The 144,179-nt window shown below is 40.0% G+C and overlaps 4 protein-coding genes and 1 long non-coding RNA gene across 9 annotated transcripts in view; 2 read left to right on the plus strand and 3 right to left on the minus strand.

Annotated features, from left to right (window-relative positions):
• The window catches only part of LOC125288383 (high affinity choline transporter 1-like), a 48,531-nt gene extending 40,842 nt beyond the window's left edge, over nucleotides 1-7,689 (plus strand). For 2 of the 3 annotated variants that reach the window (XM_048234700.1, XM_048234701.1), the window contains 3 exons: nucleotides 1-121; nucleotides 2,653-2,867; nucleotides 6,624-7,689. The exon at nucleotides 1-121 is cut by the window's left edge and continues 33 nt beyond it. In XM_048234700.1, coding sequence (XP_048090657.1) covers nucleotides 1-121; nucleotides 2,653-2,867; nucleotides 6,624-7,181 — 894 coding nt within the window. In that variant the 3' untranslated portion in view covers nucleotides 7,182-7,689. The remainder of the gene's footprint in view (nucleotides 122-2,652; nucleotides 2,868-6,623) is intronic. The other variant, XM_048234702.1, reaches the window with a different exon arrangement.
• Nucleotides 3-17,260, minus strand: LOC125288387. The gene is made up of 4 exons (XR_007192485.1): nucleotides 16,500-17,260; nucleotides 6,996-7,140; nucleotides 2,736-2,845; nucleotides 3-88 (listed from the first exon to the last, which is right to left on the minus strand). It is a non-coding gene; the product is annotated as an uncharacterized LOC125288387 (long non-coding RNA).
• On the plus strand, nucleotides 15,497-46,666 carry LOC125288384 (adrenodoxin-like). The gene is made up of 4 exons (XM_048234703.1): nucleotides 15,497-16,316; nucleotides 18,255-18,379; nucleotides 27,348-27,477; nucleotides 46,110-46,666. The coding sequence occupies exons 1-4, from the start codon at nucleotides 16,150-16,152 to the stop codon at nucleotides 46,213-46,215; spliced, it is 528 nt and encodes a 175-aa protein (XP_048090660.1). The 5' UTR covers nucleotides 15,497-16,149; the 3' UTR covers nucleotides 46,216-46,666.
• A 908-nt stretch (nucleotides 46,667-47,574) lies between these two features.
• On the minus strand, nucleotides 47,575-111,410 carry arhgap20 (Rho GTPase activating protein 20). Of its 3 annotated transcripts, none has more exons than XM_048234699.1 (15): nucleotides 111,342-111,410; nucleotides 81,264-81,349; nucleotides 69,469-69,639; nucleotides 67,663-67,812; nucleotides 64,183-64,224; nucleotides 63,975-64,059; nucleotides 63,800-63,877; nucleotides 63,044-63,110; nucleotides 62,378-62,566; nucleotides 62,001-62,182; nucleotides 61,077-61,241; nucleotides 56,304-56,419; nucleotides 53,259-53,448; nucleotides 50,762-50,876; nucleotides 47,575-50,632 (listed from the first exon to the last, which is right to left on the minus strand). In XM_048234699.1, exons 2-15 carry the CDS (start codon nucleotides 81,344-81,346, stop codon nucleotides 48,876-48,878), a joined length of 3,390 nt encoding a protein of 1,129 aa, XP_048090656.1. In that variant the 5' UTR covers nucleotides 81,347-81,349; nucleotides 111,342-111,410; the 3' UTR covers nucleotides 47,575-48,875. The 3 variants fall into 3 exon arrangements, with proteins under 3 accessions (XP_048090656.1, XP_048090655.1, XP_048090654.1); XM_048234698.1 differs by lacking the exon at nucleotides 111,342-111,410 and adding an exon at nucleotides 86,703-87,014 and having other exon boundaries at nucleotides 62,001-62,179; XM_048234697.1 differs by lacking the exon at nucleotides 111,342-111,410 and adding an exon at nucleotides 86,703-87,014.
• A 25,485-nt stretch (nucleotides 111,411-136,895) lies between these two features.
• pspc1 (paraspeckle component 1) overlaps nucleotides 136,896-144,179 on the minus strand; it is a 38,636-nt gene continuing 31,352 nt past the window's right edge. Inside the window, 2 exon segments of the mRNA XM_048234705.1 lie at nucleotides 136,896-137,563; nucleotides 140,656-140,786. Of these exon segments, the coding sequence (XP_048090662.1) occupies nucleotides 137,354-137,563; nucleotides 140,656-140,786 (341 nt within the window). The 3' untranslated portion in view covers nucleotides 136,896-137,353.

Genomic DNA, 144,179 nt, shown 5'->3' on the forward strand with positions numbered 1-144,179 from the left:
CAGCGAACCCTGTCTGCCGCCACTGCAGCCAAAGCGCAGATCACATGTTTTGCTGCAGCCATGATGATCCTTATCCTGGGCATTCCATCTGTGTTGATAGGAGCAGTGGCTGTGTCTACAGGTTTGGGCTTTTTATATATTGCTAAACATTATGCCAATAGTTTTTTCCAGAGCCATATAAAGGTAGAGTTGCGACAATGGGTGTTCAAAATTCCGTTGGTCACGTGGTTTGTGTAAACCTCAACTAGTTCCCGGAAGTGATTGACAATGGATTAGAATGCATTAAATAGGCTATTGTTCAATGATAGACAGAGCCACGATTTTGGGTAATTGACAGTCAATAAATGCATTGATATACAATATAACACAGTGTAATTATTGTGTAAACTATGTAGTTATCCTACTATTCCAACAATATTAAATTAAATTCCAGACCTTATATCTTAGCCTGCTATATAAGGTGACCTTTTTTCCGCCCTTTTACGTGTCACTTAATATTAATTTCTGTACAAAATCAAGACGGGAGATTCTTTAGAAAACGCAATTGCACCCACCCCATAAGTGTATCTAAATTATCGCTATATAAAATAAACAATAGACAAACCCCGCGTTTCCTCTGGTAGTCACTGATCTGAGCTAATGAGCGAATTACCTAGCCAAGCCTAGCCTATCGTCGCGGGAGAATAAAAAAAGGTTTAAAGGTTTTTTAACATCTCCAGTGTAATGGTGGGCATTCTAAGTTAACCGTAGCATTACGCCTATCTATTTAGTAACCCCATGGTAATCCTGAATGTGATCATAATAAAATATAAAACGTGACATGTAAGTCCTTCGATAAATAACCAGGCTATGAACTCATAAACATGAACAGCATTTTGTCATCGTTTGTCATTCACCGTGCTGTGAACAGCATTAAGATGCTAGAGCTTGAGATTCAGACAGGTGAGCACCTGAGAATGGTGTGCATCGTGTCAGAAAATAGCAATTTGATCAGTGATCATGCATCATCAGCGCAAGCTTGGTTTGAAACTTTCTGAGGATGGGGATTTTACACGATCCTTCATCACTGGGCTTGCCATCACTGGGCTAGTGTGCCCTGCTGTGTTAATATGACCGTGCTGATGCTAACAGCTGCAGCTCCCTCAAATCTAGGTTCTCTCATGCATATTAGGCTAGCTTTTGCCAATGAAAATGAATGCAAAAAAAAAAAAAAAGCTTGGTTTGAAACTTTCTGAGGATGGGGATTTTACACGATCCTTCATCACTGAGCTAGCCATCACTGGGCTAGTGTGCCCTGCTGTGTTAATATGACCGTGCTGATGCTAACAGCTGCAGCTCCCTCAAATCTAGGTTCTCTCTCATGCATATTAGGCTAGCTTTTGCCAATGAAAAAATGCAAAAAAAAAAAAAAAAAAAAAACAGTCCTGCTCCTAACTGAAGAAACGTAACAACAAACTCAGTTTCACTGCTGCAAGTACAAAGTTGGCTGTAAATATGCTTATGCCATATTTAACGAACCATCTAGCTTTGTGATAACAAAATCTTACCTTTTATGTGTTTAGTCCACTGAAAGTTATCCACATAACGATTAAATCCACAGTTATGGAGGAATTGTTTTGGGGAAGCAGTTGCACTTTATCCCACTTTTGCTGCCCTTTTTAAAATTAAACCACTTAAATCCATAGCCTAGATGAGCATTGTGCATAACATTACAACTATGTTGACATGATGGTAGCAGCTAAAGCTAAATTCCCAAGACACATCACGTCATAAAAGTTGTAGGCTACAAACGCAAAAACTTAATGACAGCTTGTTTGTGGTGTTGCCTAGTGCTGCCTAATTGAAATGGTATAGGCAAGGTTTATCTTATATTAGGTTATTATGTGTGGCACATTTATTGGGCTTTAGCCTCTTTTAATTTATTTGATAAGGAACTGATAAAAACTGAGCAGCAGAAAAGCTGTCAAAGTCGATACATAAATAGTTTATTATTATAATAAGGTTATTAATACTATTACTTTACTACTATTACTATTGTTACTGTTATTATTATTATTCGGATGAGCATAATGTAAATCTGAGTCTGAAATGTTGGCTACAAACAGTCTGTAACTGCACTGCTGCTATTATAAATTGTTAACTTTTGGGAACTATTTGAGGCTTCCATTAGCCGCCATTGTTGAAAAAAAAATGGAACATTAGCGTCAATGGAGTTGTCGCAACTCTACCTTTATATGGCTCTGGTTTTTGTCAGATCACATTATAATTTATATGTGTTGTTACATTTCACATGATTTGTATAGTATGCCTCCACTTAGCGCACTGTCCTGATATACACTGAAAAAAATGTTTCTCCAGCATGTTCCTGTTAAAGGTGCAATCTGTGTGATCCACAATACACACTTTTTCACCAAATTCAGCTAATTGCTCTTCACGTATAGCTGTGTTCACTGTGTGTGTTCATACATGTACATCTCTGTTGTCAATACACAGTTCTCAGCTGCATGGTAGTGATAGCTTGATTAACCATTGAGCTTTCATCTTTCATCAGAAATGTGGACTACACCTTTTAGACAGCTAAAATGGTGTTTACTCTGACTGGTCTACTGCCTTTTTTTAGCCCTGTGATAATGTCTGCATGCATGTCCACAGATTGGAATCAAACTGATTATGGTGCCCCCTCTCCATACGAGCGAGGAGAAGCATATGGAATCCTGCCTATCTGTTTGCAGTACCTTTCTCCCTCCTACGTCTCCATATTTGGAATAGCAGCAGTTGCAGCAGCAGTTATGTCCTCCACAGATTCAGCGCTCCTCTCCAGCACATCCATGTTCTCCACAAACATCTACAAGAACATCAGAACACAGGTTTGCAAAGTCACTTGTCAGTCTGGCCTACTAAAAAATCCCTGCCTAAATTAGTTTTGAAAGATAAACAACCTCCTGATCAATGTACTTTTACTGTACTAATGATTTGCATTATTGTGTGTATAATTCAGTGAGGGGCAAGCTACATAGAAAATGTAGTGAGCTAAGCTACCAGTTACTCTACATGAAATGAAGCTTAACTACACAAATGCTTCCTCTAGACAGCTAAGTTACATACATTTTGCAAAAGTAGTTTAGTACATCAGAAGCTACTTTATATTTTTACAAAAAAATAACATTAACATTAACCAATGGCCTAGCCAATATAACTCAGTCAAACAGATACAGTAACTTAGTTACCTTTATTTACACATGTAGGCTATAACATATCTCCAGTTCAAATACAACAACCCTTGATTGTTACTCTCACAGCTCCAAAATCAATTTGGTATGGAGCTAAATTTGTCTCAATAATATTTGTATATGCGCAGAGGGGGATCCACAAATATTTCTTGATTTGCATGTGTGTTTTGATATCTACAAAAAAAAAAAATCATATTTGTAACTCATATATTGATTTTTACAAATATAAATAAAATAAATAAAGTAAATAAAATGCCATTTGTAAAACCGAAAATTTCATTTGTGAAATGTGATTCTGCATTTGTGGATCACCAGCACACGCATTCTTCGCTTTCCAAAGTTACGTGTTTTTGAGACGTTCTTCACATGAAAGTCACACAAATCCACATGTAAATAGGCCTACTTTAATTCACCGACACACAGAAATCGCAATCCAGTAGATGGCGACATCCACAAATATTTCTTGACTTGCATTCGTGTTTTGATATCCACAAATAAAAAAATCATATTTGTAACTTGTAAATAGGTTTTCACAATTGTAGATGTGTATTTGTAAATAAAATGGCATTTGTAAAACTGAAAATTGCCTTTGTGAAATCTAATTTTGCATTTGTGGATCACCAGCACACACATTTTTCATTTTCTTTGTTCAGATTTAAGAAAACTAGGTTCCACCCAGATCCACAAGTAGCCTGTGACACTTTCTAATCCAGTAGATGAGTCCCATAACAACAACACTGCCATTCTAAATCTGGATTTTTACAACAAGCTTTTGATGGAAAAGTGTCAATTTCATAATCTTTGTTTAGCTAAAACTTTTGTAATGTACAAGACATGTGGTAGCTGGTTAGGTGAGCTTCTCTTGGTTCAAATCCAGGCTCAAACATTTCATATACAGTTCCAGTTCTAAAAACAGCTGTTTTAACGTTGCCAGCTGTTGTTTTTTTTTTACTCGGTAATGAACTGCAAGAACTGAAAAACGCCCAATTGATCTTTTTTCCAAGCACTGAAAAGGAGAGGTAAAACCTATTATTTAGACACATAGTGTGTTGCTGGTGATCCACAAATGCAAAATTAGCTAACATTAGATTATCACCATTTTTTTTTTTTCTACCTGTAGGCATAAGTTTTTGTTCACAGCCTTTAAACAAATAAGATAGGCTATCAATCACTTAAGGTCATTTGTTCATAACTCTGTTCTAAATCTTTGGTTTTAACACTTAAAGCCTCTGCTACTATAAACAAACTCAAAGATGTGAAAAAATCGCGTTTACTAAACCACTTTTCCATCAAAAAGTTGTTGTAAAAGGCAAATTGTTAGATTTTTTTATTCTGTGTGTTATAGTCCCAAAACATGATCTACTGGATTAGAAAGTCAAGGCTACTTGTGGATCTAGGTGGCTTCTCTGCCCATATTTGATCCACAAATCACGAAAACAAAAAACTGTGTGTGCTGGTGATCCACAAATGCAAAATTAGATTTCACAAAGGCAATTTTCAGTTTTACAAATGCCATTTAATTTACAAATACACATCTACAATTGTGAAAATTTTTTTACAAGTTACAAATATGATTTTTTTTATTTGTGGATATCAAAACATGAATGCAGGTCAAGAAATATTTGTGGATGTCACCATCTACTGGATTGCGATTTCTGTGTGCCGGTGAATTAAAGTAGGCCTATTTACGTGTGGATTTGTGTGACTTTCATGTGAAGAACGTCTCAAAAACACGTAACTTTGGAAAGCGAAGAATGCGTGTGCTGGTGATCCACAAATGCAGAATCACATTTCACAAATGAAATTTTCTGTTTTACAAATGGCATTTTATTTACAAATGCACATCTCTATATTTGTAAAAATCAATATACAAGTTACAAATATGATTTTTTTTATTTGTAGATATCAAAACATACATGCAAATCAAGAATTATTTGTGGATCCCCCTCTGCGCATATACAAATATTATTGAGATAAATTTAGCTCCATAATTTGGGGAAAAAAGACTCCACATAATAACAAAAGGCAGGTACTGAGAGAGAGTGCATATGGGCCATGGACATGCTCAATTTGGGCATTTCTTAAGCTTGCAGGATCAACTGCAAGCTAACTCAAAACTCCTTAACTATATTTGAAGTACAATAGCTAAGGAATACACTTTGTAACTGTGTTTGCATGCATGCTTGCATCTTCATTGTTTGGTGGATTTTTGCCTGTAAAAGCTTCACCTCTCTTGATTATCCCAGTTTAGTTCAGAACCATTGAATAGAACTGAACTTGCATGTATGAGTGACCAGAAGGAAGTTCTACTTTGAGCTCCACAAATGCACTGGAAAATGTAGCTGGGTCATTCTACGAAAACGTGCCATTTTATGTCCCTCAAACAAAAAAAGTGAATTAACAATTTTTATTCATATTATTTTATATTTCATTAATTGATAATAATTTATTCACTTTTTAAGAATTCATCCTTTTTTTTAAGGATTTTAAGCACTTTTCAATAGGTAAACAGAATGTTTCAAAATTATGAAAAAAAAATCAACATTTTACATTTGTCCCCATTTTAACCCTGCTACTTTTGGATAAAAACCCCCCTTGGAAAATTAACATAATTTTCAGGAAGTGCATCACACCTTCCAGTGGTGTCATGGTGTCCACCACATGGCTTTTAGTAATGGCTGTCTGACATTACTTAAAAAGTAATTTGATGGAAAATTTAAATATTTTTAACATCACACCTTGTTACATGGTGAACCCATGTTACTGTCAATCCAATAAAACCTTGTTACTGTGAACCCTGTTATAATTAATTAATGTTCAACACCAGAATTATTTATGTAACACATTATTATTTGTATAATATTCATGAATAGGTACAAGAGCACTCATATTATTTTATAATAATATATGAATTTGTTGGTAACAGGGTTGACATAGCACACATAACTCCATTGACTATTTGTTAAATAAATAAATAAATAAATAAATAATAGCCTGAGATGGCACCGCATGTTTTTTGAGAGGTAAGAATCTACTTAATCCAAATAGGTGCTTCAAGATTTTAAAAACAGTACTTTGAAAATTAGGTATTTTGAATGCAAAATGGCATGTTTTCGTAGAATGACCCAGCTGCTGTAAAACCTACTGCACTACATGATCAAAAAGCAGCTAAGCTATTGAAAAGCTATCTGCTTCAGAAAATAGCTACGCTACCACCAAGCTACTGAGAAATGTAGTTAAGCGAATAGCTTTGCTACAAGTAGCAAGCTACTGCCCATCACTGGTATAATTATTGTAAACTTTAAGAATGTACTCACAGACCATAACAGAGACTTAAAGAATGTTGACAGAAGATAAAAACATTGTGTTATGTGTTTCAATTTTTGTACACAGGCTTCAGACAGAGAGATCCTGTGGGTGATCAGGATAGCTGTTGTTGTGACTGGTATGGTTGGAACCGCTCTGACTTTTCTTAATAACAGTATTTTGGGATTCTGGGTTCTCGGAGCTGATGTTGGATATTGTGTTCTCCTCCCTCAGCTGATTTGTGTCCTTTTCTGCCCTGCCTCCAATGGTTATGGGGCAGTTGTTGCATACATCCTGGGCACATTGCTAAGGTTGTTGAGTGGAGAGCCTCTGTTAGGCCTCCCACCAGTTATCCATTTTCCAGGTGGTGAAATAGTTGATGGTGTGTATGTGCAGCAAGCACCTGTCCGAACAATAGCTATGCTCTTCACACTTGTCTCCATCCTCTTTTTCTCTTACCTCTCCACTCAACTATTCCACCATGGAATAATGCCCAAAGCGTTGGATGTCCTAAGGATCAACAGGGTCATGACGCCAAGAATGGGTCAAGCAAGAAGGAAGGCTGAAGGAAACAGACTGATGATGTCACTATCTTGCCCCAGTACTGTAAAAGAGAGTGAAGTTGAAGAAACTGCACAGTTGTAGTGTTCCCAGGCAAGATAGAAAAGTGTTTTTCATCTTTGTCACGCAGTGTTCAAAGCACATCTAACTATTATAATTGCCAATTGTAATAGAATAGCTTAATTAAAAGGACAGAATATATTGTATATTAAAACATTGCTCAAACATCAAAACATTGCTCAATTTTTGGAAATATTAGAATATGCAATTTTTGGCATTCCCTTTAATAGGGGGATGGGGGTCGGGGATTTTTCCACTTAGATTTCATCCACTACCAGTTTATTGACATACAGTAGACACTTTTCAATCTACACCAATTCTCATAATCTCTGTGGCTGTCTGCTTGTTGTGCAGCCTACTGTGCGCTGTAATACACTTAAAAAGTGTGAATAGGAGACAACTTTAGTTTAGGGAACACATGGGGGTTAATAAGTGCCAAATTAATTGTGAATTAAATGTGAACAAAGACCCAACTTTAGAATAGGGAACATATTCTGCATTACAAAGACTTCATTATGAGTTATTTGTACACTATTAGCACTTGTGGTTTAGTGTCTAGTTCTATTGAATAGACCATCTTTGATAACAAACTCAATCATGTTCTTGGGTCTACCACTTTACATGCCCCATGCTGAGCCATGCATATTTAGGTCATAATTCATATGTTGTCAAAACTATGAATAAAGTTTTAGGAGCTTACATAGGGGGACATTTTTTAATTAAGGGTCTAGTTAGGGTAGAATAAGGTCTTGCAGAATAAAGTATTAATTAGTGACTTATAATGATTTTTAGAGCTACTAATATACTTTAGTAATGTGTGTTTAATATAAAGCTGTTGGTTACATTAAATTCTGCATGTTTACAGTCTATGTAGGCCTAGGAAATAACAAATTCATTCAAAAAAACTAGTTAGGCTAGATTTTTTGCTGTTGTTTTTTTTTCACGTTATTGAGGGTCCCTCAGGATTTAACGCAATTTTTTTGAAGGTTTTTTGCTGTTGGTTCTTGTAGGCTAAGACCAAAATCACAAATGATCATCTTGATGCTTTTTAAAAAATTAAGGATAAGACCAAAATCACACTGATCATCTTGATGCTTATTAAAAGGATAAAAAGTAAGGTAATAGTAAGGGTTACAGAAAATCAAAGTAGGCCTACTTTATTTGTGTAAATACTTTGACTAGGGTAATTCACAAAGCAGTAACCTTTCGTAGAACTGTCCAAAAAACACAGCCCCCTAAAGAGATGGCATCATGTCATGTTTCAATACATTCATATATATTGTAATTCATATTAAGTTCATATATTTTTAATAATTCATATTCTGTCACTTGCATAATTACTAATAGCCAACTAAGTATCTAGTAATTTTATATTGATTTAAACTATTAGACTACACTTTTCTTTAATGTTATTAGGCTACATTGGTGGTGTGTAAGTTGACTGCCTGCCACTTTAAGGACGTGAGAGTAGCGTAATTACATTTCTAAGTGGATTGGAAGGCTTGCATCTCACTGTGTTCGGCTACGAGTGGAACTTTTTGCATAGTGCATTATGATATGTGGATTACGATATGTGGATGGAATTCGGAATGTTGTCTATGTCATTAGTCAAAATAAATGTAAAAAAAATAACTGTGAATGAAATCATTCTTGGATCACAGAAGAGGTAAATGTCTTGAAATGTTATTAATTTCTATGATTTTGGTAGCACTACACAAACTGAGCCCACAAGCTAGCAAACATGACACGAGCTAAAAGGACAGACCTAAACGTTTGCCAAATGGGTTGCATACTGTAGTCTACTCAAATGTCGGTAAACCAAGTAGGCCTTAATTAATTTACTTTCATAGTCTAGGTACTGTAGGTTAGTAACACCAGGTTGAGAGATGCAAGTAAAGCAGATCATTAGCCTTCCATTTATTGTCATCAAAACTGCATAGGAGTGAACAAGTTATAGGGCAGTCTCTGGTGTCTGCAGAAGTGAGTGTGGCATCTGACTCAATATTCTGCTTGGTCTGTCTGTTGTGGTAGGTGAAATTTCACGGGAAACCATGATGATTGGTCAAATTTTGAAAAAGTTGCGGTGTTTGGACCAAATTGTGAGGTCGCCCAGAATTCACGAGGATTTGCTGAATTTGCGTTAATTATTGCGATCAACATCGCGAATACCTGGAGGGACTGGTTATGGCAGTTACTCGGCAGTCTGATTTAGGGCCTACCTTAGTTGTCAGTTACAGTTTATTATACTCATATGATTTACATAAGAGTATAATAAATATAACACAACTTTTAATGACTTTTAATGCGGACCCTCTTTTGCCCAGTTTACCAGCAGCAGTTAAAGGGACACCAGGCAACGTTTTCGTGTTAATTAATCATATTCATAAGTCGGTATATGGAATGAAGGCTCTCTCGCCCGCCCCTACTGTCTGTAGGAAGAATATCCCACTTGCAAGTTCGGTGTATCCAGAGCCCGTCTACGGAGAGCCTTGCCAGTCCGTATTAAGTCCCATTGTACCGAATTTTGGATGCAGTTCCACCAGAGTTCCACCGGGGGCGATCGCCATGAGTGCAGAATGAATGGGAGTCAATGGAGCTAGACGGCTAAACTTGTCTCTTTCACCTGATTGTCGTTGACAAATCTCAGATTTGATTGTAGTTTGTATAACTTCAACATGGGTTATAGGTCAAAAGTTGAATGAACGAGTATTTATGTCCTTTTGATTTCTTACAGGTTGGGTCGTTGTTGCACATAACACACTAGCATTGTGCTAATGAATGACATCATTGACACATTTGAAAGGCTTTTAAGAACAATTAAGTGACTTTAAAAATATAATACTCAACCAAGTGTATTTTTCTTTGCCTCGCCTTTTCGAATACAATACTCAAATTACTTGAAAAAAAAAAATTATATCCCCGAAAAAGTGGATTTTGAGGGGTACAGCTCCATAGACCTCCATGCATTCTGCACTCGTGGACGAGCGCCCTCATGTGGAACCACAGAAGGAACTGCAACCAGTTCAGAAACCGGAAGTTTTCCGAGAGTGGCAGTTCTCCCCTTATTAGACATTCTCTGGTGTATCCAAGGGGGCAGGCGAATTTCCGGAAGTAGAAGCATAGATGTAGCGGTGGTTATCAACTCTCTGCTAACCCCATACACGGGTTTCCCGTTTACCAACAAAACTAGATGCGCGCGCAGCCTTGAGGCAGAAGTCGCTTGGTGGCCGTCCACAACGTTATAAACTTAACCTAAATAGTCGACTGCTGTAAGCTACAATCGGATTTTTTTGTATACCCCTGTTGTCTCAATGATAATAACATCTCATTTCAGACTATATTTCAAAGTTTGACGTTCATTTGGATTATTAATATAACATCGTATTTTGTCATTTTTGGCGAAGACATGCATTCCATTAGGGATATTGAACATATTTAACATTCTCTAACCATCGTGATTTCGAATTGGTGCAGTTTTCAGCACAAAAACTCATTTTATTCTTTTGCTCTTTTGCATTGCTCTATGCTGTATACACGAATCCGGCAAAACTACCGGAAGTAAGCCGGCGCCATTACTGAGCTGTTGCTGGGTTGCATTGCACCAGTGCCTCCTATTGGATTCGTTGCGTCCACTGGGATAACAGCCCGCGATTTACGACTGTCTCACTACTACTTTTATAATGTCGAGTGGGAAAACATGTTCCGTTTTCAATTGTTCCAATATCAGCAATAAAATGACCAGTTGGAACAAAAGAAAAATGTGAGATACACAAAATACCCTGGGTCGACTGCCCTGTCTGGTAGCCTAACGTTACCATACGGTTTGCACAGATAGCAGTTAGCTGTACCTTACCCTTTCCTTTTGAAATGTGAAAATTAGATAAACAATAGTCACAAATGAAAAACATGAATTTGTTTATTTGATATCCATTCATTTATTTATTGTTGCCAAATGGACAGATATTTTTATAGTTTCCTCGTTGGCTAGCCTAGCTAGCATAGTTATTGCTGACGTTAGAGCTATCAGTAGTTAAGTAGATATATCAACCTAGTCCCAATTATGTCTTTATCCTCATTCTCTAAGCTATTTTTATAAATAATCTGTAAGATCGCTTGTAACTTCATCTGTGACCGGAGGCCACTGTCTAACATCATCAACCCAACAAGCCATACTGCCTGGCTGTAGCTGTCATTGAGGGTGCGTTATCACGGAGGTTTGTTTACATACCATATTGGATTGGTTGTGTCCACTGGGATAACAGCCCGCGATTTACGACTCTCACTACTTCTTTTATAATGTCGAGTGGGAAAACATGCCAAATGGACAGATATTTGTATAGTTTCCTCGTTAGCTAGCCTAGCTAGCATAGTTATTGCTAACGTTAGCTAGCTACAGTAGTTAAGTAGATATAATATCAAACTAGTCCCAATTATGTCTTTATTTCCTCATTCTCTACTCTAAACTATTTTCATAAATAATCTGTAAGATCGCTTGTACCTTCATCTGTGACCGGAGGCCACTGTCTAACATCATCAACCCAACAAGCTATACTGCCTGGCTGTAGCTGTCATTGAGGGTGCGTTATCACGGAGGTTTGTTTACATACCAGTAATGGCGTCGCCACAAGATGGCAGCCTCCACAGAACGCTTGTCGGATTTGTGTATATGGTACTTTCTGCCTCTTGGTTGCGCACGCATGTTTTCGTGACGTTCCATAGAAATCCATGTATAGAACTCCCATTCATTTCGGATTTTTTTTAACTCCCATAACTTCATATAACATATCATGTGCCGATAATTTAGCTTCTGTGTTATCTACATAAACAATAAAAGGCAAAACAAGACTCGACTACCTCGTACGTAACGTTAGGTTCCCGTAAGAAGAATGTTTAGCATGTCCGGTTGAAGGGAAGCTAACGCACTGAAGGTAGATAACCGTATTGTTTGGATCATAGACTGTATATACAGTCTATGGTTTGGATAAGAAGCGTAGTCCAGCCAACACGGAAACTCGTGAACAAAGCTATGTAGCCTAGCCTACAATAGCATTGTATGTTAAGGTAAAGCATAGAGGCAAGTAAACCTAATGAAAAACAGTAGTTTTACCGTTTTACCGGTAGTCTAACGATAATCATTTCAGAGGTTTTCGATGGATTGACCGTAGGTCAGAAAAGTGGAAAGAAGATTAGCTTCAAGGCTATAACTTTTTTGTTTTGTTTTACCATGTCTGTTTTTGAAGATGTGTGGTAGTTTCAACATTAACACGACTTGATATCACTTGTGAGGATGATATTAATAATAATACATAAATACATGTTTAACTTTGATGACTTTGAAGGTGAAGGAAGTGTGAGAAGAATTTCTGTGTATCTATCATATGAGTTATAAGATTCAGTTCGATGGCTAACGTCACAAAGTTAAGTGCGAGTCTGCGCAGTACTGGGGGGACCAACTGAAAAATGACTCAGTGTCCTCCCATTGAGAACGACGGAGTCTGTTCGTCCATTTCTTTTACTGTCTATGGGTGTATCCAGAGAATGTCTAATAAGGGGAGAACTGCCACTCTCGGAAAACTTCCGGTTTTTGAACTGGTTGCAGTTCCTTCTGTGGTTCCACATGAGGGCGCTCGTCCACGAGTGCAGAATGCATGGAGGTCTATGGAGCTGTACCCCTCAAAATCCACTTTTCTCGGGATATATTTTTTTTCAAGTCATTTGAATATTGTATTCGAAAGGGGAGGCAAAGAAAATACACTTGGTTGAGTATTATATTTTTTAAAGTCACTTAATTGTTCTAAAAAGCCTTTCAAACGTGTCAATGACGTCACTCATTAGCACAATGCTAGCGTATTATGGGCAACAACGAACCAACCTGTAAGAAAACAAAAGGATGAACTGTAAGTACTCGTTCATTCAACTTTTGACCTATAACCCATGTTGAAGTTATACAAACTACAATCAAATCTGAGATTTGTCAACGACAATCAGGTGAAAGAGACAAATTTAGCCGTCTAGTTCCATTGACTCCCATTCATTCTGCACTCATGGCGATCGCCCCCAGTGGAAATCTGGTGGAACTGCAACCAAAATTCGGTACAATGGGACTTAATACGGAGTGGCCAGGCTCTCCGTAGACGGGCTCTGGTTTATCTTACCCAGGGGGTCAGGATTTGAAGGGTTAGCTTCAGCCACTTAGCATGGCATTTGGCCGCCGACATTTTTGAAAACATGGCGTTATATAGTTGCAACTTCCGGCACCAGTTTTTACATGCTGATTGGAAGATGACAGCTCATGCACAAGTTTAGTGTTGGGCACGAGCGTCCTCGCGCGTCCATGTTGGTTTGCATTTCTGGAAGACGACAAATAAAACAACTAACTATTTGGATTAAGCTACTGATACTTGACTTAATGCCTACATGGTTTAGGCTGTATTACCGGACTTTGTGGTAAATAAAAGAAAAATGTTAATGTTGTCATGTTAGGCTATTATTTGCCGTATATGCGGGGTGCCAATTACCTTAAAGTAACTGAATATGACCATACACTTTGGCAGATGCATAGCAATGACCTATATCCAATTATTAGCCTACTCATTGCGTTGTGTATGAAGACTATTTTAAAACGTACAGGCTGTAGTTCTGTAGAACGCAACGTCTGGATCATGTAACCTATGTCTCCCCAAGTGATTTAAAACGAAACAAATGTCGATGACTTATTTCGTTTGCTTTCTTGCAACATTGACATGATTAGGCTATGCATTTGATTTAAATGTTCAGGCTGCCAGTCGAGGCAAAAGCCAAATGTCCAACAACAGTTGCAGACTCTATGCCTGCTCGAACCACCTGAGGGATGTGCGCTTCTATCGGAAGTTTAACTTGCATTGGCTTCATTTCGTCTGCCTGCAAATGTAGCCTAGGCTTAACAAGCTGCAAATTCATACTGGGTGCAGCAAAAATCCCAGCTATCCACACGTTTCCTACATACCATGTCTACTTAATTAATAGTAATTTTTGTTGGATAGCCTACAGCGTAATAGGCATACAACCTGTCCAAATATAGTATTTAGGGATCATTATTTGTGAAGCCTAGAGACACAATATTGATTCACATAGTTTATTATCACATATGAACATCACATTAAATAACCTAGGACTTCAGAGACAGGGCAAACTTTACCACCATTCCCAAAATGTTATCCCAACCAATGAAATTAATTTGCGCTTATAACGAGGTGAAGCGCGTTCCAACAACTTCTTTTCCTCTAAGGGAATGTCCAATCTTCATCAACAACATACCGTTGTACCTTACGTTGTCTCTGTCTGTAACGTGGAATCTAATAGGCTAATTCTAGCTGGTGCCGGAAATGAACACCCATGAAACGCCATTTTCGTAAAGATGGCTGCGGTCAATTTCATGCTTTTTTGGCTGAAGTAGCTAGCCTAGCATGGGCCATTGAAATGAATGGGGGCGGGACTTAGTCACTCTCTCCAGTTATATATAATACCTCCATGATCTTACCCGCCGACCTTCAGTCTCACAAAGTCTCAGACATCGCGAGAAGCAGGATCAGTTTACATCCTGCATCCCCAGCACAGAGGCAGGCTAACAAAACACTAGTGATTGTTGCAAATGTGTGTATAATGGCAGAACCGGCGAATAAGCAGCGAAAACCCTTGGCGGAAGATGCAAAGAAAAAAGGAAAAGAGCCTCAGACCGAGCGCACGTATCGGCACGTACAGATGGTAGGGGGAGCTTCATAGAGAAAAAGCATCAGCAAAGATTGTTAAGGTGGAGCAAGATACTTTGTCGTAGTTCATGTCTATGGGCGCGAAATGGGGATCGAATCCTGTCTGCATAAAGAGGCGTGTCGATGACGTATTGACGAGCGTAAGTTGCAACCGGCCAACAGCAGCGGCATAAATAACCGGCGCACACCTGATATAAGGTTGATTTTTTCCAGACTGGATTGCTCAAAAATGCTAAAAATGTACCTGAAATGTTCAGAAGGGTTTGAGGATCATGAAAATGTGCCCGAAATTCACATTCCTAACTCTATAGAACCAAGACCTTAGCATATGTGGTGAAATTCTGAGCTATGCCCATAGACTTCAATGGAGCAGTCCCCCATCCCCCCCCCTCCTCCTCGTGCGATCCGGGTTCCCGGAAGTGGCTCCTGATGAAACATCTTGCTCCACCTTAACAATCTTTGGCATCAGGCTTGCCTGCATCCCTTTAACTTCCCTTCTGCTGCAGGACACCCACAATGCAACTACTGTACAGAATAATTCCAAAATAAAAGTCTCCCATGTAGCAGGAAATAACATTACTATATGGAGCACTTTATTACACTAGCATTGTTGGACTACAAAATGTCACGATCGCGGAACCGCACGTGCTCGGGCCCGTCATCGCCGCATGCGGCTGTATTTGCATTTTGAACCCATTGCAGCTAACTTTACAGCATTTACAGCCTCTCAAACTCAATCATTATCAAACGTTATGTCTTTGTTTCAGGGCCTAGACCTAGGGGGACATCGAGATTTAAGTTAGTGGTACATATTTTGGTATCATATTTGCCTAGTCTGCTGTCGCTTTGCTCTTTTGATTAGAAGCGTATGTGGGTTTTTATTATTAACTATTTTAGTTTTGGACATACTGTTTGATATTTTTGCGCTGTATTGTCATCGTGGTATTATGTAATAAGGTAACGTTAGGCTACGGAAAGGGCTAACGTTAAGTGAAGCAATAGCTGCTAAATCGTTGACAGGCGTTATGTAAAACAGCTCGTTTGCTTCCACAGACGTAGGCTGGGGTAACTGGCTCACACACCAGAATTTTTAACGTTAAACCAAACCAACTGTTTGCATGTTACAACTAGACTAGTGTGCTAGTTAGGCCAGGGGGTTGAACTCAGAAACTCCTATTAACGTTACGTTAGTTTGAAAGGTCGTCTGCGCAGAACTATAGGATAGCTAACTTGTCCACCTAGTCATGTCTTTTATGTCGGCTTCAAAGCGACTGTTAATGTTATCCGCGTCACAAAGTTCAGCACTCTGCAGATGTGCCACAACTAATATTTCTTCAAAAAGTTCCTTCGCATGTGTACAAGCTCGGGCTTTCCGTCGAGGAATATGTACGAGTGTCACCCAACCTTTAAGGTAAGAGACTGTGTGAGGTTGGCTTGACTGGATGTCTCAAATAATCTGGGCATTTTTATTTTCTTTTCTCAACCACTTTCTTTTCTTGGTTCACCACACGAATGGTACAGTTACACGAATGTATAAGAAAGATAGACATTAATAAGTTATCTAACCTTAGGTAGGATAAACAGCTAACGTTACCTTGATCACGTTAGCTATGTGCCCCGACCTTGTCCATTTCATAACGAATGCCCTCTCATCTCATCTCGGCAGTGAAAGGAGTGAGAGTGCAGCATCGACTTGTATACGAATGCATAGTATATGTTGGTGCTGTAAAATCAGAAACTAAAACCCCAGACGTTAAGCCACAATTTCAAGACAGCCGCCACCAACCACCTTTTGCCACAGCGCAAACTAAGTTTGTTAGAACAAGCTAGCTAGAAGGGTTCATGTAACGTCATGAGGTTTGAAACGATAACGTAACGTTAGGGTGGAAAGCCTTGTTGCTACTGTCTTGAGGGCTAATTTATCACAATGGTGTAAAGCTTCGGGCGAGTAACACATTTGTTACCGTAATTGTTTGATAATGTAAGCAGTATCTATGCTAGCATAGCTGACTTATTTGATGTCTGTCTCTTAAACGCCATCCGTAGCTCCGCATTCGTTAGTTGGAGGCACGGCCTCTGAGGGTGGGAAAGCACGTTAATAAGAAAGATTTGATTTTAATAAAATGACCTTTGAGAGGCATCCAGATTAGCCTACTCTATCTTTTCATATGACCCTTGGTTACCTTTTACCTTTGTTCATGTTACAGTGTGTGTACCCAAGAGCCGGTGTTACGGATCTTAATGGGATGCATTCCCTTTCTCACAGGAGGGATTTTTGCTAGAACCCTTTTTTTCTCGTGTTCCGACCGGGCTAATTTGGGATATTATTGAGTTCCTCTGACCCCAGTTCCTAACTTTTTCAGCTCTTACCTCAGGGCAGGGTCTTTCCTCTTGTCATAGGAACCCTTAATGCTAGGTCTACGTGATTGGTCTAACTCGTAAGCCAAACCCACTGTCAAACTGCGCTGTCTTTAAAATCCGAGCTGCCCGTGTAAGCAAAATATACAGAAACATGCTACTGTCAGAGACTTTATTTATGAGAATGGACGGCATGCAGAAGCACTCTGCTCCAGTCCAGACCCAAATGGATGGTGAACAGCTGTGCAATGACATTTATAACGTCTGCTACGCAAACAATACATCATGTTCTGTTACAATTCTGTTACAATTTAATGTAATGTAATGTAACAATTCGAATGCGGGCCACACACGAATGGAACTCGCTAATGTTAGAGCTAGTTAAACTTCTTCATTTCAGTTTAATTGGCCCTGTCCTTGATATGTTAATTAATTTATTATTTAAGGAGCCGGGACAACTGTCTAATAGTAAAGCTAGTTAAACTTCTCCATCGTTCCAGTTTCATTCGCCCTGTCCTTGATCTTTTTGTTCTGAGTTCAGTTTAAGATGCATAGGCTGAAAATGCGTAACTAACTGGATAAACGCGAAGAATCCATCAAAATATCAGACGTTTGCACACAGGGTTGTCGAGAGGGGGGGGGTTATAGACAGGGCAATTTTAACTGCTAAAACATTAAATATTTTCATTTCAATGTATTGCGAGACATATGAAAAAAGACGATGGCAATGTCACAATTAGGAATTATTTGAATAAGATGGTAGTTTCACATAGATAAGTCCTTCATTTTTAAGGCAGAAAATGTCTTCTCTTATAGGTATAGGCTATGTCAACATCAAAGGCATTATGTCAATGGCAGCCTTTGACTAAAAACCTTTACAAAAATGTCTTTAATCCAAACTGCAAATCATTTCGCGACCCCTCCAATATTTTTGGCTTGAATGTTCCACGGACGATCAGTATGTGTATTTTATTGGCTCTTTTTTTGACAGGTCAGAAAATAAGGTAACGGTAAACTTCATCAATCGTGATGGAGAGAAGATTACCGTGAGGGGCAACCCTGGAGACACCTTACTGGATGTAATCGTTGACCAAGACCTGGATTTTGATGGATTTGGTGAGCTAAATTTGTTTGCATTTGTTTACACTCTCCTCTAACCAGGTTAAAGTTAAAAAAATACTGCGATGTAACCTACAGTCTTCTTTCTTCTGACTGCCTCCAATGAATGTAGTTTCTTTTTCAGTGACAGTTTAATTTACCCTTAGACTTAAATGTGTAGGGCCTACTACATGTGCTTAAAATGTAGGGCTGCAACTAAGCTTAATGATCATTTTCATAATCGATTAATCTATCAAGTATTTTCTTGATCATTAACAAAATATAGCTTATAATCTGAATTCTAAAATATATGACATAGAAACATGACATTTAGCCATAATCTTGTGTGTGTGTGTGTGTGTGTGGAGGGTGGAGCAGAATTTAGGATGTTCTCTAGATCAGTGTTTCCCAAAGTCTGGGTCGCGACCCACAGGTGGGTCGCAGGAGATTTTATTTGGGTCGCCAGCACAATTTATGTTGTGTTATAGGCCTAACTGATACCATTTGTCATTTGATACCAGGAAAGCTAACAGTTTTCTATTAGGATGTAGTTTGTTAACTAGTTTTGTCACAGTTTTGTCATAAAAGCTCATGAAACTGGTGCATGAAACTATGGGACGAATGCATCGCAGAGGGGGTGCCAGAGCATGGATATCTACCTCTCAAAATGAAAGCGTTCTGTGGGGCGCCTGCCATGTACCTCGCAGTTGCAAACTACAAGGGACATGAATCCGCCTATTTGCACGAACATTAACAGATACCAGCTCCTTAACTTTACCGATTAAAATCTAGTGACCGTGCTGTCAACTAAAGCAGACATCCATAGACCGAACATACAGTAAGGCCATTCAATTTGCATGTAGATAGTTTCGATTGTAGATGCAATCTTTAAAGTTAATAGCAACCTCCTCACATTCTTATTTCTGATCTAAAATGCACAACAGTGCATTAGGCTACAATTTAAATGGACATTTTAAACACTATTCCTCTCATTTTCTACCTCGCTAACTCCAAAGTAAAGGCGCATTCTTCCGGCTATTGCGCAAAAACCTCTTGTTCTGATATAATGACTATACAATATAATATAATACAACATCATGCAATATAACAACTTGAGTTATTTCCTGTTTACATCGGAATTGACGTCCACAGTGTTATGGACCCATTTGTCTGCAACGCAACGTAGCCTACAACATTTTTTTTTTAGAAATACAGGAACAGCTTACTATGCTGACGAATGACGACCGCGTATCTTTTCAGTAGTCATTTCCAATTTTTCACGCTGATGGTGCTCAAAATGCAACACAACCGTGTTCAAAGCAGGATCTATCTATCTAGATCCTTTAGCAATGTATGGTTGGGGAAGGCATAGAAAAGTTGGAGAACCTGGTGGTTGCAGGGATGGGTCGCGATGGTCTGTCATTTTTAAAAAGTGGGTCCCAAGAAAAAAAGTTTGGGAAACACTGCTCTAGATGTTCTCAATTAAATTTTTATCTAGCCTATTCCATGTTTCCATTATCTACCTCCAAAACAAATGCTGAAAGAATGCACAAACTGGAAATACTAGAACACTTTCTAATGGTGTGTTAAACTAGATGTACTGCATAGCGGTACAAAATATGACCGCCGCTCAGTCCTGTACATCCATTCGGCGAAAAATAAATCACATTAATCAATTTGTCTCCATCTTCTACTCCACCCCCCACTCTTGAAACGTTTGTGTATGCTTGTTTGGCATGTGTGTTTGCAGCCCGCACAGAAAGTAACCTACTGGTGCTGCAAAGGTGAATAAATTTGTAGCACTTGCCCAAAAATTTGTAGCATTGTTATAAAACCTTTAAAATCTCTAAACAATCACAAGTTTCATCACAGTCCATCCATTGCAACTGGACTGATGAAAGGTACACCTGTAGGCTACATTGTATTTGGGAAAAGCAGAAGGTAGCAGCATAATGTATGTATTTATTTATTTATTATTAAACAAAACAATCCCTGTCAGCTCCATGCAGTTTTCAACAGCTATCAAGAATCATCATGGTCATGTCATGGATTTTTGTGAATGTTTCTTCTTCTACATATGCAGGAGTTTAGTCATCTAGTTCATATGATATTCAACTTTATTGTCAATTCACAAATTAAATACCAGCAGTCTAAAACAAAATGCAGTTTTACCCAGTGGTGCAAAATAACTGACATGTGCAAAAGGGCCTTCATGAAATGCGTCGCTAGACTGTTCATACACATTTTAACGGGCCAAGTTGAAGAGCTGCTGTCCGTTATTGTTCGTGCAAATATAGGCTGATTCATGTTCCCTTGCATTTTGCAACTGTGAGGTCATGGTTAGTTAGGAATCAAAAAAGAAATCGGCGGCAGATCAGGCTAGTCCATGGTAGGCGTCCAAAAGAAATATTGTTTAAATTTGTGATCGAAATATCCACACACTGGCGCCCCCTCTGCGTCGTGTTCACCCCCCACTGAAGTTCGCTCTAAATATCTATGTTAACCGATTATGCTAACCGTTAGCATCTCTATGGGATTTCTCATATACATTAGCCATAAGCTAACGCATTCGTTTCTATTCTGTAACTTAATGCTAGCCTACGTGATTGCTCTAAAACAAAACATAGAAGGAAATAACTGAGATGTAGGCTACTCTGTTGGTCTGCTCTTAGGATTCACTGTAAAACTATGTAAAGGTTTGAAAGGAACTTCAGCTTCAGACTTTCTCTTGGGAAACTGTTAGGCCTATTCATCTTCTCTAATGTAGCTGGCTAGACCATGTCATTGCCACACACACAAATGGGGGCAGAATTGGAAATGTGTCATAGAGTGACAATAAAAAGTCACAGGTTAGGTTATTGGTTATTATTGTAATGATGCTATTCATAAGTAATGAGCTGTAAAGTAACTCAGACTTAAACAAAAACAATTTTTTAAAGGATATCGACTAATTATCGTTATCGTCAAAATCACAAAAAATATCGAGATTATTTTTTGTCCATATAGCCCATCCCTACTAGTGGGTGTTTGGGAATGAACGTTGACTCAGATGCTTTTTGAGCAGAAATGTCCCAGCCCGGTGTTGCATCATAGACAGGTTATCTTTCAGGTATATATTTATTATATTAGAAAACCATCACGTTAGCGAACGTGTTGTGGCTAACTCACTTAGCTCTGTTAGTAGCCTAGGTTATGGTCAGAAGAGAATGAGATGACAGTCGAAAGATACAATTAGTGCTGTTATCAATTTGCTCGGTAGCCTATAACCGCATTTATGGTTTTCTACAAATAGCCTACATCAATAATCAAATTGGCCTCCATCACTCAACCAATGCTAACGGTAACATTATTTTACCTACGTCCTAGGCTATTGATATAACAGTAAAAACCAAGCATGTCCGATAAACATTCTCAGATTTATTTCGGCTTCAAGAAGAAATGGGAATTACATTTCATGTGGAATCATCCTACCCTTAGTAGACGTTCTCTGCAGTAAACTACAGTGTTGTCCTTGTAGGAAGCGTCTATTGTCTTTCCAACCCACTTTAGATTAACCTCCAACAAAATTATGTCTCACTGCAACGATGCGCCATCTGGTGGAGAAACAACTACGTAACGCCAATACTGGAAATGCAGCCAAATTATGATGAATATTTGGTTTTCCTTTAATCCTACTGAATTTGTAATTATATCGCCGTTCTAATTGCCGATACCGATAGTATGTGCGTATAATAAGTCCCTATGCTTATTATGTTCCAATGAGCAAAAAAACATTCCTAGTAAATTGGATAATATTTAGGTGGCCCACCATTAACATTTTTGAATGGTCGAAATTGTTGCCAAATTCAGGAAATCACCTGGCAATTTGGGGGACTATGGGGGTATATTTCACATTATTTCACTATTATCAATTTGTTAGCCAGTAGTTATTTGAATAATAACTGTATTAAGGACATAAAGCACACAGCTCACTGGATAAACATTGGGTTTCTTTATGTTGTCATACATATTTTGGTGATTTTTCTTTGGTGAACGTTTTCAGAAAAACACCTTAATGTACTGTAACACTTGTCATTAATCTTTTATTTTAACTGTTGTTGCTATGGTGTTATAAAAATCTCATACCGGTAATTCCAAATCAGATATAGGCTACATGTGTGGGAATGTTTTGTTTAGTGTAGAGTAGTAGTTGTATCACACAGGATTACATGAACTTTCTTGCAACATGGCTTTTAGTGGAGAGTGTATTAGTAGCCTAATGCCAATCCACAGTCTTCAAAATGGACTCTGTCTACAAGACAATCGACTGGGATTTGGTTTGGGCAGTGGCCTTGTTCAGGATGATTCGATTATCACTGGATCCCGTCTTCCAAACTGCGCGGGGGGGAGGTAGCGGCGGTCATAATTATCAGGAGAGACTACAGCCTACAGACTTAATTTTTTCCTAAAAGGGAAATGCGGATATATTTTACAAAGAGTGATTATTTTATTATTATTATGCAGTGTCTTACTGTGTTTAAAAAACAACAATAAATAACCTTTAAAGATCAAAACCTCTAAGCCTTCAGTCATTAGGCTAGTTAGCCTAAAAGATGATTTTGTCCATCTAATCATTTACTTGCAAGAATGTAGCCCCTACCAAACTTGTACACGCTGTATAGACATAGGCTTACTTCTGACTTTTTTTTTTTGTCATATGGGCCTGCTGGTTAATGTCTGTCACTCCTCTGATAATATTTGATCATGTAGCAAAGGAGTGGTAGCCTATCGTTCTGATAGCAGCTAAGAAAATATAGGCTACATTCACTCCGTTAGGAGGCAACTCTCTCAGTTCACGCTATTCCGCCTATCAGTAACGAAGTTCGAAATAGTCAATGTAATAAATATGCAGGAAAGTCTATAATACTAACAATACTTTGGACCATATAACTATTTACCATTTAAAAATAGACCTTAAATGTGGTATTTGCGACATACTATAGGGAGGGAAAGTAATCTCATCGCCACCTAGTGGTTGCGTTCCTAGAGCTTAGCGGAGTGGATGGGATTTTTTTTTTTTAGAAAAAATATATCTCTGTGCACATTGGGATCTTAATTTAATGCCTTCCATATGCTAGGCACTGGGGTCACCTCTATTGCTTCTAGTGGTCATACCTTATTTTTAGGATCAGTTGAATTGATTTGAGTTTTTGTCGTAACATGGTGATAACGAACTACAGTTGCATGTGACGTCACAGGTTTGGGCGCTTAATCTCTAACTGATCAATACAACGATTTGCTTAACTGGCTAAACATATTTTTGTAATAACAGAACGTGATGTAAACCGCGTGGTGATTACCTTTATGTCTGGATAACTGGTGTTGTGCTTCTACTCACATGAAGAACTGGCAGTAAGTGTTAAGTGTCAATGCTAACCAGGCTAATAAACAAAACATGCTACCGTGAGTAACGTTGAAGGGTAAAGTCACGTGACTTCTTTTGTAGTCCATTTATGAAACAAAAGGAGCAATTTAAATTTTTTTAAATAAGGCAAAATAGGGCCTGACATTTTCACAGTTAGAAGATTATTACTGTATAGACATTGAAAAATATTTTTGGTGGATAACTTCGCTGATTTGGCTTCACAATATTTGTTAAAAAAATAGGTCTATGGGACTTAACATTGGAGCTGCTCTTCGATAGGAACGCTACCATTTGGGGCGCTGGTTTTCACTTTCCCTCCCTATTGTTTTAAAGCTATCCAAGTGGGAATAGCCTACTCGAAAGGCAAATGCCAATGAAGATGTCATTAAAGGAATGCATCATGTTCTGAAACATTTATTAACAATGTGACCATCCAAAGATACAGTTTGAACGGTGAAAACAAGAACATATTAACAACAAGAACATTATTTAACAATTGTTCAGTTAAGGCATATCTTGGATGATTATAACACATAAATATCCAATTTTCTTGTATCAACAAATCCCTGAACTACTCACGCTTGTGACAAGCCAGCAGTAGCCGATTGTTTTCTGTGCTACCAGTTAGCCGTGTATTATACCACGTACATGTACCATGTAGCATGCAGTATACTAGCCTTACCATATTTTTTTGGAATATAAATATTTGGAACTGCTCTTCCTGCTGCTTTGATCCTAACCTTCGCACTGTAGTTGGATGTATAAAAGGCTTTGTTCAATAAAACGTGGACAATGTCCTCTGATTACATTGTACTCTATATTTCACAAGTAAATTAGCAATGTAAAACAAGCTTTCCGTTCTACACAAGATTCTTCACTGAATCGCTGTATGACGCAGATAACGTTCTTGCAGAACAGCTAGCTAGCTGCTTATTGGTTCACCGGCGCTAAATTCCAAAGCCTCTGGCTAGACCTGCCCACTCAAACGGAGAAGCTTCCTCCCTTGCCCATTGAAAACGACGGGATTCACGAGCCTGCTGAGGTCTGAGGCTTTTATAATGGACATCAATGAGGGGTTTGAGGAGAAAGCTCCTCCGTACAGTAATTTTCAATTGCGATAGGGGTTGCTGTTTTCATTTTGACTTAGGGGAAACATTTTTGTTCATTCAAAGTGTTCAAATAGTAATACCAACAGTAATTGATCAGATTAGCAATTCACTTTATATATTTTTTATTTTTCTCTGAAGTTTTAGGGAGGGTGTTCCTCCCATTCCTCAATGAAGGAGCCTCCTCTGGTATACAGTTGGTTTACAGAAGGTGGTTTAGAGTAGTATAAATTAAGTATAAATATGTGCAGTGTATTAGCAGTTACCTTATAAGAGCAGAATAAATATGGCTATGTAATATGAACAATGTATGAACAACATGTACAGATATAATGTAGTGGCAGTACCATTATAGTAGTATTAAGAACAATATAGATATGCAGTGCATATTACAGAAAAACTGAATAAATATGGATATTCAGTATGGACCATATAGACAGTATGTACAGCTATGTGCAGTGTGGTAACCACACCATTGTAGTGCAGAAACAGTAACATTATAATAGTATTAAGAAAAAGTGTATGTGCAGGATGAAGAGCAGTAGAATATGGCAAGTAAGTATAAGTGTAATTACAGTATGTACATTGGTAATAGAATACTATTTAGAATAGAATAGAATACAGGCACAGGCAAGAAGGCATCAGGCGGGGGCGGGGGGTGATGGGGCCTAGTTCGTTGGATGTCACCGGGATGCTAGCGTTCAGTAGGGTGACAGCCAGAGCTAGTGAGCGGAGCTGAGCGGTGCAAATATCCCGCTCCTCGGTCAGGTGGCTGTTCATTCGGCCGCTCCTCCGCTCAAATTCTCGTCAGGCCGCTCCACTCAATTTCGCTCCCCGCTCCACTTCAAAATCCTCCCGCTCCAGTGAAATCGCTCCACGCTCGCTCCAATTTAAAAGAGGGAGAAATAATCTACCAGCCGAATTGTCACCTTAGAAAACTTAAATCACAGAGAACTAAGAGAAACGGCAATGTCACTCATAGAACATGTATTGTAAAAGATAGCCTAATGCAACACCGACAGTGCAACAACGAACAAGCTTGGCAACGTACACATAAGCCTCAAACTAAAGGAATCAGTGGGATTAATTGCCTAAATAATACAGGTTTAGCGTCTAAGTTTTACTTCAGCCTTACTTAAAGCATAGGCGATTCAAATTTCCTTTGCTCTCCGCAGCACACTCATGTTTCCGCGAAATATGTCTTCTTAAATAAATCTCACTGGAACAGTGTCACGACATAGGCTAGTTGTTCTTGCTCTACATTGTATCTAGTTGTTTTGTAGGAATAGTACGCTTGTAAGCCCTATGACTTTCAGTTTCCTTTCTAAAATATTTAGCGACTTCATCCCCAACGAACTCACTGTAACGTCGGCAAGCTGGACTATGTGCTACGGACTCTGGGACGATGCATTCTGGGATACGGGGGAGAACTCTGGGGGTTGTTTGTGTGTGTTAATGTCTTTATTTACTGTTTTAATGTCCGTGTTTTAGTGTAGCGTGTTACCCTTTTAGGTCTTCCTCGTGTGCGATCCTTTTTATGTGGGGAGCTGCGTCCACCCCTGTATGTGTAGTGTGTGTGTGTGCATTTGATCTGCCTAGAGTGTGCACTATTTGAGGCCTGCGTCCCTGCTCCTGTTTCTGAATGTTAGGCATTGAACGCGGCCTCTGCACCTAGCTGCAGCAACGTATCTGTTACATCACTATGACGAGTGTCTTCATTTTGAAATGTAATGGTCTTCGTTTCATTATGAAGACGTGAGGTGGATTTGGGCATGCTTCAGACTCGTGGTGTGAGCGGCGCCGGAGCGAAATTGGAGTGGAACAGAGCGGCCGCTCCGGTCTCTGAATTAAAAGCCCAGCTCCAACAAAATTCCATCCGCTCCGGCTCCTCTTCTCGCCCCAGCTCCACTAGCTCTGGTGACAGCCGTAGTTTAATTCAATGAAATGCCTATGAATATGCTTGATAACCCCAGTAAAAGACTCTTGAAGGCTGTTCTGTTGATGTTTTGTTAGTGATTTGTTAGTAATTTTGGTTTTGAAGGTAAATAGGCTTGGTTTTTGATTGGCCGTGTAAAATTTGTGGCTGTGTAAATAATGCAATATATATTTATATATATATATATATATATATATATATATATATATATATATATATATATATATGTGTGTGTGTGTGTGTGTGTGTGTGTGTGTATGTATATATATGTGTGTAGCACCATATATATGTGTGTGTCTGTGTATGAAATTACCTTTAATTGTCGGATTGTTGTGGGCCGTGATGTATAAAAAGTGATTAGCCTCACACTAATTTTAATCGCAAAAGGCTACTTGCCTATCCTGATAAGTTTTCATGATTCTAGACTTTTATCCTTTGAGTGTGCATCTCCCTTTGACTTATTGGTTGCAAGTGAGCACACACAATGTTTGTATAATTTGTATATCACTAAAACCTATTCCTTTTCTCTGACACTTTCAGGAGCCTGTGAAGGGACTCTGGCCTGCTCCACCTGCCATCTCATTTTTGACGAGGAAGTGTTCAAGCAACTGGGTTCGATAACAGATGAGGAGATGGATATGCTGGACCTTGCTTATGGCTTGACTGAAACGTGAGTAGCACCCTATGTCTCTCTTCCATTTTGTTTTTAGTGTGGGGTTTGGTAGTTATTTTGTGTGAGAGTGGACGAATCTTCACAGCATTGCGGGTACAGTATGTCACACTTCACTTGGAGCAAGAACAACCCATCACGTTTGTATCACAGAAGCAAACACCAGTTTTAAGTATAAGTATATATACTTTTTTGATCCCGTGAGGGAAATTTGGTCTCTGCATTTAACCCAATCGGTGAATTAGTGAAACACAAACAGCACACAGTGAACACACAGTGAGGTGAAGCACACACTAATTCCGGCGCAGTGAGCTGCCTGCTACAATGGCGGCGCTCGGGGAGCACTGCAACATCGAGAAACATGTGCAAACTATAGAATCACGTCGCGAATGCAGCATAAAAACTACACCTCCCATCAAAATGATGGCGTCTAAAAAAAATATTTAGGCACACTGGGTGCTAGTTTCGCCATGTCAATGTTTGTCTACAAAATACACTAACATCGAGAAACATAGAATCGCTTCTATCAAATCCAAGAGTGAGTAAACCGCCAAATCAAAAGCAGAAAAAGCGGAAAGTTAGACTAGCCAGCCAAGATGCAAAGATTGAAGAAATTAGTTCTTCTATCCACGAATTCATCGGATATCGGAGGAACAGGATGAGATTCTGAGAATGCAGTGAGAGAAGGAAAGGTAACCTAACATGCCTTTTAGCCCAGTTGACGGTATTGGCTGCAATATGCAAAATATAGCTGTAGCGAACAGGCACAAAAGTCTCCCGTAATACTCCCATTTTATTCAAAGGTAGAACACTACTGACAACTCCAGGCTTCCACGCATGCTTGTTTGTTTACACCGAATACAAGCTGAAGTGCAAAACGAAAGTAGGCCTAACGTTTGCCTACTGCCCCCATCAATGCAGATATTTCAAAAAATATATATATATATCCTTGATAGCCTATGTTGGGTTTTGTGGAAGAGAAAATGGACTGTTTTAGTAGTAGTATTAGGCAATATGCAGTCAGATAGGTCACCATGGGCATATTTGGATTAGCTACAGATGGATTCACAAATAAATAAATTGGCCTACATTTGGCAGGATACTTGATATACAGGCTAAATGCAAATATGGCAATGTATTATATTATTTTACATTAACAAAATGTAGGAAAATAGAACAGACTGAAAATAAAGTAGGCACTGATCTTTAAAATCCTGTTTCCTGTAGCCTAAATGTTGTCAGTCATTCTTAATATTCGCAATTTGGTGCACTGGCATGTTTAACTGTTAGCTGGAGTGTAATGTTAGATTATGTGTAAGTTAAGTACAGAAGTGACTGTCCGCCCAATTTTTTGTCTGTGCTCCTAAGTTTTTTTTAACTTGGGCGCACAAGTGCTCCTGGAAAAAAATGTTAGTGTAGAGCCCTGTACAGGCCTGATAGCGCTGGCCAATTAGAATGATTCAGCAGTCACTCCACGTGCAAATTTGTTTTGTGTTTCCCATACACTACACTACGAATGTGTTTCCCACACTGGCAACGGGATAGATAGATAGATAGATAGATAGATAGATAGATACTTTATTGATCCTCAAGGGGAAATTCAAGGGTCTCAGTAGCATACAGACATAACGCACAACATGCACTTACAGCAGAAAGGGTAAACATAAGTATAAGTATAAACATATAACTAAACTCCACTGTACAATAAAGACAGTAGAAGATAAGGCAGATAAGAAAACTAACAAAACTAAATACTATATACACTATATAAGTTAAATTAAGAAAGTCCAATGTGCTTGAGGGTGATCAAGCATAAGACGCTTGTAGTGACAGGGCCGGGACTGGTGAGGTGCTAAAGGGAGTGAGTGTCATGGTGAAGGTGCAAACAGTAGTCCAACCATAGTCCTTAGTTATGTGTGCCTGGCAAGGTGCTCAAGAGAATGAGTGTCATGGTGAAGGTGCAAAAAGTAGTCCAACAGTGCAAGAGTAAGGTCTAGAGACCAGCGTAAATAATATAGACAAATATGAGCGTAAAGTATAATGTAGACAAGGTAAAATAAAAAAACTATTTCAGTGCAAGAACAGGTTGAGGTAATAGGGTTATAGCCATTCATTCATTCAGTATTGTATTAGAAGCCTGACCGCAGCCATTGATCATGTGTGCTAATATAGCATGAAAAACAGTGTAGCAGTAAAACGGTAGTGAAAAAATTAGGCTATGTACAATAGTAAAACAGTAGTAAGCAGTAGTGGGCAGTCGGTACTCAAAAAACATGGACATGGAGAAGGTGGAGAGGCAGACAGACTAAGCAGAGAAGTCTTCTCTGTCTATCTCTCCTCTTCCCTTTAGTGAGGCAATGTAATGTAATGAAAGCCAAATGTAATGTAGCCAAAGTCATGGAGTGCAACTTTATGAAGCCAGGGGACACCAAACTTGTCGATAAAGGTATAAAGAATAAATGTCGCTGGTCTTGGATGGAGGAGGTGGGTAGAGACGAAAAGCCCTTTGGAGTGTCAAAAACTCCAGCAACCAGGAGCATGTTTCTGCACTTTGTGCGCAAAGAAAATATTATACGGAACTAGCGGGAATAAAGTGCTGCCACGGCACACGTTAGACCCTAGTCATCAAGCAGCTGTCCTAGCTATTCAACACACCTCACGTTTGCCGGGGGCAACAGCCACAGCAGATATCCGACCCTCAATGACTGGTCGCGTGGCTGATTTAAAAATTTGCTTGTGCTCCTTCATTGCCGAGTTTGATCTGTCGTTTACAATCGCTCATCCACTCGTCACTTTGTGTCAGAAATTAGCGAGGATAAACTCGCCCTTACGCATCTGTCTGTTTCAAGGCAGCATGCGGGCCATCTTATTTACACAAAGGACTCTGTCCGACAAGTTTGAGAATAACATGTTTTCACTTAACACTGATGAGGCCACGGAAAAAAGCATGGATACGATTCTAAATGTACTGGTCCGATTTTATGACGAGGATGCAGGCAGTCAGTGTGAAAACAGCACCTTGCAAAAAGATTAATGTTGCAAATGCCTCAGCACTTTTTTTAAAAAATATTTAAAATAAATTATGCATTTGCAGAAAAATGAATGTCTCCTTGTTCATGTCCTTTAGTCAATGGTTAGGCTACTAATCAATTCCTAGTTTACTTTGGAGTATTATAATTGCCACCCACTGACCTTTCTTGGTATGGCTGTAGTATCTGTAGTCTCAGTATGCTATACAAGCAATACGTATGCAGGTAAGTGACTAGTTAAAAGCAGGGATGGATTAATGAACAGGCCTACCAGGCCAAGGGTCCCAGGAGCTCTGGTGCTCTACACAAAAATGCTACTGTAATATAGGCTTGTATTGGGTTTGTTCATCTCATATCTGAATGATGTCCATTTATATCCACAAAAGTCACCAGAATCATTTAAGGGACTATTTATCAAAATGTTCTCCCGCTTGACAATTATGTTGATCAGGGCATATATCTTGGCTTAGGGGCCCGCTTGCCTCCCAGGGTAAAAAAGTTCAGGCTCAGGATTGTTTTCTACTATCACCCCTGTGCAGTAACCTGACTCGCCAGATGAATTTCGTTCCGCTTAGCTCCGCCTAGCTTCACTCACATCCATCTGGGACCTCTTCCATTGAGAGTGATTTCAGCACGAGATGGTTCGCACGTGTATGGTTGAGCCAATCAGGAGTTTCATAGATGTGACATAGCGTAGACGCAACTGTGAGACTGTTATCAGCGTCACAGGTTGGCTTCGATGTGAGTGGTTGAAGTAGCACGTCAATAGATGACGGACAAGTGGCTTATTCAATCATATGCAAGCATTTTTTGATTAGGCCCAGCCTTCTGAAACACCATTCCAATGGATCAGTTCCAGATGGATGAGTGGAGCTAGGCGGAACGAAATTCATCTGGCAAGAGTCAGGTTTGAACCAGAACTTTTTCCCAATTGGTTCGTTCCGAACAGAAACAGTATTTTAACGTTTCCGGTTTTCGGTTCAACCTTAAAATTGACGTTCCTGAACTGGTTAGAACAAAAAAATAAAGTTCCCGAACCGGTTAATAACTCAGTCTGTGGGACATACAAATACTGTAGGCTGACTAAGTAGGCTGATCATTTGGACATTAAACTTATATTGTTAGTCTACATCATTTTCCTTAAGTCTCTATCTTGTCATCAAACATTAAAAAAGGCATTATGTAAGTGGCATAACTGTAATTCTGACATGCCTCATTTGTTTCATCATTATACATGAATTAAGACAAGGACAATTTCTGCCATGTCGTTTATTGGCAAACAACTTAACACATATCCATTGTACATAGCTCAATCTGCAAATAACTGAAATATAAAAACATAGCTGCCATTATGAACATCAAAGACTAGGCCTATGCCTGTACAGCAACAACAATTGGCCATATTCATGTGGGAAAAAAAAGATTCTGCCTACAGGTACAGCAATGAAAATTTGCGATATTCATGAATGCAAAAAAAAGATTAGGCCTATGCCTGTTGAGCAAAGAAAACTGACAATAATCATAACATCAGGCAGTGAACCTACTGTTAATAGTATGAACATACTGTAGGCATCATAATAACATCATAGTGAACCTACTGTTAATAGTATGAACTAAGTTGAAAGTAAATTAGGCTGTATTGATTACCATAAGGGCCTACTACAGTATGTTATAAGCACATTATAAGCCAAAGCCATAAGTCCAAAGCGCTAACCAGTAGGCCATGGCTACCCACAAAAGGCCACGGCTGCCCACTAGTAGTGATGCACCGATATTGAAATTCTGGGCCGATTCTGGGCCCTTCCTTCCTCCCTCCCTACAGTCTTAGCCCTTCCTTCTAATTAATTTGTGAAGGAACGATAGGAGGATGGTCTCTCCTCCTCCTATCGTTCCTTCACAAAATTAATTAGAAGGAGGGGCTAAGATTGGAGGGAGGAAGGAAGGGAGAGAGGATAGACAAAAAGACAGATGAGAAAACCCCCAAGTTTGGTTTCTATACAGGAAAGTGTTGCTGAGATGTGAGCCTACTTCCAGTGATTATAGCACCCCCCTTTGTGTGAAAAACAAGGATTAGTCATTATGTTGTAATATCTCATATGTGTCTGTGTGTCTGTTTTGAAGTTTGTGTACCTGCATGCTTCACTTTCTACTCACATAGATTCCTCTTAGTAGTGGGATAGACAAGGATTCTTGTGTGCAAATGTTGGAAATGGTATTACGGAAGAAAGTCTTGCAGATAGTGTCAGCTTGCACCATCGTCATAGTATAACGTTTTGTTACTGATGACAAATAGAGGGAGAGCAGCTTCACAGAAGAGAACTTCTGACGGCAAATTTGAGGAAAAGTTGGTAAACCACCCTTCTTACCTAATTTGAGGGTGCTGATTCTGAATATTGTGTTTACCAAGCTCAATTCTGAGTTCTAAGCCGCATAATCAGCATTTTAACATAAAATAGCGATTATTTTTGCTTATTTTTCCCTAAATTGGGTTGATTTCAAAAGTAAATCACTAAAACCAAATAAAAGTGTTCTCTAAATACATGTTTAAGCATTAAAGAAGCCATACTATAGTTTATTAACGTATTTAATGGGAACATGATGACAGTTGTAACACATGTACACATGTAATAAACTCGGAAATTCAAATCAAAACACAACCATATTTTTATTGCTAACATAGTGAGTCACTCGTGGTGTTTAATGCATTTCATCACAATAACAAATTGCACAGATAACCTTCAACTCAGAATATATCCTACAGTACATATGAACTTAGATAGCGGGAATAAGCCTAATGCAGAACTGCATCTACCATCAGCAACAACCGGCAAGTAAAAGACATTTTACTTCTAGTAACACTGGATTTGGTATGTGTGCTTGCCTCCATACTAGAGCTTGATAATGTGCTCTTCTAAAATGCCATTGAGCAGCATCACTTGTTGGTGGTAGAGCCTCCGATCCTCGACATCTAGAAAACAGAGTGGCTCTGTCATAGTGTTGTCCGATACCAAAATTATGACTTCGATACAATACCTGCCATAAATATCTTGATACCGATGCTGAAACGATATCCAAATCCTAAAATATCTGGAAAAAAAGGAAGCAGGCCTCCTCAAGTGTATTGAGTCATTTGTGTTGAATTTGGTGCACTTTTGGTCAATTCTGAGTTGACCAAAGGAGAGGAGTTCTAAACTTCCTGCATAATTATTATTTTTGTAGTCAGTAAAATGGTAGTTTGTGTGTGATTAAGTCCTTTATTGTTTGTTCTAGCTCATTTATATTGTGTGATGTTTTTTGTTAAATTGCCTTTAAATAGCCAAAGTAAGCTAGATCAAGGTCAGTGTTCAAATTACTGCATACCGATCACTTAATGCTATGCAGAAGAGCCTAATCTTTAGGTCATCTGATGTAGGATACCCTAGGCCCTCCTGTGTTTATGGGATTTCTTTGACAGTTGCAAAGGGGAAAAAAGTGAAGATAGTCTGTTCTGTGCTCCCACTGTTATTTAATTTTATTTCAACCACTGCGTTTCAGATAGGCCACTCTTTGGGTCTTAATCAAAGCAAGATAGGCCTACAAGCCATTTAGTACAGTGGGCATGTGCGCCGCCTACCACTGTACCACTTCATTCCCTTCTGAGTAATCCTGCCTACATTGCAAAATAAATTGCAAAAACATTACCTCGATTTAGGCTACTTGGGTATGGCTTAAGGCTTGACTACACGGTGACTACCGCGAAATTTGCTGTCTACATTATTGTCAGTGTTGGGGTTAACATAACTACATAAATCAAAACAGTGGTGTGATAATTGAGCCAGTAGAGAAATAACTGTTCAGAATTAATCTGTAGCCTTGGGTAGGCTTCTGCAGAAAACAATGTTGTTGCCGATTTAATACTATCTGGCGGCGTTTTAACAGGCTACGAATAGAGGCTTAGACAACTATGACCCACATTTTGGTTTCGTAAATTAATTTGCCCTACTTCTTGACTGCAATGTAATCAATTGACTGCTTGACATGTCATTTTATTTTCTGTACAATAAACAAATACATCTGCTTTATGCCGCAGAATTACATTCATATTTGGAACTTACATAGTCAATGCATCGTTCCACTACGTTAGTGTTTCCCAAAACCATAGTAGCAAATTAACGTTCGCGAACCACTATCAGTAAAGTTGTGTAGTTACAACTACACCTCTCAACCTGTGGTAGAATGCTAGAAGCATAGTTCCAGGATCTTCATGTCAAAGACGTCACTGGCGCCAGTTATTTGTTTGCAAATTAATAATTATAAATATATTTAGGTTTCTAATTGATATTTACACTTCTAACCACCATACATCCATATTTTAAAATGCCCAAGGCAGAAAATACATAAATTAAAGTCAATTTGCAGCCATGTGCACGTAAGTAAAAGTCACACACTTGCAGATAATAATAAGGTGGTGCGACTTTTGACGAGTCAGCTGAGAATATGTAGCCTTTGATTTTCATGGAGGGGGGTCCTTGTTAGTTTACGCAAACCAAGCCAAGAAGGCTGATTCTGATTTTGATCATATGATCTGCAATAAAAGATGAACTTAGGTAAAACAACGATGTCAATATTGTTGTCAACGCCTTTAACCCAGATTCGAACTCTTGGACAGGGGACTGGTAACTGCCGTTGCAACGGGCTGTCATCTGCCAGCCTTAACGCGACTGGCGCCCACTGCAATGTAGTCAATTGACTGCTTGACAGGTTATTTTTTATTTTTCTGTACAATACACAAATGCATCTGCTTTATGCCGAGAATTATGCACTTGGATAGCCTATAGAACGGGCACATTTTGGAGAGAACGCGACGCCAAGAATCTGTAGGCTATTTGTGGCTGGTTACCAGCAAACAATGTTTAATGCATTAACTCAAGACGTCAAACATTTTCTAAACAATACAAAGGATTGTTGCAGAAAGGATGCAGCAGGCAGCAAATGTAGAAGAGTCATTTCCAGTGGAAGAACCAAAGGCTGAATGAAGCCCAAATTTATGAAGGCATATCTGGCAAGTTGTTATTTTTTGAAGACGTAAATGGTTGGGCTATAGGCCCAGTTTGCAAGAAGGAGACATAAAGCGTGAGCATGCCACACTATCCACAGCTGTGGTAGCGGGGGGGGAGGATTACTGTTAGCGCGGGATTTAAATAAAATTATTCAACAGAAGGCCTACCTCGAATGCAGGCTTGTGGTTTTGCGCAGCCTACAGTAAGTATGTCTAGTGAGTTAGAGTCCTCTAGACTTCTTTTCAGCTATCTCAGAGGTGGAAAGTTGCGCTCGTTGGGGGGCAGGGCGGGTTAACAATTCATAGACCCTTGGGAACAAATGTCTGATGGCCCCCCTGCCCCCCAGCCAACGTGAATCGGGCGGTCAGTTAATAGGCCTATCGTGAAGATTTGTATTGCCATTTAAGGCACGAAACATCTGTATGGCATCTGTGTTTACAACTAACATTACATTTAATTAAACTGCTTATAGGCTATGCGAAATAGTTTCAACATTTTGAATATCAGTGTCCGGTGAATTAGGAAATGCCTTATGGCTGAAAGCTGCTTGGGATCCCCCTGTCAAGCAATAACCATACAAAAAAGTTAAAAACAGATGACATGATGCGCATCACTGACATAATGCGCAAATAATATAGCCTAGATATTCCAATATATTCGAATACATCCAGTAAACTGGATTTGACGATCCACTGTAAAACCAATCGCAAACACCTTCCACTAACCCCGTGAGTAAACTGTTCGATCCTCGCAAAAGAAATACACGCTCTCTCCATCCTGATTCCCTACTCTTTGAGCCAACTAATATGTTACTTAATCAATTAACTATTGTAGGCTACCATTAATTAATAATGTAGGCAACACCCAGGTAACATGTTGTCCAGACTATCTGAAACAAGGGGTTGCCTCTCATCTACAACAACTGGTTACGGGCTGCTACAGTCGTCAGTGCACTGTGCACAGTAGGCCTATGCTACTCTTTGTGGTTGATCAACTAAAAATAAAAGATGTATTTGGTGATGACGTTATTGTAGGCCTAGTAGACCTAAATTCTGAGAAATTAAATGGTACGAGAAACGATCTACATAAGCGCACCAGACCGCTGATGTCTTCAAGGGTTGAATGAAGGAGTTTGCAAAAATTAGTGTATTTTTCAAGTCAATAAACATTCTTAATTTTCGAATGTCTTTGTCAGGGAACATCTGACTTTTTTTACCATAGGCCTGGTAGTCGCCAGACAAGGAGTTATAAGATAAAGGCAATACCATTTGTGTCACCTAATGCAGTTCAGTGAATTAGCAAGATACCATCAGAAGGCAACAATCATAAGCACAGTGCTTGGCCAGGCTCTCCCCTAGCATAAAGCTGTCTGTTATAGACGTTCTATGAGGTACCAGTGTTTAGCTGTGTCAAAACAATAAGCTTTGTCAGACTACTTTTAAAATGATATTCAGGGCTATATACATTTTAAACATTCGGGCTGAAGACCCGACAAAGCCCTTATGTTAATTCTTCAGGTGGGAAGTGTCAGGAATTTTCATACGAAAGACGCTCATTTATTGGTGGTTAGTATATGAAGTAGGGAATTGACAGCAACATATCCAATCACATTATGAGAGATGCTGAATTTAACATAAACCGCGATGTTTGATTTTAAATGAATGTAAATTTAGCCGGACTGTAAGCTGTCTGCACGGGTGCTCAATGTTTTCAGTGGGTGCCCGAGAGACGGAGCATCCACGGTATCGGGCCTATGACAAGCGTGATCTCAAGGGTTGCATCCATTACAAACAAACATGCAATGTGAACGCCTGGGATTGGGAAGAGCACTAAATGCTCTACTGAATAAGCAACGGAAGTCAAACCTTTAAATGAAAAACACTCTTTAATAATCAAAAAAAAATAAACCGCTAATGAAGTAAACTTGTGACCATCAAAAATCGTTTATCGCCTGTAACCTCATTGATAACAGGACGTAACAGGAAGGCATTTGGCTGAGCAACGGAGGTTAATATGCTCTATATTTTGTCCAAATGATGTCTGTCTATCATCGCACTCGAGAAAACCAGAATGTTTATGGCTGCAAACGGGATTCACTGCGAGTTAACCAAATATTTCTTTATTAGGGCAGGCAGGCATATTTCTGGCTATTAAATTATTTCTAAACCAGTCTGCTAAAGTTTGTAGTGAAGTCTGTGTAGGGTTTTCCAGGCTCCATTTCTTTTACGAGACACCCTGCTCACTTGAGCCATCTAATGTTGTTTGGGTTGTTGCAGCTTCACACTGGGAAAATACAAATTAAAGTCGCATGATACCGCGTGATCCCACGCGCGGACCGCGAGTGAAGCTGGCCAAGTCGAAGCACTGCCCACTGTACATTACATTACATTACATTACATTTGGCTGACGCATTTTTAACCAAAGCGACTAACAACATGGTAACAGTTAAGTTTTAAAGCAATTCTCTCAACAATTTTAGGACAATTTAAAAACGGTAGAGTACAGTAAGAATAAGTGCATCAGTGAGTGCTGTTTTTAAACAGTTGAGTGTCAGTTCAAGATGGCTGGTAAGTGCTAGCATCAGCAAGACTTGTTGTAAGTGGTGCTATGAAAGGAGATGTTCTCTAAAGAGCTGGGTCTTGAGGAGTAGGAACTGGCAGTGTGTTCCACCAACGAGGAACAACAGATGAGAAAAGTTTGGATTGGCCTGAGTGTATCTGTTGCAATATATGTGTGCATTCCTACATTAGGTCTATTTCTTTGATAGTCAACATCATTTGCTACCACATAACAAATACACTCTAAACCCGAACTAGTTGTCATTACTAGAAAATTGTGTGGAAACCGATTGCCTTAAACCATTCTAGTTTTTACAAAACATAAAACTAAACATGTTTAGTTGTGTCAACTAACAACCTTATGTTGATGCTGTAGACAAATTAAGCTTACATTAGTAGTCTTTACTAAAAATCTTTAGTTCACTTAACTTATTGTTTCAGAAGTTGCAGTTGTATAAAATAACTAGGTTAAAATGCATGTTAACAAATTCATTAAAATATGAACTTCTGTAGATAGGCCTATTGTTGTTTTATTTTAAGATTAGGGTACTGTATTAATTTAATTGTTTTATTAAAAATTGAAAATAAATTCATCACAATGTATAGGAATGCCTTTTATTATTGATAAAACATGAACAAACAATATTTAAATAAATATTCCACATCCACTGTAGATGAAGAACCTATAAAAAAAAGACGAAGAACCTATAAAAAAAGAACATAAGAAAACAATTTTTTAGTCCATGTTCATTTACACAGTTGAAATAAAAGTTTGTTATATCACCTATGAATGCAACAAATAAGTGAATGGACATTGGCTAACATTAGCCAAAAGCTAACCAACATGTGCTGCTATGGTTAGCTAAAACTGTCTACAGACAAACACCTATTTCAATGATAAAGTCTGAATTAAACTTAGTAGCACCAAGACAAGTATATTTACCCGAAAACATATGTGATATTGTTATAATCTGGCATACACACCCATTGGAAGGTAGCTACCATGAGCTAACTGTCCGAAAGACTACTAGCATGCTAACAACGGAGCTAATGTTACCTTACTTTTCTCAGGTTAATGTAAGTTAATCACGTAAACAAACATTTAGCTAACTATTGGTCAAACTGAACATAATTTTCGGTTATTTCATCAGAATTTAAATTTTTCAACAAGTTCATCAGAAAGTTCACCCACCATTTGATGTAGTAGCCTATTTGTCACAGCAGCATGAGGCATGGAGTCATTCATCTGGACTGAGAAGCAGGAGGAACGGTTGATGGGCAGAATTTTTTTAGACCCCTCCTCTGCCTTGCAAAAACATAACATTTATCGTTGTCTCTACTTAACATGATCAGTGCACTGTATATTTCACTTAAATAGTACAATCAACTCATTTCTTTTAGTTATGACATAGAGTTTTCACAAAACACACAAACATTAGCAGTGACCACCTAACATATTTATTACAACTAAATCTGGGTTTAGAGTGTGGGTAGATGACAAATAGCAGAATTCAGACTGTCCATGTGTCACACACTTATAAAAAATGGCAATTATTAAGAATTGATGTGGAAATGTTGTAGGTCTGGTAGGTTCAAGTTCTGTCATATTACATTTATTGTAGAAAGTTTTGATGTTTATGCATGCTGTCCAACTAAGTTATAATCAAATATATTTTGTCCATAAAATGGTTGTCATATGGCGTGACACTATATTGTATATTTTGACCGGGCATTCATTTGGACATTATTATTGTGAAGAGGACCCTGCTTAACCAGGAAGTAACAATAGAATGTCAGGAGTAATTGGCATGGTCAAGAGGTGATTTCTGCTTTTTAGGTTTTATATAAAAAGCTTAGGAATTGACATCATCAATCGTGGCCAAATTTTAGTGTCTTATGGTGTGACATCATTTGCCTAAAAAGTAGCTATTTTTTTTTCACAAATATTCTTCATGAATTCTTAAAAAGCACTGCTGCCATGTGGTCAGTTGCATGCTAAATAATAGTTAGCTGTATTTAACTGTCTAGAAAATTAGTTTAACTGTCAAAATGTCATATAGTGTGACGCTGCATCATATGGTGTGACAGCTTTTTTCAAGTCACACTATATGACATTTCTGTCACACCCTATGACCAAATTGCATTTTTACATAAAAGTGCAAGTTTACATAAAAACATGTTTTAAATTCAGATATTATGTTTTTGTTAAATCTGTGATAATTGGGAAAAAAATGTATCTGTACAATTCATATTTCTCATACTTTTTCTTTTTTTCTTTTATGTTACCATGCCATGTAACTTTAAAAATAAATACTAAACTTTCATCTATTTTGCTGTTACATGCATACACCATTCATAGAGTGACTTCAAAAGTCATTGTTAATGATTTTATTGTCATTAAAAACCCTGTTTTGCTCTGACACATGGTGGAGTGGTGCAGTTGATCATATGGCGTGACACCATGTCATTTGGTGTGACATTAAATAATGTCACAAAAAGACTATAATTGAAAAATCATTAAAACATCAATAGCACACAAAGGAAATGGTATCTGCAAGAACCTCAAGAATTTTTAGTGAGTTCTTACAAGAAATATCAGAATTAAGCTAAAAATATCTGGTTACATTTAGGGCATTCTCCACCTTGACAAAATAACTTGTTAAATGTTAGGTTTTTTCTTCTAAATATTCACAAGGAAATGTTGCATATCAAAGCAAACATGATTAAAATGTACAGTGACATAAATTAAAGTAGAAAAAAGTATCTAATTTTCATTTTATTTCAAATTATTTTCACGTCACACCATATGACAATTTTAGGCACTAACATGACAAATTTAAGATATAAATATATCTTTCACTTTTTTTTTTTGAAAAAAAAAATGTATATTAGTCAAGTTTAGAGATACAGCAACACGATAAACACTTTTAGGGATGATATTTGAAGTTTTAAATTCCTTTTTTCAGGCTTATTTGTCATCCACCCGTGTACCAATTAACAATACAAATGTTTCTTACAAACTTTCCTGCATACTTCTTAAATGTGCTGCAGTCAGATGGGTATCCTAAAGACCAAGGCCATAGTCATGATGTCAACATTGGGGGGGACCCAATCTGTGGTGGGGTCTGAGGGCCATGCAAAAAATATTATTAAAAATCACAAACAAGTTGTTACAACGTTTTTTCCAACTTGTGTGCCGTCGCCACATTTGATTCCTACGTTTTGCCTGCATGGATGCACGATCGAGTGCGCATCTAAATAATATGCAAGATGCAACAACCATTTCTAAGAGGCCTATAAACAGGGTAATTCCTGGCATTAGTACTAGCATATGAATGCATTATTTATGTTGTAGAACATGTGAAAGAAATGAATGACACAGGCTTGCACAAATTCATCATTTAAAATAAAACTTTTCACTTTCGCTATCATTGCGAGAATAGGTTACAATATGGAAAATGTTTCAAAGTTCCCTTTGAGTCTGATCGGCTCCAAAAATGTATGGGATTTCCTTAGCCTGTGCTACACCTTTCCAACAAGTTTTGTGAGAATTGTGAGCTTTTGCGATATTGTTGCCAGCCCTACCTCACCGCAGTAGGGTCAGAGAGGGTTAAAGCGGAGCTACAGTACCGTATTTTCCGGACTATAAGTCGCACTTTTTTTTCATAGTTTGGCTGGTCCTGCGACTTATAGTCAGGTGCGACTTATATATGAAAAAAATTATATAATTGAACATGTTTTTAAATGTTAATTTATATGAACTGACATGAACCCTACATGAAACATTAGCATCTATAGCCTCGAGAGAACGCTCTCAAATGCACAAGTCCTGTGCACTTTCAGTCAGAGATTAGTGCTTGCTATGCCTGAAACACACGTGCATACTTAAATGCTCAAATTATGGCCGGGATTCTATTCATAGCCGGGCCTCAGATTCTGACAAATAAAAGCCAGTATAATTTTGCTTCAATTTAACTCATAAAAGAGCTCTTCTTAATAATGTATGTTGTTGGTTGGTTTAATATTGTTGCCAATGAAAAGTCATCATCCTACACCATGAGTATCCAACACGTTGCTCTCAAGCTACCAGTCACGCACGCAGCCCCTTTCTGAGCTAGAGGCTGAAGCAATAACCTAAACACAATTGTTGCTGCCACCTATCAGCCTACAAATTTTATAAAAAAAAAAGTAAATCATGCATCATTTATAAAATAATTAAATTTAGTCTATCTTAGACCTTCTTTGGCTATATGGAATAAGGTTTCCCTTGCAGCACAGCTCACGTTCCATGAATGAATGAAAGCGGATGCCTTATCTCGCAATAAGCGGATGGAAATCCCGACACTCTTTCATATATGAAACTTAATGAACCAATGCCATTGATAGCCTACCGGTATGCCGCTCCTATAACGAAAAGTATAGGCATATGTCTCACAGTAAAACGCAAGAAATAAAGGCCTATAGCTGACTCGAATAGCCTACAAGCCATGGTCCAAATAAAGGTGCTGTGCTTTGCCCAGACATAATTTGAGGATTTACGATAGTCTGTCCCCTAAACATTCCTCCCGTTATAGACATGCATGAAAACATTTGAAAACAAAACTCACTGCCATGTAATATTTGATCGCTGTTTTGCTACTAATTATCCTTCACGTGAATATGCACAGAAAGTGAAAGTAGGCCTACTATGCTCTCCGTGTCTGTAGCTGTCTGTTCACGTCCGCAATCGATTATGACGTTCCTCAAATGGAGAACACATCCATGTTCTCTCGCGTTATATTATATGCTGTCATGCATCTGTGTTTGCAAAATTCCTGACGGTTCCTGATCGCTAAACGTTTGTTTTCCTTTCCTGTCGATAGCGGTTGGTGTAGAAGCACCTAGGCTAGGCTATAATTTGACTTTAGCGGTGACAAATCCTGCTGAGAGAGAGAGGCACCTCCAAAGTGGTCCCTGCACTAAAGTGCCACGCCAATGTGGTGTGTGTGTCTCTGTATGGGGTTCAATTGAAGTCAGAGTTGGTCCGTCCAGTCAATAGTCCCGCATTCAGGCCGCTCCATTATTAGATTAACGTCAGACAGCGCTGTAAAATGTGTGGGAATTTCTTGTGGCTAGAGTTGCGGGAATTTCTCGTGGCTAGAGTTGCGGGACTTTTATTAGTATGCTCAATACTTAGTAATAATTTGTGCGCAATACCCTGCAATCCCTCGCTGAAATTTAGGCCCTGGTTTTAAATGTGCATCTTTTTTTCTCACGCTCCCTCGGAGGTGGCCAGCGAGTATTTGTTCTGTTGTCAGCTTGTGCCAAAATATCGTCCAACATTGCTTGATTGCATTGCATTCTCCACATTTTTAGCTAAATTTTCATGTACCACATCAGCATTTTTGTTCAGTGAATCTTTTGTAAATTGCTTTACAATAGCGTCGGGGCCTTGTCAGCAGCCTTCGGCTTGCCTCTTGCCACTATTCACTCCTTCATCTTCAACATTCCCTGTAGAATTCTCAATATTTTGGCCTCAATGTGTCCAGTTACATAGTCTGTCTGTTCTTAGTCTTGGATTTTGTGAAATAAATGTGTAAATATTACCTGCTTGCTGCAGCTTCGGTCTGCACGTCCTTTTAAAACGCATTTTTTTCTCTCTCAAGCATTTATTCTGCTGCCGGCTTGTATCTCCACATCGTCCAAAATGCTTGATTGCATTGCATTCTCCACATTTTTAGCTAAATTTTCATGTGCCACATCAGCATTTTTGTTCAGTGAATCTTTTGTAAATTTTTACATGCCATCGGGCCTATAGGCATTTTTTTTAAAACAGTCTTTCAGTGAATCTTTTGTAAATCTGGCTTTTCTTCTTTTAAAACTATTATGAGTATTTAATCTGCTGCCAGCTTGTGACTCCATATCGCCCAAAATGCTTGATTGCATTGCATTCTCCACATGTTTAGCTAAATTTTCATGCATCATATCAGCATTTTTGTTCAGTGAATCTTTTGTAAATTGCTTTACAATTACCGTCGGGCCTATAGGCCTATGCTTGCTTCAGTCACGTCTAAAACTGCATATTTTTCTCTCTCATGAGCATTTAATCTGCTGCCAGCTTGTGACTCCACATTGCCCAAAATGCTTGATTGCATGTATTCTATGCATTTTAAATACATTTTGGTGTACCACATTGCATTTTCTTTCAGTGAATTTTTTGCTTTGCGATTACCTTGCCCTCCTCTTGGCTGCCTTCACTCCTTCGTCTTCATTAACATTAATCTTTTTGGCCTCAATAATCCAGTTACATAGTCTCTGTTTTTGGTTTTGGATTTTGTGTAATACTTTTCTAAATAAATGGGACTTATAGTCCGGTGCAACTTATATATGTTTTTTTCCTGTTCATGACGCATTTTTTGACTGATGCGACTTATACTCAGGAGCGACTTATAGTCCGGAAAATACGGTAATCAAGGATCTTTGGTAGGGTGCAGCAAATGGAAGCTTTTGATAGCGCACGCCACTAACGAAAAACTAGGGTGACCAGATGTGCTCTTTTTCCAGGACATGTCCTCTTTGAGACCTTACAAATCGTCCAGAATTTTGTTATTCTAGAGCCTCAAACGTGTTTACAGCGAAATTGCATTGCGTTTTTCTCTGTCGTTAACAAATAAGTTCAAAATAGCCTTTTGAGGCAGTGTTTTCTCGTATGTCCTCTTTTTCACAAACTAAAAAGAGGACACAATCAGGTCACCCTAGAAAAACAGAAAACCACCAGGTCAAACCACTCAGGGGTGTAGGCTACTCTGGAACCATCACTAGGTCACTAATTTGTGTGTTATTTATGTTTGATTACATTTCAGATGGTGGTGGTTGTTGGTTTCCTGTGGGGACATTTTGGTCATATTTGAATACTGGGGGGGACACGTCCCCCTCAATGTCTAGGTGACTACGGCCCTGCTAAAGACATAACTAGATCTTGAGCATCTATTACCAGTGTTGAATGAGCAGTTTTTGCAGTGATCACTACTGGACATTCCACATTGCTAGACAGCACTTGAGTGAGGATAGACTTATTTCCACTTCACAAATAGCCATCGCTATCTGCATTAGCTACAGTACAGGGACATTAATCAGTTCATAGCTGAGGATTTGTCCTAGGTCCACTTCCCTTTCAGAATCATATGCAGTAATGATGCACTGGAGAATGTTTCTTTTTGTTGCACTATAAAGGATATCTTGTCTAATTTTTTTGCAAATAATGCAATCTCCATAGCACTCTTCAGCAACCCTCAAATATGCACACTCTTCCATTTTTTTGCATGGCTGGAATTTGAATGATAGGAAACAGCACCAGTGAGATGTTTTAACTAGGCAAGCACAGTCGCCTTTACAGTAAAATAAAATACAGTGCAAATCCTCTGTAAAGACTGACAACTCAGCAGTCACCTACTATTCTATCAATTTATTATCAAGGAATCTATTTTGCTTCTAAACGTCATACTGAATTTTAGCTATTATGTCAATTTATATTTTAGCTTATTTTCATTTGCTACTTGAGTCATTGGGGTAATTCCTGTCCTGTCCTACGACATATCTGATACATAAAGAGTATATTAATGCTTTATTTTTTGTAATTCCTATGATCTCTGATGGCAAGACCAAAAAGTATGTGAATTATGCTAATTAGCAAGCTTAAAACTCAAAATTGAGCTTGGTAAACAAAATATTTGAATTCAGCACCCTCAAATTGTGTGAAATAGCCCCTTTACCGACTTTTCCTCAAATTTGCCAACAGGACTTTTTCTGAACGTTTGTTAGCTATCTACTCTCCCTCTAAAAAGCACAAAGCTGAATTGTGGTATTTTTAATAACCTGTTGAGTTTTATCAGTGTGTAAAATTCAGGTTTAAAATACATAATCATGCTTAGTCTGCATATATTTTTGACTGCAACTAGGCAGGTAATTAATTGGTTCGCTGCTATGTGTCTCAGTCCTCTCCCATCTAACCTCTCTTTCTCCTGCAGGTCCCGTCTGGGTTGTCAGATCTGCCTGACAAAGGCGCTAGATGGCATGACTGCACGGGTGCCGGAGAGTGTGGCTGACATCAGACAGTCTGACGGCTCTGCCTAGAGTCTTGCTCCCCCTGTCGATCATCCTGTGGAACTGCTATCATCTATTAGCAAACAATGTCATGAACAGAACTAATGGAAAGGCATAACACCAGAATTGGTGTGTGTGTGTTTGCCATGCCACCCTGACTTCTGTCCAGTGAGTTGAGGCATAAACAGCATCATGTGGGTTTACTCAAGCTGAAATTTGAATCAAAATAGATGTTGTTCCTGAAATGCAAAGAGTAAATTCACCTTAAGGGAAGTGAATGTTTCAAACTTGAACTAACCAACTTTTAAATTAAAAATGTATCCATCAAGTGATTCACTGTACTGCAGTAGGCTGTTATCTGATATTGACTAATGTATATCCTTCCAATTAAAATAGAATATCAATTTCTATCATATAGTATATTAGTATATCACAAAATACTATTCAACTTTATTGAAATAAATAGATGCATTTGTAATTACTCTTGCCTCTTTTTTAAAAAATATAATGTATTCCCCTAGAGGACAGAGCAGAGAATGCAGTGCCTTAGTATAACATTATTCCTTAAACAGGAAGTAATGTGGGTGTTCTGGGAAAATGTCAGCTGCCTGGGAAGACCAAACAGATGACTTCTGGAGATGGAAGTTCGTAGAGATCAGTGCCTTCTTCACAGCGGACTTTAACCAACAAAGTGCTGTTGCAGCATAAAATCACCTGAACAGCTACACTTTTTTTCATGTGCTACACACTTTCATTTCACCAAGCAAAAATGTACCTATTGCGTTGCTTTTAATTACCTGCAGAGCCATACCATACTGTATGTGTCTGGGTAGTTGGTAAAAACAATGACTCGGTTCACAGATAAAGCATCTCTCTAACACATACATTCTAAATGCAATTTTTGGTCATCACTGACTGATAATGGAACTGTGAACCCTTGATTCCCAACATTTGAGCACTGCAGCATTTCATTGTGTGTTGCACTCATCTGTGTCATGCAGACATCAAATAGCATTTCCTATAAATGTCAAATGACCCTTTGAAAGCAGGGATGCTTTAACCACATGCAGAGAACTGGGGAGGGGGGCTACATGAGTGCACACACAAACTGAGCCTGAACATCTTTGGTCCTTTGAGCTTCAGTGGAGATGCAAACAAATCATGGTGACTGAGGAGTAGGCCTACACCAATGTAAAATAAAATCACTGAATCGGGTCTTAGATAAGAACAAGCCTTGTCTCACGTTTAGTGCCAGGTTGCACCGAGTATACGATATAGCCCTCAGATTTGTCTGATTCCCAGGCTACAGCACTGAAGAAACTTCAATTATTTGGATTGGAATGGTACTTCAATCAGGCACATTATAACTATTTCACAGTTCTTTATCAATTCTTTATTTTTTTTACTTGCTAGGAAAGGAGATAATGTAAAACTAACCATGCAAATTTGCAGTACTTACATCACAACTATGATGGCAAAGTATGATTTAATTTCAATGGTCACAAATTGTCTTCATATGAAATAAGAGTTTGATATACACATTACAAATAGACATTACCAGCTTTAAAAGCATATACTTAAAAAACAACAGCAGCAATATTGGCATGTACGAAAATCTTAAAGTTACAAATAATATAGAAAGCATATAAACTGAGCTATTAACACATTCATTTTGGATTTGCTGTAATTATCACAGACCAAAATACTTAGTGTTGGCAGCATCAATACTTTTTAACATGGTAAAAGAAACAATATACTGCATTTAACAATATTAACTGTAGAATTTAACCTTACATAACTGTACACATACACCTTACTGACAACTTTGACTCTATATTTGCACCTATACATTAGAATTTGTACATAAAATGCTCCATCTATCCCATAAAGCATATATTCACAAAAAATGATTGTACGCATACATACACATACATAACATACTCATGTAATAAATCTCTTCTACTTATTTGGCCTAAGCAGATTTCCTTTTGAAAGCTGTTCTAAAAGCTGTTCAGTTAAATCAAGCCAAGTTTATAAGAGGCTATTCATAGGTTGCTTAAGACGTCTAATATTTGAGCCTGTGTCACACCTGGTTTTGTTGTTATTATATCGACTCAATTTACATACATAGTGGCAATGTATATTCAAGTGCAGAAAATGTCAACATAACCGCAGTCTATTAATACTTACCATATGAAACATGGCAATGTGAAGCTATACTGCCGAATACTGCCTACATGGCCCTGAATTCCACAGGTGTCAGAGAGGACTAGTTACACATAATGTACCAATAATACTTATCTACTGATCCAATATGTAAGGACTAAACCATTTGGACTGATTAAATTGGAAACTATGAATTCATAGTGAGAGCTCATGTTCACTAATATAACCACATACGATAAGTAACATTACCTATAATTTGGATTAAGTAGCAGTATGCATGGGGTTTGTTCAAGGCAAGTATTCTAGCAAACTCCAATAGAAAATAACTAGTTCTGCTTTAAAACATATTGCAAACTCACTTACTGGCAATATGACATGCACTGAATATAAAGTGGCAACACAGATTTAGGTGCAGGGAAAATGAAAACATAAAGAATCAAGATTCAGTGAGCAGTTCTTGTGAACAAAAAGAAGGCCATATTCTGCCCAGCCTCATGGGTCAAGTCTTTGGGCCTTTGGTCTGGTCAGACATAAGACTCTTCAGCAAAAAGCAACTGATCAAAGTCCTCCAGCCTGGGATCACTGCATCTTCGACTCCATTCTCTCTTACCTTGAACGATGGCCAGGGCCACCTCTTGACTCTTCTTTAATGAGCTGTGTGGATCTTCGTGAGTGTGCAATGAGAAGTAGTCCCTCACAGCCTTTGTGGCTGCAGGCGAAAGGCAGAACCTGGGCTCTGTTTGTTCCCCACTGGGCTCAATGTCAGATATCCTCAGGCCATGACTTTGGGACGCCCTGTCCTGGTCTGTTGTCTGCCTAAGAGCCTGCCTGTGGAGCCTCTCCAGACCTATAGTGGATTCTCGATCCAGGCCCAAGCTTGTTGCGATTGGCTCAGAGGCACGGCGGGCAGGGCTGGGGAGAAGAACCTTCTCTGCAGTAGGGATGAGCGAGTGAGATTTGCGTCGGTGCAACGCCAAGTTGTGAGCACTCTGAATGTAGAACATGGCCTGAGGAAGATCCAAGTGGTCACCTCCCGAGACCAGGTTCCTCTGGGCTGGCCTCCTTGAGCGGGCAGGGGGAAGCACACTGGTAGAGGCAGCCATTGGAAGAGTGCAAGCCTGCTGATGGAGTTCCCTCAGCTCCCTCACTGTGAGTGGCTGGTCCGAGGGGGAGTACAACATGCTCTTGCAGTGCTGAGCCTGAAGCAGTGCCTGCTGGTAGGACGGGGGGCTGACGGATCTCCTTCTCGCGCCTGGTTCAGCTGATTCCTGGGATCTCCTCTCCCTCCTCTGGCTGACCGTAGCCAAGCCGTCCGATGGGCCATCCTGTAAATCTATGTCATCCTCATGCTGACGCGAGAGTGAGAGTCGGCGGTCCCGCTTGAGCCAGGAGTTTGGGTGCAGCCCGTGACTGCTCTTCAGGTGGCCCCAATCGAAGGGCTCCTTGTTTGGGGACTCTCTGGGTGATTGGATCAGTGGCCCAGGGCAGAAAAGAGACGCCTGGGTTTGGGAGCATGGAGAGAGCTGTCCTACTGAACATGATGAGACATTCCCCGACATTCTCAAAGTGCCCCTTTGTGGGGGGCAGGGTGTGGTGTAGTCGGCAGAGTGCTGGGAGAAGGCGCTGTCTAGGGAACTAATGGAGGAGTGAGTGGGGGAGGCGGCGGGGGAATACAGGCTGGAGAAGCTGGCGTCCAGATGGAGTGGAGGAGGCTTTTTGGTCGCCTCCTTCTGTCTCTGCGTATCCCTGCCGGCAGGCCAATCTGGTGAGGCACCCTCACGTTCCAGTGTGGTTGGCTTGTCCAACTGGAGAATGCTCAGGTGTCTTGTGAACACCTCATTGGCCTCGCTGTCCCGGGCGCTGTCTACAGTGTCATCGTAACTACCTTTGTGGTCTACTTGCCGTTCCAGGCACTGGAGTAGGGAGAAGGTGGAATTACGTATCGAGGGTTCGGAGCAGCGACGCAAGCGACAGGAACCTGGCAGGAGAATGGGTCCTTCCGAAGGGCTCCGGGTTCGAGAGGAGGATGGTCGAGAGACCTGATGCACCCTTGAGGGAGGGGTCTGAGGTGGATGGAGGAGATTCGTTGAGAACGGTGTCTTGGGGTCGGCGTCTGTCTGATCCAGGTCACAGTCACTCAGGGTGATTACAGAATCCCTGCTCCGGCTGTCTGGCTGGGCTGCTGGACGCTGGATGGCCGGGAATGGTGATCCCAAGTCATTTTCCAGTTCATTTTCCAGACTGTCATAGGAGGAATCAGTCATCTGATATGAAGACACATCTGTGCATAGAAAGAGAAAGAGGAGATGTATTTTGAACTCTAAAGCAATAAACACAGGATATTAAATTAAGTAACATCAGGTGTTCTTTCTGACATTTTTTATAAGGACTGTTAGAGGCATGTGTTTACCAGATCCAAGGTCGCTGTTGGTGCATCTCTGTGGGAATCCACTGAATAGTGACATGACATCCTCTCTCATCACGACGTTACAATTCTCTATCATCAGCCGCACCAACTCACAAGCCTGCCAAACAGGGTTATGGCACCAAATATGAATGGGTCCAGGTCAAGCTTATTCAGAACTAGTTCATTTATGTAATGACAATAATGGATAGATTAGGTCTTGCTTAATTCACTACTTTATACACAAACAGAAGGGACGAACAATAGTGCTTTTAAATAGGTATTTTTTTCCTGAAAACCTTTTCCCAGACAAAATCCAGACAAAATCTGTGTCAGACAAAATCCAGGAATATAGTTTCTGTACCGTCTCAGATTTTGCTCAAAGTTTGTCTACCTAATATTTACATCCCAAAACTAAGACATGTACAATATTTTTGTTAAATTCCAATGTTTTCATATTTTTTTCACCCTTGATTTTGTATAATTTTTACACTCAGAAATGCCTCATCTTGGAGGCCATGTATGGGGGGATTAACATCTTGTCTTCTTCTTAGTCTGCCCAAACATTGTAGGGTGGAAGATTGGGCCATTAAAAGTTTGTACTGCATGGCCATTAGTTTTATATAAGGCGCTAGATATCGGAAAAAAAGTGCAAAACTGGTGATATTGAGGGTCTTGTATACTCATTCTTTGTATCCACGTCATCATCAATCATTATTTTGTCTGCAAATACAATACTTTATTAATGTTGAGCCAATATTTGAGGTCTCTGCAACAAATAGACATGAGGATAAAACAAGGTGTAATTGCATTTTTTGGTAATGTTCATAGAACTAAAATGGGTAACACTTTATAATAACTACAAACAATTCATAATTTCTTTTGCATTTGCAAACTATTAGTAAATGGTTAGTTCATCATTAGTAAAGTATTGCTCATACATTATTTCTCATCAATAAAGCATTTGTACTAGGGGTGTCACGATTCTCAAAATCCTCGATTCGATTTTCGATCTTTTTTTAATATTACTATTAATGCATTCCTTATATGTTATTTACTCTTTTTGGCCTTTTCCTTTTTCGGGGGGCTTTTATTTTGAAACCGTTCCAACCGCGAGGTTGTAATGTAAACAGAACTAACATTGATAATTTGATTGTTTCAGCACACTCCGAAGAGACCCAACCTTGGTGTTCATGGAATGTGTACTTATCAATGTGCATTTTAAGCCTTAAAGTAACTTTGGACTGTAACTGTAAGTTGAGTAGGCTAAGTTAGTTGTAATTGACGCGAATAAATGCATACTGTACTTCCACACCGGTGATTTCAAAGTAGCAAGAGGGGCTTTGATTTCGGTACAGTAGGTTAATGTGTATATTTTAACTGGCTGCAGCCTTAAATTAGAAGAGTGTTGACGCTGCAGTTCAGCACGTGTTTGTGCGTCTTGGCATACATGCTGGACGTGACATTGGGGGTGTGGCTGCATCGCCGATTCTACTTTTAAGTTCAAAGTTTGAGATTGAGATGTAATTTCGATATAAAATCGAAATTGTGACACCCTTAATTTGTACACACAGTTATAAATGGATTGCTCATAGTAAATAAGCTTATATCTAATATGTGTTAATAAATTACTTTTAATATTTAATAAATGATGATCTAGGGCCTTTTAATGGTTCATAGTCATGGTTCATGGTCATACTGAGAACAACATGTTGTGGTTAAAAATATTTATTTCTTTATGAGATGTTCCTTTTTCTCAGAATAAATTTGCTTCCCTTCAAGGGTGGATTTTTCCTCATTGTTTTCATTGTGAAATTACAATAAATCACCAACAGATACCTGTTTATAACCAACTTTAACAAAGGTGCCAATAATTCTGGAGGGTACTGTATCTGTGCAACAACCATAGTCTGTAACACTAATATTAAGGTGATACTGAGAAATAACAGAAGGACAGATAAAAAAAAAAGATTTAAAAGAGCTTAAAAGAGACAGGATGCAAAACAAGACTACATTTTTCTTTTTGACTGAGTATAGCTCATAGTGCCAAGGTGGTTTGTCATTATGCTGGTAGGATTTCCTCTGTGCAGCCTGTGGTGTATACCATGGGGTTCGTTGGCCCAAGTAGAAATGTACAGGCTGCAACATACATATCTAAGCAAACAAACCGCCAGTGAGCAGAAAACAGCACACTGGGTTGATGGTGAGTATGAGGGGCGGCTGACCTCAGGAATCTGAAGGAAATGCTTAGAATATTTCCCAGTGAACCTCAGCCTTATTTAAAAAAAAAATACCCCCCTCCTTCCATAAAGTGTCAGAATCTTTAACAATATATTTGGGATAGTGGGAGGTTGCTTTCACATTACTGATGCTGCCACAATAGACATGATATCAGTGGGCACCATAATTCTATAGCCTACTTAGTTGCACAAACTCTCAGAAAGCATCAACTACAGAACCTAGTGTCAGATGGTGTGTTAGTGTGTATGACTGTTTATCCCACCTTCTTGGCTCCATCGCCCTCCAGCTCGGGGCTGCTGAAAGCAGGACCAGAGAGCATACTGGGAGTGATACAGACGGCCAGGTTGAAGGCGTTCATCTGGTTGTCATGGGAATGAAGGTGGACTCGGTGCAGCACCGCAAGCACGTGACTCAGCAACAACAAGTTTTCGCTGGGCAGACAGCCCACCAATCTGTTACAATGGGTAGAGGGTAAGGGTTAAAGGTTGTAATCTTAACACTCCAAAGTCGTGACTTTGAGATTAGATTGGAACTGACTCCTTAATTGACAAAAAAAGCGTAGTGGTTCATTTGGTATAGGCTACAAACTAGTGTAGCACGGTGCACCGATCCTACAAAAGTATCGCAATACCCTGAAATTAAAAATGTCATGATACCTAATTTTATTAGTATCGATACTTTTAAGAATGACCGGGTTCTGTTGAAGTAACATGCGTGTGCGCAAGGCATGATTCTAGCGCCTCCTCCCCTAGCCTGTGCATCTTTTCTCCTCACACACACATATGGTATGCGCAGCTGTCGCGCCAAACAGCGAGACATGGCTGCTAGTTTAAGTGATGCTATGGTAACACATAATAATAGGCTAGAACATGCACAGACCATTCCATTCATCTAAATAAATTTTCCAGAGTTTTAGATCGGCCAGACACTGGGCATCTAGCAATACGATATCTTCAAGAGATGGGGTTGTTGAGGCGCAGTTTAGAAGATGCAAAATAAAAGGGCGGCCCTGGGGGATGATTCACATAGCGAATTGAGGTGGCCTAGAAGAATGAGGACTTTTGTTTGGTGTGAGATTGGGAGGTTAGAAAATTGTTCAACAGTAAAGAGATTCAGTCTTTTTCCTCTTTTGGGAGTGTTATTGATATTTTTAAGTGTGGAATAGACCGACTTGGCATGGGCGCCTGCACAGTAGCTGCACACATAGAGGTAACGGCAGGATGATTGAGGGCACTCACAATAGTTGAATCTTCGACAGATTTCTTGACCTTTCCAAAAAAGCTCATCCTCTTCCTTGGCTTCTCTTGCCGTAGCATTGGGGATGCGGGGAACGTAGGATGAGGATTTAAGGACGCTGGAGCTGGCGCTGGGAAGTCGATGTTCTGGGCTGACTAGTGGACATTCAGCCGCGCCGTGGCTGGGACTGTTGCAGAGGGGACAAGCAGGCTTAAGCCCGAGGAACACGCGATTATGAAGCTCCGAATGGTGCGCGCCGAGAAAGTGGTTAATTCCAGAGGCTCACTCTGGCGGCACCTTTTGCTGAAAACAGACGGTGAAAGGTATAGAAGTGGGCGCCACCATAGGACATGGCTAGGCCAGCGATGATAGATAAATAGTCATTTAGCTCTTTACGTCGGCTGGGGAAGACGGAACAAATTACTAAGGTGTAATTGGAAAAAGCTACTGTGAACTCGGGGAAGGACAACATTTTTCTAGCTGGGCCAGAGTGTTTTAAAGACAGAATAAGTTCGCTGCAAACTAAATCCCGGCTATGAGAGGGGATGGGAAGGGAGGGTAAAATCGTGGAAAGGTCTATGTCTGCACCTGACAAGATGAGGCTCTTGGTGGACGCTGTGACGGGTGGTGGCTCGAACGTTACGGAGTGAGGAGGCGGTGGGAGGGCATTTGCTGTGGCTAGTGAATAACTGGGGAGCCGGAACGTGACATTGTGAACCGAAACACTCGCGGAGTGCTGATGACTCGCTGCAGCGGGCTGGTCTAGAGTATAGAGGGGGCGGAGGGAGTAGCGGCCCTACACCGGCGGCGAGGGGAACGAATTGGATTGTTTTCACCCGATGGGCCCTGGGTGTCGGGTGTTGGTGGGACGAGGTTGTCCTCCAGATCACTGGAAGAGGCGTGGATCTCCAGTTCCATGGAAGTGTGTTGTCTGCGAGAAGCAAAACTCAGAGGTCCGTAGCGTGTGACATGGGGAAAAGGATCTATTTATAGAGCGTGTGACGTGGGGAAAAGGATTACTATTTATATAAACTGTGTGGGAGAGAAGGTCCAACAGGCATCTTTCCATTTTTATGCAGAATACACCTATTTATCGTTGTGCAGCTACCATTAGGAAGGCGTTTGAGTGTTTGCAAATTGCTACTGACAGAGTACAAGCACAGCTTTATCAACTAAAGCTTGTGCTTAATGCTGAGGAGACCAAATTAATGTTTTTTTCAAACTCAAGGAAGGAGTTACTCAAGGAAATATTCAGGTATTTTAATTGATGATTGATTTTCTTGTTACAGTAGCTTTACAGTTGAAACTGAAGCTAACGTTTTATTTTAGGAACAAGTCTTGTTTTACTTTTTCTGCCAGAAGAAGGTTAGTCGATGCCACATTTCTCCATATTATTGATCATGGTGATCTGTTGTAGATGAATGCCCCATCATAGTGTCTGAAGATGTTGGATGCTGTATATCTTGGAGCTTTAAGGTTCATTTCAAATTGCAATTAATTTTTAAAATCCCCTCACTCATCACTGTACACTTCAAACTACTCCAAAGCGAATTTGCCCTCTCTGTCAAATCACTGGCTTACTCACCTTTATATCTTCATATATAAAGCCATTATAGGCAGGCTCCCATGTCACATATCGAAATTTCTTTCATTTATACAGAGTACTTATGGCTTAAGGTCTCAGAACACGATTTTATTGAATATACCTCAAGCATGAACAGTTCAAAAAGGCTTTCATGTTTGCTGCACCTTCTACTTGGAATGACCTACAGAAAACTCTCAAACTACAGTGTCTAATTTCCTTAACTTCCCTTGCACTAGAATGCACTTGAGTTGTCTTTGTCTTGTTTGTGTTTGTTTTGTGATTGTTAAATGTTGTATATGAAACTATAGTTCTGCTATCTTGGCTAGGTCTCTCTTGAAAAAGATATTTATATATCTACGAGACTAACCTTGTTAAACCTTGCTTTAAGTAAAGGTTATAACAATAAAATGACACAGAGCAGAACTAGTATCTTCAACTGGAATCACAACAGCAGTAATTTGGGGGTTTGTTTGTTGGCCACTGTACCTCTGAATGGCGTCCAATTGGCTCTCCTCCCCCTCCGTGGGCCCATCCATGGCACCCATCCATAGCTCGTACAGATCAAACGACAGCAAGCTGCCTGGAATGTTCCGCAGGAAATCCTGAATCATAATGACAGCCACTAGTCAAGGCACAGCCCATACAGCCTAGTCACTGATTAGTAAAATGCTTTTGGATGTATCATGTACATTCTGTTGCTAAAAAAACTTCCACTCTGCCATTGCTACACCTTGGAGACTTTAAAGGGTTGCCCTGTGTTACTGAGGTGACCACTATGAAAGTAAACTGCTACTCTAGAAACTCTGAAGTGGTAAGTAAGCCTTTAACTTACTTGCAACTTGCATGCGTCTAACCAAAGTAATCAGTGAGCATGTCATTTAGAAGCTAGTTGGGCAGGTGATGTGAGAGCAATGAACTTAAAATTAGAGACAAACTGCAAACATGTGAACACCTTTCATATGGGACGGAGAAGTAGTGACTCAACATCCACAGTTGCATAAACATCAGAATGGCTAATTAAAAACAAATAAGACTTGTCATGTTTTGCATGTGTCACTGACAGAAACTAGCCTGGGTTTTCCCATGCTGCCTTGCGCGCGCGATTTAATTCACGCTGCTAGGCAGCCTGTATACCATGGAGCAAATTTTCGCCTCAGTTAGGGGACCAATCACAGAACGGAGGGAGGGCAGTAAGACGATGACGACACACCGTAGCCGTTATGAGCCACGTACAGACGCATTTGATAGACATTCGTAGCGCCCAATAAACGGCTCTGGGCATTCGTAAACCCTGTTTCAAATACGAGAAAATGAATGCCTAGTTCCCAGACCCCGTCTCATTTGAGATGACGTTACGTATAACGTATGACGTTAGCCAGGCTAGACAGAAACACTGTGAAATGAGATATCATGGTGACTAATGACGTGACCGAGGGGACCGAGGGGCAGCCGTGGCCTTTAAGGGGCAGCCGTGGCCTACTGGTTAGCTCTTCGGACTTGTTACCGGAGGGTTGCCGGCTCGAACCCCGACCAGTAGGCACGGCTGAAGTGCCCTTGAGCAAGGCACTTAACCCCCACTGCTCCCTGAAAGCCGCTGTTGTTGCAGGCAGCTCACTGTGCCGAGATTAGTGTGTGCTTCACCTCACTGTGTGTTCACTGTGTGCTGAGTGTGTTTCACTAATTCACGGATTGGGATAAATGCAGAGACCAAATTTCCCTCACAGGATCAAAAGAGTATACTTATATGTATAGAATGAAGAGGAGGGGGCCAAGGACTGACCCCTTGAGGACCCCACAGGTGACAGTGTGCAACCGTGATTTTGCATTTCCAGGGAGATGTGTTCTGTCGCTGATACTGTATGTATCAGTGTCAGTGAATGCAGTCAAAGTCAAATGCAGCAGACAGGTCAAGGAAGGTGTGGGCGGAACGGAAACCAGACTGAAATTTTTCAAAAAGGTGGTTGGATTTGAGATGGTCCTGAATGTGGGCGGCAACTACTTTTTCCATTATTTTGGAGAGAAATGGAAGATTGGAGAGGGTCTGTAATTGGCCAGGACTTCAGGATCGAGGGTGGGTTTTTTGAGAAGTGGTCTAATAATGGCTCTAAGTGGTCTAAGAGAGGTTTATTGCAGAGGTGTAATAAACCTCTCCAGCCTAGATCCATGTATACTAGAGTGTGACACTAGTCGCCGTCTTCTCCTGAACAGATGCATCACTGCTGTGGAAAGGCTATCCCACCGACTCCACACCATTTAAGAAGAAAACGTAAACAAGAAGACCAGCTGAGCAGTGTCATACTTCACATTTGTTCAAAGCAAAGAGAGAATTTAAGAAAATTTGCGTCTCTAAATATAAGTGTGCATGTGTACAGTACCAACGTTGCTGCAGAGGCGCACAATTTGAAGAAGAAACAATGAGGAAAGCAATTCTCAAACCAGGGTGTAAATAACACGTATTACTATATACACCAGGGTACAAATAGCATCCATTTCTAATTATACAGTGGTGCAAATAGCCTTTGCCCATCAGTACTTACACCAGGGTGTAAATTGCACACATTGCTATCTATATACACCAGGGTACAAATAGCATCCAAGGCCGTAGTCATGATGTCAACATTGGGGGGACCAAATCCCTCAAACAGAATTTCAATAGGTCTGGGGGCATGCTCCCCCAGAAGATTTTTTTTAAAATGACAATGACTTCTGGTGGAAAGAGAAGAGAAGGGTGGAGAAGAAGCAACTTCACGCAAAGGCTTGGGCTTCATGGCCCCCTGAGCTCTTGGGCCCAGTAGGCCCATTTAGTAATCCATCCCTGGACACAGACCTGTGGTATGACTCCATTTGTCTCCAAACTTTATGAGTATCTTATGAGTAGAGTTTCTTTGTTTATGTCTATATTACACATATTTTAAACTAAGGCTTAGATTCATAGGTTTGGACCTATAGCCTAACATTTTTTTGTATTTGTATTTTATTATGCTGACGGCTAATCACACAATTTTAATGTAGTTAATGTTGAAAGTGACAAGATTCAGGAATTGGCTACAAAGACAAGCCCCTCTTCTGTCTGACTCACCTTACGTTACTCCATGCATTATAGGCTGGTTTCTGACAAAAATGATGTTTTGTTCCAACATGTAGAAACACTACTACATCCTTTATTTCATGAATAGAGGTGCAAATTCCTTTATTTGGTTATTGTCCACAATTCACATTAACTGTAGGCTATCACCGCCAGTGCATTGTAAACATTTTTTCCAATTTGTGTGCCGTCGACCACATTTGAGTCCTATGTTTTGCCTGCATGGATGCGCGATTGAGTGTGCATCTAAATAAAACATGCAAGATGCAACAACCATTTCTAAGAGGCCTATAAACAAATTTCTGACATTACTACTAGCATATGAATGCATTATTTATGTTGTAAGACATGTGAAAGAAATTAATGACACATATTCATTTAAAATAAAAGGGCACTAAGTTTCTCTTTCGCTATCATTGCGAGAAAATAGAAGCCTGGAAAATCCAGACCCTGATAATCTAGAAAGATTAAGGGTCTGGCAAAGAACAATGTAATGGTCCAACTCGAGGGGCGGCAACAAGCATGCATTTAAAAATCTCACTGCACGCAATTGGATAACACTAGACCATGTTTACTCTGAATGATTTCGGACTTCGACGCAATCTGACAACACTACGACCAATGTGTACTGTCCTCCAACGTTGCAGCGCTGTCTTCATCAGTTTAGCTGGTTCCCAGAATGTTGGGGTAAAAGTAACGTGCATCATTGCTCTTTGCCAGTGTGTCTCGCAGAGACAATTCCATTGTGCTCTCGTGAGAACAAAGTTCCCTTTGAGTCTGATCGGCTCCAAAAATTAATGAGGCTTCTTTAGCCTGTGCTACACCTTTCCAACAAGATTTGTGAGAATTCAGCCCTACGGCACTGCAGTATGGTGCAGTAAGTGGAAGCTTTTGATAGTACACGCCACTAACGAAAAACACAAAACCACCTGGACAAACCACTCAGTGTGCGTTATTCACATTTGATTACATTTCAGATGGTGGTGTTGGTCTCCTGTAGTATAACGTTTTTTTCTTTCTTTGGTACGAATAGATACATTGATATTTCTTTGGTACATACACTTTCTTTGGTACGAATAGATACATTGATATTTGTACCAGGGTGTAAATAGCCTTTGCCTTAAAATAAATATTTTCATGACTTCTTGCTGGATTATTGCCATGTCCCTGTTTCCATATTATTTTCTCCCCCACAAATCAGCTTGAATTCTAACACAAACCACATAGCCTAGCCCAGACCTGATCCCCATTTTTCAATTTCGTTTTCAAAATGATTTATCGTTGTAATTTTATGTTGTGTGTGAGTTAATTAGCCTAGGATGTGAGCTACATGGAATCTCATCATTTTATGTGTATAATTCATCCCTTTTTCTACTTGATAGTACTTTTGCATGTTTTTTTTTAAATGGCTGGGACAGAAGACTGTGCTGCAGAAGACTGTATGCCTGTTAGTAATACCATTAAGTTCACGGTGGTGTGGACTATTGAACTTCAGTTTGGCTTAGCACATAGAGTATTTAGCGAGTATTTGGCAAGCAGTTTACGTAAGTTATACTGAAAATGATTGGTCATGATTTGAGCAATGAGGATCATCCAAAGGCAAAATACACAGTTAGCCAAGTAAATTAATTTACTGAAGCCAGTACAGAGATAAGCCACAACATAATTTTCCTAGACAGAGGCTTATGCAACATATCACATATAATCTCTGATTAAATGGATCTAAATGAGGCATGTCTCTAATCTTAAAAGCAGCCTTTTTGCAAAATATATTCAAACCAATATACGTAAATCAATAGATGGCTTGTGGAACTTTAATGCGCTCATATTCACTGATGTTACACTTCACAATAGAGGCCATTTGCACACAACATTGTTGTTATATGGTCTCCAAATGACAACTGCATACCTTAGCAATACAAAAGTATTTTGCACCCACCTATTACTGCCTTTGGTGTACATTACTACAGAAATGTTCAATTTGTTAAGCTAATACTATTTCTCATCCAGTATTTTGTTTAGTTGTATTTTCTGCATCTAGACAGCACATAGTAAAGGAAAGGGCAAATGACAAGTGCTTCACTGGATCTTTTCACTGTAATTGAAATTTGACCCAAATGCTGTAAATGGACACAAAGCAGACAAAATCAGTGGTGCCTAAAAGACAAACAGACCTTCAGGACAGCAGCGATGACAAAGATAGACTCGTGCACAAGTGAGACGTCTTGGGAGCCGGAGTCCAGCCGATCCCTCAGGTCCCGGCACGCTTTGGCTCCAGCAGAGCGCCGGAAGATCCCTCTAGTGAATGGAGCCTCCTGATACAAGAACACCAGGATGTTCTGGATAGAGACACAATAAGGGCAAGGACAGAAAAAAAGAGACAGATATGGAAAGAATGTTGAGATAATTTCAGAAAAGTACACTTTGCAAAGTATACTGCATTATTCTTGAGAGCGGACAGTACATACAATACTCACAAAAAGTTAGGGATATCTGATATCTGGCCTTCGGGTGAAATGTAATGTTTCAGTTCAGAAAGTACTGAAACATTGAACTGTCACATGTCACATCCTGATCATGGACTTTTCAAAAGACTGAGGTCCGGCAAACATCTCTGCTGCTACAAGACCAGAACAGAGAGACTGAGGAGGAGCCTCAGTATCCTGAACACACACAAGACTATATAAACTTTTTTATTTTTTACACACTTGCACATGGACTGTACACACACTGCACTTTTTATTCTCTCTTGCTATTTATTGAAATATTTCTTTATCTTTCTTTCTTCACACTTGCACAGAAAAAGCTAAACACCAAAGAAATTTCACTACATGCTTTACGTTAGCATTGCAATGTATGTGACAAATAAACCTCCTTGTATCCTTGTTGGACATGCGCATTCAAAAGTTTAGAGAAGATCACATTAAGTTCATCTGTAAAGGTTATAATGAATTTTAGGTTCATCCTGAAATTTCACCGAAAGCCAAATATCCCTGACTTTTTGTGAGTACTGTATTCTAAAGATGTTTAACGCAATGTATTGATTTATCCTCCTACTGAAAATTTGCAAAAAGTTGCGACAATGTGTCCAACTTTACCATAATTGGCCTTGGCAGAGCATCATCATGGCACACTGCATTGAGTGGCAGACCAAAAAGCTGACCAGGTGCAGAGAAGAGTGGGTTTAGGGGTGGGTCATCCAGCTGATTGGTGGATCCTCTCCAAAAAGCCCAGCTGATGAGGGAACGTCTCCTCTTGTAGGACTTCTGACCAGGCTCTGCTATAGCAGAGTACAGGGAGAAGGGTCCAACAGATAGCAGGAGAAAAGAGTTGACAAAAAAGATGATGACTTGAGTAACTCAACTGAGTACATATTCACTGAACAGCATTCAGAAAAATCTGAGATGTCCATGTCTTAAGTGTTAGACTCATTTACTCAAACAAATCTTGAGTTAAACCAAAACAGTCCTCTCACCCATGAAAGACTGCCCCATGACCACACGACTTGGCTTGAGGATGAATTGGCAATGGTTATCACTCTGGAGCTGATCTAGGAGCAGTTTCACCTGTGTGTCAGTGTGCGTGCTAGCATCTTTGGGGTCGCCCAAACAGGCTGACGGTTTTTGGAGATGACTCATCTGGATGCTAAAAGGGAACTCATGACCTGTTAAAGAAGGGAAATGGTGTGAAAGGGATGTGCTTGTCCCCTGAGGAAATATTTGCTTTTCATCCCACCCTCCCTTAAGAGCACCTTCGAACAGCCCACCCCCCACCCACACACACACAAACACACACACACACACCACACACACACACACACACACACACACACACACACAGTGGTCATACTACTGACCAGACTCATCTGTTGCTGTTTCTTGCTAACATGTGGCACAGATCGGATAAGTATTATGAACATGGAAAAAGCACAATTGGAAAAAATAGGGATAGGCAAAAGAAAAATCTGAACTCAGAAACAAGCCCTGCAGTGAAACGGCAGCCATAAATGTATGCCTACTGTACGAAACAGCTACAGTATATGAATTCTGTGTTCTTTCCCATGGGTTTGAGATAGCAGCCTAGGAGTTGTGTGATTGTTAAGGCTGAGGTGGAGTATGAAGGACACCGACTGTGATCTTACCAATGAGAGGATAGGGGGCATTATCCCTCTTAGAGCTCACCCACAGTTGATAATCCTTCACACTACCCTGCAGGAACAACAACAGTGACACAGAGGTTTTAGCCTAGTTTCACCATCATAAGCAATTATAATAATAGCAACATGGTAGACTACAAACACAAAGTAGACTGTGTGTGTAGACCCCAGAGTGTAACAAATTATACTACATTGAAGTAACTTTACTTATTAATTAATTAAGTATAAGTATAAGTAAGTATATATACTCTTTTGATCCAGTGAGGGAAATTTGGTCTCTACATTTATCCCAATCCGTGAATTAGTGAAACACACACAGCACACAGTGTACACACAGTGAGGTGAAGCACACACTCATCCCGGCGCAGTGAGCTGCCTGCATCAACAGCGGCGCTCGGGGAGCAGTGAGGGGTTAGGTGCCTTGCTCAAGGGCACTTCAGCCGTGCCTACTGGTCGGGGTTCGAACCGGCAGCCCTCCGGTTACAGGTCCGAAGTGCTAACCAGTAGGCCACGGCATCCCCCACAACAACCATCCCAAGTATATTCATAGTGTCACCTTTCACATTGTGTGAAACACCTGAAGCTTTTAAAATAAATAAAAAGCATGCAAATAACAATGGAACAGAAAAGCCAAATAAAAGTCAAATCAACTATTAGTGGGATCAGTCAGAACCAGCAGACTTGGCCACGCCCACCGCCACAGCCAAGTGGGCATGTGAGTGGCACACAAACAACACTTACCACGATGCCAAACTGCTGCAGGGCCAATCGGATGACCTCACTGGCACTGTCAGAGTTGCTAACAGCTAAGGTTTTAGTCTGAAGAGAGAGGAGAGCAGAGCAGAGGGAGTCGGTTAGAGGTGAACATGTGACCCCACGTGCACTTCAGGAGAAGGTTAACCAGAGGTAAGCTTACATATGCACAGTTCCCGATGTCTTTCGCAAACACTTTCAGTGGGATGGTTGTTGGGTTATCCTTCTCTTTCTCTTCTCGCATTTGACTATCATGGAATAGGATAGGGTTGTGTTTTACTGGAAAATATACTAACATGAAAAGCATATTTTATTGTGTTTAATGCTTTAAAAAGATAACTTGAGTGGCGTGGCGTGTTAAGTGAGTTTACCTTTTAATAAGAGACAACCACTTCTCTTTCTGTTCCACGGTGCTGCAATAGAAAATGTATATATGTATATGATGTGGATCTATTGAGATGTAGCGGTTGACATCATAAACCAGTATTGGCAGGAAAGTTCAGAGCAGCACCAGTCTTTTAAAGGTGCTCTAAGCAATGTTACACGGTTTCTAAGCTAAAACATTTTTTGTCACATACAGCAAACATCCCCTCACCATCTATCTGCTAGCTGCCTGTGCCCTGAATACACTGTAAAAACGCAGTCTCTGTGGACAGCCCAGGGTCCAAAAAGGCCAAAAAAACAACCTGGGTCAGCCTGGACCATAAAAACATAACAAACTGTTCCAGCCAATCACAGACTAGATGCGTGTTCAGGAGAGTTTCCATTGCACGGGAGGGAGGGGGAGGGAGTAGCGAGCTTGTGGTCAAAATTAATACAAGACAACTGGTGTGAGACTGCAGCTTTATTCATGACTAGCGCTCTGTTTTGTTTGAACGTCAACAGAAGTGACTTTGCCCAACATTGCATAGAGCACCTTTAACTGGAGTTTAAACGGCAAACCTGTGGGAAAAACTACATTGTCAAAACATTAGGTAATTAGGCTACTGTACCCTGCAATACAAAAATAAACTTAAAAAAAAGACAAAGTACCTTTTCATAGAGAGCCTCAATGACCGAATCAGTGGATTTACTTGTTGCCAGTTGAGTTCATTCATTGCAGCTCTACAAACACTATTTTAGCCTAAATCAGCCATGAAGTTGACTGAAAATGTTAACTAAATTGAATATTTGCACTGAAAGCACTTAACTGTGTTCTCAATTTAGTAAATTGTGCACACGATTTAGTAAATTGTGTGCACATTTTACTAAATAGTGGGCTCATTTTACAAAATGTTGTTCTCATTTTAATTGTTGTAAAGCACACAATTTAGTAAAATATATGCATGATTTACTAAATTGAGAGCACAATTTTGTAAAATTAGCGCACTATTTAGTAAAATGTGCACACGATTTAGTAAACTAAACTCACAATATACTAAATTGTGCACACAATATGGTAAAATGAGACCAGAATTTAGTAAAATGAGTGCACAATTAAATAAAATGATCCCACATTCTCTCAATACACAAACGTATATTGCAATGACACCTCCTGGGCTCCGTATCATGCATTTTGGGACAAAAAAAGACCTTCCTCGACACCAACAGATGTTAACCAACACCCCACCTCTCCACCGAGGGTAATCTATTATATAGGGCCACTCCCCTAAATAACTATCCCTACCTGAACCTATGACAAAATATATGGTAGGGCCACATACCACAAATAACTAATAACATGCCACATGCACCTGAACCATGAATGCAGACCCAAGATGACAAAATATTTATGACAAAATATTTATGGCGCGTGCATGTACATGTAAATGAGTGGGTATGGGTTTGGTTGATGCGGGCTCTTGAGACATACCATAAATATTTAATAATAACATGCACACATGCACACACACACACACACACACACACATACAGACAGGCAAGCACACACACACACACACACACACACACCACACACCAATGCAGACACACACACACACAGGCATAAAGCGCGTATGCAAACACGCACACACACACACACATAAACACACAAATACAGGCATGCATATGCACATGCACACACACAGACACACACACACACAGACACACACTTATAAACAAAAGCAAACTCACATATGCACACACTCATTTACATGCACATGAGTTGCAGGAGTAGGAAATGGAGACAAATTGACAAGCGTGATTTATTTTTGCGAAGAGAATATGCAGGACTGAGAGGCGGTCATATTTTGTACCGCTATGCGGTACATCTAGTTTATTGCTGCCGTTACTTATGTTACTCTGTGGGTATTAGCTACAGAGGACCTGACACTTCAAATGCTGGCATATCGCGTCACATTTAAAATTAAACTGTGTTAAGCAGCTGTGAACGGCAGGCTGAACAGATCTGCAACAGAAGGAGGTTGCTATGTTAACTCCAGCTGCAAAGTCAGCCATCTTCACCAGCTAACACGATAATCCAGTTACTGTACAACAACAGTATGACAGTTACAGGAAGATAATCGCTCAGATTTTCGTTATTAGGCCACTTGAAAATATGCTATGGCTAGGCTAATCACTGGAGGTATTTTAATATTATTTTTGTTTTGCTTATGGTTAGGCAAGGCCTCCCTGTGGTTTTGATCAACCTAATCTTTGAAATGTCAATTGTAAACATTAAGGTGAAATGCGTTGAAACTGACATGCCACCAGAACAGACGTTTTATCGGCTTTGAGGTATAATAAAGTCTCCAGTCTTGTAAATTCACATTATGTAACATCCATAACGTCACATCCATAACGCACCATTAAAGGTTTTAAAAGTAAGAAAGGGGCACAATTTGGTCATCACACTTTACATTGATATAAATCAGCTTTGCACAGACACTATGGACATTGTCGCATCAACACTGTATGTGTAGCATAAACTTTTCCTATAAAACGTTATGGATGTGACATGGCCATGGAACTTGTTGACTTAAAAACAAAAGCCTTACAAATGTAAGGAGTTGTGCTCTTAAAGGCAAGCTGAGCATAGACATTGATCTACCATTCCCTTGTCAATCTGGAATTTGTCAAATGACACAATTTGTTTGAACCTTGGGTCCATTTATCCACTTTTTAAATATGTATAATATTACCATGTGAAAATGTTGTTTCTGGTTGCACACCATATTTATGATGTAAAAAAAGAGTGTAATTCTCCATCAAATTCAATCAGATCAGTTACAAACAATAAAATATAGACCTAAATGAAGATTTTAACAACAGTTCTATTTGCGTATGCACAACTTTTTTTTCCATGGTAAGGATGACCTTTGCATGGAATTGCCCAGTGTGTTTTGGTAGTGGGTTAAGTGGTGAGGGGATCCACTAATACAGGCTACTGTTCAGAACGTAATTTTTCCTGCTTGTGGGTCAACATTCTGTTTTTGTGACGTAACCACTACATCTCTATACAGTAAAAATACACATAAATGCCATTATTAACATACATATCTTATCAAATAAGGGTATGTAAGCCATGTCAAACTAATGACAAATGTCCAAACACCGAGCCCTTCAACAGAATTGACCACTTAAGCTTAATTGGTTTAAACTGAATTTCCCATTCAGTCAAATTGGATACTGTAGAGATGGTTTTGTTAACACTTTGACGTGTACTTGATAGCCCTTAATATTCAGTAAGTAAACCATTGTAACATGGTATTTCAGTATTTCAGTGACAAAAGAACACTACACAGGAAAAATAGTCATAGCTTTGGCCTGAGGAGTTGCAACTTCATAAGGAGCTGTTGCTCTGTTAACCTGGATTCGATATACATGATAAAGAACATACTTCCTAGATATGTTGACAATGAGACCACTACTACCTGAAGGTGGCCACAGAGTTGCAGGTGGGCCAGCCCATGACGAAGCTCCTCTCCTGGCTGGTGCTGCCCTCACACACCTCGTCCATACAATTGGCGATCCACATTTGAGACACGTAGGCCTGTGCTTTCATCTTAAAGTGGGTGGATGATCTGAGGTGGAGGCACAACACTCTTACACACTTATTTACACATAACAACATTGCAGTCAAACTCAGTCAAACACATGCAATAAAATAACTCAAACACACATTCCTGTGCACTGTATTTACAGTATTAGTGTTTCAAAGAAGGCCTACTTCTCTCCCCCTTTGTCATTGTCAGACACACACGGTCACACAGTGAAACATTTTGTCACACTCCGCTACACTAGATGGTAGCCTGTTAGCTTAAAAGGCTGAAGACTGAAGTGTTATCCAGAGACATGTATGTGTGATTACCACAGTCCAACTTGAGTCCGCTTGACCGTGTACAGTACATGCAGGAGTTACTCAGGCTAATATCGCATTATTTGAGTGTGTTAGTCCGGCTAAAAGAACTTTGATTATGTCCATTTTCAGTCTGACTAACAGGTTTACATGCATTTAAAAAGTTTGGTTTTGATTGTCATGTAAACATACTGACTGTGCTATTAGATCATGTGCAGTTCACTGCCAGCCCTCTTCTCTCTATATTTGAACTTAATCCAAATCTCCAAAGCGATGAGAGATCAATGGGGCAGGGGTGTGTGTGTGCTTGTGCAGAAAGGGAGCAAGGGAGTTGAAATCAATGGTTTGGCAAACTCTCACGGTCCCACAATATTGACCCTTCTCTCTCTCATCTGACACTGCCAGCCTCCATGCGGTACGGTGTGTCGTGCACGTGAAAGGGGGCAGCCCTCTCCCTCTTCCATGACACTCGTGACAGCAGATGTAGGTCATCCCAGCCAAAAGCTGACCGGTGAGCGGCAGCGCCCAAATCTACACATGACCTAGCCATCACCACATCCCCCACCCCCATCAAAACTCCCTCCTCTTCCCCCCATGTGCCACTGGATCTCCTGTCACCCTTATCCTCCACTCACCACCATCCCCCACTCACTTTTCCTTTCTCTCTACTTCCACTCCACACAGTCCCAAATCCTTATTCGGGGGAAGAGGAGAGTTGTGAGGAACATTGTGTGTGTGTGTGTGTGTGTGTGTGACAGTCAGAGGCTTTCAGGCAGTGCCTTCAGGGCCGCTACCTTAACACTGCGTGTGTGATAAGCTCACCGGGTTGGGGGCCTCTCTGACTTCATAGGCAGGCGACGGCTTTGATCCCGCGCCGTGCGCAGATCGAGTTAATTAGCCCACTGGGTGGTAATTACCACACTGGGAGCACGCGGGCCAAGAGGAGGCACCATGGGAAGGGGATAAAAGGGGATGTGGACCGCTGATTCCATGAGAGCTATCAAGCAGGGGAAGAGAGAAGAGGGTGGAGGCGCTACGGGTATCGCCTCACTTTCCTCTCTTGCGCTCTCTGTTTCTTTATTTTTTCTGGGGCATCTCCTGACCTGATGTCTGTTTGCTTTTCTAATCATAATTCGCCCCTTTTCACTGCTTACAGTTTATGTATATATCTGTTACTTCCTGCCCCCCCTCTCTCTCTCTCTCTCTCTCTCTCTCTATGTCCGTCATCCTTCAATTATCCATCCACTTGGAGGGAGATATTCTATTGTGCGGCCATTCCATGGGGAAACAAACGTTTGGGAGTCCGGGTTAGAATGAAATCACCACTGAAACTCAATTTATATACTCTCTTTTTTTTCCCTCCCCAGTTCATTTCACTTACTTTGCCTTTGTGATGAGGAGAATGTCGTTGAAGAGGAAGAGGTGCCTCTCTTGTGTCTGCAGGCCAGTCTTGAGCTGAGCGTAGGCATGAGCAACAAAGTGGCGCGAAGGCATCAGGTAGGACTGCACCAGCAGGCACGTCTCTGGACTCACTGGCATCAGGCAGTTCTCCCTGGGACATATAGAGTCAGACGGGACAGGGTCACAAATCCATGCAAGTCATGCAACACAGACTGATCTAGCAACATAGCAGTGTGTTTTTCAACTTTTTTGTGCCACTGCACTAGCCTGGGTGCCAGCCGAACTTAGCTCCGCCCACAACATTTGAGGTTGGGAAGTTCGGTCTGGCATTGCTCCTTTGTGGAGCAACTATGCTCGAATCAGAGCTGTTTGGACCAATCAAATTGGGCTTTACGAAGATGGACAGGTGAGCAACAGTGTCTCGGCTATCACGTCATTTGAGCATGCTTAGGTTGATTTTGTTTGCAAGAATGAGGTTTTATCACTGAAAACGATCATTTCTGAAAACTTTGGCCAAAGTTCATACGTGGGAAAACTCATGGTTTCACTTTCATCAAGGGAAAACAGCGTGTTGCATTGTGACATGTTGTTCCCTCGTTCGTTTGAAATCTCTGATTGGCCAAAGACTCATATACTGACTAGAATTTTGAACGCCAGGTTACCACTGCACATTTTTGACACCCAAAAAAAATCACACTGCACACCAACATCCAAAATGAAACATACAGCAGGGAAAATAAGTATTGAACACATCAACATTTTTTTCAGTAAGTATACTTCCAGTGTGGCTATTCACATGAAATTTTCTCCAGACATTAGTATTAACTTAGATAATCCACACATATTAAAAAATCCAAACATTAATGTCCATAAGTAGAGTTATGAGTAAAAAAGTGGAATGCCACAGGTAAAAAGTATTGAACACGCCTACTGAAATTTCTTAAATACTTTGTGGAAAACCCTTTATTTGTAATGAGAGCTTCAACGCATTTCCTGTATGACTAAACTAATCAGTTGCAGTATTCAGGTATGATTTTGGCCCATTCTTTTAAACAGATAGTCTTTTAATATTGAAGATTCCAGGGGTCCCACTTGTAAATCCTGATCTTTAGGTAACTTCCAAAATTGTTCAATTGGATTGGTCAGGGCCTTGATTTCCTTTCTCTGAAACCAATTGAGAGTTTCCTTTGCTGAATGCTTTAGATCATTGTCCTGCTGGAAGGTATAGCCACGTCTCATACTCATTGTCCTGGTGGATGGCAAGATTCTCCCAGGAAAAATCGCTTTGTGAAACGGTGTGAAGTCTGCCAGTACTATGAGATGAAAAACAGCCCCACACCTTGATGCCTCCACCTCCAAACCTCACTGTTAGTATGATATTTTTAGGGTGATGCACAGTGCAATTTCTCCTCCAAATATGGTGTGTAGTATGACATCCAAAAAGTTAACATTTTCTTTCGCCTGACCAGAATACATTCTCTCAGTATTTAATAGGCTTGTCCAAATGTTGTGTAGCAAACTTTCAACGAGTTTTGACATGTTTTTCTTCAGTAATAGAGTCATGCGGGGTGAGCGTGCATAGAGGCCATGGCGGTGGAGTGCATTACCTATGATTTTCTCTGTAACAATTGAACCTGCTGCCTCCAAGTCTTTCTGGAGCTTTCTCCAAGTGGTCCTTGGCTCTTAGGCTACACTTCTGACTATCCTTCTGACTTCCTGGTCAGAAATCTTGTGAAGAGATCCTGTGCATGGCCGATTGATGATGCAGTAATGTTCCTTCCACTTGCAGATAATGGCTCCAATACTGCTTACTGGATGATTCTTAAGTTTTGAAATGCATCTGTAACCAGTTCCACTGATATGTTTTACAACAATAATATTGCAAAGGTCTTGGAAGAGCTCTTTGCTTTTACCCATTATGAAATGTTTCTTGTGTGACACCTTGGTAATGAAAAACCTTTTTATAGCTCATTGTAGCTCGATGTACTAATCCATCTTATATTAATTTGCACAGATATGAGGGATAATTACTCTCTAACTGAGTATAGATTCCAGCTCGTTCCTGGCCATTCTTTGCCTTGGTGCACTGCTTTTTCTTAGCGTGTTCAAGACTTTTTCCCTGTGCTATTCCACTTTTTTGCTCATAACTCTACTTATGGACATTAATGTTTGGATTTTTTTATGTGTAGATTACCTAAGTTAATACTAATGTCTGTTGAAAATTTCAATAGCCAATAGAAAATTTCAATGCAAATAGCCTCACTGGAAGTATACTTACTGAAAAAAATGTTGATGTGTTCAATACTTATTTTCCCCGATGTATTAGGTAGAGAGGAGCCTGCACACCTTGATAGATTATATCCAAGGGGTCCCTTTATTATGATGGTGATATGTAAATAAGATGCTTACAGCTGTCCTATTTATTTATGTTTTGTACCAAACACAAAATTATTAGCCCTCATCAGACATTGGCTGAGGACCACATCATCCATTTGTTCCAAGGTGAGCAAACTCATCAGGGAGAGGTTAATGTTACTAAACAGCATATTCCTATTGTACACTCTAGTTTTTCACCATGCCCGGAGCAATTTTTTTTTTTGATTGATCAATTTTTTTGGACCAATTAAGTTCAATTTTTCCATGGCACACTAGTGGTGTGGCAATTAAATCATCTAACCAAAAGTGGGGTCTGGCACATTATCTAAAATCGCTATCTTACACCATCTAAAAAGCATTACGCCACTGACCAAGAAAACCTTGGTATAGCGAAAGGGGCATATGAAGCACAGCTGAAGACGCACTATCACAAGATGTAAGCAGCAACTCCTCTGCAGGATAAATGTTTTTTATTCAGTCATTCGAACATTGTTGGGGTAAGTGTTTCTCTTTTCAGGCTATGTGTTCGATGGTAACCCATTGTCAGTCAATAGTGAAAGTAATAGGCCCATACACATAGTCAAATACAATTAATTATACAGAGTATATGTAGTAAATGCTTTGCCCACTGTCTCCATGGCTGTGCAATGTGTAAATAAATAAGGAAATAAATAGAAAAAGAAGAGGAGAAGAACAAGAAATATCTAAAGTGCATGAGGTGTTTCCAACATGCTTGTGCTCCTGCTACACTCATTGAGTATCTGGATAGCTTGGGGATAAACACTTTTCCGCATTCTCTCTCTGTGTTGGCCCTCAGGCAGCGATAACGTTTCCCAGAGCATAGGGCAGAGAAGAGGCAGTTGTTGGGGTGACTGGGATCTCTGGTGATTTTCTTTACTCTGAACTTTACTCTCCTGATGTATATTTCCTTTAGGTTGGGTAGTGCACTCCTGGTGGTATGTTCAGCTGATGTCACTACTCTCTTTAGGGCTTTACGGTTTAAATAATTAGTACCAATGGCATAACACTAAATCATCATTGTATATGACAATGTTGTCAGCCCCCACTCAGCACCTATCTTGGTAACACATTCCGTGCAGTTATTGGGAAGCTATTTTCCTATTCAAATGAATTGGGAGGCATGCGTAAGGGAGGTCATATTGACATAAAAAGAACATCAGGTGAATTTGTGGTTATGTACATACCAGAAAATGGCAGGATGTGTGCACACAAGTGACATTGGCATTATGAACTAACCCCATACATTTCTATGGATGATTCTTTAAGTGTCTCCTCATTAAAAAATCTCTGCTATAGGCCTACATGTCAACTCTATGAATTCGGATTCAAGAGTTCATCTTTAACTTTCACAAACAGATGAAATAAAAACAAGAGAAATGTCACAGTTCACAGATGCATTGCTGATGCAGAGGCAGACTATTTTCTGTATATGAGTGTGTCATCTTCAGCTTTTTCATCGCCTTGTCATTTGTTTCACAGATGCCATACATAAATCTGCCTTCAAAATCCCATTTCTAAAAATAATCAAGGTGCCACACTAAACCTACAGTACACCATACTGTAGATAACCATGAACAAAAAACAAACAAAACAAAAAAGTGTATAGTGATTATGTATAGACCAGACAAGAATTGAATACAATTTGATGACTGCACCATTATTCTCTGCATATCTACAGTAAAGGTACAGTAGTACTTAAAGATAGTACTTGAAGTAGCTTGAGTGTTTTATAGATTCTGATATAGGTATTGGATGACTCCCAGCGACCCCCATGGACCTCCCACCCCAGTGTGTTTGCAGGCCACCTGCCCCTGTAGTCTGTGGGGAATGGGTCCACTGGGTCTGGTGGGGGTCACAGGAGCATGAGAAGGTGGCACTTTAACAAGGTTATCCTGCTCCTGAGACGCCCTGGGCAAAGCCCTGTGGGTATTTTTAGCATTCTGATCCTCCTGAGATTGGTGTGTATAATCCCTAATAGCCACTAAGAGACTACTGAGGTAGTCACTGTGCTGAATGGGAGAGAGTGAGTAAGTAGGAAATAATTGAAGAAACAAACAATGAACAAAACAAAGCAAACACGTGAGAGAGATAGAGTTTGTGTGTTTGTGTATATGTGAAAGAGAGGGGGTGGGTGGAAATACTTTGTACCTGTACCACAACCATTCTCTACAAGATTCACCAGTTTACCATATATGCCATACAATTTCCGACACAGCATAAACAGTGGCATAATAATCATAGCGATTTCCAAAGTGCCTTTCCAATGAACACAGGGGTTCCAGGGGTTCCACAGGGGTTCCACAGGGGTTAAAAGTAATCTAATACCCGCCTGTAATGACTGCCACCTCTGACAATGACATTCTTTCAGCAGACCGTAAACACATTTTGGAAATGCAGAGAGATTTTAAGTGACTGCACAATCCACAGGGTGCAACATATCTCACTCTTAATATTATATGCAACCTTTCCATATTGTGTGCTTTAAATGGGCCACCATCAACACCAACAAATGGTTAGAAAAGCCCACTCACAATACAATACACCAAACACAAACAAGCAGCACAGATAACAAAAAAAAAAAAAACACATAAACACACACAGAGACATTGGTCCAGCTACTGTAAGCGGATGGCTTTAATTATGTTGGTCACCATCAGAATGGATAAATGGGCCTGTGGTATCACTCTCCCCAGATCAGAGACCAAGAGGAAACATCACGAAAAATAACATCCTGCCTCTCTAGATGAGCTCCTCTCACTGTCAAAAAGGACTTCTGCTATCGGTCCAGGGCTTCCTCTGAGACAAACGGACCCTAAGCAGGGAGGGGGAACAGAGAGGGCTGAGGGACCACGTTTAAGAAGAATAGAGAAAAACAGAGGCAAAGAATGAGAAGAAGAGAGAATGAAGGACAGAGAGAGGCAAGTACTGGAGGGCTGAGTGACTCAAATCTTCAGCTGATCACAAAGACACTAATTGTTAAATATACAATTCTGTAGTGTCTGTAGTGTATCGCACAAACAAGACGCCAACACCCCCAACCCCCCCCCCCCGCTCGGATGGCAACCGATACCAGACCCCCCTACGACCTACCACCTTGACTAACACATTTAGTGTTTAACCCTGGACTTCCTGGTCAGAAATCTTGTGAGGAGATACTGTACATGGCCGATTGATGATGCAGTGATGTTCCTTCCACTTGCAGATAATGGCTTACTGGATGATTCCTGGATGAAGTTTTGAAATGCATCTGTAACCAGTTCCATTGATATGTTTTGCAACAATAATGTTGCAAAGGTCTTGAAAGAGCTCTTTACTTTTACCCATCATGAAAAGTTTCTTGTGTGACAACTTGGTAACGAAAAACTTTTTATAGCTCATCAATCTCTTACCAAATTTCCCTCACGGGATCAAAAAAGTATATATACTTATACTTATATATGTACTAACCCAGCTTATATTCATTTGCACAGATAGGAGGGATAATTACTTTCTAACTACGTATAGATTCCAGCTCGTTCCTTGCCATTCCTTGCCTTTGTGTACTGTTTATTCTTAGCGTGTTCAATACTTTTTCCCTGTGCCATTCCACTTTTTTACTCATAACTCTACTTAGGGACATTAATGTTTGGATTTTTTTATATGTGTGGATTACCTAAGTTAATACTAATGTCTGGTGAAAATTTCAATAGCCAATAGAAATTAGTCAGACTGACCTGTGTGTATTATTAGGCCTTAGTATTTTAATGCATGTCTATGGATCAGTACTTAAAAATGAACAGGGACGGATTAAACAAATATGGGCCCCTGTGCACAATATTAAAAAAGGCCCCCCCTCCCCCTGACCGCGACGCTGCGTTTGCGCATGCGCGTCAAGTGACGTACGTGTGCAGCCAGCACTTCTCTCTTTGCTGTCGCTGTGCAGGCAGGTGCACAATTTCACATAATGAAAATGTAGTACATTATGTCATATATTATAACTCAGGCCCACACAGAAATGAATTCTAGCAGCTGTTTTTATTATTAGGCTGTAATCTCCCTTTGCTGGCCAAACAGTCTACAGCAACATTTTTCACTAAACGGACCGGACAACAGTTGTCATATTTTTGACGGACTGGTAGCAGGGACGTTGATAGTATTTTGTGAGAGGTGGTGCTGATCATATTACGGGGGGTTCGGGGGTGTTTCCCCCGGGAAAATCTCTAAATTCTGGCTGTTAAATATACCCTTTTAACGCAGTTTGGAAGGGGCATACAATTTCACTTCACTGCTGCTTGACACTACCTTGCATGGAGACATATTTCATATATGTTAGCAAAACTATAGCGTTTGGTAAATGGAGATGCAGATCATCTCCCTAATTAATTTCTTTGTGCAAGAGCCCACATTATGTGCTCACTCCAGCGAGACGAGTAAAATAAGTGTTGGCCTATCTGTCATCGGCATCGCCATAGGCTATTTGCTACGATATAAGCTACTGTTAGGCCTACAACAAGTCGCGATTTATTAGGCTATCCAATCTTTATGCTGTTTTCATGAACATTGCAGGAATCCACTTCATTCACCTACCCACGAGTGGGTCAGTTTCACTTTCGCAAACACGCATACACATTGAATGAGCACTCATAGCCTACCATTTCCACCTAATGTTATGCCTCTATATTTTATGAATTAAGAAGTATTTATTGATCAGGAAAACATTTAGTTTATTTTTCTTTCGGTCCACGGTTCCATAACACCATTCAGTTGTGCCGCAAATTAATTATTATTAGACAGAAGCACCGGGCATAATCTAGCCTAAATTCATGGCAATTTTTTTTTTTTTTAATCCGAGGGCCCCCATTGGCTGAGGGCCCCTGTGCACATGCACAAGCCATGATCCGTCCCTGAAAATGAATATTCTCTTTTTGAATTTCAAGGTTAGGCTCTGAGCATAAACTACTACTGTGATAAAGAATACAAAATAAATGTATATTTTATGCAAACTAGAACAGTAGTATAAAGCTAAAGTACATCATGTAAAAGACAGTGTAAAAAGGCAGTGTAGGCTAACAGTAGTCAGCTGTGCAGTAAGTAAACCTCCCTCCCAACATGTGCTAGTGAGAGATGCTAGCACCTGGATGAGTTTCCTCTCCCACTCTGAGAATGAAATCTGCACTTCAGAAGCACTTACATACACCAAACTTTCCAGTTTTATACCTAACTATTTAAATGGCTTTTACAGAGGGGTTTGTTGATATAGTATTCCTAGCCTGATATATGACATTTAGTTTTTTTTAAGGCTATTGGCAGTATTTTCTGGTTTACTGAATAACTAAAAGAGATATCCATAATTCCCTGTGACTTTTCATCTAATATGTCAACACAATGAAAAAGTAATTTTGAACCTGGCTTTATCCAATGTTCATTTGTAGCATTTAACGTTTATGCAAATCAGCACATATTTAATTAGACTGTGTCTAATTTGCACATTTAAACATTAAATTACAGAAAACTTGTAATACATTTTTTTTCTTCATATTAATATAAGTAATAAACTGGGGAAGTTTCATAGTGATATCTGCCAGTTACTTTTTTTACCCTATTCACCTGTAGTGCCTCACCTTATATTTAGGCTCAGCTCTGGAACCAACTTTCGGATGACATCAAAAAGGCCCCAACTGTAGCCAGTTTTAAATCTAGACTTAAGACCAAACTGTTCTCAGATGCTTTCTGCTAACTGCGCCGAGTTACAAATTCTGAATCTGCCTTAATAATTATTCTACCTTGTATTTTATAACTTTTTTACTACTTTTGCCTTTGTTTTTGCTTATTAATTATTCTTTATTTTTAAATGATTTTACCTTGTGTTTTATGTTTTCTTTTTATTATGATCTTTACCTTTTGAACTATTCTTTGACTATATTGCCCTTCTATGCTTTTATTTGTTATTGTTTGGTTTTGTTTATGTAAAGCACATTGAATGACCTCTGTGTATGAAATGCGCTATATAAATAAACTTGACTTGACTTATAATTAACACATTGAACAAGAAAGGCTTAATATCGAGAATTGCTCAAGGGATATCACCGGGCACCCTTTCTAATCTTATTGAGTTACCCCTTGGCAACAAAAAACAGCAACAAAAAAAACTTCAATCCACAAAACCAGGTTCACCTAAATTATGGCATTTAGCTGTCGGACTACTATATCGGTGTTGACAATTGTCTAATTTAAACCAAAAGTGATTAATGCTGGCATTGTCATTGCCATGAGCAAAAACCTAAACCTATTGCGAGCAAATAAAGCAGTCTACTTAAGCCGACCAATATTTGTCATTATTTGTGTTAAATATCTGTGTTCAAAAAAGTACAGCCTGGACAAATTTCAAGTTATCGCATCTTTGCATTGTCCATCTCATGGCTCATTGGTAGCACGTTGGTACTCTGCGCACGCGACCAGAATTCGCATTTTATCTCTCCTTTTCACTTTGAAGTGAAGAGTAGGCCTACGTGACATAACAATAGGTTTTGATCCAAATATTTATAGTCACTCTACATCAAGAGACCATTAGGAACATGACATAAGTTAAAAATAATAGTTTCAAATAAAGAAGCACAGCATTATTAAGTATTTCCACGTTTCACTGCATGTAGTCAGAAACAAACGCAAGCTCACCGAATAAGGGATAAGGGAACCTACAGTACAACAAACTTTTGTGATCGAACTACCCTTTCTAGAAATACCAAATCTAAGAACGATGGATGATTGAGCTTTCTGGCTGATGATTGAGCTTTCTGGTGCCCCAACATTCTTGCCAATAACGTGTGTGTATGGAGAGGGGGTGAACAATGCAGACGTCTCACCATGGTGACCTCTGACCTCTAGCTGAGACTCAAACTAGAGCCTGCTGGCCACACATGACAGTGATTGCTCTCACACCCACTATCTTAGGCCATCCTTAAAAATATTTTCGTTTGCCGTAACCCGACCGACCCTGTCAATTTAGAACCGACCAAAATATTTATTTTTTCCCTTTTAGTCCGACCGACTTGCCGGTTGTAAACTTTGCGTTAATACCGACCCGATTGTTTTTTTTACTCTAAACAACCAATACAAATGCAATAAAAGAATATTTCTTTTAGTAGGCCCAAGTATTGTGAATATAAATTGCCTACATGCAAACGTGGCTCACTTAAAAAAACCTGTGGTGTCATCTCTACACCATTGGTTTTACGATGTCACACTATGGCCTACGCTTCGCTTCATTCACACAAACTGATAACGCTTTTACTTGGCACGGTTCTGGAAGAACTGTGGCCAGATCTTTTCTCATCCCTTCTCCCCCTAGTCTAACGGTGACCGTGGTCGGAGTATTGAAATTGGTTGTGGTCTATTCAGCATTTCTCAAAATATGGGTCCGCAACATGGAGACTGCTGGTCCGCTGAGTCGGAGAGGAAATTAGGCCCGGTGCTTCATCTGATAATTTGCTGCGCAGTTGATCAAGAAACCGCGGATCGACGAAAAAAGAAAACAAACGTTTCTGCTATCGATGTCATTAAACATGGAGCCCTACAATTAAGTGGTGGTATGAGCATTCATTCAATGCTTGGCGTCTCTGCCGAGAGAAACTGAAACTAATCGATAACGTTGGTATCAAAGCTCGCTTCAACCTGTTGGAAGGCTATTTATTTATTTAACGAAACTTAATAGAACGACGTTGTTTTTTGGAACTTCCTTAGAAACAGAGCAGAGACTGTATAATACACTGTATAGCATTGAGTATTGTATAGTCAAATTTCAATATAACGTGGCCAAGAGCTATTGTAGCCTTCTTTCTGGGTACATGTAGATGAGCCTTATGACCCAAAAGTCTGCCATGACCGGGCCTCAGGTCAAAGAAGTTTGAGAAAGGCTGGTCTATATAACCTGCATCAGAATGAGGTTTGCAATCGTGCGCCTGAAGGCACGGGTTGAAGACCCAGTCAGTTACGTCACGATATGCACATTTGTGTAAATTCATTCCTACGTAATCACCATGACCAAAATTGTACTTTTTTTTTTACTTTGAATCTTGAAAAAAAAAAATATTGACCTACATACCGACCCATTTTTATTTTTTTTTTGGCTGTTACTGCAAACAAAAATATTTTTAAGGATGGCCTTATTGCTGATTGTTTCTCTCACAGCAAGAAGAGTTTACTGCTGGATCACCTATTAGCACACATTAGAATAATAGGTAAGTTTGTATGACGCACATGAATTGCTGCAAAAGCATCAGGGATGGTAAGCTATAACTGTTGTACACTAGAGCTGTAATCGGGCCTTAAAAGTTAGGCGCGACAAGGCCCGAGCCCGACAGAAATCAGCCCAAGCCCGAGACTGACAGCTTTTTAAAAGCCCCAATCCGTTTACAGCTCGACATTATTCAAATGTTCGCACGCACGTAGTTCTTTTGCCTTTTGTCAAGAATGAGTAATTTATACATTTTTTAACATCATTTATTCATCATGACTAACATAGGCTAGGCCACTTGGAAGTTGGAACAAAGAAATAAAATAGCCTAAGTCCTCTGTAACATCATAACATCTCAGCACTCTGAAGTTTGCAGGAACCCTCCCATACTCAGCCCCGACATTAGTTCTTGCGCCAGCTCTTTAAACCCCTCACCATTTACGATATTAAAAGACCTAATGTCTTTAGAGCGAAAGCTGACACACTTCTTCTCCATATAACCATTTGTTTCACCTTTGCAGGGTTGGGTTTTGTTGCTGTAACAAACTATGTGATGTAGGTTTGGGCACTGGCAGATGTGGACAAGCTTTAAACAACATGCCTTATCAGCAACGAATTCCCTGTCGTTCTGCAGAATGTTGCATCCTTTGGATTTCACATAGGCTGAACCCACTGGCTCATTATTCTCATTATGCACATGGTCAAAACTTTTCCACACCACAGACTTTGCTTTCTTTGCCGGTGCGATTAAAACGTAATCGCTAGAGGCCAGCCTCCGTTTCACCTCCTCAGCATCCATTTTTGCATTTTTCTCGCAGCTAATCGGAACGCATCACCTGACCGCTCATTTAGCCTTCCACGCAAGCCGGAACGCAAGCCTGAGCCCGGCCCGAGCCCGCATGAAATGATAGAAATGAAGCCCGAACCCGACTGAACCCATCAGATTCGGGCAAACATCTTCAGCTTTATTGTACACTCCATTCACAGTATGCATCTTACATCTGAAGCACTTTTACTTTTTGAGAAAATCATACTGGATATGGCAACACTGGTCCATTTGGATCAACTGAATCCAGCATCATTGTTTGAAAGAAAAAGTAAACATTTATGTTGCAAAAGTTTTCTAACTAAATAGCTCCTATCAAATAGATAAACTACAACATTACCTGGACAGGGTTCTGGATCGGGTAAGTGCTTTACTGATGACCAGCGATGGAGCGGACTGCCTGCGATGCATCATAGACTTCATCCTCTAAGAGAGAGAGAGAGAAAGAGAATGAGTGGTGTCTGAGCAAAGAAAAACATTTCAGCAATCCTTCAGAATGTTCCAAAGTTCCACTTGGGAACCTTGAAAAAAAGGTTCAAAGCGTGGCTTGGACAGGAGAGCAAAGACTGTATTTGGGCCCAAATGCATAGACCCTGCTGACAGGTATAAATATATATTTCTTAAAAGACATCCAACTCTTACTTAAAATGTATGACTGTACAGTGTACAGCATGGAAACTGTGTGCACAAAGTGATTCAATCTAAAGCCTGTGTGCATCACAAGCTGTTTAATATGGGCAAATCCTTGGTGTGTCTTTACCTTTGACTAATGACGGGTGTGAGTACATTTGCACAGAAGGCCGGTTGTATCATGAAGAATGCAGTGGAGACAAAATGTACACAGGAGTTTTGTGCAGTGGTTGCCTTAGAAGCATGTGTTCCTTATCTGATACAATGAGGACCCCCTCTCCAATCAATTTACTAGTCAGCCCACAGCCGATTACACAGCCTTCACATGCCAGCCAACCATATTTAAGGAAATTCAATTTTAACAGGCGTCCATTACATAACATGCATGTGTGTGTGTGTGTGTGTGTGTGTGTGTGTGTGTGTGTGCATGTTATTTGTGTTTGCTCTATGCTTAATTGAGGACACAGAAACTTCCCAGCAAACACCCGACGTTCGGGGAACGTTCCCTAAAGGTTCGCTGAAGGTCACACAAAATAAACCTTTAGAACACGTTTCAAGGATGTCCTCTAAGGCAGTGTTTCCCAACCTTTTTTCCTTGAAGGCCCCCTTGCCTGTGTCTAAGACAAGCCAGGGCCCCCTACCCAAACTCCTACCCGCATACACACACAAAAAAAAAATAAAGTGATTGACTTCTGAACTTATAAGTTTGTAATTAGAGGTAATAAATAGCTACATGAATTTAAATGCAACAAAAATATGTTTTAATTTGGATAAAACAGAATTTTGATTATCCAATTGGGTGTGTTATTGGGATTTTATAGGCTACATTTAATGTGCGCAAATATAATTTTGGTAACCTTACAATAGGGCTGTCAATCTTCTTCCATAACCCAATTCGAATTTCATTCATTATTATTTTTAATAGCCTAATCAAATTATATTTGAATATTTAATGCTCAAATTTTGCCTATTATTAATATTTACGGTGCATCTCTCTCTATACACTGTATAAACGGGCTTATGCATTGCCAATGCCACTATAAACGAGTGGTTGACTTGTTATATTAAACAAAAGCTCAGTCTACCAACAATATCTGTACAACTTGAGTGGTTTCAATTTATTTTGCGCAGACGCGCACACACACTATGAACGCCCATACCACTACCACTTTATTGAATGCCTTTATGTTTGATAACGCCAAATTAGCAATTACCACTGCTCTAAGGTATGGTTTTGTGTAACCTTAAGCGAACGTTCCCGGAACATCATCTTACAGCTGTTTTATACAACAGTCAGGGCACTTTTAGGGAATTTTCCCTGACGGTAATATTAAAGATACATTTTTTTATCTATTAAGGAACGTCTCCAGAACGTTGCCTTTAGGTCTTAATGCTTATTTTTGTCAAACCATAAAATCACCTTTAGAATGTTACCTGACGGATTAAATTTTGAATCGATTAAATTTTGAACCGGTCGAATTTTGTATCATCAGTGGAGTAGATGTCATCGTGTCATACGGAGCCTGTGTGTTTGTGAGAGTGAGAGAAAAAGAGAGAGAGAGAAAGAGGATTCAATAAAGCACCGAAGCTGTGCTGATCTGGAAGCGTCTTTCATGTTGAGGTTGCAACGTAATTTAGCTTTAGGTCTATTTGCTTAGTTCCCAGCATGCATTGGAACTCAGTCGCAGCATTTATTATTGTTTTGATTTTAAACAATATGGTTGAAACAGTTTAGCCTTCTTTTGCTGGTGTTTTGAACAATAACATGACGGGATATGCCCATTAAAAATGATTTAGTTTATTGTGAAGAAAGACACTGTAAACGTGACAGTACTAGGTAACCCAGTATAAATATCCAGCTGAATCTTTACTTTATTATCTCGTTGGAGGACGCAGGTATCGCTATTGCTGGCACGAGGTAGGCTAAGCCTAAATGGTCACACACAGATAGTAGGAAAACTAATGATAATAATAATTAGATATGATGTACACTACCAGTCAAAAGTTTGGAGACACTTTGAGATTTCCATTGTTTTTTTTTACTCAGGGCAGCAGTTTTCAGATTACATTATGTGCTTACATCATTGCAAAAGGGTTTCCTAACTAATCATTAATGCATGTGTATGTAACAACTGATAATGGAAAGATTACATAATCAAAAACATATTATTGCATCATTTATTAAGTATTAACAATAGTGTATAAACATATTTTAGATATAGGCTTATTTACTATGAACAAACCATTTATAACTGTATGAACAAATACTTTACTGATGATAAATTATTTATGAACAATAAATTACTAATGATGAACAAACCAGTAACTAATATGTATCAAAGGTTTAATAAATTATGAATTGTGTGTAGTTATTATAAAGTGTTACCCATTTTTTTTACTGGCAACTGGTGAGTGACTGAGTTATGGCAAACATATAAGACAATAGTACAGTACTTAAATCATACGACTCCTTTTCCTGGCTCTGGTTGCAAACATGTTTGCTGGATTTTAACATGTTCACTAGATATTTTCCAATGCTTTTCATACATGAAATCTGTACAGTATGTGTTTATCCATATGATAAATTAGATAAAAATTCTCACAGATAGGCCTAATGCATTTCCCTAAAAAATGCCAACCCATTAAATCCATAACCATTTCTGCATCTGCTTACATTTGCTTACCATGTACTTCAACATCTAAAGCTCTATGATTTTAAACAGCAGACCTATCAACACTTAAAAGCTTTGATTTTGCAAATGTACACTGATGTGTGTGATGAGTCTTTCAAAATGGCTCTGATGTACCAGCAAAGTTGAAATGAAATGCAGGGCGGTCCAATTTAACCAGTTTACTCAACAAAAGTTTACATCTGATATGAGACAAGGGGAGCATTATCTTACCAGGTCGATCATGTGAATGAACAGAACTCTCTCATAAACCTTGAAGGGAGATCTGGTTACTGCTTAGATTACAACTAATAATAAAGTCTGTATCATAATTGGCCAAACGTACAGTGGCGTCGTCACATTAAAAGGATATTTAACTTGGGATAACTCAGAGCAAGTCCAATGAACTGGCAGTGGTACTGCTTGTGTGTGTGTGTGTGTGTGTGTGTGTCTTTGACTCTGATCTTTGACCTTTGCAATTATATACTTTTTACTCTCAGCGGGGAGAAAAGCCGAACAATGAGATTTCTCTCTTTCATTTTTTCTTTTCAAATTCTTGTCAATACATCACACCAGAAAACCATCAGATCCTAAGAGAGGGACATTCTACCAAATCGTCAAGAAGTGTTTTGCGTTCCTTACAGTAGATTATAGAAACAAACATTTTTTTCCAGACCGGACAGAGCCCCATCCAAGAGTACAAAAACTACAAAAATCTGTGCACGTGGACATAATAAGTCCCTCCCAGGTAATGGCTATGTAAAAAATATATAGGCCTAGAAAGCGCAAAATAGCCTATGATATGACATAACATTGCCCCAAAAATTAACAGGGACTGAACCAAAATTCTTGGACATCTGTAGGCTAGGCTATGCGCTCGGTCATTAGAGCGCCGGTTCCGCGCACCATGACGTGATGCCCCAGATAGCAAGAGGCTGGCGGACCACTGTCGGCCCAATGGGGGAAGATCTGGCGGTCCGCTGGCGTTTTGCTCATCGGTTCTCTGGCGGGTTGCAGACAAATGGCCCAATATTTTGCCACTATTGATCTAAAATATTTTTCATTTGTTCAGTTATACTCCATAAATAATTTTAATAACATTTCATGTCTTTTCTTAATATTCCTGAAAAGTTAAATTTAAAGAGATGGTGGTCCAACGGTGGACCATAGTGGCAATCCACAGGCGGCATAGCACCAGCGGTCCGCTGCCAATCTGATTGCTACCTGGGTGCAGCGGCAGTGGTAACTGTACTTGACAAACATTGCAATTAGTAGCCTACAGGCTACCAGGGATAGCAGAACACAACTATAAGACTTTGTTCTAACTGGCCCTATAGGCCTACGTGTTAACCACAGTCAAATAAATAAGGAGTGTGAATGGAAAGCAAGCAATCAAACAAACTATTACAAACAGGATGATCCGACCACTGGTATTCAAGGCGGGGATGAATGCTCAAAATAACTTTCCTCTGCATAAACATGGAATTACGTTAAATACAGCACAGTTCAGACAGACCTTAGCAATCAAAGGCGCCAGTGACTGCGGCCCTGACCACGAGCCATGGGGAACTCTGTTAACAAGACTTTTCCTTTTACCGATTATATTACGTTGTATGAGTCTGACTGGCCTTACAGCCACCTACCAATATTCAAATGTCGATCCTATGAAAAATGTAATCTATCTGCGGGATGAAGGCGACATAGAGCCTTCGAGGTTTTCAGTGCAAACGGTTACAATAGCCTAACTAACTCAGAGACTCACTGTAGCTTACAAAAAAACCTGAAATAGGCTACCATTATTCGTTTTCCAGCCAGTACTGTAGCTCCTGAGATTAAGCGCCTTTAACACTCAGTAGGCTATTCTATGGTTCAATAAAAATAGCCTACAGGGCACAGTATTTAATCTTAAACAGCTCTTTTATGCCTACTTGCGTGTAATATGTGAGCATATAGCCTACTGACACGGTGTCCGAAGCTGAAGTTAAAAACCGAGGTGCCTGAATCACATCACTTCGTGCATACTTGTGTCACACGTGCACCTGGTCCCAGTGGTTGATTCACTAAGGAACAGATACAAGTAGGCTATGCTACCCTATCAGTAGGCTACGGCGTTTCAAAGTGCATTCCCTCAATGAATACCTGCGCTACCGACTATCCTAAAATTGCTTTCCATTCTCGTAGCCTAGGCTACAGATAATAAAATATCGCTATAAATGTTGTGGACTAAATATAGTAGGCTAGCCCTATGTCAAAATTTCACATTTTGACAATGTAGACTACCAATGTCAGAAGTAAAATGAATGTGAACAGTAGGATACATGACCGTGAAAAGTACATTATATGTCAAATAAAATGCAAGAAAGTCATATTGCCCTGTGTCTTTTGTATTTATTTATGTGGAAACAGCTTTCCCAAAATTTGCACGGAATTTCTTTTAGGTTGCATAATGTTAGGCTACTCAACACACGACAACAGCCTACCTTTTTCTCTAACTGGGGACACATTTTTGGTTCCCCTGTCAGTGATGGGCATCGGGTTGGATTGATACTCTCTTGCTGCTGCGGCGACATGGTTTCCATTCAGACAGCTTGTTGAATAATCCACGGGCAGGAAGCTTCAATGCGCGTTTGAAACGCCGAACAGAAGTTGTTTTGAGGTGTGCAGTATTCCCATGAAATTAAGAAAATTCATTTTTTTCGATAAGTACGCCTAGATTTCACTCCATGCTTAAACCAACCCAGTAAAATAAGATGCGACCAGTTATCAATAATCCCTCTCCAGTTGCGTGTCAGGTCGCTAAACCCACTGCTTGCTCTGAGCGGCAACACTGTGTTACCCATTGCTTCATCATAGAGGGAAATCTGCGCCCCTGGGTCCTAGAGCTGACATGTAGGCCTCCGAAGAATGCTGCTTGGCCGAGAGAGTTGAGGGGGTACGAAAAAGGATGCACTGACTGAGATGTGTCCTGGGTGAGATTAGCAGTCCAATCTCATGTGACAATATATCACGATTGACATATTCAGTATACATCCATAAAACATTTTGCAATTGTAAAATTATACAATGCAGCAGGGGCGTCGGACTGGGGGTAAAACCAGCGTTGATTAAGGGGAGGAAGGGGCCCTAGTAATAATATATTTGATAATATGTAGTAATAATATATTTTATTATATTTATTATGGGGGCCCATCTGTCTATGCATAAGGCCCAGGATCTTGTACTACGCCCCTGCAATGCAGCTATGTGCAGCCGTGCACATGACTGGTGTGCCTCACTCACCACAAGATCACATGCAAAACCTACCCGTAGGCTTTCTACCTGGTGAAAACACATGTACGTTTAGATATACTGAAAAAATTCAACGCTGTGTTCTTTCATAGCCTAATATAGAATAATTTGAACACCAACAGTCAACAATCGCACCAATGCCAAAGTTGAACCTGCACCCAAAACTGATTGTTTGAACTCAAAAATGTGCTTGCTTGCCGACACCAGTTGCAATGTATTAGTTGCAAGTGTTAGTGGGAAAAAACAGGGGGCACTCTTCAAGGTATCCTGTCCATACATTTTATATGATTAACCAGTAACATTGGATTCACATACAATTAGTATCACAAATATTAAGTGATCTTGATTTAGATCTCACTCACTAAACATGTTGATGATGGGCTTTATTCATGTCTTCTAAAAATAACTTCCATCCAGATTGAAGAATTCATTAAGAGTTCATCTGAGTCCTAGTCTCATGGAGTTCATGGGAAACTCCCACATTTCTCATCCACTTTTGACTGATCTCTGAAGACAAGCAATTTAAATCTCACAACTTCTCACAGTCATTTTCAGCTTTGTGTTAGAGCACACTGTGCACCCTAAATCTCTGAGAGAGGGTCATTGGGGTTGCATGGAATGGGAAGCCTGATGATGCCTGATACTTAATCGACAGACAAGCAGAAACAGGTCTCTAGGCTTTTGTTATCACATGATCTTGCAAACAATAACAAACTAATCTACCTAAGGTATGTAAGACAAGCCAACCCAAACCTGAACGGCTCACTGCCAAAGCTGCCACACAGGATAGACGCAGTCATTTTTCATGATCTCAAGGTAATAAATCAGGAATGTGAATTATTTTGTATGAACAGTCCTGTTAGTTATGATTTGAGGTCCCATTTTAAGGTCATGTGACAATGAACTATGTCTGTTTATTGTAAACTCAATTCAGCCCATTTTAATGGTTATCATAAAGAATTAACATTATGTAACTTCATGTAAGCTATAATATAACATATGAGTTCATGAGCTAAAATGAAAAGTTTCTAAAACACTGCTGAAAGTTACGTTGTACTCAAAAGTAAGAAGTGGGTGACAGAAAAGTTAGAGAAAACTGGGCCATACTGTGAATTGTGTTGAATTTGGCAGAAGTAGCACAGACGCTGCACTGGGTGCAGAATATAAATGGGGGTGGGGGTGGTCGGCTATGTCTTTCCGTAACGCAAATAATTAAGACAGCTAAACTCATTCGGGGAGTTGGAAGATTCTTGCAATGAATACAGTCCAGTGCCTTGGGCAAGGACGGGACAGTACTCCTTTATGATCAGTATAGAGGATAATCAGTGATCTAAAAAGAAATGTTCCACATGTCTTTTTTTGTAAAACTATAATTGTAGAACGTCTCTATAAAATATCATGATAGCAAAATAAGCAAAGTGTACAATCCACTTAGGGAAAATAACTTGTGTTAGTGTATATACAAAAAGTATATCAGACTGTAAACATTTATAAAATTTTTAATGTTAACCAAGTTCAGATGAGTTCTCTCTAATTTGAAAAAGCCAGCCAGTCACTTCATGATGAGGTCACAATATAGCCTTCAAGGTCAGAGACAGAGATGATGTGTTTATTGTGCAAGAAAGGCTACCTGACCTATATGGCCTGTCAAAATGATGCCAATCACCCACCCCAACACTTTTTCTCTGTGAATGTGCATTCATGTGTATAATGAAAAGTCAGCATTAAAGGTGGTAAAAAGCGTAGAACTTTCGACTATTCTGTCTACAGCCTTGTTTCAACAGGACATTTGATCAATACAGAGGCCATCAGCGTGTTAGTGTTTTTTGATCAGTGTTAGTGTTTTTTGATCACAGAGCTGATTGCTATCCAACTGATGGTCTGCTTTAGGCATTAGAAGGGTCATTTGACAGTGCACCTGGCAACCGAATCGTTATCTCCATGTTCATTAGCCAGAGATGGGCAACTGGCGGCCAGCGGGCCGCATGCGGCCCTCCACCTCACTCAGTGCGGCCCACGGATCAATTTTGAAATGTCATTAAAATGTTTGTTTCACATGTTTTTTGCCACATCTGAACTGGATCCTTATTGTAATGATACGATACAGCGATAGGGGCGCTTCCAATATTAAAAAAAAGCTTTCTTCACTACAGCCAGCGAGGAAGAGATACAGAGTGTGGTTTATAAAGAAAACTCAGAATTGTACATTTCAGACAAGGTGGGAAACCGCTGATTTTATCACAGAATTCAAAGTCAACTTATGTGTTTAGTAGGCTATGTTTAGAAACGAAATTAGCCGTGAAAGATTTCAACTTAAAACCACTACAAGACCATGCACGAAGATAACTAAAAGTAGGCTACATCGAAGCTGCTAGAGCCGCTGTCAAAGCCGACCTCAAAGTAAAGCAGGGTTCCCACGGGTCATGGAATTTCAGGAATATCATCAGCATTTTAATAAAGTGTAGGAAATTATATCTTTGGGGGGCAAAGTCATGGAATATCAGGGGCTTTTGTTGTAGGAGTTTAACATTTGCCAAAATACATTAATACAAATATATTGTAATGTCGGCGCACAAGACATTGCATAGCGTTCTCCCACGCAGGGCATGCTGGGATGCGGGAGCGAACATTTGGGGTTTATGTCTGTATTTCTCCTTAGTTTTGAGTGTAATGTTAGCATCTTTGTTGTAACATGTTTCCCTTTTAGTTCTCCCTCGTGTGTGATCCTCTTTGTGTGGGGGGCTGCGTCCACCCCTGTATGTGTAGCGTGTGTGTGTACTTGACCTGCCCCTTGTGTATTGTGTTCTGTGTCTGTGTCCCTGCTCCCGTTCTCATCTAATAAATCTTTTGATTGGACAACTGTGTGTGTCGCTATCAAATCGTGACAATATTTACACGTAGCATTGGTGTTTGAGTTATTAGCTTTTTCCATTACTGTTTGCTTGCGTGGTTGTAGTACCCTACCTGATTTTTCAATGCCCATTTTTTAAATTTCCTGATTGGTCATGGAAATTCAAGATTTTTGTCAGGGAAAAGTTATGGAATTTTACATTTGACTGAGAGTGGGAACCCTGGAAAGATACACTAACAACAGAGCCTTTTTACTAGTCACTACAGGGATACAAGGAAGTTTATTGTCACATGCATATAGTTACTGGAAGTAAGAAATGCAGTGAAATTATGTCTGGTGTCAGCCTATTGCCATTTAAGAGGGGGTACAACAGGGCAAGGGGCTGCATAAGAAAACTCCCAGGGGCCAAGGAAGAAAAACCTTGGGCAGATCCACGGCTCAAGGGGCTAACCCAACTGCCAGGGGTCTTGGTGTGTGTGTTGGGGGATGACAGGGGAGATGGGATAGTGTGCTGTGTATGTGGGGAGAGGGCAGTGTGCAATATGTGTGTTGGAGAAGCTTCCTCATGAGACAATGTGCTGTGTATGGGGGGGGGGGGGGCAGTGTGCTGTAAGTATGTTGGGGATGTGTGGGTTGTATGAGGGGGGGGCAGTGTACTGCAAGTATGATGAAGGGACTTACTATTGCAAGCAGAGTACTGTATGTATGATGTATGTTCTATGGAGATGTGCAAAAGTTGGAGAAAGTCAGATGTGTGTGTGTGTTTTGACGTGTGATGAAATAAGAAAATAAATAAAAGGTCTGTAGCATAGGGAGAGGGATGTAAAAGTGCTAAAAGTCATGTAGGTGTGTGTGTGTGTGGGGTGGTCATGAGTGCTGAGGAGTGAATGAGTGCAAATTCAGTATAGTGTGAATTCAGAGTTGGGAAATGTTTGAGAGTGCTGAGGAGTGAATGTGTGCAAAGTCAGTATAGTGTGAGTTCAGAGTTTGGATGGCCTGGGGATAAAAACTTCTCCTGAGTCTCTCAGTTCTGGCTTTGTGACTACATAGTCGTCTTCTTGATTTCAGCGGTAGGAATAATCCATTGTTAGGATGAGAAAAGTCCTTCAGAATCTTTTGGGCTCTCAGTAGTACTCTTCTGGAATAGATATATTGTAGAGCAGGGAGTTGAGTTCTTATAGTACGTTCAGCTGAGCGCACTACTCTCTACTACTATCTTACTACAATCTCTAACTGTGGAGTTCCCATACCAGGTGATGATGCTACCAGTTAGAACACTCTCAACCGCTGAAGTGTAGAAGGCCTTCATGATGGATGTAGAAACTTTGAATTTCCTTAGCTGACGAAGGAAGTAGAGTCGTTGTCTGGACTTCTTCAGAACATATTGAGTGTTAACAGTCCATGTTAAGTCTTCAGTAATGTGGACACCAAGGTATTTAAAACTTGTGACTCTCTCTACAGGTTGCCTGCTGATCATTAGTGGGGTGTAACTGTAGTTCTGCTGCTTCCTTCTGTAATCAACTACCATTTCCTTGGTTTTATTGATATTCAGTGTCAAGCTGTTAGATTGACACCACTGTGCCACCTCATCAACCTGATCCAAGAAGAGCTGTTCACTGTTACTAATCAGGCCCAAGATCACTGTGTCATCTGCAAACTTGATGATGGAGGTATGACTACTGTTGGCTTTGCAGTCATGTGTGTAGATGTTGTACAGCAGTGGACTCAAAACACAGCCTTGGGGAGCACCAGTGCTGATGGTTATAGCACTATTACCCATTACAGTGGAAAAAGGTTTATTGTGAATGTGTAATATTTTTTAGTTTATTTCAAGTTCATTGATGAAGAGAAGCAATATTAATAATGCATTTGAGTATAGAAAATATTACATTAATGCAACCATACAGACATACTGTGTGTGTGTATATATATACAAAATACTCCTGATTCCTGATATCCTAGTGGTGGACGTGTCATGCACGGTCACATCTGGGCCTCTGACAGCGACAAGAACATTTTGTGGCCCTCTCTATCATCAAAGTTGCCCATCCCTGGTCTAAGTGTCCAGGACCAACAGGACTGATCTGAACTCATGCTGCATGTCATTCAACAGCTCAAGGAAGGACAATACCTGGTGGTTAATATGTCTATGTTTTAGCTTGGTATAAGGAGAGTTCTATACTTTCTTAGCCACCAACTTGTTTGAAAAAAATATATCACAACCATCTGATGGCCAATACAATTTTGATGCACAATAGATAAATGCCTGGTCTCAGATTTGAGGAGGCCTAGGGAAAACATATTTTGTGCAATTTAGAAGTAGGTTGCTTCAGTGCCGACAATTACATGCATATAGTATAAAACATATGCTACATATATGTAAACTGTGATATAAATGATTAAAACCTCTCATGCAATTGCCTAAAAGTGGACCAAGATGTGTTTTGAGGGACAACAATGGACAGTGAAGCCCCCCAAGATCGTAATCTAGTCAGACATGCCTTTAAAGATGGAAGGTCTATCTCCAGAGGAAGAAAAGATTGGGGAAGACTGAGGTCGGTGGCTAAGGCAAGCTAGGATGGCTAATAAAAAACATGTTTTAAATGGATGAATGGCAGACACGCCCTCCATTGCACACTCAGTGGTGAGCGATAGAAATAGCAGCAAAGCCCCAAGTCACAGGCACTGAGGTTTTCTTCCTCTCCCCGCCTCTATAATTAGTCAGATCAGTCACAACATGAAACCATCCAAAAAGTTGCTTCTCCTCTGGATCCAGTCACCAGATCCCCCTATCATTACCAAGCCTTGGCTAAGCTTGATGGGTGGGGAGTATGGTCAACAGAGAGTCTGAAACCATTAAACTATCTACCAAGGTTTTCTTGCTTGTAGGGGACTAGCATTGAGCACTGTGGGACACAAAATGTTTTCCCTCTGCATGAAGGAATCTTAAGGAGGATGACAGAGGTTCCCAACTGTGGCCCACCAAAACATCCTCCTTCACCCAGATATGAGCAAATGGCACAGAAGTTTCTCAAAAGTGCAAGGGAGTAATCTACTTTCTTTTCCCAAGGAGGGTAGAGAATGATGCCTGAATGTCAGAAAGCACAGAGGGGTTTCAAACATCGCCCAGACATGAGCCTGACAAATAATCTGAATCTGGTCTTCCTTAAAGTAAAAAAAAAAAAAAAAAAATGGCAGCATAAGCGGTCATGTCAGAGGAGCTGGAGAGGGTCACGAAGGTCACTTTGGCCAATCAGTCTTCAGATGAATGAAACGTCAGTCTGGAATGCTAACAGGTCAAGCAAAAGACTGGGTGAAATAGAGTCTGTGCATATCACAATTTAACTCTCCATCATCCCGCTGAAAATGCTCAAATGACATGGGCTTCTGGGAGAACTGTTTGGAGTGGCTGTTAGGAAAACCTTCGAATCAATAATTGAAGAATTCAATGATTGGAGGACTAGGCCTGTCCTAACTTCTTATGGATTCTCTATTTCTGAACTGTCTCAAAACTTAGGTTAAAGCACTTTTTTGTCAGTAACCTATGTGAACTGTCTAGGGAAACTGCTCTTAGCCACCAAAAGGAGGGAGATGGAGATGCACCTTTGAGTTAAATTATTACCCACATGGGATCATACTGATGAGTACCAGTGTTCTAAATTGAAGCCCTGAATGACATGTAGTCACCAAAGCCTTATACCAGTATATGAGTTTTGTCCCAAATCGTTATATCGTTTTTAAAAAGTATTAATAAGTCATGCTATTTAACCCTCATAGGGTGTTCGTTTTTTTGTTACACAGGAGGTGCTGCTGGGTCTAGTGGACCCATGGCATTTTAGGCCTTTTAATTCAACATAATCAAACTTTTTTTTTAAAATACTCACAAGATGGTTACTTCATCCCAATTGCAAGTAATATAAACAACACATATGTTAAATGTGTTGTCTTTACCTTTGTGAAATCACAATTATGAATAGAAGTGCCACTCGTTTTTGTTTATTTTTGTATTAAAATATAACAAAATAAGGAAATGCATCATGAAACAGGCATAACCGGAAAATAATCAACAATTGTACAAGTTTTATTTATTTGAATTTCATTAGAAAAGGAACATACTCAATAACATCTGTCTGAACAACACAGCAATTTTATGCCAGACTATACCACACATGAGGGGCAGAGTCTCACTGTGTGTGTATTGCATATGTATTTTTTGATAGGGGATGGCATGAAGAGGTAAAAAGAACAATTGATGTCTTGTGCATGAGGGACTGCCAAGCGTGTAGGTCCTGGTAGCATCCGAATCACCATTGGCAGCCATGCAGTGGGGTTCATTTCTTGAGCAGGAAGACCATTCAATTCTACCATTTGTTGACATCCATATTTTGTCATTTGCAAGATGCTGACAGTCTAGTCCAATGTCTGGCTGCTCAATGGCTGGTTCTATGGCTGGCTGCTCATCGGCTGGTCCTGGGGCTGGCTGCTGGCGGGCTCGTCATGAGGTTCGCTTGCGTTTCGGAGCTGGCTGATAGGCTGGTCCTATGGCTGGCTGCTCACGATCTGGTCCTGAGGCCTGCTTGAGTTTTGAAGCTGACTGACAAGCTGGTCCTGTGGCTGATTGCGGGCTGGTCCTGGCTGCTCACAGGCTGGTCCTGACTGATTGCGGGCTGGTCCTGCCTGCTCACGGGATGGTCCTGGGGCAGGCTGCTCGCAGGCTTGTCCTGGCTGCTGAAGGGTTAGTCCTGAGGCTCTTTTACATTTCGGAGCTGGCTGATTATTATCCTCCTCTTCAAACTCAGTGTCGGACTCTGAATTTTCAGAAATGTTATCCTCATTTCTTTGAAACTATTTTCTCTGCATCACCATCAAAACCCTCTGACACACAAACACACAGGACCTGATTTCCACACTTTAACTAGTTCCGGGTCCAGTGGACCCGAACATCCTGTGTGTAATATAAATGTGAAGGGGGGGTATGCAGGGGGGGGGGGGTTCATTGAAAATGTTTTCTGATTTATGTTCCTCATAGAAAATGAGCCAAGGCCAATGAATCTTAGTTTAAAAAAATAATTATTTGTATCATTTTTACTAAGCTAAAAACTGAAAACGGGTCCCACAGACCCGAACACCTTATAAGGGTTAATCGTATTTCAGGTAATATTAATGTAATTGCAGTTGTGTTGTTTTAATTGAGTATAAATAAATCAAATAACAATACCCAATTACAGTTCTACTGAAACTACTTGGAAACCAAAATGTAAAAACAATATCTATGAAAATTCATTAAAATGGAGGATACCATTTTGGAACCAAATTCTTCATATGTAGCCTATTATATCAATTAATCTGGAACACATTGGTCGTATTATTACAGTATTTTTCAACTGCTTACACACTAAATCTTTGCTTGTCACACAATTTTCTGAACATGTATTCCAAACATCATAACCCCACACCAAATCTGCCAAACCATACACTAATTCTCAGTGTTTGTCTTTACTTCAATTTACTAAAACACATTTTGCAAAACACCACACACAATTTTCTACTTAACACACAAAAATCCAACAGGAAGTAACTTGATTTCGTTTTTCAAACACAACCCATCAAAATGCCACACTAAATCACCAGTGCTTCACTCTCTCTCTTCACGTGTAAACACTCATTACTTTACTGAACACCATCCAATCATTGCCTTAGTATAGGCCTATGAATAGATATACTCTATATGTAGGTATGGACCCTTTCAATCTGCTCCTAGAGGATTTCCGGTTGAAATGTTCAGAACCAATTCAGATACTTTGAAAGGAAAATTAAAGTAATCGGACTATAGCTTACAGTAATGTTCTACAAAACTAAAGTCGACTTTATGTAAAAAATTGTTGCTCTAAAGTGACGCCAAAATGAACGGGGGTCAATGGAATGCTAACTCCAGGTGAAGCCTGATTAGCTTCAGAGCCTCACTAGGGTAGCCTACGTCTTCCGAACGTTCAATTACCCCCTTGGATATGGCACCCGCAGTTTTGAAGAGACGGCAATCGTCGCCTTCACTTTTGATAAGGAAAAAAGCCTTAGACGCTAAATAATAGCCTATACGCTAGGCTAAATAAAACGTTAACATTAACAGAGCTACCAACCACAGCCATCTAGACTGCACAATCTCACGTTCACTCTGCTACTAACAGTTGGATATATAAAGTGTTTGATCAGTTTATCTACTAACAACGATCATAAACTAAACCAGGCTACTTGCTTCTAGGCCATATATTATTATTATATTATGCATATATTTTATGCATCCCAAGTAAATTCAATAGTCATCAAATTTCTCCATATGTCAGAAAGCATGTTCCATGCATTTATGCATAGGTAGCATGACAGCATTTTTTAATTGGGAAATTATTTAGCCTAAATGAAAGCGATATCTTTGCATTTGTCTGAAGTGATGTAGCCTAGATATTATGTTTGTTTCAATATTTGACAGACATTTTAAATATTTGTAATATATATTTTAATTAATTCAATGTATTAAGATATTGTTAACAGTTTTTTCTACCTTAACATAATGTTTCCAAAATCCTTTTGATGGCACATAACCTCACAACATGACGAACAGCACTTCTGCGAATAGCCTTGGCCACACAGCTGAGCTATTCACACCCTGTGACATAACAACAAAAAGATGTTGCTCACATGCACAAAAAACATGGCGGACATTCGTTTTTTCGTCAGCAGAAAGTGAAAAATTCTGAAAGGTTTCGGCACTAATGTTCAAATTAAGTTTTAGATTGAAAAGTTGTGTTTTATTTTCATAATCTTCGTTCAGTGAACACATACAACCGTCAGTTTGGTAGTTAAAGGTGCCCTGCCACACAAAACCGTTTTTACTTGTTAACATGTTAGGTCCATATGTGTTTGTGCTATGGCGTGAATGTGAAAATAAACAGCTACCTCCCTCTGTCACCTCTAGCCACTGAAAAGAAATAAGCAGAGAAATTAGGCCAATTGCAAAAGCTCTTCAGATTGACGTGGAATTGATGAGCTCATTACTATTAATGAGCTCGCCCAGTTGAGACCGTGCCCACAAAATTTGGACAATGCTAGCACTCGCTAGCCAAGCTAAGTTCATGCCAAAGATAATTAATGCGTAGTAAGATGGGTTGTCCTAGTTCATGTCTATGAGGGCAAAGTGGAGTTCAGTCAGAGACGGGCTCTGATTCAGTCCCCACCTGCACAGGGGCGTGTCACTGACATATGACTGACGTTTGAACGCCTCGGTTCCACGCCAGACAGAAGCCGGAGTACAAAACAAACTTGGTGTGCCTTCATTAATGTTGATTTTCTCCCGACTGGAGGGTCATACTGTCACAACATTCTCCTGAAATGGGGAGGAGGATTTGGAGATCATGATACCGTGTCCGAAATGTGCATCCATTGCTCAGAAAAATAAGGCTAATAAGGCTAATAAGGAATAAATAGGGAATAGTGGCCCCCCCTCGTGCGGGGCGTGTTCTACTGCCACCCTATTTGCATACATTTCCAGGGACAGGAAATGGCCTCTCAGGTAGTATCTTCGTAATCAACCATCTTTGTTCATGCCATGAAGCTAAAATTAGTTGATAATGGCTGTCATGTTATGGACAAAACCTACTAGCTGTTAGCCAATCAAAGTCAAGCAGCTTAGCTCGTTGAATATTAATGAGAACTGGCGCAAATCGAGTTTAGTCTTCATGTAGGCTTTCAATACCATGCTAGAATGGCTTGAAACAAGGTAACCAAGGCATTTTTTTCCACAAAAAATGTTAGAGAGTCCATGGTACAACTTCAGACATTACCACAAAGTAATGAAATACGTGTTGCAGGGCATCTTTAACAGAAATTTCGTGAATATAACGCTCAAGCCTATAAACTATAAGTTTACCTACAAACACCCATTGAGATGTGGAAGTAGATAGTGCAGTGGTCACAGACATGTGTTAGTATGTGGGAGACCCTGGGTTTGATTCCCGCATGATATGTTTTGGCAGAGTGAGTGCGCACGTGTACCAACGTCTCTGGAGAGAAGGCGCGCAATTTGAACAAGAAATCGGTTCTCAAACAGAAGTTTTAATTGCAACAATTAGCTAGTTCATGCACCAGGGTGTAAATAGCATACATTACTATGTACAACAGGATACGAATAGAATCCACTTCTAACTATACATTGATGCAAACAGCATACCTTATTCAGAGTGTCTATTACACAGCTGAGCTATTCACACCCTGTAACGTAAAAAACAAAAACATGTTGCTCGTTTTTTTAATTATTATTACATTGTGTGATCAATATGCCAGAGTAAATGCACAGGGGTGCAAATAGCATACACTGATATTTGTACCAGACGGGGTATTAATAGAACCCATTGCTGTGTGCACCGGGGTACGAATAGCATACATTGATATTTGTACCAGACAGGGGTACGAATAGAATTCACTTCTAATTGCACCAGGGTAAGAATAGCATACACTGCTAATTATACCAGGGGTGCAAATAGCCTTACCCATAATATAAACTCTTGTTCATTCATTGCTTCATAAAAGATCAACATCCCATGTATCTTTTAGAGTATTGAACCATTGGCCCAAGCAGTGTGAAATAACTCAAAAATAATACAAGTAGAATTGCATAAACATAAAAGCTGAGATCACCCACATAGCAAGAAGCTGGTCTGAGGGCAGATCTGGTGTTCTTCCCATCAAAACATATTTTGAATACAATCAATGTTATTATTTTAATATTCTGGCAAGTTTAAAATATTATGATGGTTGACAGTGGGTCAGAAGTGGTGGTCCGATATCTGAAAGCCTGATTTCACTATCTGGGTTTTTGCGCACAATTTGGTCCCCCTCACTTTTAAAATATCTCCTTCGCACCTGTTTTGGACAGACTCGCAATAGATGTAGTAGTAAATGGATAGTGAATGACTACACACCAGCATGGACAGAGTGAAAGAGTGAGGGGAAAGAGAGCAAGATTCACAAACACCCACAAATATTATGCAAGCCTTTGTTTCCACAGCACAAGAGCCTGGACAGAGGGTAAAAGTAAGCGAATCACATCATTAGGCCGCCAAGGCTAAAAATATCTCCACTTAGGTGGGTGGGGGTGGGGACATACCATTCACCAGTGCTATGGTCGTCCTCATTAACTGTTCATCATTAATATTGTCTTTCTGTGCAATCTCAAGCTATTGATTATCCTTTGCTTGTTCAAATTATCTTAAATGTATGTCTCCTTTTTCTTTCCGCAGTCCATATATCCAGGATTAAAGTCTTTAAATTCACTGTGCGCAGTCTTCCCTCCTCATCTCTCCTGTCTTTCCCCAGCACTCATGTTGGTTCTTCTCTAATGAGTGAAGCTGAAAAGGGAAACGCTTCAGTTGTCAGTGTCTGTAATTGCCCTTCTTTGCCCTCTCTCTCTCTTCTCATCCCCACATTCACCACTATGTCTTTCTTTCTGAGTTTGATGTTAATGGGAGTTAGCAGCCAAGTTATGGACCTCCCATGTTTCGAATTCCAGCCTATAATGATAATTGGAAAAAAAAGAGGGAACAAATGATCATGGACAGTGTTGCTTTAAGCAATCAACCATTCCACTAGTAAAAAAAAAAAGGTACGTGCTGAGCTAGCTGTAACTTTTCAAACCAATGCCTAACCCCTCAGCCCACTGAACATGCATACTGGACCATACCTCTCAGATTCATGAGATCAGCAGGCATTTCCCATACATGTTGCTACGGTGCTGGAGCCACTGTTTTATTAATTTGGTGGTTCATGACTGCCTATTAAATACTTTCCTCAATTTTTCCTTGAGCTTCATAGCAGTCCCAGAATGCAATGGAAAACAGAAAGGCATATTAATCAATCTCTCCACTGTCCCTTTAACAACAAGAGAGGTTGAAGACACTTGCACTGCTTCCTATAGTTTTTAAGCACTTCCAATGTCTTAGTGGCGTCTTACTTAAAATACGTAAAATATGAGAAATGTTACAGAACTGACAATGCCAATGAATTTCATTGTATGTTTACAACAATTACAATAAAGCTCATTCTATTCTAGAAAATGCCCCCATCCCCTTTTAGTTAAAAAAAATAGCTGCAAGCAGCAATGAGGGGGCCAAGCAGTTAAGCAGGAGTTGGGATTGGATTGGATGGGACTGGACTGAACTGTGTTGTGTTAGATTGGATTCGATTGGACTTGTTTGAATTGGACTGGACTGGATTTGAAGGTCACCGAATTTATTGTGTGTCCTCACGATGTACTCCTAAGTCCACATACCAAGTTTGGTTTAAAGTGGTGAAAGTGTTGATAATTATAGCACCCCTAGTGGTGAAAGCACACCAAATTAATTGTGCATCCTCAGGATGTAGTCCCAAGTCCACATACTAAGTTTGGTTGCGATAGGTGAAAGTGTTGGTAATCATAGAGCCCCTAGTGGTCAAATGTCACCAAATTTGTTGTGGGTCCTTAGGATGTGTTTACGACTCAACGCACCAAGTTTGGTGTCAATGCGAAAAAGTCTTCCTAATTATAGCACCCCTAGTGGTCAAAGTACACCAAATGTATTGTGTGTTCTCAGGATCGGGTCCCGAGTCCATATACCAAGTTTGGTTTCAATAAGTAAAGGTGTTGCTGAGATATGAGCTAATTTCCTGTATCTCTAGCGCTCCCCTAGTGGTCGAAGGTCACCAAATGTATTGTGTGTCTTCAGGATGGGGTCTCAAGTCCATGTACCAAGTTTGGTTTCAATATGTGTAAGCATTGCTGAGATATGAGCCTACTTCCTGTGATTATAGCGCCACACTATGGTCAAAATGTACCAAATTTCTTGAGCCTCCTCCTAATTGGGTCCTGAGCACATGTAGTAAGTTTAGTCTTGACACGAGAAAACGTTGCTGAGATATCACTTCACTTCCTGTTTGGTGGCTTTGCTGACAATTTTAATTGGCTGTTACGGGCGAATGGTTTTAGATTTGAAGACAAAAAGGATAACTTGAGGCTTGGTCTGAAGATCATCTGCACCAAGTTTCGAGAAAATCGGACAAACTTTGTGACCTGTGAGAACTTTTAGGTGTTTTTGATTAAATTCAATATGGCAGCCAAATCAATTACGATGACATCACAATTTGGCTTGGGTCAGCCTATGGACATCCAACAGTATTAACAGACCCCACTAGTACATTTTAATTCCAAACACAACATCAGCTACAGGCCAAAACATATTTTTCCTAATTGCAGCGCACCCTAGAGGTGAAAGGTCACCAAAGTTTTTGAACATCCTCCGGATGGGGTCATGAGTCCACGTACTGAGTTTGGTTATGATACATGAAATCGTTGCGGAGATATGAGCTCCTGTTTGGCGGCTTCGCCACAAATTTCGATTGCAGGGATGCAAACAGAGGTATGGTCAAAAAGGAGTGAGATTATCGAAGCCCACGCCCCCACAGGAAATATCGTATAATTACATTTTGCCACCACCTCTGCCATCCAGGGCTCACCCTATTCACACAAAAATGTTCTTTATATGAAAATACACTGTCCCAGTTCCTTCCCTTATTCTGTCTGCTGGGGCCTGACTTTGGCTGGTAACTGGCTTGTCTTGACAGAGGAGCTGGGCCACACTGGGTAGATATGATGGTAGCCACTCTCTCTGTGTGTATAGCACTCTGGCAGTGATTCAACATAGCATGCACTCCCTTGTTAGCATAATTAATCTCTTTCATGCAGAAAGTACATTTGGCATGTCCCTTTTTTTCAATTTTTTTGAAAAAGTCTGACATTTTGAATTTGTGTTTGGCTGTCTTGACCTTAATCTCCGTTTCAACCTGTAACCAAGACCAGTTCCAATTTGTTTTACAACCCTTATCCACTTTCTTAACTGTTAGTGCCTCACTCTCATCAAATTCTCTCATTCAGCAAATGAAAAGTTGCATATATTAGCCATAGCCTAGACCTGACAGTATCATAACAGAGTGCAAAATAGTTCACTTCACTTTGCCCCCTTTCTCAATGCGCCCCAAAATAATGTTCTTCTGCACGAAAATGTAGTTAAAATGTATCAACAGTAGTGCGGTCTGTCTGTTAGGATAAGCCCACACATCAGTTTCTCGCCCTTATGTGGTAGGTGTCATTGAAAATAAGTCAGTTCGTCACTTGTCACATTTGCGAAAAAGCCTAGACCAGCGGCTCATGGCTACTAGACGTCAACAAGCTGCTAGCCTAAACAAGTACGTTACCATTAGGCTACACATTGGAAAAGGGGGTAGAGTTGGATATAACGTTAGGCTGCTACTAAAATATTACAGGACAAAATACTGCTAGTCTGTCCGGAACTGAACTAAACTGACTGACGCAACAAACAAGGTTAAAAAAAATTCCAACTGTATTTTTGCTAGTCATGTAAAATGTAGTGCTAGTGTGCTACCTAGCACTGACCTGGCATAGTTATTGTAAAGACTGTAATGACACATTAGGACAACCTAAACATTACATAATGCAAATGGTAGAAATTATGTGATTAGAAGACATCAAATATGGTTAACCTTACCTTTCTTGCAAAAAAGACCAGGCGCGACACAAAATTACTGGATCCCGGACTGATAGATGTAACGTTAAATCCTTGCAGTGAGTGCAGGGAAGTGCAGCCCCGTAGCAGTAGGATAATGGTGCGATTGGGATTTTTACGTGCACAGCTTTTTGATTTAGTGTTGTCTTACACTTCCTGTGTTTCATGGACTGTAACGTAGGCTATGTGTTTATGTAGTCATTTTAATACAGAATTAACTTTGATGAAATTATAATCAGACACTTCAACCCCCCCCCCCAAAGAAAAACTCATAGGATCTGCACGATTCACACAAGTCCCCCAGACAGCCGTGAAAAAGGCGGCGCCGTTTGCATCCCTGGATTGGCTGTTACGGGAGAACGGTTTTAGTTCCGAAGAGGAAAAGGGATAACTTTTGTGCTGCTTGGTCTGAAGATCATATGTACTAAGTTTCGTGAAAATCGGACAAACTATGTGAGGCGTGAAACTTTTTAAAGGTTTTTGACAAAATCCAAAATGGCGGAAAATCCATCATGGCGGAAATTGACGTCATAGGGTGCGTTGAACTCGGTTTGATCCAAGGATTCCAACAGTACTTCAAAATCAGGCCAATGGGTCAGAAGTTACGTGCGTGAACGCATGTGCAACTTTGGCCTGTTGGTGGCGCTAGAGCGCTCGAGGTGCCGTCTTGAATCTTGGTGAAATTAATCATGGGAACTCTGCCTAATTAGTGTGCCAAATTTCACAACTTTTAAAAAAATCTGCACTTTTTAGCCAGGCGTTCTATGGGCTGCCATAGACTCCCATGCCAGAGGAATAATAAATATTTCTAATAAATATAATAAATATAATAAAAACTTCATACATCAAAGCGTTGCTGAGATACAAGCTCACTTCCTGTATTGCAGCGCCCCCTATAGAGGCCAAATGATGCCAATTTCCTAGGGCGTCCTCACAATCAGATACCAAGTCCCTGTACCAAGTTTGGACTTCATACATTAAAGCGTAGCCGAGATGTTAGCCCACTTCCTGTATGTTAGCCCACTTCCTGTAACCGCTGAAACTTTTTGTAGAGTTTGGACTAAATCCAATATGGCGGGGGTCCAATATGGCGGAAAGTGACGGGATAGGGATCGATGAACTCGAGATTGTTCAAGGATTCAGACGCTACCTCAATTGTGAAAATCAGACAAAAGAGTCAAGGATCACACGCATGAACGCATGTCCAGCTTTGAACTGGTGGTGGCGCTAGAGTGTTCAATGTATATGCATGAAAATTGCTGTGAGTGATTGGGACAGTGTCCTGACTAATGGTATCAAGTCTTGTTATGTTAACTCAAAGCGTCACCTAGATGTTTGTCCACTTCCTGTTTGGCAGCTTCATCACCATATTTGATTGGCGCTCACGGGCAAACAAAAATGAAATTGAAAAATCTGACAAGTATCGTTTGTGCGGCTCGGGAAGAAGATCATCTCCGCCAAGTTCCATGAAAATCGGATGAAATTTATGACCGCTGAAACTTTTCGTAGAGTTTGGACTAAATCCAATATGGCGAAGGTCCAATATGGCAGAAAGTGACGTAATGGGGTCATTGAACTTAGGTCGGTCCAGGGATTCCAACGGTGCCTGATATGTGAAAATCGGACGCACCGTTCAATGGTCACATGCGTGTATGCAATCCAGGTTCGACCCATTGGTGGCGCTAGAGTGTTGGGCATAGAGTTCTGGAAATTGGTGAGAGTGATCATGGGACAGTGCTGAATCAGTGTGCCAAATTTCATAACTTTAGACACAGCGGTTCAATTTTCGGCCAGATTTTGACCTGTTGGTGGCGCTAGATGGCTGGGTTTAGAGGTCCGTAAATGAGTGTGAATGGTCAGTGGAGTGTCCCGAAACTTTCTGCCAAAAAATCTGCACTTTTTAGCCAGGCGTTCTATGGGCTGCCATAGACTCTAATGGCAGAGGAATAATAATAGGAAAAGCTAGTAACTCAATGGGTGCCTTCGCAGCTTCGCTGCTTGGCCCCCAAAAAGAAAACTAACAAACACAATGGGTGCCTTCGCAGTTTCGCTGCTTGGCCCCCAATAATAAGAAATCATAGAAACACAATGGGTGCCTTCGCAGCTTCGCTGCTTGGCCCCCAATAAATGTAGCTGCAAGCAGCAATGTGGGGGCCAAGCAGTTTAAGCATGAGTTGTCATGGAATTAATGGTTGTTACATTAGACATTGTGACAGTTTCTATCCCCAAGCCATCAGGATACTGAATTATGGCGTCCCTAGTCAGTACTGGATTAACAGATCATAGACACCTGAGCACAAATGTCTGATGCGCCCCCCTATAGCCTATAGCTTGACTAAAACCTTAACATATTACAGGCTATTGACAGATGACAATAAATCAGTCATTTACTTCTGTTTATGACAATAATAATTGTATCATCTATCCTCTCTCACATCATGCACCCACTTGTTGCTTTCTGTCCTGACTGGGAACATCCAATGCTTTCCATTTCTCCAAACTCCAAGTTCTGTCATTGTATCTGTCCTCTGCTTTCAAAGTTCTGTCATTGTATCTGTCCTCTGCTTCCCATTTCTCCAAACTCCAAGTTCTGTCATTGTATCTGTCTCATTGAAAATCCATTGGTTAATATGGCCCTGTCCCTAATAGTCAAACATCACTACATTTACTGTGCGTTTGGTGTCAATATGAGAAAGTGTTGCTAACTACAATGCCTCTAGTGGTCGAAAGTTGGTAAATTTATTGTGTGTCCTCAAAATAGGGTCCCAAGTCCATATACTAAATTTGGTTTCTATATGTGAAAGTATTGCTGAAATATGACCCTACTTCCTGTGATTATAGTACCACTAGAGGTCAAAGCACAACAAATTGATTGTGTGTCCTTGGGATGTGCTCCAAGTCCACATACCAAGTTTGGTTTTGATAGGTGAAAGTGTTGTTAGTTATAGCGCCCCTAGTGTTCAAACGTTACTAAATGTATTGTAGGTCCTCAGGATGTGTTCATGAGTCCACGTACCAAGTTTGGTGTTGATACGAGAAAGTCTTGCTAATTATAGCGCCCCTAGTGGTCAAAGTACACCAAATGTATTGTGCGTCCTCACCGTGGGGTCCCAAGTACATATACCAAGTTTGGTTTTGATACATGAAAGCGTTGCTGAGATATGAGCTTACTTCCTGTATCTCTAGCGCCCCCCTAGTGGTTGAAGGTCACCAAATGTATTGTGTGTCCTCAGAAGTCCATACACCAAGTTTGGTTTCTATATATGAAATCATTGCTGAGATATGAGACTACTTGCTGTGATTATAGCGCCCCCCCCTAGTGGTCAAAAGACACCAAATTTATTGAGCCTCCTCCTAATTGGATCCTAAGCCCATGTACTGAGTTTGGTTTTGATACGTGAAAGCCTTGACGACATCCGAGTTCACTTCCTGTTTGGCGGCTTCACTGCCAAATTCGATTGGATGTGACAGGTGACCTGTTTTGCATATGGGTCCAAAAAAAAGCAATGCGTTTGTCAGTTATAGTCTGAAGATCGTCTGAGCCAAGTTTCGTGAAAATTGGATGAACTTTGTGACCTGTGAAAACTTTTAAGTGTTTTTGATGAAATCCAATATGGCGGAAGATCCGTCATGGCGGAAATTGACGACATGCAGTACGTTGAACTCGGCTTAGTCCACGGATTCCAACGATATCTCATTTTACAAAAACGGGCCAATGGGCCAGAAGTTACATGCGTGAACGAATGTCCAAATTAGGCCTCTTGGTGGCGCTAGAGTGCTTGAGGTGCCGGCATAAAACTTAGATAGATAGATAGATAGATAGATAGATAGATACTTAATTGATCCCCAGGGGAAATTCAACTTGGTGAAATTAATTATTGGACTGTCCCGAATCAGTGTGCAAAATTTCACAACTTTTTATGGGCTGCCATTGACTTCCATGACAGAATAATAATAATAAGAAAACATAGAAACACTATGGGTTGCCTCGCAGCTTCGCTGCTTGGCCCCCAATAAGAAAACTAACAAACACTAAAGGTTGCCTCGCAGCTTCGCTGCATGGCCCCCAAATATAATTATAGATAATCTACTTACCAGGCACAGCCACTGGTAAACTCCACCATCCATTTGCATCCTTCTTTAGTTAGTTAGTGAGTGAGACATGCACCCCAATCAACTCCCTAGTCTCCTCTCGGCGAGATCTCTCCCCATGGTCCCAGTATTGTTGACCTATTTGTACACTTGACAACTCAATTTTAGATGGCATAAAGATGGTGTGAGGCTCTATTAATTTGATTGGCTTCATTCATTTCCAACCTATATGTGTAATTGGACTGGTCAAAACTGGTTTACAAAGTTATCCTTGTCTTATAATGGTCCCCATTTTTGACCAATTGTTTTTGTGCTATTTGCAGTGGTGCATAAATACCTTGAGCCATCACAAAGAGAGGATACACAAGACAAAGGGCAAAACTGAAATTAAAAGGCAAATTTAATAAGAGACAGTCAAGTGATGCTGGTGAATCCATTCTTTATTTATTCATTAACCATGTTTGATTAGAAGGTTGCATCAGCAAACGAGTGAATAGCCTGCAACGGGGTTGTGCCCACATCGTGGATACCGTGATGCCTTAAATGCCTTGTGTGGGTCTGCATGGGTCAGCTCAGCTGAATAATAACCAGAGGACAAACATCAGCTCAGTCTTCAGCAGCACCACACAACTCTACTCAGTTGGAGAGGTGGAGTGGAGCATAGAGCAAAGTTAGTGTTTTCCTTTTATCATGTATGTATCTTTCTTGTATGTTTATAGTGTTTTAACCATTTCTCCTGAAACTAATCAATGGGTTTGCAAAAAGTAGTGTGTTAATTGTTCACTACGTATTTGTTGAAAACTGTCTACTTTCTGTCAGTTTACCATAGGGACTTCTGCCACTCATTTCCAAACACATTTCCTAACAGGCTTAAATGAGGCCAAATTGAGGCCTCTCCAGTCCTGGATGTCTGCAGGTTGCGGGTCGAGATGGTGAGATTATACAGCTGGGCAACCAGTGTTTCTTTCTCAGCCTTTACCTTCTATAGCAAGCAGCCCATTAGACTCATACATACATAATACCTCAATGCTTGACAAAAGCAAATGGCTATCCTTATGGTCTCACTGTGTCCACAGAGATACGCATTTGTTTAACCTCAGGAGGTGTACCATAAGAACTCCGCAAGTGCTATGAGCAAGCATGCAGTGTTCAAAGTGACCTCTACATTAACACAAAAAAGTCACAAGATTGTTTGTTTAACATCAACACAATACATCACTTTAGAATCTCCTAAGGGAGACACTAATGTTTGCGTGCATTGAGTGTCAACAGACACACTATTTCTGAAGGCAACACTTGGCTGTTGTGGTAATACAAATGCCTCATCCAGCACAAGAGCTTCTACTGCCTGCCTGTTTGCCCCTGGAATAACTGGGTGTCACCAAAAAAAAAAGCCATTCTAAGTAGGTCATATGATAGGCTATTGTGTAAGACAGATGGAACAAGCTGATGCTCATCATACAACAGCCCTTGGCAAAAGACAAATGCAATGTAGGTGGATGCTTGTCATAGTCTAGTACAACAGTTCAGTAAGAATTTTGTGCAACAAACCACGTGCAAACACAGCTGTGACATATCTCCATGCAAAATCAACCAGCAACTTTTAAAGAATGTAAACAGCACACCCCCCCCCACACACACACACACACGACAGTGGGCAAAATGCATGGCACCATGTTATCAAGGCCCTGACTAATATGGCTGTATTGTTGAAGGGCCACTCTAATGCTTAAATATTTACAGTCAGACTTGTGAACTCCCGACCCATGCGGATCCCTGGAGATAGGCTCGCAGTCCTGGCAGCATCCAACACTTTCTCCTTGCTTCTCCAGTTTGACATGACATTAAACTGAACATCTTCTGAGAGAAGAGTTACTGCATGTCATGATGTACATGTCTGGGTTCAGTGTCTGCTCTAAAACTGGACCTTGGACAAGTTTACCTTTTGGTCTCATCTCACATTCTAGAATTCCAATGTGACTTCCATGGATCCCCACCACCATCACCAACTCCATCCGTATCCCTTATCTCCTGTTCTCCCTCCACCTGCCCAAATACTCCTGGTTCACCTAACATTACTCTAGATACTCCTCATCTCTTGGATGGGATATTGTGTCTTAATTTCTTGAATACCACAAGCATAGTTCAGCCTTTTGTGTAAGCGGCTGGCTCCTGCCTCCCTTTGAAATGTAGATCATTAAAGATGACTAAAGTGGCTCACTGTGACACTATGCCTCCCAGGTGTAATAGAGCAGGATCTGCATTATGTGCCTGTAAGGCCTTGAGTGAATGGACTTTCTCAAAAGTTACAGAAGAGGATTTTGGTGCAGTAAGAACACAATGCTGGGACTTCTAAAGAGGACAAGAAGGAATTCCAATTATGTGCACCATAGCAGTGTCTGGGCGTGACAACTGTAGAGTGGGTCTACATGTGTGTGTGCGTATGTGTGTCTGGTAGGAATCATGGGACTTTGGTGGTATCCGATTTCATTTAAAGCAGCAAAGTAAAATACTACAAACAGATTTATATTCAAGGTGATGAGACAAAATACAAAGTCTTGACTGTTTTAGCACAGTGTCAAACATTTTGTATTGCTTTCATCCACATCACAAATAAGCAAATCTCTGTACAAAGTTTTAAAAATGTCTAACAGATTTAAAAATGTCTAACAAGTTAGGTCCAAGTATTTGGATAATGACAGTTTTTTTTTATTATTATTATTTTGACTCTGTACCACCACTCAGCTTTAATTCAAGGGGTTGAACAAAAATATTGCATGGAAGCACGAAGCCTGGAACAAATAGACAATACCAAACAAAGAGGTCTTCTCCTGCGATATGCTTTGCAAGGCCTTTACTGCTTTACTGCTACTTGTTTAATTTTAGCCTTTAGTTTTGTGTTAGGTAAGTAAAAAATAATGCTCAATTGCTGCTCAATCAATGCTTTGCCTTGAGAAACTTTTCGGTTACTTTTGTGGTATGTTATGGGTCATTATCCATCTGCACTTTAATCCAACAGCATTTGGCTGAATCTTAACAGAGAATGTAGCCATACAGCACACATTAGAATTCATCCTCCTACATTTATCAGCAGTTCAATCCTAAATAAACACCAGTGACCCTGTTCTATTAGCAGCAAGACATGCCCATGCCATAACTACCTCAGTAGTTTGACAGGTGGTGAGGTATGCTTTGGATCATGAACAGTTGCTTTCCTTCTCCATACTTTTCTCTTTCCATCATTCTATAAATTAACCTTGGATTAAACTGTCCTCCAGAACTAGGGATACCTTTTTTTGTTTCATACATTCTAATCTGGCCTCCCTGTTCTTGCGTGATACTAGTGATTTGAACCTTGTTGTAAACCTTTGTATTTGTACGTATGCAGGTGTTTCTTGGCTGTTGACTTTGATAATGATATACCCTCCTCTCCAAGAATGTTCTACATCTTAGTTGTCTTCCATGCCTTTTGGTGTTGCTGAGCTCACCAGTGCATTCCTTATTTTAAAGAATGTACTTAATTGCAAATGCAAACACCTGGAATAAAGACCTTTTATCTGTTCAATTTGTCATGAAATAACAAGGTAACAGGCCACATTTGGCAATGGAACTGCTTGTCCGTCAACTGTCCAATTAGTTTTGAGACACAAAAACGAGGTGACAATATATATTCCTAAAGTCCGTCCGGCATCTTTTGTGTTTGTTATTTTTTAAATGCATTTGTCATGTCTTGATGTCACGGGCACGCTGGCGACTACGCCACTCCATCCGGCATCTTTCGTCTTTTTGTTATGTGTCTTGTTTGTGGAGCGCTTTGGGTTGCACTCTGTGCATGTTAAATGCGCTTTAAAAATAAAACTTGACTTGACTAAAAGGATCATGCAATATTTTTGTCTACACTTCAACAACAACTTAAGTGCTTCGTTTCAGCCATTTTGGTGATGTACAGAGACAAAATTACAAACATTGTGTCATTGTCCAAGTATTTATGGACCTAACTGTACATCACATGCAATCTGAGACTGTAATAGCCGACCTACACAGGGTGTGCAACTGAAGCGTTCTACTACAATGAAGGCTGTCAGATTCTGTTGGATTCGCCCATCTCTCCAGGAGAAGCTTGCCAGCCATCACTCATTGACAAACTTAAAACAGAGTACAGCTCTATCTAGTGGCCAACGTTTTAGTGCCAGTGGATCCTTTATCCAACTGTTACAATGTTCTAACACACAATAATAGGACATAATGACTGCACATATATTAAAAGGGAAATACAGACTTACCTGTAAAATATTTGGCCTTGTTTAACCTCATAGAGGCAGGCCCCATCTTATGGGATGACTTAACTCTGGTCAGCATGTCTATCTGTCACTCAGGGCCTTTCCAGCAGCATTCCACACATTAGTTGGTAACTTGAGGGGAGACAAACAGACAAGACTGTTAAGATTTAAGTCAGAACAACACCTCTTATTAATTAGTATCACAATTTTCACATTTAAAACATTTATATTGTTATGGATTTGAAAAATATTTTTCTGCTAACACTTTCATTTCTGCTGCAGCAGGTTGTGCGCAACAAAGTAGATGGACATACAGTGGGCAGTGCTTCGACTTGGCCAGCTTCACTCGCGGTCTGCGCGTGGGATCACGCGGTATCACGCGACTTGAATTTGTATTTTCCCAGTGTGAAGCTGCAACAACCCAAACAACCGGTAGATGGCTCAAGTGAGCAGAGTGTCTCGTAAAAAGAAATGGAGCCTGGAAAACCCTACACAGACTTCACTACAAACTTTAGCAGACTGGTTTAGAAATAATTTAATAGCCAGAAATATGCCTGCCCTGACCTAATAAAGAAATATTTGGTTAACTGCGAGTGAATCCCGCTTGCAGCCGTAGAAGAAACGCAGGACAAATGAAACATTCTGGTTTTCTCCGAGTGCAACGATGATAGACAGACATCATTTGGACAAAATATAGAGCATATTAACCTCCGTTGCTGCTCAGCCAAATGCCTTCCTGTTACCCTGTTATCACGGAGTTACAGGCGATAAACGATTTTTGATGGTCACAAGTTTACTTCATTAGCGGTTTATTTTTTGATTATTAAAGAGTGTTTTTCATTTAAAGGTTTGACCTCGTGCTTATTCAGTAGAGCATTTAGTGCTCTTCCCAATCCCAGACGTTCACATTGCATGTTTGTTTGTAATGGATGCAACCACGAGATACGCTTGTCATAGGCGCCCGATACCGTGGATGCTCCGTCTCTCGGCACCCACTGAAAACATCGAGCACCCACGTGTGACAGCTTACAGTCCCGGCTAAATTTACATTCATTTAAAATGAAACATCGCAGTTTATGTTAAATTCAGCATCTCTCATAATGTGATTGGATATGTTGCTGTCAATTCCCTACTTCATATACTAACCACCAATGAGAGGGTCTTTTCAGATGAAAATTCCTGACACTTCCCACCTGAAGTATTAACGAAGGCTTTGTCGGTCTTCAGCCCGAATGTTTAAAATGTATATAGCCCTGAATATCATTTTAAAAGTAGTCTGACAAAGCTTATTGTTTTGTGACACAGCTAAACACTGGTACCTCATAGAACGTCTATAACAGACAGCTTCATGCGCCTTGGGAGAGAGCCTGGCAAGACTGTGCTTTATGATTGTTGCCTTCTGATGGTATCTTGCTAATTCACTGAACTGCATTAGGTGACACAAATGGTTTTGCCTTTATCTTATAACTCCTTGTCTGAGCGACTACCAGGCCTATGGTTTTTAAAAGTCAGATGTTCCCTGACAAAGACATTCGAAAATTAAGAATGTTTATTGACTTGAAAAATACACTAATTTTTGCAAACTCCCTTCATTCAACCCTTGAAGACATCGGCGTCTGGTGCGCTATGTAGATCGTTTTCTGTATTCATTTAATTTCTCAGAATTTAGGTCTACTAGGCCTACAATAACGTCATCACCAAATACATCTTTTATTTTTAGTTGATCAACCACAAAGAGTAGCATAGGCCTACTGTGCACAGTGCACTGACGACTGTAGCAGCCCAACGTAACCAGTTGTAGATGAGAGGCAACCCCTTGTTTCAGATAGCCTGGACAACATGTTACCTGGGTGTTGCCTACATTATTAATTAATGGTAGCCTACAATAGTTAATTGATTCGCGTAACATATTAGTTGGCTCAAAGAGTAGGGAATCAGGATGGAGAGAGTCACGCGTGTGTTGCTTTTGCGGGAGTGAATCCAGTTTAATGCTAGTTTTCAAAACATATATTTTTTACATGTCTTTTGTCCGAGTGGCTGTAATGTAGCCGAGCGGTCATGGCGTATGAAAAGCGACTTCAAACCGCCTAAAACAACTTGTTTGTGAATGTCTGACAACTGCTGCAGCGCATGCACGCGCAAGGAAACCAGTAGGTGGTGAAACCAGAAGGCACACAACACCGGAACGATTTTAAGGCTATTTAGCGATAGGCTACTCAATGGTGCTATTTCACATGCATTATAGCGACCCCCACTCACGGGGTTAGTGGAAGGTGTTAATAGGCGATTATGCGTAGCCTACAGTGGACTAGGGCTGTCAAAATTGCTCAAAAAATGACGTTCGAATATCCCTCTAAAATAAACACATGTATTTGAATATATTGGAATATCTAGGCTATATTATTTGCGCATTATGTCAGTGATGATCATCATGTCATCTGTTTTTAACTTTTGTATGGTTATTGCTTGACAGGGGGATCCCAAGCAGCTTTCAGCCATAAGGCATTTCCTAATTCACCTGACACTGATATTCAAAATGTTGAAACTATTTCGCATAGCCTATAAGCAGTTTAATTAAATGTAATGTTAGTTGTAAACAAACGGGCTACTTGGTGAGGCTTGGCCTCACAGATGCGCTTCGTGCCTTAAAAAGGCAATACAAATCTTCCACGATAGGCCTATTAACTGACCGCCCGATTCACGTTGGCTGGGGGGCCATCAGACATTTGTTCCCAAGGGTCTATGAATTGTTAACCCGGCCCTGCCCCCAACGAACGCAACTTTCCACCTCTGAGATATCTGAAAAGAAGTCTAGAGGACTCCTAACTCACTAGACCTACTTACTGTAGGCTGCGCAAACCACAAGCCTGCATTCGAGGCAGGCCTTCTGTTGAAGAATTTTATTTCAATCCTGCGCTAACAGTAATTCTCCTACCCCCGCTACCACAGCTGTGGATAGTGTGGCATGCTCACGCTCTATGTCTCCTTCTTGCAAACTAGGCCTATAGCCCAACTTGCCAGATATGCCTTCATAAATTTGGGCTTCATTCAGCATTTTTATTCTTCCACTGGAAATGACTCTTCTACATTTGCTGCCTGCTGCATCCTTTCTGTTTGTATTGTTTAGAAAATGTTTGACGTCTTGAGTTAATGCATTAAACATTGTTTGCTGGTAACCAGCTACAAATAGCCTACAGATTCTTGCGTGCGTTCTCTCCAAAATGTGCCCGTTCTATAGGCTATCAAAGTGCATAATTCTGCGGCATAAAGCAGATGTATTTGTGTATTGTACAGAAAAATAAAAATAACCTGTCAAGCAGTCAATTGACTACATTGCAGTGGCGCAGTGCGTTAAGGCTGGCAGATGACAGCCGCCGTTGCACAGCAGTTACCAGTCCCCTGTCCAAGAGTTCGAATCTGGGTTAAGACGTTGACAACAATATTGACATCGTTGTTTACCTAAGTTTATCTTTTGTGCAGATCATATTATCAAAATCAGAATCAGCCTTCTTGGCTTGGTTTAAATAAACTAACAAGGACACCCCCTCCATGAAAATCAAAGGCTACATATTCTCAGCTGACTTCGTCAAAAGTCGCACCACCTTATTATTATCTGCAAGTGTGTGACTTTTACTTACGTGCACATGGCTGCAAATTGACTTTTAATTTATGTATTTTCTGCCTTGGGCATTTTAAAATATGGATGTATGGTGGTTAGAAGTGTAAATATCAATTAGAAACCTAAATATATTTATAATTATTAATTTGCAAACAAATAACTGGCGTCAGTGACGTCTTTGACATGAAGATCCCTGGAACTATGCTTCTAGCATTCTACCACAGGTTGAGAGGTGTAGTTGTAACTACACAACTTTACGATAGTGGTTGCGAACGTTCGTTGCTACTATGGTTTTGGGAAACACTAACGTAGTGGAACGATGCATTGGACTATGTAAGTTCCAAATATGAATGTAATTCTGCGGCATAAAGCAGATGTATTTGTTTATTGTACAGAAAAATAAAAATGACATGTCAAGCAGTCAATTGACTACATTGCAGTCAAGAAGTAGGGCAAATTAATTTACTGAAAACCAAAACGTGGGTCATAGTTGTCTAAGCCTCTATTAGTAGCCTGTTAAAAACGCCGCCAGATAGTATTAAATCGGCAACAACATTGTTTTCTGCAGAAGCCTACCCAAGGCTACAGATTAATTCTGAACAGTTATTTCTCTACTGGCTCAATTATCACACCACTGTTTTGATTTGCGTGAAGTTAGTTAACCCCAACACTGACAATAATGTAGACAGCAAATTTCGATTTAGATTTTCGTTACCACCGTGTAGTCAAGCCTTAAGCCATACCCAAGTAGCCTAAATCGAGGTAATGTTTAATTATGCATGGTTTATTTTGTTATTGAATTCGTAGGCTGGGATTACTCTCGGCAACAATTATATCCTGATCCTGCTTTTTCAGAAGGGACCGCAGGCAGAGCTATGTACAGTGGTAGAGCGACGCACAGTGGCTGAAAGTGGTACTAAAGAAGTGGTCATTTGAAAGCGATGCCCACTGTAAGATACAGTCCGAGGAGTTGCAGCTTTATTCAGTTACGGGAGTTGAAACTAAACACAAGTTTCCCCTCACAAATTCTGATGTGGTCGCTATAGCTTTTTCCCAGCTTATCTGCGTTTATCTGTGTTGAGCGTTTGCTCCATAGATATGAAAATGATTCATACACTGTTGCTGGCCACTCACTCGCAATTCACCGACGTCAGGTTCACTTAAAGGAGCCACACATAGGCCTATGAGTTCTGTCCATCATTGGTGGTAGGTAAAATTACTGCAATTAATTGATGCTGTCCCCAGCAAGAGTAATATTATCCGTTATCGTATCGGAATATTGGTTATCGTTATCGGCCCTAAAATTCCATATCGGTGCAACTCTCGTAAAAACACAGTAAAATAACATGTTGCACTATAGAAACATGATATAATTGGGAACACATATAAAACGAGATACGCGCTTCACGATGACTGCAATAAGTTGTTAACAGACATTCACCAAGATGTATAGCCCATCAGCAATCTATTTAAAATAACACCTATTTGAAGTACCATTAATGATATGTTGTCAAATATTGAAGTTGTGGGAAGTACATAGCTTAACTCAACCCGACTCACCACTCATCCAACACGCCACCCAATGTGGAAGATAGCAGTAATTAAAAACATCCACATTTTCCCTACCTAAATACAGTTGCACGAGTAGTTGATAAAAATGTGTAAAGTCACACAACATGAAACGTGGCGATTTTCCAAGCGAATAAACAGGAAAACTACAATGTGTGGCGCAATAGCACTTGGGAGTACCTCGACCTAGCATAGTAATACACTAATTTGTATAATTTCCATGTAGTCAAAAAATCCTAAATTGTCTTGCTTGCCTATGTAAAATGCATATGACCACAGAAGTTCGTTTTCAAAAAACATTAGCCTATTTACAGGCTGCAGCCAACTTCAAACACGTCCAGATAAATCTAACCGTTGAACTTAATTTGTGCAATGATATGTTATAATTGAAAAATTAGCTGTAGTCCTATTATTTAGGCCTATACTCATTTACTGCAAATCCTCAAATTATGACCAGGGTCTTTTATTGACTTATAGGCTGTGTAAGCACATGCCTTTATTTAATTAAGCATTATTTACTTTTTATTAAAATTCGTAGGCTGTGTCGCGGCAACAATTGTGCAAATGTGTACATGACTGCTTCAGCCTCTCGCAAGCTCAAAAGAGGGCAGCAAGCGACTGAGCTTGAGAGCGAAATAACTGAAATATTAACTTTCAGTGTTTTACGATGTCTTTGTAAATTAGGCCTACGTTTCATTAAAAAGTGTTTATTGCGTGCGTTCATTCTCTCATTCCCTCTCCAAAATGTTCTTGTTCTAGGCCAAGTGCATAAACCCAGCATCAGTGCGCGCGTCACATGAATCTCAGTTGAGACAATAGATTGACCATATTGTACAACTGCAAAGCCGTATCACCTTATCATAGGCATGTTACATTCATGACATGAAAAGTGGAACTTATAGAACGAAAATGACAAATTACTCAGTCGGCTAAACGTTTTAAACTTGAGCAAAACTGATGAATCCAGCATCGGTGCGTCGCATAAATTAAAAAACAAATTGAAGTAACAGCTTGACCATTGGACAATCCTACCACAAAACCTTTCCATAGGCATGCAATGTTTATGACATTTCATCACACCTGACAATTAAACGGAGCTGTGGCTGTTCGCGATTTGACTGATTCTTAAGCTTTCAGCGCAGTGTTGACTTGCGCTTCTTTTTAAGATGGTGAGCGTAAACGAAAGAAAGCCCTCTGATGGGATGGGTAAGACTGACAAGTAGACGGGCCTAGGCCCGTCCAGGCCCGCCCGTGGCTACACTTAGGCCTATGTCAAACAGGTGCTTTCTCTTCGACCTCCACAATTTTAACCTACAGTTAATTCCTTAGCCGTTTAAATAACTTTGTGATTGACAACGTTGTGATAAATAGGCTATAATACTAACTTTGCAAAGTCAACTTGAATGCATCAATTTTGAACAAAGTTGTGTAGGCTACACCGCGCCAGTTGAAGTCCGCATGAAAAGTTATTGCACAAGCCACCGTTTTGATTTGCTTAGGGGAGATGCAGGCTGAACCCGTTTGAGGGAGAGAGGTGCAGGGAGAGAATGCGAGCTCTGCACTACGGATATCTCTATGAAATAATGTAGCCTAGGCTATCAAGGCTAATCCATATTTTAAATAAGCAATCATGGAGACAATAAGTTAATAGGCTATAGACAGATATTGTGAGTAGACCTAATGCAGGAATGGACGTTACAGTTATTCAGTAATTGTAACAAATTACTGAAATTTAAATTTACCTTTAGACTACTTTGTTTCCCAATAAAGTAACAAAATTACAGTAACGCGTTATCTCCAACATTGGCTATAGGCCTATTGAACTTAGTTTTGGTGGACGATGGACAGATGTCAGTGCCCTAGCCTAATTTACCCTCGGAAATAATTTGATATTGTCTTCATACAATATATTTAACTGGTCTAGACATGGTGTGGTCTATTGGGTTTCTCATAATTTCAACACACACAGTTACACACAATTACAGAACAAATATTGTTAACATTTTAGGATCAGCGCCATAGGATTCCTACGGTAGCCAGCGCCTGTGACGACACCTGAGCTTACTAAAATGGCGCCCATAGTCATAGAACGTACTTCAACATATCCAATGTATTCTCCTGCCAGTAATCCATCTTGCTCTGTTCTAGAATCTTTGCTCTAAACCTAACCCTAACCGTAAACCTAACCCTAACCTGTTATGACAAAAAACCGAATGTCGCTTAATAACAAAAGCGTTATGTCAAACATTTATGACTTGTTTATGACACGTTCATGACCGTGTCATGTCACTCTTATGTCGACACTGTCAAGTAAAGTGTAACCAAAGAAACAAAGTATACTTCGGCAACTCTCAAATATTTGTCTATTTGTGTTGCAAGCACAATTCTGCCATTATTTGGCAGTCAACTACATGTGTCAGTGTTTGTGGGTGTGTGAGTGTAAGTAAAATTATACGTATATATTAGGGGTGTAACGGTACACAGAAGTCACAGTTCGGTTCATACCTCGGTTCGGACATCACGGTTCAGTACGAGTTCGGTACAATGGAGGGAAAAGCAAAACCAAAAATGCAGAAAGCAATTTTTTTTATTGTGCATGTATCAGGCTGTACTACCTAGTGTCATACAGTCTCTTCCCTGAGCTATCTGCAACAGCCTGAAGTGTGTAAGATGCAGGCTAAACAGTACAATAAGTACCCAGACTCCATCTGTAAGTTGTAAACAAAATAAGACAATCAGCTATAAAACTTAAAATAGGCATAGAGCATCTCTTATTTCTGAAAGTGCAAATTACATAGAATAATGATTTTTAAAAATCCACTTAAGCAAGACCTTCAACATCTGTGTTTAGTTGTATATGGAAGGGTCTACAATTTGCCTCAATATTTTTCAGTGTGTGTACAGTAATAATCTAGCCTACTAACTGTGAAAATATCACACTATTTTGCCATCTTTTAAAAAAACGAAATTGCTCCTTTCATTTCATAAACAGACTACAACTAGAAGTCACATGACTTTGCCCTTCGACGTTAACTCACCGTAGCATGGTTTGTTTATTAGCCTGGTTAGCGTTGACACTTACTGTCTATGCACTTAACACTACCAGCTCCTCATGTGAGAAGTTACAAGTTACCCCAACATAAAGGTAATTACCAATGCGATTTACATAGCTTTATGTCATTCTGAAATCATTTAATTTAAGCCATAGGTTTTGGCCCTATTTGTATGTGTATCCAAAGGCTGGTGAAGCGCAGGGGAAGTTTTTTTTTTCTCGTTTCAGTGATTGGTAGCCCTACATCATCTGGGTGATTGCTTCGAATATGTGTAGCATATATTCCACACACATACCCTAAACAACTGCTGAACAACGCCGACACACAGTTTCATCTTATCCACCACTCTTTCGCCTGTACTACTGTAACTGAAGTTCTCAAACTTGCGAAGAGACCAGCGGATCCTCTAATGTGTGTCGCCACCTTAGTGCTGCTATCTCTGACTGACTGACTCGACCAACCACCTGACAAAAAAAACCATAGGCGCCAATCAGAGCTTCACAGCTAAGGCGAGGCTACAGATTAGCGTTAGGTGTCGCTCCCGTCCCTCTCGCTACTTAACAGTAATTGCGCATGACATTAATTAATCCGCACACGAGTTTTATGTATTTTTATACCGTGTATTCTCCGTGTAAATTTATGCACCGAACCGTGATGCCCGTACCGTTTCGGTTCAATACGAATACATGAACTGTTACACCCCTAGTATATATACTCTTTTGATCCCGTAAGGGAAAGTTGGTCTCTGCATTTATCCCAATCCGTGAATTAGTGAAACACACTCAGCACACAGTGAGCATACAGTGCATTCAATATCATTATTTCTTCTTTAAAAACAATTTTTGTTAATGTTCAATGTTTCAGTTCTTCAAATATAGTGGGCACAGAGATTTTAAGAATGAAACAAGGGAGTGTTGAATTGAAAAGTATGGACATTTAGTGTACAGAGTATCAATGTTGTACTATTTTATTTCAATTACATAGAGTTCCACAGGAGCAAGAATGAAGTAGAGGTATTACAATGTCAAATATAGCTGCAAGCAGCAATGCGGGGGCCAAGCAGTGCGCTATAGCAGGAATGGCGTTGCCATGGCATGAGCAAGCACTCACAGCAAGAAGCCAAATTACACCAATGTCCTTGTGCATTCTCACAATCAGCTACCATGTCCCTCTACCAAGTTTGGACTTCATAAACCAAAGTGTTACTGAGATGTGAGCTCACTTTCTTTATTACAGCACCCCTAGAGGCCAAATGAGACCACTTTCCTTGCATGTCCTCACAATCAGCTAATATGTCCATGTATCAAGTTTGGACTTCATACAATGAAGCGTTGCTGAGATATGAGCCCACTTCCTGTATTACAGCACCCCCATAGAGGCCAAATGATGCCAATGTCCTACTGTGTCCTCACAATCAGGTTCCAAGTCCCTGTACCAAGTTTGGACTTCATACATCAAAGCGCTGCTAAGATAGGAGCTCACTTCCTGTATTGCAGCACCGCCTATAGAGGCCAAATGATGCCAATTTCCTAGTGCGTCATCACAATAAGGTAACAGGTCCTTATACCAAGTTTGGACTTTGTACATCAAAGCGTTGCTGAGATACAAGCTCACTTCCTGTATTGCAGTGCCCCCTATAGAGGCCAAATGATGCCAATTTCCTAGTGCATCCTCACAATCAGATACCAAGTCCCTGTACCAAGTTTGGACTTACATACATTAAAGCATAGCCGAGATGTTAGCCCACTTCCTGTTTGGTGGCTTCATCGCCATATTTGATTGGCTGTCATGGGCCAATAAAGTGGAATTTGAAAAAGTATCTTTTGCGCGGCTCGGTCTGAAGATCATCTCCGCCAAGTTCCGTGAAAATCAAATGAAATTTGTGACCGCTGAAACTTTCCGTAGAGTTTGGACCAAATTCAATATGGCGGAGGTCCAATATGGCGCAAAGTGACGAGATAGGGGTCGATGAACTCGGATGGTCCAAGGATTCAGACGCTACCTCAATTGTGAAAAACAGACAAAGGAGTCAAGGATCATGCGCATGAATGCAAGTGCAGCATTGAACTGGTGGTGGCGCTTAGTGTGTTCAATGTATATCCATGAAAATTGCTGAGTAATTGGGACAGTGTCCTGACTAATGGTATCAAGATTTGCTATGTTAACTCAAAGTGTCACCGAGATGTTAGCCTACTTCCTGTTTTGTGGCTTCATCTCCATATTTGTTTGGCTGTCATGGGCCAATAAAGTGGAATTTGAAAAATCTGACAAGTATTGTTTGTGCGGCTCGGTCTGAAGATCATCTCCGCCAAGTTCTGTGAAAATCGGATGAAATTTGTAACCGCTGAAACTTTTCGTAGAGTTTGGACTAAATCCAATATGGCGGAGGTCCAATATGGCGGAAAGTGACGTAATAGGAGTCGCTAGAGTGTTGGGCATAGAATTCTGTAAATTGGTGAGAGTGATCTTGGGACGGTTCTGAATCAGTGCGCCGAATTTCATAACTTTAGACCCAGCGGTTCTATTTTCGGCAAAATTTTGACCCGTTGGTGGCGCTTAGGGTTGCAAAATTCCGGGAATTTTCAAAGTTGGAAACTTTCCATGGGAATTAACGGGAATATATGGGAATTAACAGGAATAAACGAGAATTAATGGGAATAAACTGGGAATTTTTAATATGGCAAGTTAGTCTATAACAGGGAACTTAAATGTAGTGGACAAAACCCCATCTTGCAGCATACTATTAGTTAAAACAACCTGATTTAAATGCAATTTCAGTCAAATTTTTACCCTGCACATATGTCAATCACATGCACACAGCAATCGGCATAGACTGTTAGACATAAAGGAAATCTATGGTGCGTTCATATGCATGGGGAAATTTTTTTCCAACCAATCGGATTTTGTTGTTGAGTGGTGTAGTGTATCTTGGGCAGTTCAGTGTTGCTAGTTTAGCACACTAGTAAACCATAGGCAGAGAATGGGATCCCTGCTAGCATGCTAGCTAGCTTTGTATGCTAAGCTAAGCAAAAATCCGAACATACAAATCATATTGCTTATTACGAAACAAAATGTTAATGTTTGTATATGAAACGGTTTGTATGAATTACCCAAAATTCCATGTTAATTTCCATAAATTCCCATTAATTCCCATAATTTCCTTTAATTCCATGAAAGTTTCCAATTTGGAATATTTTAAAAATTCCCCAGCTTAACTTCCCATGGTAAGTTTCCGGAAAGTTTCCAGAAATTTACCGGAAATTTTCAGCCCCTTTGCAACCCTAGTGGCGCTAGACGGCTGGGTTTCGAGATCCGTAAATGAGCGTGAGTGGTCAGTGGAGTGTCCCGAAACTTTCTGCCAAATTTCAGCACTTTTTAGCCATGCGTTCTATGGACTGCCATAGACTCCAATGGCGGAAGTGTAATAATAGGAAAAGCTAGTAACTCAATGGGTGCCTTCGCAGCTTCGCTGCTAGGCCCCCAACTATGACAACTAAGTGTATCTATGAGGGAAACATGGTATGACATTGAACTTTTGTACATTAAATTATTCATTATTGAACTATTCCTATATAGATTTTCTGGTTCCTACTTGCTACCTAACATGCCATTTTTTCTTATCCTTCTCCAGGTTTATATGCTGTAGGTATTGTCAATATTGGCACAACATATTGTATTTGCAGCAAAAATACTGAACCATCATGTGGGGACAAAAAAAAAGAGTTTATAATACCCTCAGCCATTACATTTTAATAAACAGCCATTACATTTTGTGAGGACAGCATATGGTACTGTTAAAATCCCATTTTAGTGTATTAGCTGACAGTGAGTGGAGGCAGCAGTTCTCAAACTAAATCTGTGGACAATGGTGTCCCATGTGTGTATTGGTGTTGGTCTTATTTATGATTTTTTACATGGCTGTCACATTTTGTAAAGGTCTGCCAAGGAAATTTCTGCTTTCTTTTCTGGTGTTCCTTCACACAAAAGCATAGACTCACTGTGCTCATCTTAACTCATTGAATGCCAAGCTGTTTTCGGGAGCTTTGTCCTAGAGTGCCAGCAATCTAGACCATTGTTGATGATTTTTGTACAGCATATTCTGTGTTATAGCTATGAACACATACAATGGCTCTATTTTTTCTAGAAATGGAGATATAACGTCTTTCATGAAATATGAAGTGTTGCCTGTTACTTACTTGTGTAAACTTTCCGGGAAGTGATCAGCGAGACCTGGCGAGACTGCCACCTAGTGATAGACCCACAGAAAATGGCCTGGTTTTGACCTGACGTGCATGCGTCACTGATTCGACCCAAAGCGGCAACAGAGTTATGATAAAATGTCCAGATAAAATGTCCAGATTGTGTGTTTTCATGAGTTTTCGATAGTCATATATTTAATTTCCATTTATCACAGAGTTCCCAAAATCACATATAAGGTGTGTTAGAGTGTCTAGTTTCGTAATTTAAAAAAAAAGCTAAAAACGTAATATTACGTTTTTGGCACTCAACGCATGGGAAGGAAAAACATAATATTACAATTTTTTGCCACTCAATGAGTTAACTAGCCAGCTGAAGCATTCTCCTTCACCAACCTGTGAGCCTAGAGGAAGCCGTGACTGACCATCACATCAGTAGCACTCATGTCCTTCTCATCTGCTGACAGCAACAGGAGAGTATTCCACGTTGCCGTTTTCCTTTCTTATTCAATATCAGTTTATATCCATAACCATATGTCTTTCATAACAATTAGTAGCATAAGCTACAACCAGACGCCCACTACCATAAAACCTGCGCGCCCTCTCTCCCTCTATCCCAAACAAGCTGCGCGCACTTTCTCGCTCTATCCCATACAAGCTGCGCACCAGTCATTAGACTGTACTAGAAGAACACTGACAAATCTGAAATTATTTTTTGACTCGTATCTAGTCTACCACCATTACCGACTGTTACTGTTCTTTAGGATTCTTTCAGTTGTTGCGCCTAGGAAAATGTTAAAAAGTAAAAAAAAGCTTCAAAAATCGATTAATTTAGTAAACTAGTTTTGCCTCACTCCTCGCAAATAGGGGGAGCAGCCCCCTCAGCACCACTACTTCCAGTGTCCCTGCATATTGACATGTTTTTTTTTTTTCACCTCCAAAAAGCAAGCATTCCAAAACATTGGAGTTGAAACATGTTAAAAACATGCAAGGTTGAAATTGATTATTATTGATTTCTTGCTGCTATACTGCACATTGTTATATTCAACTAAACTAGTGCAGTGCCCATTGAAACATGTCATTCCTGTAGAAAACCCGTAGCCCAATTACATGCCTGCAGGTATGTGATAGGATAATAGGGGAAAAACATCATTCCAGCTAAGCATTCAATAATGAATACTGAATATTATTATATTAGCCTATAATAAATGTGCAGTCAAGCAGAATTTAGGCATGGTTGCATGTGACATTTCTACAGATCAGAATGACATAAGCCTAACAGCTGTTTTGAGTTAAGGCTATAGGTTTATTGTTAAGCTTATTGAATAAATTCCTAATATTGAAGACAAACCATTTTGTGGAATGATGCATCAATGATTGCTACCAGTAGCCATGCAGAGTTTTACTAGCCTAAGATCGTTAGCACCAAAGAAGCGAAGGGCACCTCCACCCCCTCGTCCTCCCCCTCCCCGTTTAGAAGGATCTCTTCTCTGTAAACTCTCATTAAAGTTTTTAATGACATACGCCTACAACACAGATTCAGGTAAAACATCAGTCCTAGTGCTACTGGACCTTAATGCAGCATTTGACACTGTTGATCACAATATTTTACTACACAGACTAGAACACTGGGTTGGATTTACAGGCATAGTTATCAGCTGGCTAAAATCATATCTACAAGAAAGGAGCTTCTTTGTTGCCATCGGAAACTGTACCTCAACACCAACGTCCTTGACCTGTGGTGTTCCCCAGGGGTCGATCTTGGGGCTACTATTATTCAACCTCTATATGCTCCCACTTGGACAAATCATTCAAAATAATTTGATTTCATATCATAGCTATGCAGATGACACACAAATTTACTTAGCTCTATCACCAAACAACTATAATCTATGTGTCAGTGTATAGAACAAATCAACACCTGGATGTCTCAAAATTTTCTTCAGCTGAACAAAAAAAAAACTGAAGTAATTATATTTGGTAAAAATGAGGAAAGACTTAGGGTTGCCACTCTCCTTGACACAAAAGGGTTGAAGGGAAAGGATACTGTTAAAAATCTTGGTGTATTAATTGACAGTGATCTAAATTTCAACAGCCACATGAAAGCGATAACTAAATCAGCTTTTTACCACCTCAAAAATATTGTCAAACTCAGAGGGCTGATTAGAAGAACTCATTCATGCATTTATCTCCAGCAGGGTTGATTACTGCAATGGACTGTTCACAGGCCTTCCTAAAAAGACTATTAAACAGCTTCAGGTGATACAAAATGCAGCAGCTAGGACTCTAACAAAAACTAAAAGAACTGACCACATTACTCCCATTCTTAAGTCCTTGCACTGGCTTCCAGTAAGTCACAGAATTGACTTTAAAGCACTATTGCTTGTTTATAAATCAGTAAATGGAGCAGGACCTAAATACTTGTCAGACATGCTTCAGCAGTACACACCTTCTCGTCCTCTCAGGTCCCAGGTGAAAAACCTGCTAGTAAAACCAACAGTTAGAACTAAACATGGTGAAGCAGCTTTTAGCTGCTATCTGCTCAGCTTTGGAACCAACTTTAGGATGACATTAAAAGGCCCCAACTGTAGCCAGTTTTAAATCTAGACTTAAGACCAAACTGTTCTCAGGCGCTTTCTGCTAACTGTTCCGAAGTTACAAATTCTGAATCTGCCTCGATAATTATTCTACTTTGTCTTTTTATTACTTTTTTTTACTACTTTTGCCTTTGTTTTTGCTTACTAATTATTCTTTATTTTTTAAATGATTTTACCTTGTGTTTTATGTTTTCTTTTTATTATGATCTTTACCTTTTAACTATTCTTTGACTATATTGCCCTTCTATGCTTTTATTTGTTATTATTGTTTGGTTTTGTTTATGTAAAGCACATTGAATGACCTCTGTGTATGAAATGTGCTATATAAATAAACTTGACTTGACTTGAATGTTTGAAATTTGCAACGATGTGACTCAATCTCTGGTAGGCTAACCTAGGCCTATAAGTGACATCACGCTCTGTCTGCCGTTGCCTGTAGCTGATCGAAATGACATAAACCTAAAGCATTGATGTAAGGCTATGTTCAGCCTATTGAATAGCTTAACAATATAGAAGACAAACCATTTTGTAGAAAGATGCATCATCATGTGAGATTTGCAACGATGTGACTCAAAAACAGTCTTTGGGCAGCCGTGGCCCACTGGATAGCACTCTGGACTTGTAGCCGGAGGGTTGCCGGTTCGAGCCCCAACCAGTGAAGTGCCCTTGAGCAAGGCACCTAACCCCTCACTGCTCCCCGAGCGCCATTGTTGTAGCAGGCAGCTCACTGCGCCGGGATTAGTGTGTGCTTCACCTCACTGTGTGTTCACTGTGTGCTGTTTGTGTTTCACTAATTCACCGATTGGGTTAAATGCAGAGACCAAATTTCCCTCACAGGATCAAAAAAGTATATATACTTATACTATACTATATATATATATAGCATAACGTCACTGTCTGCCACTTGTTGTCTAGCTGTCTTCTGAAACGTCGTTAAATTCGGGACCATTAACCTATCGCCCGTTTCAATTTGGGACCTTGCAGTCGGAATTGTCGTTTGTTTATTCAAAGTCTCAAGTCCAAAGTAGCCTGGGCTATTCGAAGCGTATTTTTGAATAGCCACTACATACCCATGTTTGTTGGTGGGTTGTTGCAAAATCTGCAGAATTATTTTGTGCAAGCAAACTGCATACAGGGAGTCTTTATTGTTGAAGTCAGACATGATAATCATCCAAACATCTTGCATCTTAACCCGTGATTCAGTGCTGCCAAAACTCCACTTATCCTCTCTGGTCCTGAGCTGTGCTGTGTGAGAGGGGCAGTGGCTACGGTAGGGCGAAGAAAGCCAACGTGTGCTTCTTTTACCGATATATTTAACAATATCTTTTGCATTACTTCTCCAAACAAAGTCAAACTTGGCACGGCACTAACGTGTGCCCGTAGCAAGCCACTTGTCAAGTTTGAAATCAATCAGACCATCGGTTCGATAGATATGCAAATAACAGAGACACACACACAAACACACAGACAGACAGATGTTCCTGCAACTTATAGATAGATAGCTAGCACCCTGAATGTCAGCTAAGCAAAGACCCATTGTTAAATAATTAACATACATACTCAAATGGCTTATTGCTTTTCTAAAATAGTTACTCCGCATATCTGGCAAAATTTCATAAAATAAAGGCACAGCAACAAGAAATGTAAGGATTTATTCATAGATAATCATTCTTCCCCTAAGAAATATATTTCCTCTATCAGAATGGTTTCCAAGCAACATCAAGATGCAGCAACATCAAGACGCAACAACTCTAACTTTTGTATCAATTTGTGGTGGGACAGTAATATAGAATGAAATGCGGTAAACGTGTGGGGTTATGGTGGGTTTTACAACTGCATCGAACACGATTCAGCCAATCATAATCAAGAACTACTGATAAAGCAATCACATAACCTTCCGCACCCAAAAAAATCTACAAACCAATTGATTTTGACATTGCTCACTTGTAGTAGCCTATACTCAAGGAAAAACATCCGTGTCACATGCCAAATGCCCAAAATCAGGCCCAAAAAAAAAACCTTGGCCTCAAATACAATAGATTTAATCTCATATTTATTTACATTACTAAACAGAGAAGGACGTCTTCGCGATTACTGAATCAGAAAACATCACTCGCTAATCGCTAATCTCACCATTGCTATTAAATGAGTGGTGTTTAGTCACCGTGATGTAGTAGGTCGACGGAGGTGCGATGATATTGAGCTGGAGACCGGAGGGACCAGGCATAAACCTCTGAAGTTCGTCTACAAAAAGGATCCAAAGTTGCCATCTTTGCCCATATAAAGAGATCCGGGTGTTAATTGAAGCTACTCCCTATGGCAAGTTGCATGGTAAGTTAGCTCTGAAGTAGCAAAGATCAAAGTGTGCCGTCTTCACGTACCGAAGATCACAGTATCCACTCGAAGGCAGAGGACAAAACTGTGTGGAGCAAAACGTCTGCATTTCCGATTTCTTCGGCGTATTCGCGGGCAGGTATTACATTTATCAAGGGATTTGTAGTTTTACCACCGCGTACGTACCAACACCAATATCCTCCAGAAAGAACACACCGAACCAACGTTCTGAGGGAAGCATAAACATTGGAATTGAACAAAAATCTGAGATGATGCAGCAACAATTTGCCTGGATTCTGTCCAATTTGACACTGGAGTGTCAAGAATGACCCTGGAGTGCTGTTCCTAAACTGACTAAATAAGTCCCTTTCAGACATGCACTGGACTCATGGTCAAACGGGCAGGCTATATGTGTGAACTCAATCTTCAAATTATATTGCCTCAATCACCTGTGTCTGATACTACCAGCCCCCTAATATTAAGTCCGGGAGTCACAGATGAACACAAAAGGTTAAACCATGGGTAGATTCCCACCTTCTGAGGGGGCGTGATGATTAGGCTCTGTGCAGAACTGACGTGTTACCTTGACTTAACAATAAGTCACAAATTATTCATAATATTCATTCATCCATTAATTCTCATTCATGATAGACTAGCGCTAATTGGCAAATACGAGAAGTTCCCATGGACAACCATTTGTTTTTCACCAATGTAGACACAAAATAAAATGGCAAATTTGAGAGTCCAACTGAATAAGGATTAAGTACATTATAATTGACCAAACGTTGTTTGTAAGTAAATGATATAGGATAGAGGACCGCTATGAATACTTACTGCTATGAATACTTACAGTAACACACTGCTCTTTGGTTCAACAGATAAGACTGTAATGACCCTTGCAAAACACGTCCCCCACATATTGACAATAAATAAAAATGCAGCGTCTATTGAAGCTTATTTGCTATAGACATACAAAGGCATGTGAATATCACAGCACAGTTTTCAAGTACCTTCAAATTAACATACAGGCATGATGAGAAAAGTGTTTTCTGTAGTGAAATGATTATTGCAATTGCTCACCCAGCCACATCTGAAAAGCTCCCCAACCATACCATAGTGATCAGGTGCAGGAAGTAAACTTCTCTCCCCTGTGACTAAGAAGGCATGATGATGACTGGCCCTGGCAGCCATGAATTTGAGCCTCCTTGCCAGTAAGCCTACCTCCATGTCCCAGTGTGTCTGTTCAAATCTTTGGAGGGGTTACGCTGAGTTTGTACTACAGTAGATCATGTCTTTGATACAATTATGTGATTCAAAACATTTTGTCTGATGTTCCATTACTTATAAATGCTGACAAAGCTGAGAGGTGATATATTAGCTGTCATGTTGTCAATTTGTAAAACTAAACTCTTTCGTACACACACACACCCAAAGACGACAGCTAAAACCAGTTACAGAGTCTAAAAGATCCGACATGATAGGATATTTAAGCAATATGACATGAGTGGGAGTGGGATTGGTAAAGGATATTCCCACGGCTGTAATTCGGATGTAACACGGCTATTCTGATCCATAATTGGAAAATTTTATTCAATTTGCGGAGTGATTACTAGCTGTAAAAAACCTTGAGAGGGGTTGTGCTGGATAATTGCCACTGGTGATGACTCATGGAATGCCTCTCGTCCAAACAGAAATTAATAAATAGTTTGACCGGATCTAACTGTTGTATTATAAATCTCAAAGGATGTTTTATATATTCATTATTGGGTCGATTTGCTTACGCTGATACCGTAAGCGGCAGATTTGAGATTCAACACAATTTAAATAATCCACCACCAGTATGTGTTCATCTAATCCTACCTTTGAGACTTGCTAAAAACAGCTATTCTGATCCACAGCACACTTACCTGCACCAGGTAAAGTTCCATCTGTTTCACTGGTGCGCTTGACAAACATATGTATCGTAAACGTGCTAATTACCAACCATCTCGTTTGAAAATTCTTAAAACAATGTTTTTTAATACTTCAAAATAACATTTGATAAATGAACCTTACATTTTTCAGTAGCCATAGGTGTGTAGATTTGAACAAAATCTAGTTTGGTTCTTACCGGGGCTTTTACTGCCTGAAATATCCGATTTTGTTTAGCACGCTCGGAGTTCAGTTTTGGGCTGGTGGGTGCTTATTCCCAACCTTTCTCAGGTACATGAACGGTTAGCCCGAGCTCCAAGCAGATTTGTACATGCAGCCTTACAACACTGTTTACAGCTCTTCGAGTCTCGGTAAAATGTAATTTTTGGTACATAGCTAATTTAGATAAACTTATGACACATGACAAACTTGTGACACATACACGTAAGAGGTTGGACATACGTGACTGTTGGTAATATGTGACGTTCCGGTAATTCTGGGAAAGTGTTGACTTAAGATGGATCTCATCATAATGCATAGCTTTAACACAGGACCCTCTCGGCATCAATGAAAATATAAATGCTTGCATAAAGAATTGTATGACATTAAAAGATACACAATAATGATCAGACATATTTATATCATTTACCGATAAGTCAGTGACTTCTATCCCTCTAGAGATGACTAGATTCAGGGTGTTGCCAAGCTTCTTGGCGTTTTATGCCACCAGTGTTGTCTTCAAGGTAGCGCTGCCTGGAAGGCACTAGGGTTAGGCATGGGTTAAGGTTAGGGTTGGGGTTACAGTAGGTTTAGGATTAGGGGCCTTTAAGTCAGAGGTGGCAGCGCTGCCTGGAAGACAACGTAGGGGGCATAGAACACCATTGAGCGTGTTGCCAAGGTTGTGGGTAGACCCCATAACATGTAAATGTAAATCCCATCAGTGGATTAGTGAAACACACAGAGCACACATTGAGCACACAGTGAGGTGAAGCACACACACTAACCCGGAGCAGTGAGCTGCCTTGCTACAGTGACACACGGGGAGAAGTGAGGGGTTAGGTGCCTTGCTCAAGGGCACTTCAGCTGTGGATGTGGGAGAGCAGTGCTCAACCACTTCCCCCGCCCACATTTTTCCTACTGGTCAGGGATCGAACCAGCAACCCTTCGGTTTCAAGACTGAAGCCCCAACCAGTAGGCCATGGCTGCCCCACATGCTGCTTTAAAATGCTGCTTTAGCTCTAAGCTGTGCAAAACATTAAGGAACTTACTGGATATACTCGAAGGAAGATAAATTGCCAAAGTTGACTCTAGTGCATTTTTTTTTATTAGTGCATATATTTATTTGAGAAAATGGTGGCAATTTCACCCCCTAGTTTACCCTGCCTACTGTAATTGAGTGGAAGATATTATAATTTGGGGGACAGGTTTCAACAAGAACAGCTGCACTGTCTGAAGTTAGCCAGGTTTCAACAAGAAACAGAAATAAAAAACAATAATTGATTGCAAAGGTTTTAGTAGTAAGACTGCATATATTTAGTAGACCCATGTTAGCTAAATATGATGAGGTATGGAAAGAATATTTGTTAGGTTTGTAGTAGTACAATTGGCTTTTCTTTTCGCTGTACGTTGGGCAGAAATCAACGTTGGAATAGAATTTTAAGCATATGTCATGCTTTTACATGAAGGAGCTTAGGGCTGTGTTCTTCTGTGTTCAAACCGTTTTCTCTCGCAGCACTACAAACTTTCAAACACAGATTTTGTTTACCGTGCTCGGAGTTTGCAGAGACAGTAAAAGAGGGAGTTTGGTGCTGGGCTGGTGGGTGTCCTATTTCCGCCCACTCACTCGGCACATCAACGGTTAGACCGAGAATTCTCGTTGTGAGTTCGCCACTGGAGCTCCAAGCGGTTTTGTACATGCAGTGCCATTTTATCTTTCTGGTGTCATATGTGGATGTGGCAATATTTTCTAAGTGTCATAAAGCAATCATTTTAAGATCCAAACGTCCCAAATATCCCAAAACTGGATCGAGAATATGAGCGTTCATGATGTAAGACTTTTGAATTATACGCTGAAATCATTACTGTAGAATGTAAGATTGTGCATCACGTTCTCCACAGAAAAAAAATCTTCTAGGGTGTTTAAATAATGCTGCAGTGGAAAACAAATACAAGTAGTAAGGCTAACATGTGATAACTTATAACAGCACTTTAAAGAAAGGCCAAGTTATTTTGCCTGTAACTGCAAGACTGCATCTAATTTGTTGAGATTGGGGCTGTTTTAATGAGTCCAAGTGTGTTGTACAAATTATTGTTAATACAAAATGGTATTACAATAAGCAAATACAAGAACAGGAGGAAAGAACACTAAATTCAACGGGACTCATTCACCAACCGTTCTAAGACATTTATTCTTAAAACCCACGTACGCAGCTTTTACGAAGATTCTGAGACTTACCAATGTTTTCTTGTTCTTAGGTAGGAACAGAATCTACGAACACTCAAGAGCACTCTTGCGTACATTTGAGAACTGACTTGTTTGTGCAAAATAAACGGTTATTGCATTTTCATCATTTCTGCAGGTGTAAAATATAATAAAATATATAGTTGTCATTCTATCATTTATGATATTTTTGAATAAAAATATTAGATTTTTTTTAAATTAAATAAATTAACTATTTCACAAAGCATTAGGGTATTTTAAAGGTATACTATGCAGTTTTATGTATTTCTGACGACTCTAGAGCTCCCCATAGAGTCGTAATATAATTATATTTTACTTTGTCGTTGTAAATAGCCTACTTCTTGTGGCTTGTTCCCCCTGTGTACAATGACAATTGTTTTTAATAAAGGAAGCTACGCGTTTTATGTACACAACTCTTGGGCGCATTCTGCCACTGGCTTAAGCACCTTTTCAGCTCCAGAGGGCTGTATTAAGGTCAAGCGCCACTACAAGGTGAAACAGCATATTGCTCGATGTCTGCAGTAGGCCTAGTTCTAAATACATGTAGGTTACACAGAATGTTACAAATTAACATTACAGTATCAAATTTGGTGCTTAATATGCTGATACGGCTTCATCTTTTCCCCCGTTAGTGTCACACGGTGGCACATTTCCCGACATTACCTTATCCACAAGGCTACATTGTTAAATAGCGAAAACCCCGTTGCCTTTTTTTTCTCTTCCCCTCTCCTCATGTTATGCTGTATTCTTCCTCAACGCCCTGTCTCCCTGTCCTGTCTACCCCCCTTGTCATATTATATGTATGTTTGTGTAATGTATGGACAGGTTGATGGTTCATTTCGCTGGTTACTTTGTGACTATGTGACAATAAAGGCCTACTACTACTACTATACCCCCCGTCACCCACTTTGGATATTGAAGCTTACCGACTGCGCATCTTCAGTTTTAACTTGACGTGAAGTCATAATCCTAAAGTATAGCCTACTTTGTTTGAATCTGTCCATTTCTTTCCAACTTGACCAAAGTCATCCATATATTTGCACAGATGTCTGCACTATTGTCGAGCAGCATAGTTTATATTCTCCTGTCTCTTTATTCATTTGTAATGGAGGCTGGTATTGTTATGCCAGTCTCTCTACTGTATTCAAAACTGCAGGTGTTACGGTAGGTTTCCACACAGCGAAACACCTCGTGAATTTCGGCCAGTGAAATTTCACCTCGGGGGCGTGACAGCCAAACCTCTAACCTTTTGACTGCAGTGTCTAGCCAGTGGTGGGAAGCTAGCTAATTAGGCTAATCAGCTAGTTCAAACGTTTAAGTACTTAATGAAGATATCCAGGGGTCTTTATGCCTCGACTAAGTTGATGTTGCCTATAAACAACAATTCATGTTCATAGAAACAACAAGGTCAATAAGACATAATATATTTCATACCTGTGTTGCAGCATGTAGCCTAGCTGTCTAGCTAGGTTTACAATGCAATCCAATGTCCGAACATACTAGCAGTTCACTTGTCAGCTAGCTAAAAAGTTTGAATGTTTAAACTAACATATATAGTGGTCTATTTAGTGGTGTATGTGCTCTGACTAAGTTTGTGTGGCATATAAACCGCAATTCGTGTTGATACAAGTGCCAATGTTCGTGTAGAAACATTTTAATCACATACAAATTTTCATGTTACAACTCAAGTAGTCTCCGCCATCTTGGTCAGACTTTTTTGTAACTCCCGCCACCAAACACAAACACGCGGACCTGATTGGTTCTCGAATGGTCTAAAAAGTTAAACTTTTGCCAACTTTGTTTCGCCTGCCTCGGCGATTCGCTCTCATTTCGCCCAACTAGGGTGAATTTTGTCTCCATTCAACCTCAATGAGAGCGACGCGAAATTTCGGTGTGTGGAAACCCACCGTAAGTCTACAGCTTCGTTAGCATAGATAAATTGATATTATGAGAAGCAGCTGCCATTGAAATTTTCTTTCTCAACAGTGAATTTTTAAATTATGAATCTACACAGCTCAATCACGTCTTGACTCTTTATAAACAAACCTCAAAACAAAAGTGAAATTTCATAGAGTCAATTCTTTGTTAGGCTATATGATGACACACCTAGGCTGTTTTTATTTTAAATAAATCATACCTTTCATAAGGCCGCCTTGATTTTGAACTTGCTCGCTGTGGGTGTGACAGGGTTGTGTATCGTTTGGGTTTTATCCGATTCTGGTGCTAAATTAATACTTTTGTATGTCAAGTGCCAATGCCAAAACGGTGCCTGAACCAGTACTTTGTTTTTACAATAAAAATCCACATTGTTATCCAATGTCGTTACTACCATCTGCACCAGTTACGTATTGGCAATGGGTTTTGGTGCCCAACCCTAGACAGAAGAGGGAATGGGAGAATATGCGGAACTCAAAAGTGCGTAACTGAAGCGCGCGTTTAGTGTACAATATATGGTAGAAATAAAAGCTGGTGCCTCAGCCTTAATTTGTTTTCACAAGACCCTGTAGTATCGTGCCCTTTTATGGGGATTGACAGGATGTTTACCTATGTTAATTAAGAATTGGTACAACCTGTCAACTTAAGAAATGGGATTCAGCATGATAAGAATGAAACATTTCTGAGGTTTAAGAACACCTTCATGAATCTGCTTAAGAGATTTTGTGGGACCTTCTGAAGAACAAAGTAATTTCTTAGGTGAATGAGGCCTAATGACTTTAACCTTTGGAATGTAAGAACTCAATTGACCTGTTGCTAAGTGCCACCCTAGAACACAGATGAGCAATGGCAGTACAGCCTCAACAGATTCTGACATCAGTTCGAACAACTCCATAGGAAACAACAGGGAGGAAGCATAATATTACAAATTAATGGTTATTTATGGAGTTTATTTCCTCAAAAAACCCAGACGGATAACAATGGTCAAACGTTGTGCATGGGGGACGTGTAATACCGATAGCCGGTAACCCGAGTGGCTAGTAAACGGGGTATATTTCATCAACAGTAGCCTACAGGACGTCTCTCGCATTTGCAACAGCTCGACGTAATGTAGGCTACTAGGCCAACAACGTGGGCACAGTAACCAGGTTCCCTGTTAAATCCCAAGATGAAAATGCTCATTAGCCAACTACTATATTCTTACTACATTGAATGTTAATGTAGCCTAACACTCAGTCTCAATCTTCAACTAGCTAGCTAGCTAGCATTAACGTCAGTGGTTTTTGCACGGTGATCTGGCTACTCGCCTCCACTTTAAGCGTGTCACCTTGTATACATTTTAAAGTTTTGAATATACCCCTCCATATCATAATTAAGTCCCTTTTGATTGATAACTGGTTTAATTTCCTCCAGAAGCAATCAAAACGTCCTCAAAGCCTGCTTTCATATACTATCAGCTGCCATTCTCCATAATGTATTTCTAATCAAGTCTGGTATGTTTGTCCGAGTTTCACACTATAACAATGGGGGCGGGGCTTAGCGACAGGTCAATTACAAGTTTAGTTTTGTCCAATCTGATGCATCAAGACATTTTAACATTTACTAGCCAGTCCTGTTTTCGGTAAGTATTATGACTACCTTCCAATTGCCAAGGGATTGGTTTTAGATCTAAAAGTATCTGTCTTACAGTAATGGTTTGTTGATGTAGTAGAAACAACTCAATCAAGTGAAAACCTCTTCATTCACATACTACAGAGACATTAAAAAGACCAAAAAGTGATTTTCATTTCAACATCCGATTCTGAAATGATAGTAGACAAATAACAAGATGGATAAGTTGTTTCAAGGTTTAAGGAGTTTGTAAATAGCAGTGTACAAAGCACACATTTGAAAATGGGTTTATTGTACATACCACTGAACTGAACAAAATGCATTTCATTTCAACTGTAATAAAGCATGCAAGAAACACAATAAAGCTAACGACCAATTAAGAAAACATCACAATATGGATATCTATGGAAGAAAAAAAAATACTCAACATTACAATGCGGGGTTTATAATAGTAAAATGTATTCACAGTTGTCTTTGGGTGCTTCAGGGCACTTCAAAATGACGTAGGGTTGCAAGGGTGGCTCATGCTAAACTTCCTGATGAGTATTAGGCACATAAAAAAGCAAACAAAGATTGTACAACATGGGCCAAGCTTGATGTACCGCAGTAGGACAACAACACAGAGAAATATGACCCCATTCCCCACCCCATAGTGAAAACCTGGGTATGTACAAGAATTTAACAAAACAAAAAAACGGAAAAATATTGTGGGCAATAATTATATAAAATTTAAAATCTACGGCGTTTGTTGTTGGGGCCATCAAAGTTGCCTCCAACTGGGTTTCCTCGGCCAAAAGCACCTGGTCCCCCAACCCCACCTATTGCACCAGCCCCTCCAACCACTGCTTGCTGCTGCTGCTGGGGTGAGTCCACCCCTGGCCGTCCGCCCATGGGGGACACCATCTGAGGAGGACCACCCTGGGGGAACCGCTCATTGCGCTACATTTATAGTGCCAGCCAGGGTCCAGTTGATTGATTTTATGATTGGTGTAAAGGTCAAGAGTAGATGAGAGTTCCAAATGGTCATATCATATGTTTGCAGAGTTGGTGTGTCCAGTTTATTTGTTTAAAAAGATGTTCCCAAGTGTTGAGGATAGTCAAAGGCAGTAGAGTCGCCATCAGAAGTAATCAAGGGAGGAAAAGATAATTAAATTAGTTACAAGAACATGAGGCTTCTCTGGAGTCAAAATGATAACACTGACAATTTTAAGGGCTTAATAGAAGACAGTGGTGCCAAACATACTAGAAGGTCCACAAAGGTAATTTGGTATTGGGTGATGTAAAATCTCAACCAAATTTCTGGCATGTTTCCACACCACTGATGCCGAGAAAAAAAAGATTTTCCACAGTGCTCTATAAAAAGAACAGAGGAGTCATTTGTCAAGACTGCATGTGCACAATAGCTGACTGACAAACTTTAACACAAGGCTCTTTCAGAGCTATGCATCATGCATAAAATAAACCCCCAAATGTGCATGCATTGTCAAGGTAACAAGTTTTTCATAACAGTCATAATATACCAGTACAGTGCTGGTGATCACTGATAGTGCTAGCTGTTGGCTGTGAATATTTCATTTCTTTAGATGGTTATCGACAGCATGTATGTTTACATCTTTAGATGGTTATCGACAGCATACATGTTCTTATTATACTTAAAGGGATATTCCACCATTTGGGGAAATACACTCATTTTCCACCTCCCCTCGAGTTAAACTGTTGAGTTTTACCTTTCCCCAGTTGATCCAGCCGTTTTCTGAGTCTGACAGTAACACTTTTAGCTCCAGCTCATTGAATCAGATTAGACCGTTAGCTTATAGGAGAGATGCTAACGGTCTAATCTGATTCAATGAGCTGGAGCTAAAAGTAAAAATGAGCAGCGTTAATGTCACCGCCTGACAATCAGTCAGCCTGGTGGAAGCCCATGTCGCTTTGAATTAAAGCATCTGCAAAATACCAGTCGACTTAAGTTATATGTGTCCTCACAATAGTATATGATATATAATTGTGGTATGATACATACAACAATATTTTGCATTGAAGCATTATGCTGTTTGTAAATCTCCCATTATCCAAAACCAGAAACAGCCTATTCTTGTTCTAAAGGAAGATACTGCGATGTTGGCAAATGACTCCTCAAAATGCACAGAGGTAACAAATGCAAATAATATTGTACAATGTATACAATGCAAAATGCTATTTATTCAGTTTTATGTTAGTTAAACTCCTGTAAACCTATAGACATTGCAAGATATACTGGAATATTTTGAGTAAAGACAAAAAATAAAGTAGTATATTGAAGCACAGGCACACACAGACACACCCTAAATCTTTTTCTTTCTTTTTTTTGGGGGTTCTTATTCCATTCCACAATTACACCTATGTTTAATGGATTTGTTGAAAATATAAACAGCTTTGGAAAAAATTAAGAGACCTTGTATATACACACACACACAAACACACACACACAAACACACCAGTGGCAGTTGCTGCTCTTTGGAATAGGGGAAGCTCTGATAAAAATGGCCAATTATCAATTATTAAATTAATATTATTAAGGTGTCATATTGTTCTTTGGGGGCAAAAGTTATCCCGAAAGCCAGATTAGAACAAACATTATAGAGTTCTGAGACATGGCAGCTGGCTTTGCTACATTTTACCAGTTCACTTTGTGGGCAGTTTAAATAGGCTATTTGGCAGCCTACTAGAGTTCAATTAACACCATCAATTGGCTTTTAAAAAAAATATTAGCATAAGTAAACATTAGCATAATGTAGCCAGGCTACACAGTTATATAACTAGCTGGCTGGCTACAACTTAGCTTAAATAGACAACTGAAACAAAAGCAAGTCAAACTCAGTAACTCGATATTTATGTTTCAATTTTGGGGCGTTTGTCAAATAAACATCCATCTTTTCTGCACTGAGATCAGCCCACTCTGTAGTGCCACTGAAAGTCCAGTGAAGCCGAGTGTCTATGGGGTTTTTGATGGATCGTGTTGTCACAGCAATGTAATTTGGGCGGGAAGTGACGATACATGACCGGCGAAACCTTATTGCTGAACAAACTAACCATGAAGTTGAACACATTTTTAACATGTTCTAGTTGGAATAGTAGGCTAATGTAATACAGTAGTATTTGATGAAATTTTCTGTGATATTTTAAAGGAAGCTGAGCTTTCCCCTGTAGTCTTAAAAGCAATCGCCTCTGACACACACACACACACACACGTAGGGGGGGCTATGCAATCCGTACATTTTTAAAGCTGCAGTTGGCAAGTCTGACAGATTGAGGGGATGGCCAAAATTTTTAATGTTTCAACTCTCATGCCCCTCCCCCACTACAACACCAACAATAACAGTCTCCATCAGTCTCCGTTCTAAACTGATCCTTTCCTGTCTGCCAAGATACATTCAAACTACCCCCATAACTACCCCCATAACAGTCATATTTGAAGGCAGCATTTATGTATCCTCATAATTCTGTGTGGCTGCTCACTCATTCAACTGCAAAATGGCAACAAAGATGTCAGACCAAATGCTGCTTACAATGTTTTATTATCTGCTTACCAAGCAAATTATTTCTTTGGCTTTTTCTTGCTTACGTTTTCTGAAACTATCCAATAGATTGCCTATGTCCCGCCCTTTGCAGTTGACCACAATGGGACAAATTTTCATGTAAAGGAAGTTGCGGTTTGACTTGTAACTACTGAATTACAGCATTGTGAAAGTTCGTAATTACAACGACTACAAACCCATCAATCGCACAAGTGACGTTAGCTTGAAGCTGCTATATGAAGGTAAAGGATGTCTTTAAGAGCTAATACAGTTTACGAGTTAAGTTAAGATGTGTTCATTTCCACAGGGTTAATATGTCAATTTAACTATAATCTACTAGACTGACAGATTTAACTGTATCTTACTCTAAAAATGGTAAAATCGGTAGGGCACATGGTACACACAAACACACACACACACATTACAAATTGCATAGAAGACTTGGTTTGAGATCAAACTTGTACTCAAATACTTTACCATCACTCCATTATCAGGCATCAGTGGTGTTCCCTCAGGCCCCATGGCTCCACCCCGGCCCGGCATCCCCATACCCAGCATTTGAGAGGGCGCCTGGTTACCACCCGCAGCTGCACCAGAGTTATAAGCATCTACGCAAGATAATGCATGGCGGATTTTGACTTGACTTGGCCACCAATTCAAGAGTAATAAATCAGGTGAGAAAATGCATTGCGAGAGTGTGTTCAATGATTGGATAGGCTGAGTGAGGCATCACAGCATAGTTAACAATAGACTTAGTGAAGATGGTTTGGGACAAAAATCCACTGAATATCATCCAATTTTAATTTTTTGTTATATTTGAGACTGCACAGCACCTTTTTGGCATGTTGATGACTAAAATATAGAAGGGACAGACATGTACAGGTAGATATAGAAGAGAGAACAATCACATAACATTTTCTGGCAAGAATAGATTTCAAGCCTATGCAAAAATGTCATGAGAAAAAAACTGATCGATAGCCCGGGAGTTCATATGTATCCACAGCTGCATAAATTAGCAGAACAACTGCAGCCAGCATCAAAGTCTACGGTACTAATGGCTCTCAAGTCTCACGCATCGACTGTGTGAGACACACGTCTTTGCATACCCAGAATGTAATGCTACAATTCGATTATTAAATACAAGTTGAACTGAAGACGGAATCCGTTCATTTTGTAGGCTACAGTTTGCTGGTTAGCCTACACATACAGATAACCTGGGCTAAGCATAGTGTTTCAAAGTGAGACAATGCTCTACATCAAAACGAGCTACGTTCAAATTCATGTTGGCATGGAATGTTTTATTTGTCAAAGAATAACTGAACGACCAAACTCACTAGCCTACTACGCACGCCTGTTAGAGACATACTGAAACTAAGTAACTTAAACAATAAAACTGAGAAGGAGGGGATAATAACCTACTGTTAAATTGCATAAAACACATAAGCTACAAAAGTGAATAAACATGGCCTTATCACCACATAACCCTAATGGACTAATTATTTGTTTGAGATGTTTGAGTTTGATTGAGTCTGTTTAAAAAATGTTTTACCATCCACTGTTCATATGTTTATACTTTAGGAATGGAGAGGGGTTTGTATTGTGTTAAAAAACATTCTCAATGTATAAATTGACCGTTAGCAAAAGCCACGCTCCCATAGTTATTGTTGCTATGCCCGTCAAACTCAGACCAGAGTTGACTAGAACTTCAATGGTAGCTGTAAGACTGTCTGTAAAAATTACAGCCGAAGAGGCTCTTTTAGAGAGTCACAGACCTGATTTCATTTGGAATCCATCGAAAGACTCCAGTATGACATGGAGACACATGTATAAAAATGTATAGCTAGCTTTGTTGGGTGACAAACGGGAGGCGAGTGTAATTCACTGATATTAATATCTCTGTGCTAGATAGACTTGCATGCATGTTGGGGTACTACATTTAACAATTATTTACAACCAGCTTTTCAAAATAACAGTTGCAATGTGCAATTTTAACAAAGACCATACAAACTATACAACACTATACAAATATTTAAAAATATTTGTGCTAAAAAGTGCTAAACAACATCAACTGCAACAAGAAAACAACAACTGCAACAAGAACATTGAATTAATGTGTGCAATTTTAACAAACACTATACAAACTATACAACACTTGCACTGCAAAAGAAAGTGCAAAACATTTTCAAAATGTGCAAAAAAACAATTCAAGGACTTATGGTAATTGCACTCTACAAGTGGACCGTTTATGCTTATTTTCCTGCAGACTGTCAGACTGTTGCCCTGCAGCCTGTTCCGCAAGTCTGTTTTGATCTATACATGGAGAGAGTGAATAAAGTTTAGATTATTTTCTACATTTGTGTAATATTTACAATTTTGAATTAGAATGTTTGGTGAACGATGATAGATAGTGCGATGACATTCATACCCGTCCTCAAATTATTGCCGTGATTCTATTTAGCCCATAGCCGGGCCTCGGATAATAGCCGGGGATGTGGCCGATTTGGACAAATAAAGGCTGGCCCCCAAATACAAGCCGGGGTAATAATTGCCTACCAGTAGGGATATCAGTCCACAAGCAATAGAAGACATTGTTTTGATTTAACTCCATGAAATAAAAGAGCTCTTCTTAATATTTTATATTGTTGATTGGTTTAATACTGTTGCCAATGTCGTTGTCCTACACCATGGGTCTCCACACGTCGCTCTAAATATACCAGTCGCTTGCCGCCCCCTTCGAATGCCTTCTACTTAATCAACGCACCAGACTGGTAGCGCGACAACGTGACGTCAAAATGACGTAGATCTTGCTGGCGCGCCAGGATTGAAGGCAGGTAGCGCGAGGTAGCACACCACTCATTTTTTTTCAGACAAGCGCGACAAGGCGGAAACAGGAAGAGGGACTAGTTCGAGGGCAAGTTGCAGTGTTTTGTTACAGTCGTGAATTTTTAATAGTTTGCTGGATAAGTTAACAAAGTTACCAGTGAGAGTTGCAACACATGGAATTAAGAGGAACAAATAGAAACGATTTATTTTCAAACAAAGGATATCTATTAAGGCCTAAACAAAATCTCTTTTCACTTCAGGAAATTACACAAACTCAGCCAGCTGCTAGCTAGCTAGCCAGCTAACTAAACTGTTTAAATTCTTAAAATTTCCCTCGGGAAAGTATCTATCTATATATCCATCCATCCATCCATCCATCCATCTATCTATGCACACACCTTGAAAACTAGATGATAATGATGATGGTAGTTTGAAGTACCATCACAGAGGCTAGCTAGGTAGCTACTAGTGTTTCTTACTGCAGCTTCTTCAGCTGTGTAACGTAGTTAGCGTTAGTCGTTATTGCAACTAGTGTCGCGACCACCACGCGCGAGTATAAATGGTTACGGCGTTTCTGTGACGTCACATTGTCGCGCTACTGGTCGGGTGCATCGAGTATGTGGGACGTTTAAGCTTGCCAGAGGCTGAAGCAGTAGGCTACTACATTTAAACACAATTGTTGCCGCGAGGCATTGAAGCCTACAAATTTAATTTTAAAAAAATCATTAATTTAGGCTACCGTGGGCCTACTTGGCTACGGAATAAGGTTTCCACTACAGCACAGCGCACGTTCAATGAATGAATGAAAGCGACTGCCTGTCTCGCAATAAACAGCGGGAGGAAATCCCGACACTCTTTCAACTCCATAAAACTTAAATGTGAACCACCCCCCTGCTTTTGATAACCTACCGGTATGCCGCTCCAAACAAAACGCATGTCTCACAATAAAACGCATGTAAGAAATAAATACCTGCCCCAGATAAAGGCCTGTGCTTTGCACTGCCTAAATAAAAGAACCCAGACATAAATTGAGGATTAATCAGCCATTTAAACGTGCCATTCTTCCAATTCATGGCACGTTTTTTATTATAATTTTTTTTAAATGTGTTCTGCAGTACACAGTACAGAGTAACACGGCGGATATCGCTCATATACATTTTTTTTTTTGACAATGTAAA

The sequence above is a fragment of the Alosa alosa genome, chromosome 23 (genome assembly GCF_017589495.1).
Source record: "Alosa alosa isolate M-15738 ecotype Scorff River chromosome 23, AALO_Geno_1.1, whole genome shotgun sequence".
Lineage (NCBI taxonomy): Eukaryota > Metazoa > Chordata > Actinopteri > Clupeiformes > Clupeidae > Alosa > Alosa alosa.

Coding starts and splice junctions, on each gene's coding strand:
- LOC125288384 (XM_048234703.1), top strand. CDS start 16,150: ATGTCTTTTATGTCGGCTTCAAAGCGACTGTTAATGTTATCCGCGTCA. Junction 18,380..27,347: donor CCTGGATTTTGATGGATTTG/GTGAGCTAAATT, acceptor TGACACTTTCAG/GAGCCTGTGAAGGGACTCTG. Junction 27,478..46,109: donor GCTTATGGCTTGACTGAAAC/GTGAGTAGCACC, acceptor TTTCTCCTGCAG/GTCCCGTCTGGGTTGTCAGA.
- arhgap20 (XM_048234697.1), bottom strand. CDS start 86,801: ATGGAAACCATGTCGCCGCAGCAGCAAGAGAGTATCAATCCAACCCGA. Junction 61,242..62,000: donor CTCTGCCAAGGCCAATTATG/GTAAAGTTGGAC, acceptor GTCTCTATCCAG/AACATCCTGGTGTTCTTGTA. Junction 53,449..56,303: donor CAATTGGACGCCATTCAGAG/GTACAGTGGCCA, acceptor CCATTGTAACAG/ATTGGTGGGCTGTCTGCCCA.